Below are 121,896 nucleotides of genomic sequence, written 5' to 3'. Positions count from 1 at the left end.
TGTTTTTGAACCCCATTCTCTGAAACCACATTCCTTACAAGGGAATCCTTTATCAACATTTGATAGATGATGTGACCCATGTTTACATTCAAACCACCCTCTGTTGACAAAACACTGTATACGTCATGTTTCGCCGGGCAAAAGACGCGTAGTCATGGTAAGATTGCATACACTTTCTAGCAGGCTGCCAAAATACAAAGATTTTGCCCGGCAGTATGCGCCTGCGCGAATGTTTTGGTTTTCGAGTGACGTCTGAGGTCACATTAACAACAGCTGCAATACTTCCACCAAATATAGTTTTTATGGCCATTATTTTTTTGCGTAATTACCAAAGGTAGTTTTGTTTAACAATTTTTAAATGCACAGCAAAAACTATTTAAGCGTAACAGGCTCAATAGTCAAGTATGGAAACAACAATGTGATGAAGATAATGTGTTTTATTTCATTCTTCCAACAGTGGAAATCAAACCATACAGTTTTCACCTGTCATACAAGGGAACCAATCAAGCATGCGTTTGTGTTGGTAATCTGGTAAGCAAAATTTGTTTCCGCTTAGCTACCTGAACTGTTTGTGCTTAAGCAGCTCTATTCAACTGTGCATAGGAGGTAAGGTTGATTTTGACCACAGTATTCTAAATAGAAAATGATTATGGCCACACATTTGTATGTAATGTACATTTCTTGTTATAACCTTTTTACAGTTTCTTTTTTTAAATACATATGAAATAACCACTGAACTACATGTATGTTGACCTAAACATTTTACAATATTGCTTTGTTTTGGTTGAACTTATTAGAAAAATATATTAATATCCAACGAGGTAGATTATTGTGCCATTTTGTACTATCTTTCTTTATAATTTTAGGTCATATTTTAAATAAAATTCACCACAATCCTCTTGCCATCAGTATGAAAAATCATTTTTTGGGGGGCAACTTTGCTCATTTTCTAAAAGTCAAAGATCTGGGTATAAAAATGGCGAAACTAGTGAATTAGACATAATGAAGAGTGTGGCACTTAATTTTTCATTCACAATAACACGTTGTTTAGTTTACAAATACAAGAAAGTCGCACCAATATGATATTGATATTACTTTTATTTAAATGTAACATGATTTGCATCACCTTTGACACATGTTTGTTGTCATTTTGTTGGTGTCCAAGATCTGTTTAGGAAATAAAAACCAATTTTGAACAAAAATATTTAAAAGTAGTATTACAGTTTATTTTTACATTCACACCAAGTTGTTATTTAGTTAAATATAATGGAAGAAGTATAAACATAGTACATGTTAATATTTAACATGATTCTTAATGTTTGTATCAAAATTGAACATGATGAAGATTTTACTGGTGCCAGCATGTGTATTTCCAACCAGGCATGTATGCTTCATGTTTGAAAGGGCAAGGGCACCAATTTCTCCTTGGTGCATGTAAAGGGCATCCTATGAGGACATTGTAAATTTCTACTAGAGCATTTCAAAGGAAATCACCAGGGCCCAATATAATAGCGCTGCTTAGTGGCTGATTTTGTGCTTACTGTGCAATTTCTATTTCATAGCGCTGCTAACCGTAAGCACACGAAAAGGCATGCGAAAACCTTCCGGTGCTTACCGAACGAAAATAAATGACGTCACAATGCAAATCCACGGTAAACACGCAATATGGCCGCCCAATTTTTCTGCTATCCTCTGAAATACACCAAGGCTTATGCAAATTTTTTTGCTACAGTAAGCACGCAAATTTTATACCCATTCAGTAGCGCTATGAAATTGGGCCCAGGGGGGCAATGGAGGCAATCACCTTCATTACCTCCATGAAGTATCAGACCTGTCTTGTCATGTTGTAATTTTTAAAAGATAAAAAGTATTCAAGTACATGTAAGTGATTTTTCCTGTGAATCAGAATCTTTTACATTTTTACAAAAATTCATATTCTATTATATTTATTCAATGTCACGAAAATAGTTTTTGTCTCAGTTTTAGCTTGTTAAAACGTGTTAACCGGTTATGGTATGCAATGGTATAATACCATAACTGGATAATACTTTTTTACATGCTAAAATAATTTCCGTCTCACTGAGACAAAAATTATTATGTGACTTATTTTACTCATTTCTAAAAAACTACAGCATCTCAGTAAGTAATATTTTTAAGGGGAGCTTTCTACTATCAAATTTTGAAAAAGTACCCAAGTCCTTGGTCAGTAGGTGCATTATTGAACTGTACGTTTACCCAACACCCCAATTCTACAGACAGCGGTTGCAACAATTGGACTGAACCAGGCCATGAATTTCATCCTTGCTTGGGCAAGGCAAATTTTTATATTGCAAAGGGCACTTCCATTGGAAAATGTTAAAGTCTAAGTGAAGCTTTTGGAGGGGCACCAAGGCCAAGACCAGGGGCCAATTTCATAGCGCTGCTAAGCGCACAAATTTGCTTAGCATGACATTTTGGCCTCGATAAAAAACAGAGTTGCCAACCAAATTTCCACTTGGTTTTCAGGATAAGCAAACAACAGCTGAATACCAGTAACAAGCAATTTGCAACAAATGGAAATATGGTTGGTAATCCTGTTTTTATCAAGGAAGAAATTTCATGCTAAGCAAATTTTTGTGCTAAGCAGCTCTATGAAATTGGTCCCAAAACAATGGAGGCCATGGTCTCCATGTAAGTCCAGGCTTGCTGTACTTAGTAACTAAAGTAACTTGTACAGATTCAATTCAATACATTTTACCAATTAGTTCTCTGATGATTGCCAAGTAATAATAATAATCAGTTTTAATAACAGTTTTCACAAAGTGCTTTCAACATTATTTGCCCTAGTTACTGAGCTAAATAATACTAATTTAGGAGGCTGTTCATCCTTACTGGCAGCTGAATTGCGAAGGACAGGACTAATGTTGGAGCAGCAGGCATGCAAGGGCACCTTTGGCAGCCAGCCACATTGTCCATACAACCACCCAGCACATCCACAGAGCGAAAATGTCCGGAGGGAGGAAGACAGGAAAGGCCTGGAGAAAAAGCTGTCGTGGCATAGAAGAGAACCAACACAAATTCTCTACCCATGTACTGTGTGGAGTTGTCTATAAATTAGTTCTAAAATGGATTGTCAGTCATCACGCGGCTATGACCTCTGCCGTTACCTCTTCATCGGAATGCTTAGTAACTTCTCCAGGTGTTGTATTTCCTCCAAAATGGAGTCTTCGGTTTTCATCTTTTCTATCTGCGAACAAAAAAATGAACAATGAAAAATGAACGAAACTCAACAGGCCTGTGACAACTATCTGGCAGTCCCATTTGCAGTTAAACAAATTAAATGCATTAATGTCCAGGTGTCGGGAAGTTTTTTTCTCTTGCTTTTCTTCTCGTCTGCATGTAAAAGAGTTCTCTTCTGATAAACATTTTTGAGCTACAGGCCCTTCATTCTTGTAAATTTTCCCAACAAATTTGAGCCCTGCTATTGACCCAATTCACCTGACTTCATCATCAGAAAAATCTTGAATGCGCCATACTGGTGGCGATTTAACTGTGCGTTTCTATATATAACTCTATGCTGCGCGTTATGCAGTGCAGTGCACATTTTAGGCGACGCAGCGTTAATACACGTAAACCTAACTGCCCACTAACACGGTGAGCGTGGCATCAGTCGCCTCGTGTGACGCGCGTGCAAGGGGTCAATACACTATCTTCATTCAGAGAGTGTATTTATTAGTTTACTGAAAGCAGCAAATGCTAGTATCACCTATGCCGTATCTCATCTTGATTCAGATAGGGCAAGGATGCCTTAGGTTCACTGAAAACAATATTTTACAGCGTTTCCACAGCAGATCAAACAACCTCCATACCTGGTTAGCCTCCAGTTTGACGCCCTGTTCTTGTTTCTTCTTCAGTTTCTGTATCTGATCAAGTTTCTTGTGAAGAGTCTTCAGTTTTCTCTCCTCTTCTCCAAGACTCGATGTCGACATTGCCGAGGCTGTGGCCCCTTTTGTTGCTGATACGGTGATAGTTTCAACTGCCTTAGCGAGGGCTTCTTGACTATCTTTGTCTTCAGAATCTATCTTGGGTCTGATAGAGAAAAGAAAATGGTCACGATAATCATAATTGTCCATAAAGGATCTTCTTACATGTCTTAATGGTCACATAGTAGGAGGGTTGACTGTGTAAACATATTGTACATTGGAATAGATCATCTACCATTAAACACTGCAGTGGATGACTCTCAATGGTCAGATATTAGGAGGGTTGACTGTGTAAATGCATTGCACACTGGCAAAGACCATCCATCATTTAACACAGCAGTGGATGATTCTTAATGGCCAGATAGTAGGAGGGTTGACTGTGTAAATGCATTGCACAATGGCATTCTTTTAGATCAGCTATCGCTATACACCACGGTGGATGAGTCTTAATGGTCAAATAGTAGGAGGGTAGACTGTGTAAATGCATTGCACACTGGCAAAGACCATCCATCATTTAACACAGCAGTGGATGATTCTTAATGGCCAGATAGTAGGAGGGTTGACTGTGTAAATGCATTGCACAATGGCATTCTTTTAGATCAGCTATCGCTAAACACCACGGTGGATGAGTCTAAATGGTAAAATAGTAGGAGGGTAGACTGTGTAAATGCATTGCACACTGGCATAGATCATCTATCATTAACCACTGTGCTGGATGAGTCTAAACGGTCAAATAGTAGGAGGGTTGACTGTGAAAACGCATTGCACAATGGCATTCTTGTAGATCAGCTAACGCTAAACACCGAGGTGGATGAGTCTTAATGGTCAAATAGTAGGAGGGTAGACTGTGTAAATGCATTGCACACTGGCATAGATCATCTACATGTATCATTAACCACTGCTGGATGATTCTAAATGGTCAAATAGTAGGAGGGTTGACTTTGCAAACACACTGCACACTGGCATAGATTATCTTCCATTGAACACTCCTATGGATGATTCTTAATGGTAAGATAGTAGGAGGGTTAAAATCAAGATGGACAAAGGGAACCCACTTACTTGTATCCAGCAGCAAGATCTTGTGCTATCCAAAGCTGTTGTCTCAACTTGTTTGCCAAGTCATGATTCTAAAAGCAGGAAGTAAAGTCCACGTTGTTATTTGATGCATCATGGATACTTTTATAGAAATGCTACTTATTTTTTGTTAAAAACTCTCTCTAGGGGCATTTATTTATCTTTCCCATTACTTGTCACCATTGTTTTGTGGTCGGGTAGTTGAGTGCACTACTGGACTCAAATTATGGCGGTCAAGTTGTTGGGAGGTTTGAGTCCTGGTTATAATTTTTCACTGTGTGTGCACACATTCTTATTTGTTTAAAGCCTTTTTTTTATGTTGAATTATTTTCAAACATTTTGTCATGCTCATAAATGTCAGGTTATCCCAGCCATACATTCATACATGTTGTTGGGCCCCTGCTGGTTCAGCTTGGGTTAATAACATTGAGCAGGAGATTGGAGAAGGGGAAACGGGGAAAGGGTTGTATGGCCCAAGCGTTTAAAAAAAAAAAAATTCTCCATCTATTACAACTATGGACAGACAGTAGGAGGGTTGACTATGTCGTGAGCAACACAATTGGTTCACCAAGCAGGTAGTCGCGACTATTTGTGTAGTAGTCGTGCGTGACTCGTCTAAGCAATCTGTAAGTACAGACGCGACCTTTACACTAGTTGCCCAGGCTTAGTAAGTAGTAAGTAGCTCCCACAAGCAATGTTACCTTATCAGTCTTAGCCTGGGCAAGTTGTTCCCTTAGTTCCAGTACAGGGTCAGTTTTCTTCGCCCCTGTTGGTCCTCCAGTGATGTTTTCCTCAATTTCAAAACCACCGCCATCATGTGGTTTCTTGCCGGAGCGTTTTTGGTTCTTCTTCTGAGCTTTGGACATCTTTCAGTTTCTTTAACTTTTAAAATGATAAAATTAAAGAACAGTTTAAAGTGATAGTTATAGTAATTATAGGGAAATACAAATGCATCAACAGAGCAACAAGCAAGAGCAGTGTACATATGTAAACCTTGGCTGTCTGTCTTTGTTGAACATTTTATTTTCTTTGTTAGATGTTTACATTTATTTATTTTGTTTTTTACCCGGTCCACTAATGAAGCAGCTGAATAAGTTTCCAGATGTGCACTTTGCCTTCATACAATAACAAAGGCTGTATAATAAATGGATAATTTTCTTGCCTTATAATGATACATACAAAAGTATGTAATTTATGCACTCGTCATCTCCACCGGGGAATGGGGATAACTTTCCGTATTAAAATAAATTCATTTTCACAAAACTTAAAGGGATATCTCATTTGAGAGGTAAATTAGAATTTTTTAGATACTATTAAAAAAGTAATATTATTTCATGTCATATTAAAAAGTGGTGGCGCCATACGGAAACTTTTCCAATCCATCCGGTCTATCACAGGATTTAAACATTGCTTCGTTCGAGACTACACCAATCATGCCAATACTCAATAGCAACCATTCATAAATAAATAGACGCCAGGGTCCAGTGACTTGGGATGGGGCGAGATTCCTTTTTTTGAAGTTTTGACATTATCGGTCATCTAGCGCCCCAATCGCTGGGTCTTCATTCATAAATAAATAAACTTACTCTGAATCTGATCACGATGTGTATGCAGTGATTTCAACTCATTCAATATAGGGGGTAACGTTCCGATCGTATCGCACCAATTCACGAACCGCAGCATTGAATAAGCTCACCGTGCACCCATGGAGGCCGCCATCTTGAAAGTGTCAATTTACACCGAACGATTTGATTAGTTGAAGTAGTGTATTGATGCGTGAAATCTCGAGGGCACACGTCTTTTGCACATGCTGCTGCATGCACTAGTAGGCGCTCTACACACCAAAACAAACACACCCCACAACAGGCAGATCTGCAGAATGTAGGGGCTGCATGTGAGGAGGAATGCAATCCAGATCCAAATCTGTTTTTTTATAAATATCTTGCTGACAATAGCTCTAGCTACTCACTTGACGTTAACCAGGCACGGTTCAGAATCCTACTGAACAAGGACAGAGAAAAACCACCGAAAGACGTCCTGTCTTCATCAGCAGCTAAGCTATAGCCTATTAGTATTAAAATATTACAGGTAAATATTTTATTAACATAGACTCAAGAGCAGCAAGATGTACCATGCATGAGCATGAGTGAGTGACGTGTGTGTGTACATCATAATTCTTTTCCTTGCTGAATGCTCTATATTTTATATTGACCTAGCAATCATATCATGGAAAGTAGCACTTTTGGAAATAATTCTTTTAATTAATGAACTATCTATCTCTACATAAATTTTTAAAAAAGATATTAAAATACTGAAAGATGCAGGAATTGGGATTTTTAACCATCATCATGGTTTAACTTCCCGCCAGATCATGATGGATTAAATGGGATATTTTTTAATGCTAGGTGGCAGCAGACAGTCAATTGGACAACGTAAATTCAATTTCCATTGTTAACGTTGTTCTGAGCGCATTTATAACCAATGATAACCAAGAATAATGGTATTGGTAAGTCTGCTGCCACCCAGTGCAGTGTTCCAAAAATCACCCATGAAAGCAATCGCACAACATCGGTAAACAGTAGGGCTATTGTCCAAAAGCCCACACTTAGTGTATCACAACTTATAATATTATAACAAAACAAACCTGTAAAAACTTAGGCTCAATCGGTCATCGGAGTCGAGAGAAAATAACAGCAAACCCACCCTTGTTTTTCGCACATTTCGTCGTGTCATGACATGTGTTTAAAATAAATCTGTTATTCTCGATATCGAGAATTGATAATTGTTTTAATGTTTTCTCAAAAAGTAAAGCATTTCATGGAATAATATTTCAAAGGAAGTGGTTCACCATTACCTTCTGTAAACCCTGTAAGTTATTTGTAAATCTGTGAACTTTTAATTTTTGTTCTGTTCAGAAAGTGTCCAATGGCTTTAAGGCCTCTACATTGTAGCTCTGTAGCCCATGTTGTAATAACTCAACATTTTGTTTTTGTTTACAGCTGATCTGTTACCATGGCAATACAGAAATTTGCTGCTCCCACCCTGTTGCTGATCTTGTTTTTGATTATCGGGCAGCAGTTACGTCCGGTACAAACAGAAAACCTTACCACTGAAGAATCAATCGCTGCCACTATCACTCATGAGGATGTCGGCAAACACCTTGATAATACTAGTGACGGACACGGTGACGGAGAGGGTGGGGAGCCGGAAGCGCATACCGGGCATACAGGCGTTCATGTGGCATCCTGGAACTTTGAGTATGTGGAGTTACCATTAGGTGTAACTGCTTTTGCCTTGATGGTCGGTTTAGCCAAAGTTGGTAGGTATTTTTAAACTTTCAAGAGTTAAAATGTCAAGAGTTTTTATGTTCTTTCTGTAGTGATGGACAGAGACTTGTGCACCCAGAAAGTACAGGCCCTGTACAGGCCTTGGGGACTAGTGTTGAAGTTGCGACTATTGATTGCATAGTCAAGTCCCGACTGCCATTATTCAACTCGGTTAATTTTGCCGCCACAAGTACTGCAAAAATAGTCACGACTTTCTGCTTTGTGAACCAAATGTGTCACTCTTGACTATTCACGACAACATACTTTACCAACGAAACACAATCAGATACAGTGACACAATCCTTCAATCCTTTCAGCTTGAATTTAACTATATTGCGCCTGCAGCCAACAATATGCAGCAATGCATCTTGAGGAGTTAAAAATAAGTCGCGACTAGTGTCGAAGTCGCAACTATTTGAGGAGTGACTAGTCGAGTAGCAAACTTCACTAGTCGCCCTGCTGTTCGAGTTCACAAAACTCTTCCTAACTTAAGACTAATCTTAGGACTTAGGACGCGTCCCAACCCTGCACTGTAGCATGCAGACCTTAAGATTAATTCTAAGTTAAGACGAGTTACTCGTCCTAACTCGAGATGAGACGAGTCCTAACTCTTTGTGAAATCGACGGCATGCATAATAGAGACAGTGGTTGTGAAGATGGCGCAAGAAAAAGGTGGCATACAAGATGATGTGACTAATGACAGTAGCTACAGGGCCTTTACTTCCTGGTTGCACAAAGTCAGCGGTACATTCATCGTCAGTTTCCAGTGCCGCTGTCCTACAAGACCCCCTCGACAAAATATTTGGATAGAAGTAGTACCACCTCCCAAAAATAATTTGTTGAATTCTAAAAAAGGCTTATTCTGATTAAAGACACTGGACACTATCGGTAATTGTCAAAGACAGATCTTCTAACTTGGCGATTTGTAGATTTTAGTACAGTGTTGTATTTATTTTGACAGTTCAAATTTATTCTTTTTATTTTTCAAGGTTTCCATCATGCAAATTTCCTGTCGGCATTATTTCCTGAGTCTGTTCTCCTGATCATTATTGGCGTTGTGTTCGGAGGAATTACATTGTAAGTTAAATTAAAGTTGAGCAAGTTCAAAAAATCTGAATTATTTTTCTGCCTTTGGCCATATGGGAAGTTGTTGAGAATAAGAAGGCACTGTTTTGCTTGTCACAAGAATCTATTTCGTGTTTACATTCGCATACAGTGAGTGCACCTAAAATTCCGTTTATTAGTGTTCAGTAAGTTTGAAGAATTTGTAATTTTTTTTTGCCATCCTGTTTTGAAATTGGTAACTTCCATCAAAAATTCTAGCTTCGTTACCATGTCCAACAGGTCACTGAAAACATACTTTTACAACCAGTAACTCTCGCCCGACATAGCCTGCATGTTCTAGTCAAAGAGAGACGGCTTTTTGTGGGACTACTTGGCTAAATGCTGCAGGCTTTGCCTACCTGTGGTTTTCCTCTCGGTTTTTGATTTCATTCCAATTATTGTTTTTTTACTCTGAGTGCTTTGCAACCTTAGGAAAAAGCGCTATCTAAATGGTGTTACTATTATTATTAATTTTTGTATTTCATTTATTTTTTACGTGAGAGCATTGTAAGTTCTGAGCATTTTGAATACACAATTTTCCTGGTTTAGCATGGGTGGACAGGTGATTCTAAACTACTTCTTTTAAAAGTAATTAAATAGCACAAACCAACAATGGAAGATAAAAACCTTGATCACTATGCAGACACAGTATTTTTTCCTATTTTAAACAATGTAACCACATAAGGCTTGAAACAATACAGTATGATCTCTGCTACATGTATGCTATGCTAAGAAACAGTATGCATTGTTACACATGACACCTGACACGTGTGGGCTACAATTTACTTTTTTCCAGAGGCCGCCGCCACCTATTCCTGGGGCTGACACAGGGTTACCCCCTTTATAGTCAATAATAATACAAATGTAGGCTTGGGTATCATCCATCAGAAGCCTGGCTGGTAGAGCGAAAAGCACTGTCTCCACAATTTTACATTACTATGGAACACAGGGAAGTTGACAAAGATTGCACCTGGTTGTTAAAAGGTCTTGGGTGGGTTTCTTTTCATTTCTATTCTCCATATAAACATAATTTCATTTCTGTCAATTTTTTTTTTTTTAGTTTAGTTAATTGTCACTCCTGATCATGATATATTTTTTTCTATCCCCAGTGCCATTGGTTACGTTGACAAGTTTGAATCACAGACGTTTTTCTTGTTTCTGCTGCCACCGTAAGTTATCGCAAAATTGTAGCGCTGTCAAAAAAGTGACAAAAAGCCTCGGTGCCTTTGCCCTTTGAAAATATGAGCATCAGGCCTCGTATAATGACTTAATTTTTCAGTAGACATATCTGAAACAAATAATTCAACCGGAACTTTTGTTTTGTTATTACAAATCGAGATTATGCAATGCATTAACATGGGAAACAATTGGAAATTTCAATTTAGGCAAGACCTATTGGACCTTTTGTGTTAAGTAGGTCACAATTTGTGGCCGCTGTGAGTATTTTATTACAATGGTCTCTAAAGAGTTAAAGGCACTGGACACTATTGGTAATTACTCAAAATAATTGTTAGCATAAAAACTTACTTGGTAACAAGCAATGGAGAGCTGTTGATAGTATAAAACATTGTGAGAAAACCTTTGAAGTAACATTTTGTTTTAGAAAGAAGTAATTTCTCTCTAAAATATATGAATTGACCTTGAGACCTCAGCTGAGGTCTCAAGGTCGAGCATCTGAAAGCACACAACTTGTGCGACAAGGTTATTTTCTCCATTATTGTCTCGCAACTTCAACAACCAATTGAGCTATAATTTTCACAGGTTTGTTATTTTATGCATTTGTTGAGATACACCAAGTGAGAAGACTGGTCTTTGATATCCAAAGGTGTCCAGTGTATTTAAGTACCACTGAAAACTGAAAATATTTGGAAAGAATTGTTTGCTGTTTATTGTATCCGCTATTGTCCATTAATGACTAGTTACGCACAAAGTAAAAGGTTGCTGAAGTTTCAATTGATTTTCAGGCCTAGTATTGCACGGGCAATAGTCCTACATTGGTTTGGTCTTGCTTCTTATAAAGTTGCCAAGTTTTGAAATAAAAAAATTAAAAAAAAATGTGAAAAGTGGCCTTGTTTCTAAAACAATTACAATTTGCTCTGTAGTTGGACTCAAGTTGTGAGCCATTTCTGGTTGTTTTTTTTATTTCCAGGATTATTTTAGAAGCATCTTACTCGCTGCATGACCGTACATTCCTTGATAACTTCGGGTCCATTTTGGTTTATGCTGTTATGGTAAGTCTATCTAGGGTTATCATTTTGACTTATGTGTAGTTTGTTTATTATTAATAATAATAGTAATAATAAAGTCTGTTTTTAATACCCCGCTTGAATGGCTTGTCAAAGCTCTCCAACATCATAACCCCATCATCACGCCTTTCTCGGATTTCATTTTTTGTGTGTGAAAACTACCTCTTTAAACTACATAACTTTAAATGGTGTCGTTTCTAACAATGTTTTATAATATCAGCTTTGAAGTGCTCTTTACCAAGTAAGTTGTTCTGCTAATTAATTGTTTGATCAATTACCAAAGGTAAACCCTCCCTTTAAAACCTTGCATGGTTGTGAACCTCGCCGACTATCATAATTTTCTTTTTATTGTATCTACAGGGAACATTGCTGAATACATTCCTGATTGGTAAGTTGAAACACAACCACCTTATCACACTCGAGGGCATGTCAAAGCACTCTTTATTTTTGTTCTACAAGCTAGTCTTCTCTCTACAGAATAGTTGACAGAATATCCTAATTTGTATCTCTGCAGGGTTCACTCTGTATGGGTTTTCTACTCGCTGACAGATGATGACACCTTTTGCTTTTAGCCTGTTAAGTGTTCAGTTTTCTCTCTACAGAATAGTTGACAGAATGTTCGAATTTGTGTCTCTACAGAATAGTTGACAGAATGTCCTAACTTGTGTCTCTGCAGGGTTCCGTCTGTATTGGTTTCTACTCACTGACAGATGGTGACACCTTTTGCTTTTAGCCTGTTTATGGTTTAGTGTTCAGTTTTCTCTCTACAGAATAGTTGACAGAATATTCTAATTTGTGTCTCTGCAGGTTTCACTCTATATGAGTTTCTACCCACCGACACATGAAGACACAATTTTCAACCTGTATAGTGTCTAATAATCTCTCTACAGATTATTTGGCAGAATGTTCGAATTTGTATCTCTGCAGGGTTCACTCTCCATGGATTTTTCACTCGTTGACGGACACCTTTTCTTTCAACCATTTTAAATGTTGTGTTATCTCCATAGAATAGTTGACAGAATATTCTAATTTGTATCTTTGCAGGGTTCACTCTCTATGGGTTTCTACTCACCGACACATTGTGACACCTTTTGCTTTCAGCCTGTTTAGTGTCCACTTTTCTCCCTACAGAATAGTTGATAGAATATTCTACAGAATAGTTGATAGAATATTCTATTTTGTATCTCTGCAGGGTTCACTCTATATGGGTTTTCACTCATCGGCGCCTATGGGGACACCGTGAATATCAGCCTGTCTAATGTCCACTTTTCTCCCTACAGAATAGTTGACAGAATATTCTACAGAATAGTTGACAGAATATTCTATTTGTATCTCTGCAGGGTTCACTCTATATGGGTTTTCACTCATCGGCGCCTATGGGGACACCGTCAACATCAGCCTGTCTAATGCCCCTTTTTTCTCCCTACAGAATAGTTGACAGAATATTCTACAGAATAGTTGACAGAATATTCTATTTGTATCTCTGCAGGGTTCACTCTATATGGGTTTTCACTCATCGGCGCTTATGGGGACACCTTCACTATCAGCTTAGTACAATGCCTTGTATTCAGCTCCCTCATTTCCGCTGTAGATCCAGTTGCCGTTTTAGCAATCTTTCAAGAAATTCACGTCAATCAAGTCTTGTATTTTTTAGTATTTGGGGAGTCACTCCTAAATGGTGAGTTATTAATGTTCTTTCATCCTATCAAACTACCCTAAAAGTTATTTTTGAAAGTAGTTATATTAAAATTTTAGTTCAGCGATTTTGACCACCTTTATAGCTTCAGCATTTTTAAAATTGCTTTCATTTGAAATGCATCAACACAATCAAAGTCAAAGTATTCCTTTTGTTTTTGGAGCTGTTCATTGGGAGACTTTTGGACAGTCCTTTTTCAACGTTCCGGCCAATAGTGTGCATGTTTTGACCTACAGGTACGTGAGCAATACTGAGCATGTGCTTGCATGCTCAGAGCTGCACAAAAGGATCGTTATGTCTGCTGCCACCAGTGTCTCAAAAGTTCTCCTATAGTTTAATAAATGTAGATGTATACAATAAAATTAAGATGTGAATAATTTCATTTTTAAAGGTGGTTGCGTTATTGAGATATCACCAAAAATCCTTAGCGAATATTTCCACGCAGGAGGAATAATCCCTGACACAAACTGAGAAGCGTTACTGCAGATTCAAATTTTGGGGCCTAACTGATGAAATGTTTGTCCAAATGCTTTATGCTATCAAAAGCTGCTGTGTTCATCAGTTTTTGTTGCCATTAATTTTAAGAGTGATTACCAAATAAACTTGGGCGATATCGATTTATTTTATTCACGATATATCGCCGACAATATATCGCGATATTCGATATAATCGCGATTAATGAAATTTGACATCATCAGTCTTAAAACTCCAAGTGAAAGTTGTAGAAGAGACAGTCCTAGCATAAGAGAGGTGTTCTAATGACCTATTCTTCTGGTTTTACTCCAAACCTATGGGGTGCAAGATGTCTCAGCTAGCAAATACATCGCGATATTTAATCGATATATCGATATCGCGATATATCGAAATTTCGCTTAAAACCAAATCCATCCGATATCGAAATCGTGTCCAAATTAGTATCGCGATATTCGATAATATCGTGATATCGCCCAAGCTTATTTCCAAACCTTGCAATGTCATTATGATATTTTTCATTGATAAAGTTGATGATATAATTTTATTTTGTTGTTTGCTGTTTCAGATGCTGTTACTGTTGTGCTATATAAAATGATGAACAGTTTTGTCACTATGGAAACCATTCCATTTAGCCAGGTAATCACAGAGACCTTACATTGATATAGTAATAATATATTGAAGTCTTATATAGCGCACATACATGTGTCTACCAACAAGGTACTCAAAGCGGTTATACAATTTTGAGAAAGATATGTTATTTACGCTATGCATTCTGAAACCCAACTATGTAGTATATTACAAGGGTTTACAAGGTGTTACGGGGCATACAGAGGTCACTGCCAGGAACACCGGGGCGTCACCTTTCATGTTGAAAGTCAAATTTCCCATATGACCAGTGCAGTATCTTGCCTGCCAGAGAAACCAAAGAATGTACAAGGTCACACTTGTAATTGTAAACAAAGGTCACATGGTCTATACTCTCACTCAGTCTTGGAGAGTGATTTTCACCCTCGTTTTCCATTATCTTGTTGTAGATTGTACTGGGCTTTGTATCATTCTTCACAGTCAGTCTAGGAGGCGCCATTATTGGCATCATAATCGGACTATTAACAGCAGTCCTCACTAAATTCACCAAACATGTCAGAGGTAAGTCCAGAGGACAAAGTCAATGTTCTGAAATTCATTATGGAAAAGCTCTTTCAAAGAAAGAGGCCAGAATGTAACATCCTTTTCTTCTGCGACTCACACCTGTTATCTCTATGTAATTCCTTTTCCGAACAGTGGGGTTATCATGCATTAGCCAATAGGGTCAACAGCCCCAGTCAGATTAACTGCTCAATCATTCAGTTAAATGAACAAGTAGTTGAATGTAAACACACATGACAAATTCATGAATTCCTCACTCTAGCATGTCATTAAAGGAACATGTTGCCTTGGATCGGACGGGTTGGTCTTTGAAAAGCGTTTGTAACTGTTTTTTATAAAATGCATATGGTTGGAAAGATGTTTTAAAAGTAGAATACAATGATCCACACAAGTTTGCCTCGGAATTGCGTGGTTTTGTAAAAGGAAAACTCATTCAAATTCATGAATTCCTCACTCTAGCATGTCATTAAAGGAACATGTTGCCTTGGATCGGACGGGTTGGTCTTTGAAAAGCGTTTGTAACTGTTTTTTATAAAATGCATATGGGTAGAAAGATGTTGTAAAAGTAGAATACAATAATCCACACAAACATGCCTCGAAATTGCACGGTTTTCCTTTTACAAAACCACGCAATTCCGAGGCAAACTTGTGTGGATCATTGTATTCTACTTTTAAAACATCTTTCCAACCATATGCATTTTATAAAAAACGGTTACAAACGCTTTTTATAGACCAACTCGTCCGATCCAAGGCAACGTGTTCCTTTAAAGAAGATAACACTACTCCATCGAGCATAGACTCCACCGACTGTGCTCGGTGATGAAAGCAATTTTAAAACAGTATTCATTTTCAAATTGTGCCATCTTTGTATGATCACATCTCTAATACAGACTACCTTTGTATTCTGTAGTTGTGGAGCCCCTGGCGCTGCTTGGGATGGCGTACCTATCCTACCTAACCGCTGAACTCTTCCACTTCTCTGGAATCATCAGGTAAGAAGCTACTTGAATAAGGCGAAATAAAAGAAATACCAGTTGATCGTCCGGATTTTTCAAAAAAAGAGGAGGATGAGGGCCTTTTTATTTATTATTTATTGTTTTTTTCAAGATGGCCGCTTAGTATTTCAAATCAAACAGGCCACCAATTCTACATTTTGAACCAATCGCAAACTTATTTTATACTTATTTGTTGCATGAGGACCTGTGTTACCACATTAACAGGGTTGCATTACACTAAAAAGATTTGCTGGTAGGCATTCACTAATGTTGTTTTATAAAACAGACGGTTATATGTGTTCGAGAGCATCACGTTAGATTCGGCAAAAGCTCCTAGGCAAGTCCTTTTGAAAGATGGATTTTTTATATTTTTTGTTACATTTGTTTACAAAAATAAAAAAATAATAAATAGTAAAAAAAAGGATGTGGCCCCCAAAAAGGATGCGGTCGGAGACGATCAACTCGTATTTCTTTTTATTTGGCCTAATAGCATGGTGCCCTCAAAATGAAAAATTACCCAGTCAGTTCCTCTTGTGGTTTATTACTTGATATTTGAAGCAAAAAAGTTGCATTCCCTTAAGGTGATCTCTCTCACTGCCACTTCCCAGGTTGTGTCGTGGGTATGATCCCTGCCTTGCTACACAGTAGTGAATGGTTGTACGGCTTCTGACTGGCATCCCGAACACAGATATTGATAAAATAGGGAGACTGCTAAACATAGCACTAGATACATAGCTCAGTTGTTGGAGCTTCGGCACATATAACCCTCACAAGTAGCACAATTATCTTTTCAATATTAAAACTTATCAAGGTATTTTTTCTTTTCAGTATCATATGCTGTGGTTTGGCTCAGTGCCAGTATGCTTTTGCAAACATCTCAAGGAAGTCCAGTACAACAGTCACCTACTTCACCAAGATGCTATCGTAAGTAAAATTGGTCCTTCTCAATTTGACATTGCTCTGCTTATAACTAGTTAATAACTCGTTCTTATATACATGTAGCACATTTCACAGTAACGTATCAATGCGCTTTACACTAGTGCCCTGGTCATTGAGCCAATAAAATGCCTGTAAACTTTTCTCAGCTCCCTGGGGAGTATACAGCCCTGAGCTGATGCAGCGATCCAAATATCAACCTCCTTACCGCGCAGGTACTCCTTTATACCCCTTGTCATTTTTCTTCACCTCACCATACTGTGAAAGGGAAAGTATACCTTTAGTTTTCGGAACCATTCGATGGTTTTAATCCAATATAGTAAATCCGTAAAAATAAGACCAACCTGTGAAACTTTCATTTAAAGGGGGTCGCTTTTTTAGATGTCGCCGAAAACCCAGAGCAATATATGTCCTAGTAGGAAGAATAATCCATAGTTGGAATACACAATCTGAGAGACATTACTGTCAGACGTTACTGCTTATTTTCAAATTTTGCGGTATGCAAAACAAAATTCAAATGTATACCTTCCCTTTAAGGTTTTAGGTTGAGTACTGGTCGAGTTGTTTATCTACAGGGTGCGTTCAATTAGCTTCCCTGGGTCGACCTCGGTCTGCCCCCGGTATGTTCGAATAGCTTTGACGTCATTCCAGGGGCTCACCCGGGGTCAGCCCCAAGTGCCCTGCTTTTTGAGTGGGTCACTTGGGGCTGGCCCCAGGTGCATGACGTCACCGCGAAAGGGTGAGTGATCATTCGATTAGCTCTTGTCAGGGCTCACCCGAGTATGCACCGCCGGGTGGACACAGGGAAGCTAATCTAATGCACTCATACATTCACACAAAGTATTGCAATAATTGTGAGTGACAGCCCTTGTATTCGATCATAATTGCCAGTTGTAAACAATGGATAATTGTTGTCGTTGTATTTACTTCTTTTGTTTTAGGACAACAACAGAATCATTGATCTTTTTCTGGCTTGGGCAGACTCTTTGGGCTCAGACACACGAATGGAACACAGGATTTGTGCTAATAACTCTCGTATTCATCTTCCTCTACCGGGCAGTGGGTAAACACACAAAATTAGCTTTCATTTGTATGACAAGTTTTAATGATTTTTTAAATTTTTGTTTAGTTTTTTTATATAAATTTGGTAAGGGATGTTTGTTTTGCATCCGGGATTCAAAGAAAATGCCATGGTACTGTATTTTCATGACATTTTTTTACTCATTTCTCAAAAACTACAGCACCTCAGTAAGTAATATTTGAAGGGAAGCTTTCCACTATCATTATCTTCAAACCCTGTAAGTTTAATAAAAATCTATGGACATTTTGAAAAGGTACCCAAATCCTTTAAAGGGTTTATGTACTTTTTGGTTTGGTAGGACGCAAAACACAATGTCCACAGATTTACATCAAACTCACACAGGTTGAAAAAATGATGGTAGAAAGCTCCCCTTAAAATATTACCAGCTAAATGTGCTGCAGTTTTTCAGAATTGAGTAAAACAAGTTATTTTAGCATGTAAAATGTATTTTCATGACATTAATTTACTCATTTCTCAAAAACTACAGCACCTCATCTAGTAATGTTTTAAGGTGACTTTCTACTAGCATTATCTTCAAATGATTTAAGTTGAATCTGGTATTACTTTCAAACTCCTGTTGCTTATCTTTCATTACATTCATGGTTCTGCTCCTATATATACGTTTTTTGGGGTAAAAGCTTATACTCCTGTGCGATCTCTCCGATCTTCCAATACATGCATGCTACAGGTTACTAAGAGTAGCAAGTCATGGGGCGACAGGTCTTTTTCCCATGCTGGACCCACACTCTGGAATGATTTACCTCGTCAAATCCGCAATATTTCTAATCTCAATAATTTCAAGATTAAGTTGAAACCACTGTGTTTAATCTCGCCTATGTGTAACTGGTCTATTTGTCTTATAATCCTTGCTGTGTGTGGTTCCCCCTCCTGTGCGCCTTGAGCACCTCATTTTGGTGGATTTTAGCGCCCTAAAAATATTCTTTATTATTATTATTATTATTTATTACTATTATTATATTTATGAAAATCTTGCAAGTCGAACAGCTAAGAATGCCAGTAGTAAAAACAATGAGCTCTTTGAGATGCATGTTGGGTGTCATTAAGCACCATGCAACAACTTTTTTTTTTTTAATTGACTGCTAGAATGGGTCACGAAGTGGGACAGTTTTTTTATGGGTTCTGGACACCAATTGCAGCTTTTTTTTTAATATGTCCTTATGTTTTGCTCTTTTTCTGCAGGAGTGGTGTTGATGACGTTTGTAGTCAACAAGTTTCGTATAAACAAGATCAATAAGGAAGAGCAGTTTATAATGGTGAGTCATCTTTGGTCATGTAGCCATTTTTATTTTGTCTTTGTTTAACACACTCGGATGAACAAACAAGCTTCAACTGTAGGAAAGTAAAACCTCTTTTACATGTTTTAGTTTAATATGGACTAGTGTTCATGAACATGTAAATTTCAGCAGCACCAGCCCGAGTGTGGAACCAACTCCCACATAGAGCTATATATATTGACTAGAGCGCTAACACCCTGTTATACACGCACTAAGGATTTGAAGCCGTGTGGGGCGCATCCATGTTTATGTACAAACCAATACAAAAGCTTGAAATTTTGTACGGCCATTGTACAACTTTTTGCATGATAGTGCGTTTGTTCTTTTCTATTTGTCATCGAACCAAAACATGCAACAAATGTGAGCGTACAATCTGCTGATGAGCGTACAAACTGCCAGTGTCATGTGCGTCATGTTTAGAAGGCGCGTATACTCTTAGGCAGATACCGGTGCGTTATTGAGTTTCCGCTATTATTAATTTTCGAGTGGTGTCCTCAGTCAATGATGTTACGGCTGAGTTGTCCCCAGATCTCCCTGTCCCTCATGCATGTAGATACTTCCTCAGCTGTCACAAACCCAGTATTATTATTATTATTATTATTAAGAATGTGAATGTTTTTAACTAACCACCACTTTTTGAACCTGATCCTTCTCACACTCTGGCCAATCCAGCTTCAAAACTCATTTACTCATTGTCAACTTGCTTCTGCATCTCTCCTGCGCCAGGAGTGTCTTTAAGACAGACATGGCGCTTTATCAATGGCCACTGTTATTATTAGTATTATTATTACTTCAAAAATCTGATGATGTATTATCCATTTATGATCTGTTTGTGATTATTGAACCCAGAGCTATGGTGGTCTGCGTGGTGCTGTTGCCTTCTCATTAGTAGCTACACTAACAGTAGGTGATGTTCCTGTCCGTAATGTCTTGGTTACCACCACCCTCGTTGTCATTCTCTTCACTGTCTTCATTCAGGTATTTTACAAATTTTATTTACTGTTTATTTATTAAGGCGAGTTTAAGGAAAGGCCTCTGGTACAATTTGATGGAGGTCTGATCAAAGAAATGTTATATTTCTTGTGAAAATATTGAACAATATTACACTTATTTGACTTTTGTACTGTTGCCCTAAGTTGGCGGTCTCCCTATTTTGTCAATATCTTTGTTCGGGGTTGCCAGTCAGAAGCCATTCTATTGCGTAGGTACATGTATCTAGCAAGGGATCAAACCCATGTTTATGATACAAGATTATTTCAAATGTCAAGTGTACTAGCGGTTAAGAGCACTGGATTCAAGCTCTGATATGTGATCAGCAGTATGTCATGTATGTGAGTTCGTACCCCAGTCATGACACTTGCTACGTGAAATTGGGGAGGTAGTGCTTTCTGCTCTACCAGCCAGGCTTCGGATTGATGATACCCAAGCCAGTGGACTGTAAAAGGGGTAACCCTGTTTCAGCCCTAGTAGTAGGTGGCAACGGCATCTGTAATAAAAACAAATGGTAGCCCACACCTTGAAGTGGCCTTCCGGCCTTGTGTGTCTGGCGACTTGCATAAAAAAAAATATACATGTATATATATATATATATATATCTCTGTATGAGTTGTGGGGGTTCTGATGAGAACCAATGATGCACCAAATGGGTGTTTCCATCAATATCCATTAGTATACTCTGACCGTCTTCAACAAAATTTGTTTGCAAATAGACTTTTCAGCACCATTGCGTCATCAAGTGTTTTATTACAGGGCTGGAGACTTTATGTTCACGTGATCATCATTAACAGGAAAGCTCAATTGAAGGTTTCCAAGTATACATTCTTTTCACAGAGTGTGTCATGTGTGCTTACATTGAATTACTTGGGTCATTAATCTTGATTGATGAGCAGTTAATTTGCCTGGAGCAGTCAGCAGCAGTACTGGTTTGTACATGATCAAATAAGTCCAATGTTTTGAAAAGTAATGTCATAGATATAATAGGTGTGAGTTGCCAGAGAAAAATGATGTTTTATTATTGCCTCTTTCTTTAAAGGATTTGGGTACTTTTTCAAAATCTCCATAGATTTACATTAAACTTACATGGTTTGAAGATAATGGTAGTGGAAAGCTTCCCTACTTACTGAGGTGCTGTAGTTTTGAGAAATGAGTAAAACAATGTCATGAAAATACGTTTGTAAATGCTTAAACAGCTACCTGAGCGGAATGTTTTCAACGGAAATAGTATTTTAACTTGTTTATAATGCACTTGTTCACCATTTTAATGTAATTTTGATATGTGTACACTTCTGAAATTTTCGTAATTATTGATTAAAAAATCAGGCCCCATTCTAAAGGTTTTGAAAAACTAAAACCACTTCTGCCGTTGAGAGCTTGCTTTGTTATGCCTCCATGCTGCAACAAAGCGGCTTTACAAATTGGAGCTCTCAGAGATGACGTTTTGAGAGTGATTACGTAACAGGGCTTTTCGCAAATCTCTCAGAAAAGCGCTGGATAAGGGCATTCAAAATGATTGTTTTTTTTTACACAATTGAAATCTTTTTATAGTCATATGACTCGATTTCCCTATTCTTTGAAAACATTTTAAGTGAATTTCAGCAAAGTTTACGACTTGACATTTTCGTTCAAGCAGGTCTTTAAAATAATTTTCGTCTCATGAGACGAAGATTATTTTCATGCCATTGTTTTACTCATTTCCCCAAAACTACAACACTGGACACCTGTGGACAATAAGTCAAAGACCAGCATTCTCACTTGGTTAGTGTATCCCAACATATGCATAAAATAACAAGTCTGTGAAAATTTGGACTCGATTGGTCAGTTGCAAGAAAATAATGAAGAAAAGGACACTCTTGATGCACACATTTGTGTGGTTTCAGATGCCTAATAAAAATTTTCAGGCCTGAAGTTCTTAAATGTTTGAATGAGAAATTACCTCTTTCTCAAAAATTAATTTTCTTCAGAGGGAGTCGTTTCTTACAATGTTTTATACTATCAACAGCTCTTGCTCGTTATGTACCAAGTAAGTTTTTATGCTAACAATTATTTGAGTAATTACCAAGTAAAGTGCTTTTGGAGCTTTCCCGTTTTAATGTTTGGCTGTGCTATGTGGATAGTTTTATTGCTGTTTCAAAATTGACACTTATCATCAATGGATTTTTATTTTCCAGGGGACTACAATTAAACCACTGGTGAAGCTATTCAGAATAAAACGCCAATCTCTGGAGAATGAGCCAAGTGTGGTGCTGGGAATACATAATAATGTAAGCTAATTTATTCATATTTTCACAAATGTAAGCAAATGTATTCATACATTATATTCACAATATAAAAAAAAGAGAGAGATTATTACAAGCTGATTGGATGGTGTACAAAACAAACGTACCTATTGAATCAAAATACTCCTTTACAATGAAGTACATGCTTATGTTTGAATCCTTTAATAAAGGATTTGGGTACTTTTTGTAACACAATGTCCCAGAAAGCTTACCTTAAAATATTACTTGCAAAGGTGCTATAGTTTTTGAGAAATAAGTAAAACAATGTCAGGCCATTTCTGACAGTGATGCTGTTCAGATTCAATTTTCTTTGATGAAACTTGGTCTGTTTGGACATTTACATTTTTTTGTTTTCTTCTTTTTTTTCACAGATCATGGACTACATGATGGCAGGAATTGAAGAAGTAATTGGACACAAGGGACGCAATTCACTCAGGGTAGGATGTGTAATGGATTGTTGTTACTATTGCATTTTTCTGTAGGAAACCAATTGACCCTCTTTAGGTCAGGCATAAACCATGTTTAAAAAAAAAATTGTATGTTGGCGTAACTCGACCTACCCTAAAAATATGGCCGACCCTGGATATATATTTTTTTTTCAAGGGAAGAAAATTTATATTAAAACCTTTAAAGACATAAACATAAAATAAATGTTATCAAGAGTTTAAAAATATATGATTTGTTGTGTGTTGTAGCCTTGTTTTCTTTGTTATTGTGTACACTACCGGCTTAAACAATTAGAAAACATGTCATTTTCTTTGCTTACCCTATTTTTGGGGGGCACGTTACGCCAACATAACACATTTTTTGTATGCCTCACTGTGGTCCACTGGTTAGACTGTAGGACTTGCAATCACAAGGTTGTGGGTCCGTATCCTACAAAGCTAATCGCTGATTTCACAATGACTACTTGTAGATTAAGTATTGTCATCTAGTTAGTGGATCACGATTTCTTGATTTATTAAATTCATAATCATAAATGTTAAACCAATGTATGTGTAAGAGAGTTATTCAAAAAGGCCCTTAGGTTCCTCTTGTCCCGTATCGTTGACATTTAATATTTAGAAGGGATTCTTTTAATTTTTTGCAGATTTGGCTGGAACATCTGGACAATAAATTCATGAAGAAATATCTGCAACGTCGGCCAGAAACCTGGGAGGCCCAAGTCATGGCCACATTTGAAGAAATTACCAACCAGTAAGACTATGTATTATATTTTATACTTTTTCGATGCACAACGACGAATCCAGACCAACATTTTCCAGGTCCAATTCTTTCCTGGAGCATGCGAGTGCGAAGCCTTCACCACTTCAGCCCCCCCCCCAAAAAAAAAAATATAAAAAAATAAATATGTAAAAAATTGCATTCAAGATGCTCTGTTTTGCAATCTAAAGCTAATAAGAGGAAAAGGTGTTAAAAATTTAAGCTGTAGGATTTGGGCCGTTTGGATTTGGGCATGGCCCCCTTTGGCACACTCGATCTGCCCTTGAAGATGTACAGTTGCCACATTTATAGTAATCCACCCTTTTACACTTTGTCCTCACTTCCTTACTCTCATTGGTTCTTAGCCACCCCATTGTTTGTAAATTAAAACTTTGAAATGACTATTACTTTCCCGCTTTCTTTTTGGATACTTTCCCTTCATCTCTTGCTCCTCTTTTTGCTATAAATTTATATGTTTATGTCTGTACTTGTTTATGTCTCTGACGAAGGTCCGATTTGGATCAGAAGGCCATCACCCTACTACTAGTTTTATCATTGTCAATCATTCATAAATACCCCAGACAGTTTCGCTACTCCTATTGGCGGAGAGCGCGTCACGTGGGGGTATTTAAACGGTTGATAATGACCAGCTGGAGCTGTTTATAACCAGCTGGCTGCGGCGTGTCGGGCGCACGCATACGCCAATGTTATCACGCGGAACTCGCAGTTCATAGCTATTAGCAACAATGCGTAATCTATTTCTAAGCGCACGCTTAATCTATTTCTAAGCGCACGCGCGTAAACACAACCCACGCCCATCAAAAAGATTCTTCACAAAGTTTTTGAAAAAATACTTCAAACCTTGAATTTTCAATTGTCAAAGTGTCTATAGTTGTATTTTTTGTTAACGTTAACAAAAGGGCATTATGAATGGAATAAAAGAGTAGTGACTCATTCGTATACGTCCGTTTAATACAAATATATGACAAAATTTGTGCACTTATTTAGTTATATATTCAGGGTATTCCTCAGAAAGTGTGAAAAGTTGATACACATCTTGTTTTAAATTTTCAGAGATCATCATGAACACATCTTCAAACTAAGTCAAGGAGAATGTGAGAACGCAGAGTCATCTCAGACCGAGATTGCAAACTTCAAACCAATGCTGTGCAGACGTATGTCAATCTTGTTTCCATTGTTTCTCTGTGTTTCTGGGTCACTTGTTTCTAAATCAGTGGTACACTGAGTGGTTGGGGGAGGGTGTGGGTTCTTCAATATCTTCAAGGCACCAGGGGTGCCTTGAAGATTTTGAAAAAAACTAAAAAAACTATATACCCTTTTCAGAGGAAAGAAGGGATGAAAATGTTTCTGTATTGTTGGTGGTTTTGCACTTTAAACTCTTACTTTTAAACTTTAACTTCTCTTCATAGTTTTTTTTCCAGATTCCTCCACTGTTTAGAAAAGGAATTTCAGGAGACGATGGCTTTTAGTTGTCGAAGAAAATTATGTTTTATTCTATCATTTTTCTTTACTGGAGCTTTCTGTTAAAGGGAAGGTACACATTTGGTAATTACTCAAAACAAATATTAACTTAAAAACTGCCTTGGTAATGAGCATTGGAGAGCTGTTGATAGTATAAAACATTGTGAGAAACAGCTCCCTCTGAAGTAGCATAGATTTTGAGAAAGAGGTAATTTCTCACTAAAATAGTAAAAGACTTCTAGCCAGAAGTCTTTTATTCCTATCTGAAATCACATAAATTCGTCCAACAAGGTTGTTATTTCTCTCGTCACTTCGATGACCAATTAAGCTAAACTTTTTACAGGCTTGTTATTCTATGCTTATGTTGGGATACACCAAGTGAGAAGACTTGTCTTTGACAGTTACCAAACGTGTACCTTCCCTTTAATGAATTGTTCTGTTTTTCTTCTCTTTACAGAGGCGTCATATTTTGACACAATCAAACGGAGGTCCAGTGTGAAGAAGCAGAGTAAAGGGGAGTACACAACAATCACAGACAAGACCAAATCACCGGATCTTACTGGTATCATCAGAAAAAACCCTGGTGATGTGGTAAGTACATGTATAACTAAGATGTATTTCAAGGGAGGGTGGGCCTTTGGTAATAACTTAAAAAATTAATAAGGGAATTAATATGTGGTGAAGAGGTTTTCAACTAGTGGTTTAATCCCAAAGAGGCCTGGTTCTTGATAATTTTACCGAGACGAAGTAATTTGTATAAAAAAACAGGAGAAGAAAAAAAACACAGAGGAAAATACGCCTTTCGCACAAAACTTTATAAAGTGGTGCTATTTTTTTTGGTTGCCTAAAAGAGAAACAAAAAAGTGAAGAGCTCCCGTAATCCATCGAGAAGTTGTAGACCGAGGACCAAGTTGTTTTGTTTTTGTAGTGTCAGCATTTTGGGCGTTATGCATGCTTTCGTTATTGTTATAATTGTCTTTATTGTGGCGTGTCATGGCCGAGCGGTTGAGAGCACCGGATTCAAGCTCTGGTGTTTGATCAGCAGAGTGTGGGTTGGAATCCCGGTCGTGACACTTGCTGCGTAAAATTGGGGAGGTAGTGCTTTCTGCTCTACCGACCAGGCTTCGGATTGATGATACCCAAGCCTACATCCGTATGGACTGTGAAAGGGGTAACCCTGTTTCAGCCCTAGGAGTTGGTGGCAACAGCCTCTGGTTGAAAAATAATTGTAGCCCACACCTTGAAGTGGCCCTCGGGCCTTGTGTGTCTGGCGACTTGTATAAAAAACAAACAACCCTCTATTATTAATCAGTCGAGTAACTCGGTGCGTTTTCATGGGTGAAACCATTAGCTGTTTCAGTTGAACTTACCATTTTTAGAGTCACTGGCCATTGAAGGAAACGCTAATTGGTATACTACAGCCGCAAAAATACACCCCGGTTGTAATGATGTGTAGTGTCCCATGCTCATGATGTTAAGTAACTACACCAGAAAGAACAATTAGGTCAATGGGAACATTGCTTCAAGATGGCATTTGAAACTTTCAATGAGAGACTTTATGGGAGGCAAATTTATGAGAATATTCGCATGTTCAGAACACGGTGCTGAATCAATGGAAATTTATCTGGTGTAGCTGCTGCTACACTCAGCATTCCAAAGTCTACTATTCTGTGAAAACCCTTGACTTTAGTTCTCAAAATTAAGTTTTTTTGGGTCCACAGCTTCACGAAAAGTACGATAAGAACCTCCTTAATGATGACCGCCAAGATTTACCGTACCTCATGAGGCAACGATCAGAGGAGCACTTCCTCATCAAGAGACGGGTCATCATGAGCGGAGCAGCGAGGTGGAAGAAGGCATTCCAAGACATCAAGGAAGCAGGGATACAGAACGAGAACGGCAAGAAAGATGAGACAGACGGTGGACCGAGAGAGACCAAAGAGGGTAACAAAGTCTTGTTTGATATTGATGAGGGGGATGCTGTTATCACAGGGGTGGAAGACGAAACCCAAAATGATAACGTGGTCCGAGTAGACATCGAGGGTGGAGGGGACAAGGAGGATAAAGTGTAGGTGAGGAAAACAAATTATCCCTGGTCCTTCGTTTTTATCATCTCAAGGGTAGATTAGGAAAAATATTCATTTCTGGTCCCCCTTCTTATATCTATCTGTAGACTACTAGAGAATATTGCAATATAGTGTTCCGAATCCTTACTTGTTGAACAGCCTCATTGACTGTCCCTGTAACTGGAAGAATGCTTTTTTAGCCTCTGTTTTTACAGAGGTCTAGACTAAATTTTAGAGAGGTGCTAGAGTGAAAAATATATATATTTTTTTATTGTGACATTTCATTTCATTTAATTTTGATAAAAACGGGTTTGTGCATCCATCATGTCCGTTAGTTGTCTAGCCTGTAGAGATTCGTTGCTGTTCAAGTATCTACACATTTCTGAAAGTCAAATTTTGAGACTTTAAAGGGTAGGTACACGTTTGGTAATTACTCAAAACAAATATTAACTTAAAAACTGACTTGGTAACAAGCATTAGAGAGCTGTTGATAGTGTAAAACATTGTGGGAAACGACTCCCTCTGAAGTAGCGTAGTTTTAAGAAAGAGGCCATTTCTCACTAAAATAATAAAAGACTTCTAGCTAGAAGTCTTTCATTCCTTTTTGAAAGCACACAAGGATGTTTTTTCTTATATCATTTTCTCGCAACTTCGATGACCAATTGAGCCCAAATTTTCACTGGCTTGTTATTTTATGCTCATGATTGGATACACCAAGTGAAAACACTGGTCTTTGGCAATTACCAAACGTGTACATCGCTTTAAAGACTGTGTTAATGCTACTCTGAACGAAATATAAGACCAAACATTAAAACCTTAAGCAGGCGAAACAGCTAAAATGGATGAAGTTTCTGGAAATGAATGGAGGACAGGCCATCAAGAGTGGGTGCAACTCCATTTAGAAGGACGAACATACAACACGTCAGTATGTTGATTGAAAACCCAATCCAGGTAGTGCCCTGGTGTGACTCAAACCTGGGGCCCTAGAGGTGGAAGGCGAGGAAATATACCAAATTTATAACACCCCTTACAAATATTCTGCCTTTTCGTTGGGTTAGAGCGCGTCACATGACACGTCTTAGTTTTACTAGACGGCAGCCATGTGATAGTGCATCGTTTGCCGTGTGATAGTCCGACGACTTTCACACCGCGTGCAGTACCCAGACGTCTTTTTACCCACCTCGAACCCAATTAGTTGTGCATCTGTGTGTCTGAAACGCGCATACGATTGTTACATGTATGAAGATGATAAATAGTCTGTTGAGGTGTTACAAAACAAATATTGACTGCTTTAACTCGCGCTTGTGTTAAAACTACGATCACCTCGGGAGTCGTAGTTTTAACCATAGCACTCGAAGCAGTCAATATTTGTATACTAGCAGCAGATTGTCTTTCCACATTGTGTAAATTTGATGATTTAATGCAACTGTCTTTCAGTTTATACTTTCTTTATTATTGTTCTATATCCAGATTTCCTATATAAATGCAAATGAAACCAAAATATTGATGTAAATCGTACAGGGTTAGTTATCTGAGGCAATACTTATGCTGTGAAATTAAACTGTGTTTATCAAATGTATTCTGTATTGTAAAATGGAGCTAAAAAATGGAGTAGGCTTCTTTTTCCATGTTTTCCTGTTAGAAGAGGGAACAAAAGAAGTGTATTTGTTTGTGTGATGACAAGTAGGACCGTTTTAGGCCACTATAATGCATTAAAGGCAGTGGACACTATTGGTAATTGTCAAAGACTAGCCTTCACAGTTGGTGTATCTCAACATATGCATAAAATAACTAACCTGTGAAAATTTGAGCTCAATCGGTCATCGAACTTGCGAGATAATAATGAAAGAACAAACACCCTTGTCACACGAAGTTGTGTGTGTTTAGATGGTTGATTTCGAGACCTCAGGTTCTAAATCTGAGGTCTTGAAATCAAATTCGTGGAAAATTACTTCTTTCTCGAAAACTATGTCACTTCAGAGGGAGCCGTTTCTCACAATGTTTTATACCATCAACCTCTCCCCATTGCACGTCACCAAGAAAGGTTTTACGGTAACAATTATTTTGAGTCATTACCAATAGTGTCCACTGCCTTTAAGCCTTGTTCACATTTTAGGCAAAATTTGCTCGGTACCTAAGGAAAAATTTGCTAAGTACACATTTTAGGCAAATTTGCTAAGAAAGCAAGGCAAAATTTGCTATTACACAAGACTAAAGCCGTGTTCGTATAATATTTAGGCAAAGTTTGATAAGTGCGCATTGTTCACATTTTAGGCAAAATTTGCCAAGTATACAAGGCGAAATTTGCTACATCGATGTACACAAGGCTTGTACACTTATTCAAGCGAAAAGTTCACAAGGCTATTTATATAGCCTTGTACACTTTTTCGAGCGAAAAGTTTGTAAGGCTCTACAGAACTTTTTGCTTGAAAAATTGTTAACTTTTCGCTCGAAAAGGTGTACAAGGATGAACTTTTCGCTCAAAAAAATACACAATATAGCCTTGCAAACTTTTCGATCGAAAAAGTGTTCTTTTGCTTGGAAAAGTTTACAATTATATAGCCGTATGAACTTTTTGCTTGAAGTCTGTAGCCTTTTGAACTTTAATACTCGAAAAAATACAAGGCTATAGCCTTGGGAACTTTTCGCTATTACTCAAAATGTGTACAAGGCCTCCTGAACTTTTTGCCCGAAATACTTGAAAAAGTGTACAAGAATTTTTTGCTTGAAAAATTGTACAAGGCCTTGTGCACTTTTTGAACTGTACAAGGCTATAGCCGAGCGAACTTTTTGCTTGAAAAAGTGTACAAGGCCTTGTGAATCATTTGCTCAAAAAAGTGTTGCGATTTTTAATACTTTTTGCCCGAAAAAGTGTACTTTAATACTTGAAAAAGTGTACAAGGCTATAGCCTTGTGAACTTTTTGCTTGAAAAATTGTACGAGCCTTGTGAACATTTCGCTTGATAAAGTGTACAAGGCTATAGCCTTTTCGCTTGAAAAAGTGTACTTAAATACTTGAAAAAGTGTACAAGGCTATAGCCTTGTGAACTTTTTACTTGAAAAAACTGTACAAGCCTTGTGAACTTTATAAAGTGTACAAGGCTATAGCCTTACGTACTTTAATATTAGAAAAAGTGTACAAGGCTATAGCCTTGTGAACTTTTTACTTGAAAAAAACTGTACAAGCCTTGTGAACTTTATTAAGTGTACAAGGCTATAGCCTCACGTACTTTAATACTTGAAAAAGTGTACAAGGCTATAGCCTTGTGAACTTTTTACTTGAAAAACTGTACAAGCCTTGTGAACTTTTCGCTTGATAAAGTGTACAAGGCTATAGCCTTTTCGCTTGAAAAAGTGTACTTTAATACTTGAAAAAGTGTACAAGGCTATAGCCTTGTGAACTTTTTACTTGAAAAATTGTACAAGCCTTGTGAACATTTCGCTTGATAAAGTGTACAAGGCTATAGCCTTACGTACTTTAATACTTGAAAAAGTGTAAAAGACTATAGCCTTGTGAACTTTTTACTTGAAAAATTGTACGAGCCTTGTGAACATTTCGCTTGATAAAGTGTACAAGGCTATAGCCTTACGTACTTTAATACTTGAAAAAGTGTAAAAGACTATAGCCTTGTGAACTTTTTACTTGAAAAATTGTACAAGCCTTGTGAACTTTTCGCTTGATAAAAGTGTACTTTAATACTTGAAAAAGTGTACAAGGCTATAGCCTTACGTACTTTAATATTAGAAAAAGTGTACAAGGCTATACTTAACTTTTTACTTGAAAAAACTGTACAAGCCTTGTGAACTTTATAAAGTGTACAAGGCTATAGCCTTACGTACTTTAATACTTGAAAAAGTGTACAAGGCCTTGTGAACTTTTTACTTGAAAAACTGTACAAGCCTTGTGAACTTTATAAAGTGTACAAGGCTATAGCCTTACGTACTTTAATATTAGAAAAAGTGTACAAGCCTTGTGAACTTTATAAAGTGTACAAGGCTATAGCCTTACGTACTTTAATACTTGAAAAAGTGTACAAGGCTATAGCCTTGTGAACTTTTTACTTGAAAAACTGTACAAGCCGTGTGAACTTTTCGCTTGATAAAGTGTACAAGGCTATAGCCTTTTCGCTTGAAAAAGTGTACTTTAATACTTGAAAAAGTGTACAAGGCTATAGCCTTGTGAACTTTTTACTTGAAAAATTGTACAAGCCTTGTGAACATTTCGCTTGATAAAGTGTACAAGGCTATATAGCCTTACGTACTTTAATACTTGAAAAAGTGTAAAAGACTATAGCCTTGTGAACTTTTTACTTGAAAAATTGTACGAGCCTTGTGAACATTTCGCTTGATAAAGTGTACAAGGCTATAGCCTTACGTACTTTAATACTTGAAAAAGTGTACAAGGCTATAGCCTTGTGAACTTTTTACTTGAAAAATTGTACAAGCCTTGTGAACATTTCGCTTGATAAAGTGCCCGAAAAAGTGTACTTTAATACTTGAAAAAGTGTACTTTAATACTTGAAAAAGTGTTCAAGGCCTTGTGAACTTTTTGCTTGAAAAAAGTGTACAAGGCCTAGTGAACTTTTTGCCTGAAAAAATTGTACCTAAATGAACTTTAATACTCGAAAAAGTGCCTTGCAAACTTTTTGCTCGAAAAAGTGTACAAGGTGTAAGTTAACCTGAACCCTTGTGAACCATTTGCTCGAAAATGTGTACGAGGCTTATAGCCTTACGAACTTTAAAACTCGAAAAAGTCTACAACTTTTCGCTTGATAAAGTGTACAAGGCTACATGTATATAGCCTTGTGATTTTTAATACTCGAAAAAGTGTACAAGCCTTGTGATTTTTTTTGAACTGTACAAGGCTATAGCCTTGCAAACTTTTTGCTTGAAAAAGTGAAAAAGTGTACAAGGCCTTGTGAACATTTTGCTCAAAAAAGTGTACAATTTTTAAGACTGGAAAAAGTGTACAAGGCCTTCTGAACTTTTTGCCCGAAAAAGTGTACTTTAACACTTGAAAAAGTGTGCAAGACTATATATAGCCTTGTGAACTTTTTGCTTGAAAAATTGTACAAGGCCTTGTGAACTTTTAGCCCGAAAAAGTGTACACGGCCTTGTGAACTTTTCGCTTAAAAAGTGCCTTATGAACCTTATGAACTGTACAAGGCTTCTTGTACAGTTCTAAAAACTGTACAAGTTAACTTTTCGCTCGAAAAAGTACCTTATGAACTTTTCGCTTGAAAAAGTGTAGAAGACCATAGCCTTGCAAACTCTTTGCTTGAAAAAGTGTTCAAGGCTATAGACGTGTGAACGTTTTGCTTGAAAAAGTGTACAAGGCTATAGCTTTGTGAAATTTTTGCTGGAATAAGTACACAAAAATGTAGCCTTGTGAACTTTTTGTTCACATTTTAGGCATCATAAATGACATTTTATATCATAAATTTTTTTGGGACACATCAAGTGAGAATACTTGTCTTTGAAAATTAACAAAGATGTCCGGTGCCTTTAATGGTTGACAAAGTAACATACAAGTATTGCATAAAGTGTATATATTTTAATCTTTACTCAATATCCTTTAAATTTATTTTGTTCACTATTTGGATTATATAAAAGAAACTGAGATCAGATGAGTATTATTAGTCAAAAGGTTTTTTTTGAAAGTAACTGTTTTAACAAGCGGTGCCAGTTTTAATATTTATATTTAATAACAAAAATGGCGTCCCCTTTAAATGATCTCTTGGCTTCCCTGTCCCAGGTTGAACTGTAAACTTCAGTGTGATCCCTTAATCAGTTGGCGAGTCCCGGCACTTTAATCTGAAGTTCGTTGTTTCAAAACCCTCTTTTGTAATTTTTCCTGTGTCCTACCTCAAAATATAATGTACCCAGTCAGTTTCTCTTGTGGTTTATTACTTTATAAAAAGCGGAATAAACTTGAGTGAACTTGAAATTTTGTAAAACACTTCTTGATTTTTATTGAGAGTTACGTAAGCGTTAAATTATTCAACAAACTGTATAGTGGTTAAGAAAATCTGTCTGAATTTGCAGCTAATGCTGTGGCTTGGTCACCATGGTAAATTGTATAAAAGCATAGGATGCTTATTGACCCCTCGCACACCAGTCACACGCGGCGACTGTGCCACGCTCACCATTTTGGTGGGCAATAGGTTTACGTGTAAACGATGCGTCGCCTAAAATGCGCACTTCACTGCTTAAAAGCACAGTGACATTGCCCACCAAAGTGGCGCATCCAAGATTATTCTGATGACGACGTCGAGTGAATTGGGTCAATAGCAACGTTGCCGCCAGTTCAGACATTAAAATGGTAAAGAATTTTCTGCACAACAGATAGGAAAATGGCAATTTTGCAAACCATTGGACAAAATGAGAGTGCGAGAGTTTTTTTTAACTTCTATAAATAGATACAAATATGCAAAGTATCAAAAGATATATAAACTTTGTTTCGTCAGCTTCCATGTACAGTAAAAGCACCATCAATTAAAAGGTTTTAGTTACACACGGTTACGTCCAGAAACTTATTTAAAAGAATCACCCTTGCGTGCTAGAAATAAAGGAAGTGAACTTGAAGCAAAATGTCTGATCATGCACTGGAAGGAACAGATGATGAGGTTTTGACTTCTTAACAGGGAAAAACTTCAAATTTTTTTTTATCAGTTACACACATGTATTTTGCATATACGTGTACATCTGTAGCGCCTAATTAGATGCAGAGTTTATTGTGGGTTGTAAGCACATTACTTTATAGTAAGCTAAAAACAAAGGAGTTTTTTTTATATTATTAACAGTTTTTGTGGGTGTTTTTATCTTTGAAAATGTTTTTAGATATAGAATTTAAAAAAGAAGATTTGATGTCATTCAAAACAATTAGTCGTCCCATGAGTGACCACTAACCTGCAAACATATGCACATAGACTTTCTCACTCAAACAACTTGTTTGGAAGTCTAGTCAACCACCGGTACCACGGTATTCAACACTTACATTGCCTTCCAGCTTTTTGCTAGTGTCACTTTTCTCGGCTTTACACATTTTAGCATAGAAGAGGCTATCGGAACCACAGAAGAAACCATGGTCATGAGGCTGGTTCCGATTGATCGACCAAACTAGTCACCCAATGAGTGACCAGCCTGGGTTCAATTCAAAACAGTCAACCACGGAGCGTACTCGAAATTGCCCAAAGACTATTGAAGGCAACTTAGGTTTTTAGTAGACACGCATCTATGTGTCTGTTCAACATGGTCAATAGAGTACCAGATGGTAGGTCTTCATTGCAGATTGGGCACGTTATGACCTTTGACTTGTTGACCTCCTGTTGTGGTATGGAGTCTACAGAGCTGCTTGTTGGCTTTGGTTTCTTAGCAGACGGCTCTTGGCATGAACTTTCAGCGGGTCGTCCGTTATTGTCCTGTAAGGGGCGTTTGGTACCCGGACTACATGGTGCATTGGAGGAAGCACTGTTGATGATTGCGGAACCCTGTGATGTGGATGAGTTAGACTTAACCGAGCTTGGTAGAGTAGTACAATCAACAACTTCTCGTTCATCCTTTGTAGACTTTGTATTCCTCTGGGACTTATCTGTAACACTCTCACAACTCTTGCGCTTCTTCTTACGGCTTTTGCTGCCGACACTTCCTTTTAATTTATGTGGGTTGGTATCAAGTTCTGCCTCATTTACAACACAGTCATCATCACCATCATCCCCTTTTGATGCATTGGTAGCACCATCCTTAGAGCTTACACAAAGGCTTTGGGTCTCTCCACTATCAAATCGAGGGGTGGCTTTGAAGAAGGATTTGAGGGTGACAGGAGCAGTCATGGCTTTCTTTACCAGCTTAGGATTGACTGGTGATTCAGCTTCAACTGTTGATAGTTTTGGCTGATGCTTAATGTCATTTAAGGAGACTGGCGTTGTAATGCCATTTGCCATGTTCTTCATCAACTTCTGTTCATTCGAGAAAAAAATAATTCATTCCTATCAGTGTCAACACAAGAATTTAATCAATCAATCAGTTTATCTACACAGTATCAAAATCACAATCAAAATCAAATCAAAGGCAATGTAAATTGGAATTTAAGAAACAAATAGTTGTTTGATAAAATTAATTTAATGAATAATAAAGCGTGGACATTCATGAAACTGTGGAGGGACCCATAGAGAAGCAAAGTGTGTAGGATATGCATATACCATATACATGCATATGGTTCTCTGAGCAAGCTTGTGCATTGAGCCGATAATTATTTTGATGTTTTGTGGAAGATACTACCCTATGTAGGAAAAATGTTCCTGAAAGGACAGGTGTATTCAAAAAAGTTAAATGCACAAGCTTCTAACAATGAAAGTAGTTACCTGGACAAACGAACAATGGACAAAACGAACAAAGACAAACAAAGACAGGTCAGCAATGTAGAAAAGAAAACACCTAGCAATGGGAATTCTCAGACAACATTTGCATCTTGCAACCAGGGAGATTTTGTCCATTGCATTCAACATACATGTAGCAGCGAAAAAAAGTTTTCATAATCAGGGCGATTGTCAAATTTGTTCATCAGAACATGGAAAGAATCAAAGATAGTTGGTAGCTCTGCTAAGATTGGACTGGGGTGGTAAGACCGAAGCAGCAAGGAAGTTCACCTTGGATGGGATAGAAATGGGTCTTATGGGTGGCTACGGTGTAAGTGACCGCCTCTCTCACCACTGTGGTCCTGGCTAGCTTCAAGCCATCTGCAGTATAAGACTGTGCCACAAAGATTTTTCTCAGGGCTCTCCTGTTTTCCTTCCGGAAACAATGGAAACTCACATGCATGAAGGCGCTTCGCCGTTGAGGACGTGTAAATGACCTCTAGCAAGGAGATATTTCGAATTACGAATGGAAAGATTGTTTTTTTTTAGGGATTTTTCTACAGAATTGTTGAGACTTGGCAGTGCTGTGAGTGTGCCCACTGTTTAAATGATCTTTCCGTCAAGAAAACTCTGCAAACTCATACAAGGGGATATAAACTCCAAGCATGGAGGTCTACTTCTACCTCCATGCTCCAAGTCAGCAGCAGCCAAATCAAGAAATTGGGATTCAGTAACTAGACGACAAAACTTATTCTACATAGTCATTGTGAAATCAGTGGTTAGCTTTGGGGATTCGAACCTACAACCTTGTAATTGCAAGTCCTGTAGCCTAACCACTGGCCCACAAATCAATAAATGTCATGTCCGTATAAAAGATTCTTACCGCCTGTAATGTTTCTAGAAGCTTCTGTTCACGGACCACTTCTTCAGCAAGCTCTACTAGGCATTCTGGGTAGCGGATACCAATCACTCGTTTGTCGTTACTCAGAGCAACTCGTACAACTCGCATGCTGTAACTTGTCTTACTGCAGATGAAAAAAACACCCAAACAAACCATCAGGTAACAAAAACAAAAATCTCTCTAAAACCTTACAGCAGATATCGGTCCAACTGCAGCTGAACATTTCCTATGCAAATGAAACCATACCTATTCATGATACCATACCTATTCAAATTATGTGGTTTCATTCAGGGGTATTTGCAAAATACTGTACTTTAATTTGGTAATTTTACTTAAAAAATGAAATTGAGTGCAAAGAAGATTTTGATTAAATTTCATTGACATTTTGGGCTCTCTCTCTCTCTCTCTTTGTTCATTGCGTAAACATTTGGTTTGAACTTTTAATTTACTTATTCAAATAAGGGTTCAATTACAGACAAATTGAGATGTTCAACATTCATTAAGCAAGGTTTACTGAAGGGCTTGACACTGGACCACAGGCTAGGGGCCAGTAGTTTTAGTGTCGGGCAAGAAAATTCATGACCAGACAAGTCCAGAATTCTGATTAAAAATAAATTCAAACTATACCTGAGATCTAGTTTAGGTGCGTGTTTGTTGGCCACCATTTCTAGAGTTGACAAAAGGGTGACTATTCCTCCACACAACAGATCCATACCATGGAGACGGGTACCGACTGAAAAGGTCAAAGGTTAACAAAGGTTAGTAATGCATGGGAAAACAAACTTAACAAAATTAATTACGTAAGCAGCTGTGTCTTTCCCCCCTTGCTTGCAAGTTCACCTCCAGAAAACAAATTTTGACAATGAGAAATCTTTAAGGGTTCACGGTTAAAGTTTCTTTTTCATGAGAGACAGCTACTTCAAGGTTAGAGCAAAAATTATCTGAATTGGGCTATTGACCCCAATTAACTGTCACCAGGGGTGCGTTTCCACTAACATCCTGATGCTAAAACGGGGTTACTCCCTTCAGTCCGTAAGCATGTAAGCAGTCCGTAAGCATGTAAGCAGTCCGTAAGAGCAGAATGTACTAACTACCTACTCACCTCTCACCTTCTTACATGAGCCATTGTCGTGTGTCGTGTATTCGTTTTTGTCTTGAACTGTAGTATTTTCTGTTGTTTGTCTGTCAATAGGTTAAGGCACAAAAGCCTTGGCTTCAAATAATTGTATAATGTATACTCACTGGTACAACTGCCAGGGTTCTTGCAATGGGATCCATGTATACATTTCTCTTTGGTTGCTTCATATTGCTCATTCCACCCTTCCTCTATTGATAATAAAAGTAACAAAATAGCAATTAATTATGAACTTGTATACACTCTTAAGAGCATCTATTACTATATAAGTAGTCTGCATCCCCAAAGTTAACATGACACACATGATTATCCAGTCACATGCCTTAATACTTCATTTTTGAAAGGGCAAGGGCACTAAGGCATTTTCTCTTTGGTAAAGAGCACACTATGGCATGTATGATGAAATTGTATACTTCTCTGGAGCATTTCAAGGGCACCAAGGCAATGACCAGGGGGCATGGTCATGATGGAGGCAACTGCCTTACGGGCCTCCCCCACAACACCAATCTGTACCTCCACAGGTATCCAGGTGTTGAAAAAGAAAAAAAGTGGTGTTGTCAAGAAGACAAGTGACACAGTGGGGTTCAAACCTCTCTTTCTCTCTCTCCCTGTCTCTCTCTCTCTCTCTCTCTCTAGTCGACCGAGGTCGGAATCATGTTGAGGCTCGCCCATCCCTGTCTATTCAAACCTACGACTCAGTTACCTATGAAACCGTAAGTAGATTAAACCCGTTTCATACAGGCGTTTGGGCCTGGGCGAATAATTTGAATATCCGGTGAATGGCGAATGTTTTCCTATCCGTCATGTCCGTAACCGCGAATGCCTTTTTTTTCTTAACCAGATATCCGCAAGGGGCGCGAACACCTATTTATAAACCAGATAGTCCTCTAATTACAACCAAGTAACCGGATATTCCTATTATCCACGATTGTCGGGGCGACAACTGATAGGAATGTTTTGTCTGAATCCTTATAAAACTTCTATTAAGACAGCATAAAACAGCATAAATTAAGTATTTAACTATGCTCACCTCCGTGAAGAGTTAAAACAATGACATTTCTGACGTAATTTGTTCAAAGTTTATGAAAGTTTTCCTTCACGTAGAGTCAATCACGATCAAAAGAAAAAGCAAATCGCCATCTTTAAACAAGATCCGGTTATTTTTATGAATGAACCGAGTGACACCGTCTAAAACTATCAATCCGCCCATAAGATCCCATTCACAACCGAACAGCGCCCTCTAGCGAAAAAAAAAGCACTACAGGCGTTCCAGAGTTGCGCCAAACAAAATGTGCACCTTGTAAATCCTTATAAGATGCTAGATAATTGGGTCTCAAAATTCATCACTGCAATAACCTATCTTTCTGAAAGTTTGTATATACTCAGCGCCATGAGTACCTTGTTTGGTAGATTTGTGCGCTACATAAGACTTCGATATTATTATTATTATTATTATTATGAAAAGTTTGACGTCTGAAACAGCTACGACTGACTGGACGCGCTTGAAGTCGAAATATTGACTGTTGCAGTCCTTCGGAAAGACTCCGGAGCGTCTTGGTTTCAGACGTTAATCTTGTCATGAGCCGAACCTAATGTAAATGTTATGTTAAGTTCACCTGTCTTAAACCAAAATGTATTTGGGTCGACCAAGAGTCGCTCTAAATCTATTTGGTTCAGCGCGACTCTGGACTCTGGATAACAGCAGTAAGATAATTCAACAGAAATCCCCCAAAGGAAAAACAAATGAAACAAGACATACCCGCTTCCTCTTTGGTGATTGGTACATATCGCATCTTCAAATCGTCATAATCCTCATCCAGCACTGAAACTCCAGTATTTGGCCTGACAACAGAATTTTTTTTACAAAGTTACAAATGATCACCTTTTTAATTGAAATTTAAAACAATAATCAATCAAATGTATTAGGGGTTCATACATGAGTGTTAAAGACACTGGACACTATTGGTAATTTTCTAAGCCCAGTCTTCTCCATTTGTGTATCTCAATATGCACAAAACATTGAACCTGTGAAAATTTGAACTCAATTGTTCGTTGAAGTTGCGATATAATAATGGAAGAAAAAACACCCTTGTCACACAAATATGTGTGCTTTCAGACGCTTGAAATCGGGACCTCAGAGTCTAATTCTGAGGTCTTGAAATCAAGTTCGTGAAAAATTACCCAAGGTGTCCAGTGTCTTTAAGTGTCTCGCTCAAGGACCTTCATTCTGCTGAACAGAATCACCGGAGCTTTAGTTGGGTGCTCTTATTCGCTCAGCCACGACACCCAGTAGTGGTTAGAGCTAAAACATTATTACTTATTCCAGACATTCACCTTGCGATCTTGAAGAGATGGGATGAGTTGTCCTTCTGGGTCGCTAGGATAAAGAGTTTCTTGCCGAACTGATCTCTCTTGGAGCAGTAGAAGCCATCGTGTTTACCGGTGAATCTCTCTGATCGCTCCAACGCTGCCTGCCAACTTAAGCCTCGATCCACTGACAAGGATAACAGCCTGGGGGAAAATGTCAAGTAGAAGTAGAAATAGTTACAGAGTGATACTTGATCCTTGGTTACAAGTAGGAATATTTTTTATTTACCAAGTACACTTGATAACGGTGTTCCTTTTACTGTCTTTGAGTTCAGTGATTTGTATGATCCGTTGTGCTGTATTTTTATGCCCTTTCTTGCCCTAATATTTTCCTGCCTTTTTGGGGATTTGAGAGACATACACCTTTCGGCAACAGTTATAATTGTTTAACTTTTATGCTCTCCTGGGCATCCCACTGTTGTTTAATTTAACAAGTTTTTATTATTTTTGTAATTTGTGTACATGTACTTGTGAATGTTTTGCCTGAATAAATATTGTTATTATTATTATTACAAGAGCTGACCACCATGTACGGTTATGGCAGTGGTATCTAATAATAATAATAATAATAATAATAATAATAATAATAATAATAATAATAATAATAATAATAATAATAATAATAATAATAATAATAATAATAATAATAATAATAATAATAATAATAATAATAATAATAATAATAATAATAATAATAATAATAATAATAATAATAAACAGGTATTTAGAAACGCTCCACATTGAAAACTACATCACAGCGCTTACAAAAACTGAAAATTTACAATAAACAACAAAATCTTATCAGCATAGCTACATAAACAATGTTTGAAAAGCATGAGAAAAAGAGAAAAGCTTAAACAGGGAAGAGATGTGTTTTCTTGTCTTGCCTTCTACCAATGGGCTCCTGGTTCCCACCAAATCCCAACGGTGCCACTATGTTGGGTTTTTCCCTGGAATATTTCTCGGGGGGGTTTTCCTCCCACATCTAATCCTTAAAGGCAGTGGACACTATCGGTAATTACTCAAAATAATTATTAGCAAAAAACCTTACTTGGTAACGAGTAATGGGGAGAGGTTGATAGTATAAAACATTGTGAGAAATGGCTCCCTCTGAAGTAACGTAGTTTTCGAGAAAGAAGTAATTTTCCACGAATTTGATTTCGAGACCTCAGGTTTGAGGTATCGAAATAAAGCATCTGAAAGCACACAACTTGGTGTGACAAGGGTGTTCTTTTTTTTAAATATTTTCTCGCAACTTCGACGTCCAACTGAGCTCAAATTTCACAAAGTTGTTATTTTATGCATACAGCATGTTGAGATAAACCAAGTGAGAAGACGGGTCTTTGACAATTAGCAATAGTGTCCAGTGTCTTTAAACTTCCTTCCTTGTCTTCTCTCAACTGGGCTCTTGGCTAGAACAGTGACTTAGTTTGCCTTATTGAGAGTCCTTGTCTTCACAACCAGGACTAATCAACGCAAGTTTTGGCTTTGTGTTGCCAAGTATGTTATCTACATTGTGTTTTTTTTCCTTCAAGGATCAACTTACTGGGTTGGCGTGCTTGTATTGGCTTCCTTGAAGACAGTCTTTGGAGGACAGACCATCTCTACCGATGATGCGCTAATGTCAACAAGACCCTCAGTGTACCTACAAAAAAACAACAACAAATCTTGATTGATCTGATGGGATATCTAAGAAGTAATAGCCGTTTTGTACTCAGATTCTTAAAGGCAGTGGACACTATTGGTAATAACTCAAAATATTTGTTAGCATAAAAAACATACTTGTTAATGAGCAATGGAGAGCTGTTCATAGTATAAAACCTTGTGAAGAACAGCTCCCTCTGCCTCTGAAGTAACATAGTTTTTGAGAAAGAAGTAATTTCTCACTTAAATATATGAATATAGAATTCGAGACCTCAACTGAATTCAAGGCATCTCGAAGCACACAACTTGTGAGTGTGTTTTTCCATTATTCTCTCGCATCTTCAATGATCAAATTTTCACAGGTTTGTTATTTTATGCATATGTTGAGATACACCAAGTGAGAAGACTGGTCTTTGACAATTACCAAAGTAGGGCCACTGATTTTCCGCGATTGCAGAAAACGGACGGAATTCGCGGAATCCACCCTTTCCTTTGAAACGGAAAACGGGATTTCAGAAAATTAGATTTTTTTTTTTTTTTTTTTTTTTCTTGACCCCAAAACTATTGAAATTGCATTCTTTATTAAGATTCTTTTTGTTAAACTAAAAAAGCATCAGAAATCAGACCATTAAAAAGTACGAGATCGTAACCGTGGATCATTCTGTTCTACTTCACACCATCCTCCATGTTTACACACATGATGTACACACATCTTAACATGGTTAAGCGAAGGGCATATTATTCGCGGCACGTTTTTAATATTTTTTGTTCACCCAAATTGCATTTTCTCCCTCTCTTTTACCAACAATAATAAAAAAACTAGCTTACCTATGATCTATAAGAACACATACAATGTTTTTTTCATCTCGGAAAGGTCTAAAATAAAACCGTAAACTGTTGCCAAACCGAAAACAAAATGGCTGACATTTTGTTTGTAGATGGAGAACGGTTACGTCCATAGACTTGTTCCCAAGTCTTTGATCATGCTGAAACAGCGCCCTCTTGTGGATACACTCCTGTCATTAGCCTACAATGTGGCTGATGCAGATAATCAACTGCAGTTTTAGACTTGGAATCAAGTCTATCACATCATGTGCATTGATACTGCAGTCACAGTGCAACCTTTTTACCCTGACTACATGTTTTTGTTTCATCGAACAGCAGTACACAAAATAATCCACAATTATAAATATATATATGTGGATACACTCCTGTCATTAGCCTACAATGTGGCTGATGCAGATAATCAACTGCAGTTTTAGACTTGGAATCAAGTCTATCACATCATGTGCATTGATACTGCAGTCACAGTGCAACCTTTTTACCCTGACTACATGTTTTTGTTTCATCGAACAGCAGTATACAAAATAATCCACAATTATAAATATAAAAAAATTAAAGTATTTTTTTGAAATTTGTCAGTTCAAATGAACATTTTACGAAGTCAACAGTGCAACTTATCTCAAATTGATTTTTATAAGTGTGTCCCTGGGTATTAAAAAACCTTTTATCTAATTAAAAAAACATGAAACGGAATTTTTTGTGCCTGAAACGGAATTCATGTTTTTGCCAAACGAAATTTGCACTTTTCTGAAACGGAAAATCAGTGGCCCTACCAAAGGTGTCCAGCGCCTTTTAACACACAAATTTGCTTAGCAAGGACAAATTTTACAGATTACCAACCCAAATACTATGCTGACATTATATTGTGCCTGATTCCACGCAAGTTTCTGGTAAGTAGATAAATTTGCTTAACACAATTTTTCTAATAAGTAGCCCTGGATTTTTTTATAGTCCTGGCGAAAGGGAGGAGGGTGGGGGCGGGGGGTTGTTTAAAGAAAATCAAGCAGTAACTTACTTTCCTTCTTTCTTGGCTGTAGCAATCACAGCTTGGAGGCACTCGTAAAAGTAGTTAAAAATCTAGAAATGGAAAATATTAATACCATGATAAATTCTCATTCAAAACACACAGTTTCACATTTTGACAGTGAAGTATTTTTTGGACTCAACTACAATCCTGGCCTTATTTTGTTGTGCCCCCCTGCCCCCCCCCCTTTCAATGTTGGTTCTCATTGTTGCATGGTCTTCTTCTGCGTTCCAGCCAACATTGAGCAGGGGGTCGGGGGAGAGATTGATTATTGGCAAGGGAAGTGGACAGGGGGTGACCCCAAGCACTTTGGAAGGGATTGTAGCCTTTATGAGTTTCATCAGGTGTGTTAGCACCATGTGGAATCTCCTGAGTAATGTGGGTTCTGAAAAGAACAGGTGGTTGACAACTGAACATTTGGATCAGTATGCTCTGATCGTCTCCAGGAGATGTCTTCAGTCTTTCTCCTTAAAACGATCCGAGCATTGATTTATCAATCACTGACATGACTGATTCTTCTCAGAACCAACACTTCACAAAAGAGATTTACACATGGTGCTACTGCAAACCTCACCTGATTATACTCCCACCATGCAAAGTTTCAAATTCTGCTTCAGAAAGTTTACGATAATATATCAATTGGGGTAAAACATGTTGCTGGTCATGTAGGAGCCTTCTGAGGTGTCATGGCCTAAAGGTTAAGAGCATCAAATTCAGTTCTGGTGGTTAAGTCATTGGAGAGTGGGGTCGGGTCCTGGCAATCGCACTTGTGTTGAGCAAGAGAATCACTATAATTGTGACCCACTCTGTGAAAATCAGTCACATGTCGCCCAATGCAATAGTTATGGACAGTTTAATGTGGAAAATGTATTTAAAAAATTGTTTTTTTTTCTTTTTAAGATCTTTAGTTGCATGTTTAACCTTTAGAACACTTACTTTTAGGCAATAAAGCTATAAATACAACAATTTTGTGATAATACTTATGTCCAATTTGTATCCTTTTGCACACAATGGTAGTTTAAAATATCATTTTACTTGTAATTCGTTTTTCACAAAAAAATGGTGTAGTGGCTAATTTCAAACGGGAGTAACTCGGCAACGCGATACACCCCAAAGCTTAGACACATACCAAATTACTGCTGCTGATGTGTTCTTTCCAGCAATGCATATAAAACTCAATTCTTGAAATTGCCTACATGTGACTCATTTTCACAGAGCGGGTCACAATTGCTTTGCTTCACCCAGGGGATTATAAACGGGTACCAGCCTTTTGAGTGCTACGATTGCCCATAACAGGGAGCTGAGACAGATTAAAAGAATGTTCTTGGCCCAATGACCAGGGCACAAGAGTGAAGCGCATTGAGACGCTTATTGTGAATTGCGCTAGTATAACTAGTTATTATAATTATTCTTACCAAGTTTTGTTTCTCCACTCGTAGACCTAGGATTCTGTTTAGGAATTTGCTGACGTCTCTACTGTCCTTATAAATGACCTGACAGCCGATTACATTGGGCTCCTTGACGCCCATCACTGAAATACTGTCCTGTAAATCAATGTTGAGGTCTTGGAAGGTGGCCTCTTGTTTACCGGCTGAAATCGAGGATAGCAATACGCCTGGGGCTAATTCATTCTGTGAAAAAAAAATTAAGCAAAGTGCCTCCTAACATCAAATCTTCAGTTGTTCCCAAACCACAAATCAGTACATAAAAAATGAAAGGTGATTCCTCTGATGTTTAACCCAGGGGAGGGGAGGTGTCTGCCGGGCCCAATTCAGCAAAACTTTTGTCTTGCGGTTGATACTGGTATTAAAAATATTGTTATTGGTCATTTCAACTTGGTTTCAGGTGGTTCCTCCGATGTTTAACCCAGGGTAGGGGGTGTCTGCCGGGCCCAATGCAGCAAAACATTTTGTCTGGCGGCTGATACCAAGTATTTAAAGAAATGTGCAAAGGCCTAGCCTATAGTTGGTCATTTCAACTTGGTTTCAGGTCGTTCCTCCGATGTTTAACCCCGGGGGTAGGGAGGTGTCTAGCGGGCCCAATGCAGCAAAAGTTTGTTTGGCGGTTAATACTATAATTATTAGTATTAAGAATAGTGTTGTTATTGGTCATTTCAACTTTGGTTTCAGGTGGTTCATCTCATGTTTAACCTGGGGGAGGTGTCTGTCGGGCCCAATGCAGCAAAACTTTTGTCTGGCGGTTGATACTGGTATTAAGAATAGCATTATTGGTCATTTAAAACTGGTTTCAGGTGGTTCCTCTCAAGTTTAACCCAGGGGAGGGGAGGTGTCTGGCAGGCCCAATGCAGCCAAGCTGTGAATCAAGGACCACAACTTAACCAGCATACACCTTTTCAGCCCTACAGCTGGTGTCGTTATTAAATTACAGGCTCTTAAAGTTTGAAAAAATACCACGACGACACACGCAGTAGGTTGGAGGCGGAGCTCCAAAAAGGGGAGCTTTTAGCATATTTTAAGAGGCTGTATCTCGGAAACGACATAGAGTATGGATTTAATTTTTGCTGTGTGTTCATTTTAGCCATAGTGGAACAGTTAGACAAAGTTTCATGTAAATCTGAGCTGATTTGACAACTGGTTAATTTCAACCCATTGGTTTGTACAGTAAATACTTGGGGGAGGGGGTGTCTTGCAGGCCTAATGCAGCAGAAAATTTGTCTGCCGGTTGATATTTTTTTACTAAGCATCATGTTAATGACCATTTCCACTTGGTTTCATGTGGTACCTAGAATCTTTGATTCAGCCCATTATTTTGCCTCTTTGTTGGGGGTCCATGCGCTACACGCAGCGGGAGGTCCCCGGCAGACATCCATATCTGCAATGTCAGGTTATCCACTAAATGTTCCTGTACTCAAATATTGGTACCTCGTTCCTTTAACCAAAGTGCTCTGGGCTGCCGCTCTATTAGTTGGGTTGTGCAGTAGTGTGTCCATCAAACTCATGCAAACTGTTGTGGTGATACTTCCATGCTTATCGATAATAGCATTTTTTTTAACCTAACTTACATTGCATATGGATGCGTACATGGTACGTAAAGCTGAACGACCATACGGCGTGTCAAAGTTGAACTGTGTCAGGTCAGCTCCTGTTGCAGCTCTACGATCACCTTGAGTTAATGCACCTAATGGTCAAAATCAAATAATAATAATAATTATAATAATAATAATAATAATAATAACAATAATAATAATAATAATAATAATGGGCATTTATAATACGCTGGTAACCATCTTCAGATGCTCATGGTGCAATGACACATTTAACAGGCATGTGAGTATTAAACTATCCATGAAAGAGGAAAAGAGAAAACCGAGCAAGAAAAAAGGAGGAAAAGATTATATTCCCATAATATTCCGATGCTTTTGTTAACATAAAGTGAAGAAAAAAAGAGGAAAATCAAAACCCCAAATGAGGAAATCAGCTTAAAAGAAGAAGTCTCATAAAATGTCTGATTAAAACAGAATGTTATTAAGTCCTCATTAGGTGAGGAATTGCTGCTGTCCTAAATGAAGTCAACTCAACCATCATTACCCCTAAACAGGTCAGAGGAGATTATAATAGTAATAATGGGCATTTATAATGCGCCGGTATCCATCTAAAGATGCTCATGGCGCATTGACACAATAAACGGGAACAAGTTATTAAGTCCTCATTAGGTGAGTCTCGAGGGAAGTTTTGAACAAAGCTATTGATGGAGAAAGTTTAACATGATCCGGCAAGTCGTTCCATAATGAAGGGGCAGCAGACGTAAATGATCTTTCACCCCATGATGTTCTGGCCAGGGACTAAGAATTGACAAATACCTTTATCTTTATATTTCTTCTCAACAAAGACTTGACCTTCCTTCAATATTTACAGTACATGATACAAAAGGACCAATCAACTCTAGCCTCTCTAGCTCACTGGTGCGCTATAAGTACGTTGTTTCGCCATAAATTTTGCACTGCTTTTTTTGTTGCACACAATATTCTTCGCTTCTTCTGATAGTTTTTAGCAAAGAGTTGTTACTTCTCCTTTATTGGCCACTTGAGGAGAAGTCACAATTGAGTTTATGACTAGGTCACAATTTCCATCAAGTATTCTTCTGCAAAAGATTCTTTTGATAGATAATAACAAGGAAAGTTTATGGTCGCGAGTTACTGCCATTTGAGCTTGGCTCTGCTTACTGTGGAATTCCGTGCTTACATAATCAAGGCATTCTGCTTACAGTGCAAGTGACATACTTGCATGGTAGCTGTGCAATCAATATACACTCAATACATGAATTTACTTGATACAGAACATTCTTGCTAAGCAGAAAGAGGTCCCAGCTAAAATAACACATTGAGTTCCTCTGCTAATATTTGCTTGCCAGTGAGCTCTATGAAAGAAGAGTCCAGAATTCTCACCAAGGGTCTGCAGCCTCCGTGCAACAGACGCAGCAAAACGTCTCTCACCACCAAGATTGGTTGTCAGTAGTTTATACACAGGACCACTGGAAGAAAAATAAAAACACAACAATTTGCATCAACAAACAAAATAATTTGGTGGCTTGTTATAATCATGTGGCCGGGGTGGTTTCGGGGTGAGTTCGTCTTGCAGAACCATTGTTTGAGCCGCTTGCTGTTGCAGTTGTATTACCCAAACAATAGGGACTTTTCGTTTTCAACGACGGATGGTTCTGCGACGGTAAAGATGACATTTGGCGTCATCTGCACATGCGTCGGCTTTGAGGACGGTCGTCCCTCAATTTCTACGACAGTACTTGGGATGAATCTTCGTTGTGCTGAAAACGACAACGTTTAGCTGAACAATCGTCGCAGAACCATCCGTCGTCGAAAACGAAAAGTCCCTAATGAAGCTCATGACTATGAGAGTGAAACCAAGATCAACTGACTAATATAGCTCACAATTCAATTTATTTCCACTCAATCATTCAAAATGACAAAATATAACATTTGTAATCACCTTGTCTGGTTGGACCGGTGTGATCGTCCCATTTGTTGGACAGCTTTATCTGCTGACCACGGTAGCTCAATCGTTAGATGTAACCTCCTCCTCTGATTCTTAGCCCTGGCGTCTGCATGCAGCGATATACCTGGGTAGAACATGGGTATTTGGTTAAAGGCAGTGGACACTTTTGGTAATTACTCAAAATAATTATTAGCATAAAAGTTTACTTGATAACGAGTAATGGGGAGCTGTTGATAGTACAAATTGTTGTGAGAAAGGGTTTCCTCTGACATGTCTGAGGTAACGTAGTTTTCGAGAAAGAGGTAATTTTACACGAATTTGATTTTGAGACCTCAGAGTTAGATTTTGAGGTCTCGTAATTAAGCATCTGAAAGCACACAACTTCGTGTGACAAGGATGTTTTTTCTTTCATAATTATTTTGCAACTTCGACAACCAATTGAGCTCAAATTTTCACAGGTTTGCTATGTTATGCATATGTTGCGATACAGCAAGTGACAAGATTAGTCTTTGACAATTACCAATAGTGTCCAGAGTCTTTAACCCTCACATATCCTAAATCCTATTAAAACCATCACCTGGATCTGCCTTTCTAACCATTGATCAGGTTCTTAATTCAGATATATATGTTATTGGTTTGTAGAGGAGAGTTGACAATTAACTTCAATACCATTCTGAATTTGTGAAGGTTCTTGTGATAAATCACGTTTACTCAAGACAAAACCAAAACCAAATTTACTAAAGACAAATAAGTAAATGTGAAACTTTGCATGGTGGGAGTTTAATTAGTTGAGGTTTGCGGTAGCACCATGTTTATATCTCTCCCGAGGATGATCAAAGTGTTGAGTTGTAGAACCACTGGGTTTTTAAGAACCAACACTTCTCTAAAGATATTTACACATGGTGCTACATGTACCTTAAACCTCACCTAATTAAAAATAAATAAATTACATTTTAACCCCTGGATAGAATTAAAATTATGGCAACAAATGGAGAAAAAAAAAATTGGGAGGAATTTTTTTTAACAATGTTGAGCTTTATATATTTGGTTTGCAGTAACACCATGTGTGTATCTACTTTCCAGGTAGAGTTTGTTCCTAGAGAACTGTCTTTCTTTATTCTACTACCGCCGAGTAGATTTATCGGATTCTCAGCAGTTCTAAAAAGCACTGTCCTGCTTTTTAACTTCCCAGGCGGAATGTATAGAAAATTGGCTGGGACTAGTACTTTAGCTTATAGGATCGCAATTAACTGCACTACCACAGAGTCACTTTTCGGATTGGTCTCAACATTTCGACTACTGTGTAGGCTTTAATCAAGGCGCACGCGGCAGCGGCACCCCCAGATATCATGTACAAAAACAGACCAGCGCGAGCGGCGAAGCCGCGAAGCGCCTTTAGCAACTCGTTTATCTAATTAGTTATTCATATATGCACCTTCTGTGTGTTGCCCTCAGCATGACTTTTTAGTGCACTAATGTGTGTGTGGGTCATGGGGCGTGCACGCAGCGTGTCATCTATGGTATTGCGTCTTCTTATTGGCCAGCAACTCATCACACTCATGCATTACGCATTACATTTCTCCCACCAAAATCTGTGGCAAAAGTAAAGAAAAACATATGGCCTCAAAACGAGTTGCTAAAGCTCCGCCGCTCGCGCTGGTCTTTTTTCGTGCGTGATATTTAGGGGCGTGCTTGACATGGGGGTGCTGCGTGCGCCTTGACTAAAGGCTACATTTCGACTAGCTTGCTCTAGTCATCGTCAGGAGACTGAACTTTGTCAAGCACCTGCAAAAACAGACCAAAAGCCCAGATTTTTGCATTTATTGAAATAGTAAACAAATTGTAATACATTCAAATATCCTCAAGTTGAAATAACTGTCTTACCTGTACTAGCTGCATCTGATATAATGGCTACCAACTTCTTCCCGCACATAAAACTATTCCTCTGTAAATATTGAGATAAAATAAATACATTTCACATTAGGATCTTCTAAAAGGTCTGAATGTTATTTCATGCCTTTGAAATCATTTCAGCTACAAACTGATTCAGCTTGGTGTTAATGTTGATTATTTGTAAATAATATTTTGCACTGAACATTACTCTACAAAATTTTCTACCGATTCTTGAAAATTAAAAAAGTTATTATAGTGTCGTGGCCGAGTGGTTAAGAGCACCGAATTCAAACTCTGGTGTTTCTGATCAGCAGAGTGTGGGTTCGAATCCCCAGCTGTGACACTTGTGTCCTTAAGCAAGACACATAACCATTGCTTCGTCCTTCGGATGGGACGTAAAGCCGTTGGTCCCATGTGTTGTGTAAATGCATGTAAAAGAACCCAGTGCAAGACACATAACCATTGCTTCGTCCTTCGGATGGGACGTAAAGCCGTTGGTCCCATGTGTTGTGTAAATGCATGTAAAAGAACCCAGTGCACTTATTGAAAAGAGAAGGTGTTGCTGGATTGGCAGCATATTGCACCACAGCACCTTGTAAACCATTACATGGTGCTTAAGGATTAGGTCTTATATCTCAAAATTCGCCCCACTCCTTGCAGTAATAATACCTGGCGCTTTGTATCCTTTGGCAAAAGGCGCGTTATAAATATGGTTATTATTATTATTGTTGACAGATCTAAAACTTGCGCTTCATTTTTAAGATTGAACCAAAGACTGCTAATTTTGACCTCTAACCAGGCACGATATTTGGTCTTTTGAAAAAAGTATGAACATTTTAACAAGTGCAAGGGCTGAACTACATGTACTTGATCATAGGGTGAAGGCTTAAGGCTTCAATAACTTTTTCAAGTTATTTAATCACAGATTTTTCAAGGGCAACAACAAAATCAGAAATCAAACTAAGGCCTGTCTACCGTTACCTCTTGTACATTCATACTATTCACATCAGAGGAGTCACTCGGGGTGCGCGGTTCAAAGCGTGCCGTTGTATTCGGACCATCGCGTATCATACGCCCCCTACGCCCAGTCATCTCAGCAACGACGGAAACTCCACCCAGTTGATCAATGATGTCATCAAGAGGACTGAAGAAGAAGGAAAGGTTGGGGAAGGGGTCATTGAAAGACGATGCAGTTTAGAAAAATACAGGAGGGTACTTGTACAAATATAAACCAATCTGAAAGATGGGTAGCTCTGTTTTCTTTTTCCAGAAAGTCCTTAAAGGCAGTGGACACTATTGGTAATTACTCAAAATAATTGTTAGCATAAAACCTTATTTGGTAATGAGCAATGGAGAGCTGTTGACAGTTGAAAACATTGTGAGAAACAGCTCCCTCTGAAGTAACATAGTTTTTGAGAAAGAAGTAAACAATCACTCGAATATTTGAACTGAATAAGAGACCTTAGCCGAGGTCTCGAATTCAAGACATCTGAAAGCACACAACTTGTGTACCAAGGGTGTTTGTTCTTTCATTATTGTCTCGCAACTTCGACGACCACTTGAGCTCAAACTTTCACAGGTTTGTTATTTTATGCATATGTTGAGATACACCAAGTTAGAAGACTGGTCTTTGACAATAACCAATAGTGTCCAGTGTCTTTAAACTAAAAGAGATACAATTAGCCTTGAATAAGGTAACCATTTGTTCCACACCTGTTGGGTAGAGGCATCTTCTTAGTGAAGTCGAGGAGCATAGTCTTAGCCGTCAAGCTCCAGTTGTCATCCCTTGGTCCTTGATCATCCTGCAACAAGATTGACAATAAGATAAACATAAAAACATTGAAATCAAATGAGGAATAATTTACAGCAAAAGTGCATAACTGATGTAAGGTACATGTTCATGTAGTCGTTTCATTGCTAAGTTTTACTGAGCCGAATGTTGTTCTCAACATTAATATGGCCGGTAAAAAGGGTGGTACATTCGACCATCTTTTCTAAACATGTCACCGTGGTCCAGTGGTTAGACGGCAGGACTTGCAGTTACAGGGATGTCGTAGGTTTGAATCCCCAAAGCTAACTGCTGGTTTTATAATGACTAGAAAGTGCCGTCGTCTAGTTACTGAATCATAACTTCTTGATTCACAATCATAAGCGTTAGACCAATGTTTGGATGAGAGAGATTGGCTGTTGCCAGCTTGGTGTTTACATCCCCTTGCGGTAGTTTGCCGAGCTCCCTTGACGGGAAGATCATATAAACAAACAAACAACAAACATCTTACTGCCAGGCACCAAATGATTGTACACAAAAGCATCTCTATAAAATTAGGTTTAATGAAAGTCTTGGAGGAATCTCCCAGGGTGTTAAATGTGGTACATACCACTACAGAAAATAGAAAAAGGTAGGACAGAAGTCACATGAAATGTGACATATCATGGCCGAGTGAACAAGAGCACCCAACTCAAGCTCCGGTGTTTCTGATCAACAAGGTGTTGGTTCGAGTCCCAGTCGTGACACCTGTGTCCTTAAGCAAGACACTGAATCATTATTGCTACGTTCTTCCGATGTGACGCAAAGCTGTAGGTCCCGTGTATTGTGTAATGCACGTAAAGAAATCCAGTGCACTTATCGTACAGAGAAGGGGTTCGCCCCAGTGTTCCTGGTTTGATTGGCTTTATTTTGCCCTCAGCACATTGTAAGCCATTACACGGTGCTACATGTAAGTTAAGAAATTGGTCTATAGTTTCACACATACCCTGTAGGGAAAATACAGAGCACTCCCATCGGGAGTAATAATAATAATAATAATAATAATATTGAAGTCTTATATAGCGCACATATCTACCAAACAAGGTACTCAAGGCGCTGAGTATATACAAACTTTCAGAAAGATAGGTAATTGCAGTGATGAACTTTGAGACCCAATTATTTAGCACCTTATAAGGGTTTACAAGGTGCTACTGCGCATACAGCAGCCACAGCCAGGAACACCGAGGCGAACCCCTTCTCTTTTCGAAAAGTGCACTGGGTTCTTTTACATGCGTTACACAACACATGAGACCAACGGCTTTACGTCCCATTTGAAGGAGTATTGCTTAAAGTGTCTTGCTTAAGGACACAAGTGTCACGGCTGGGGATTCGAACCCACACTCTGCTGATCAGAAACACCAGCGCTACATGAGAACTGCGAATTATTAATGTTTATTATTATTATTAGCTACAAAAACAATAATAATTGTTTATTATTATTATTATTATTATTATTATTATTATTATTATTATTATTATTATTATTATTATTATTATTATTATTAGCTACAAAAACAAGAAAAGCTTCTTACCGCAATGATAACTGTTGGGAAGTATTGATTGATGAATCGAAGAAGAATCTCACGCGCGACAGAAACAAAACCTGATTCAGAACTACTGTCCCCTTTATCGTGTTTATTGCGCTCACTATCCATACTAGCCTGCAAAGAGAAAACCCAAATAACAATACTCAATTATAGCCTAAGCATAATTTCATGGCTCTGCTTACCGCCAAATTATGCGCTTGCGATCACCATTGTTTGCTTACAGGGCAAGCGTCAAATTTCTGTACTTAACATAACATAACAATTAAAATTTATAAGGCACTATTCCATCAAGATCATAGCGCACTAGAAAGAAATTAACTTGGAAAAAGGTGAGTCTTAAGGACTTTACGAAATGGCAGTTGGGAGATTGTTCCAAATCATTGGCCCAGCCACACTGAAAGCCTTTTAACCTAGAATTTTGTTTGCTCGGGGAACATTCAAGCGAGTGATGTCAAGTGTGGAGGAGTGTAATGTGACAGTAAAGTGGTAATATAATGAGGTGTAGTTTTGTTAAAGCATTTAAAAACGAGAATAGTAATCTTGTCCATACTTCCTAAAGATATATGGATGCCTGTCAACACTGAAGCAGCCAATAGATGGATTGCAATACGCGCCATCGACCGCCATCTTTGATGTATTAACAAGGGAAAAAGTGCATGCACGTACCCGCTGCGCGTACACTTTTCCCTTGTAAATACATCAAAGATGGCGGTCGATGACGCGTATTGCAATCTTTCGGACACTACACCTTGGAGTGACTTTTCACTGATCCATAGGTGTTTTAGGTAGTATTCGGCTAGAAGAACACGGTCAAAGGAAAACATTGTCAATTGCATAGCCATAATCCTAGATGTGAGATAAATAAATACTACTTTCCTGAAAGGAATACAGAAGTTTCGCTTATGCACTCTATTTTGATTGTAAATTAGCCGGCACTCAAAACTTTCTAGCTACAACCCTTTGCTTGATGTAGGGCTTACACTATTACTCCGTTTAAGGAAAGAAATGCTGACGATTTCCAAAACTTTGGTTTTGATTGGCCGATCCTACCAGTCTTACCTCTCCCGTAGTCTGTAGACCAATCACAACACAGTATCCATCCTCCAATGCTTGCTTTGCTTCCTTGACAATCTTCGGCACTTTCACACCCAAACTGAGAAAAACAAAACTCCAAAATCAACTTCATGGCAACTTTTTATTTGGAATTTGAAAATCAAAAACTAATTTCTCTTGAGCATGTTAAGGATACTCCCATCATTAAAATTGCTCACTCAAATTCCTGTATGTTGTGGCTGAATGGTTTCGTGCATCGGATTTCAAGTTATGGTGGATTCGTATCCCGGTAATGACACGTGTGTCCCTGAGCAAGACACTTGTGTCCCTGAGCAAGACACTTGTGTCCCTGAGCAAGACACTTGTGTCCCCGAGCAAGACACTTGTGTCCCTGAGCAAGACACTTGTGTCCCCGAGCAAGACACTTGTGTCCCCGAGCAAGACACTTGTGTCCCCGAGCAAGACACATAGACACTTGTGTCCCTGAGCAAGACACTTGTGTCCCTGAGCAAGACACTTCTTCTCTTCACCAAGAGGGAAATGTATGTCTGTGAGGGCAGAGATGGTTCTCGTGATTGATTGAGAAAAACAAAACTCAAAAATCTACTTCAAGTTATGGTGGATTCGTATCCCGGTGATGGCACTTGTGTACCTGAGCAAGACACTTGTGTCCCTAAGCAAGACACTTGTGTCCCCGAGCAAGACACTTGTGTCCCCGAGCAAGACACATGTGTCCCTGAGCAAGACACTTGTGTCCCTGAGCAAGACACTTGTGTCCCTGAGCAAGACACTTGTGTCCCTGAGCAAGACACTTCTTTTCTTCACCAAGAGGGAAATGTGTGTCTGTGAGGGCAGAGATGGTTCTCGTGATTGATTTAGCTTAGTGCCCTACATATTTGCCAGAACCGGCTGTATACTCCCCAGAGAGCTGAGATGTTATTATGAATGAAGTGAATGGCCCAGTGACCAAGGGCAATAATGTTGTTGCGCCATTGAGTGACATACTTGAGCGCTTTATTATATTAAAAAATGTTTTTCTTTTTCGGTGACTTTATAAATACAAATGCATAAAATAAAAATCTACAACAAACAAATTCCAGAAGAATCTAAATGAGAGCAGAATAACCCAATACTTACCAAAGTTGTTTGAAGAACCGCTGATGACAAGACCAGAAAAATGACCACACCCTCGGAGAACCGGTGTTTGTCCTCCCTAAGGCAGCCTCCAAGGAATTCTTCAACTCATTCCTTTAAACATTTCGAAGAAGCTAAGTTATCACTCCGTTTAAGGAAAGATATTCTGATGATTCCCAAAACTTTTTTTTTTTTGTATAGGCAGGTACTACTAGTCGTAGAGACAGGATTAAATTCACAGAAATTACGAAAGAAAACTGGAGTAAGAGACATCATAAGGACAATAAAACAAGCTTAATGGAGATAGGCTGGACACACTGCCCTAAGAAATGACAAGAATAATGGACTGGCAACCAAGGACAGGGAAAATGAAAAGAGGTAGACAGAGAAGAAGATGGAGAGATGACATCAGGGTTTATGCAGGAACAACACGGACAGGAACTGCAAGCAAATATAATCGAATGGCGTGGACATGAGGAGGGCTACATCATACACTGGATGAACACAGCCTAAATGATGATGATGATGATGATGACTACTAGTCTTACCAACATTATTACACTTTTTAACAAACAGGCCATTTATGAGTGGGCCCTTGCCGGGTCGTGGCCATGTGACACACAGCCACGGCCCTGCCGGGTTCTTTAAACTCATTCTTCAAAATCAGCCTCTGAAACTATTTGAAGTGTCCAAGTTTGTGGCTACAGCTACGGCCATGGCTAGGACCTCCTTGACACCTTAGCAACAGTCATAGCCGTAGCTGTAGCCACTAATTCGGATCTGGCCTAAGACTCACCAGACATGAGCGGCGGTGTCGTACATCTTTATTTGCTCCTCTATCAAGTCTGTTTCCATGGTAACAAACTCTGCCTCTCTGAAGCTGAGACCACGAGAGACGTACGTCCCAGATGCCTTCATCTCCATTGCCAACATCTCAGCAACACCTTCAAGAGATCAAAATTACACTTACATGTAATTGTAGGCAAAAAGTGTACGTTTGATTTTGGAACCGTTCGATTGGTTTAATCAAAGACACTAAACACTATTGGTAATTGTCAAAGACCAGTCTTCTCACTTGGTGTATCTCAACATATGCATAAGATAACAAACCTGGGAAAATTTGCGCTCAATTGGTCATCGCAGTTGTTAGAAAATAATGAAAGAAAAACACCCATGTCACACGAAGTTGTGTGCTTTCAGATGCTTGATTTCGAGACCTCAAAATTAATTCTAAATCTGAGGTCTTGAAATCAAATACGTGGAAAATTACTTCTTTTTCTTGAAAACTACGTTACTTCAGAGGGAACAGTTGCTCACAATGTTTTATACCATCAACAGCTCTCCATTACTCTTACCAAGTAAGGTTTTATGCTAGCAATTATTTTGAGTTATTACCAATAGTGTCCAGTGCCTTTAATGTAGATGTATACAATAAAACTAACATGTAAATATTTTCATTGCAAAGTATGGTTGCGTTTTTGAGATTATTGCTGGGCCTTTTTTCAAAAAACGTTTCTCAATCTTTGACTAAAAGAGGACAACATACTTGAAATAAAAAGTCTGTCTTCAGGTTACTTGTTTCATGATGTGTCGGGGCCGAGCGGATAAGAGCACGAACTCAAGCTCTGGTGCTTCTTTTCAGCAGAGTGTGGGTTCGAATCCTGGTGACACTTGTGTCCCTGAGCAAGACACTTAACTATAATTGCTTCTCTCCACCCAGGGGTAAATGGGTACCTGTGAGGGCAGAGATGGTTCTTGTGATTGATTTAGCCGAGTAGCGCATACAGGCTGCATACTCCCCCCACCAGGGACCTGAGATGGTTTAAAGGAACACGTTGCCTTGGATCGGTCGAGTTGGTCTTTGAAAAGCGTTTGTAACCGTTTGTTATAAAATGCATATGGTTAGAAAGATGATTTAAAAGTAGAATACAATGACCCACACAAATTTGCCTCAAAATTGCTTGGTTTTCCTTTTGCTTTGCAAACTAACACGGTCGGCCATTTATGGGAGTAAAAAGTTTGACTCCCATAAATGGCCGACCGTGTTAGTCGACGAGGTAAAAGGAAAACCACGCAATTTCGAGAGATACTTGTGTGGATCATTATATTCTACTTTTAAAATATCTATCTCATCATATGCATTTTATTACAAACGGTTACAAATTCTTTTCAAAGACCAACTCGACCGATCCAAGGCAACGTGTTCCTTTAAAGAGTGATTTAAGGCCCAGTGACCAGGGGTAATAATGTGAAGCGCTTTGGGACGCCCTCCGGGTGGGAAAAGCGCTATATAAAAACGGGTTATTATTATTATTATTCAATTGGTTTTCTTGGAGAAATCTGTGGTGTGTTCTGGCAGAGTTGATTAGAGCACCGGACTCAAGCTCAATGTTTCTGTGCAGTAGAGTGTGGGTTTGAGTCCCATTCCTTTTTGCCTTCAAGCAAGACACTTACCATTATTGCTTTGTCCTTTGGATGGTACTTTGTGGCCGAGCGGTTAAGAGCACCGAATTCAAACTCTGGTGTTTCTGTTTAGCAGAGTGTGGGTTCGAATCCCCAACCGTGACACTTGTGTCCTTAAGCAAGACACTTGACCATTGCTTTGTCCTTTCGGATGGGACGTAATAAAGTTGTTGGTCCCATGTACATGGGACGTTGTGTAAACGCATGTTAAAGAACCCAGTGCACTTATTTAAGAAGAGAGAAGATGGTCGCCCCGGTGTTCCTGGCTGGATTGGCAGCATATTGCGCCACAGCACTTTGTAAATCATTACATGGTGCTAAGGATTAGGTCTTATATCTCAAACTTCGTCCCACTCCTTGCAGTCAAAATACCTGGCACTTTGTATCCTTTGGCAAAAGGTGCCTTATAAATACGGTTATTATTGTTATTATTATTATTTATGGGACGTCAAGCTGTTGGTCCCGTGTATTGTGTAATGCAAGTAAAAGCTCCCAGTGCACATATCAAAAAGAGAAGGGGTTCACCCTTGTGTTTTGATTGGCAGCATATTGCGCCACCACAGCACATTGTAAACGTTATATGGTGCTACGTAAAGGATCTGGTCTCAGACTTCAAAATGTAATTGCAACGTATCTTGCAGGAAAATACTGAATGTTGAAGCGCATCGAGTGTCATTGAGTGCTGGATATGAGCGTTATGTAAGAAGCCACTTTTTTTATTATATATTTGGTTTGCGGTACTCGCTACAATAGACAACAGTCTAGTCTAGAGTCCAACTCAAAATCAGGGCTCAATTGCATGGAGCTGCTTCAGCGAAAAACTTGCTTAAGTGGTGTTTGAAGCTTTGCATGGTGTGGAGAATAAGCACAAAAATAGCTTGCTTATTTTACACGTTACTGGCCAAAATTTCATAGCATATGCATTGCTTGTGAATGGTATTCAACTGTTGTTTACTTAGTATAACAATTGAGTGGGGTCTTGGCTGGTAATAATATAATTTTATATATGATTTGAGGCATTGCATGGTGAGGTATCAATATATATTTGGTTTGCGATAACACCATGTGTGTATCTATTTGCCAGGTAGAGTTTGTTCTTAGAGAACTGTCTTTCTTTATTCTACTACCGCGGAGTAGATTTTTCGGATGTTCGGGAGACTTCTCAGTTCTGATAAGAACTTTTCTGCTTTTTAACTACTACCCGGGCGGAAGGTAGAAAATTGTCCCGGACTACTACTTTAGTGGATCGTTATTAACTGCATTACCGCAGAGGCAGTTCTTGAATTGGTCTCAACGTTTCGAATAGCTGCTCTATTCATCATCAGGAAACCAAATATATATTGATACCTCACCATGCAATGCCTCAAGTCCTATACACTATTATCATATTTATGTTGAAACAGTTTCTTACCCAATCCTCTCTTATGAATAGCGTCTAAGAAATTCTCAAATGACTTGAAGGCAGCACCTTCTCCCCAGATCCCAAGACGTTCCATAAAAGCCTGGTACAAACAAAACAGTTGGAGAAAAATATTTACATATGTAATTATTTGTTAAACGTTCCACCAGAGGAACATTCGCCTACTTTGAAATGTTTCTCAAAATGCTTTATGCTATCGAAAGCTGCTATAGGCTTCTAATAATAGTAATAATAATAATAATAATAATAATAATAATAATAATAATAATAATAATAATAATAATAATAATAATAATAATAATAATAATAATAATAATAATAATAATAATAATAATAATAATAATAATAACAATAATATTAGTAATATAAAGCGCTATGCAAAGAACAGAGCGCCTAACAAAGGGAAGGCAAAGAACAAAAGCGAAACAAAAATGGACCAACGACAAGCCAAAAGAGAAAAAAAAAAATATATATATATATTATTGCACAATTTATTTTAAGAGTGATTACCATTTGTAAACTTTCCCTTTTCAGAACTCGATCATTCTACTAGCTGCGTGTCGTGGCCGAGCGGTTAAGAGGAATTCAAACTCTGGTGTTTCTGATCAGCAAAGTGTGGGTTCGAATCCCCAGCCGTGACACTTGTGTCCTTAAGCAAGTCACATAACCATTGCTTCGTCCTTCGGATGGGACGTAAAGCCGTTCGTCCCATGTGTTGTGTAAACGCATGTAAAAGAACCCAGTGCACTTATCGAAAAGAGAAGGGGTTCGCCCCGGTGTTCCTGGCTGGATTGGCAGCATATTGCGCCACAGCACCTTGTAAACCATTACATGGTGCTTAAGGATTAGGTCTTATATCTCAAAACTTCGTCCCACTCCTTGCAGTAATAATACCTGGCGCTTTGTATCCTTTGGCAAAAGGCGCGTTATAAATACGGTTATTATTATTTACTAGAAATTCGCGTCAGCCTTTGCATTGCAACTTTTTAAACTAACAATACGATTGCTATGCTTACCATGTTCTTGACGTCAGAGACTCCAGTTGCACTACAATAAAGAACTCTTGCTTTAGGTAGCATCCTGTGCAGAAAAACACACTTCAAAATAAGCCAAACAATTTATACATGATGAAAAACAACATGACTTTACAAGGTATCGTAGCTGTCCTTTTAACATTCGATTGTTGAAATACAAGTCGCCCTTTCTGCCGACAGAAAACATTTTTCCTTCAATTTGAAATATCAAGTTGTATACCTACCACAAGGGAAAATGACTGGGTAAATTCAAAAATTATTTGGGGCTGAAATTTGTTTTTAATAGAGCCAGTTTAACATCCTGGCACTCTACTAACTGAGTTATCAAATATGTTGCCGTGTGCCAGTCAGAAGCCACAAATTTGTCTTTGTATTTGTTCAACCTCAAACTTTTCCTTTAATTTGTTTCTAATCTCACCTCTGAATGGTTACCACGGCAGCAGCCACCTTGGTACTTTGCTCTTCCTTGCCCTGAAGGAAAAGAAACAATAAAGAAATACTTTCTATGATCAAAACAGGATCTAGTTTGGACAAAATCTGCGTTCTTTTTTAGACAAACAAAAGACCATGAAACATGGAAAAATAAATGAAAATATCTCAAGCAAACACTAAGAAATCCTTTTAGGAGTTGTATCTCTAAAGTAAAAAACTTCAGACGGCTTAACGTCTCATTCGAAGGACGCAGAAATAATGGTTAAGTGTCTTGCTTGAAGGACACAAGTCTCACAAACAGGACTCGAACCCAAACTCTGCTGATCAGAAACACCAGAGCTTGAGTCTGGTGTTCTTATCCCCTCGACCCAGCATTTCACTCGGACTTTAGATTCAAACTTGATGTTTGTGAGTGGCTAAAACATGGCATATGCTCTGGATGACGTTGATTATTTTAAGGCCTGTGTAATGCCCCAAGAAATTTCCACTTTTTCTACATGGAACTTGTAGTCATACATATACTTTTTCTTCAGCCGCGCCACGCATCTGGAACTCTCTACCACTTAATCTTCGATCTTGTGTTTGTACCGCAAAATTCAAGTCTCTTCTCTGCGCCTTGAACACCCCAGCAGGGTGGATATGTGCGCATTACAAGTCTTATTATTATTATTATTTATTATTATGTCACAGGTTTTCAATGACTAATTTTGTTGTGTCTTTGTGTTGTGTTTTGTTTTTGTTTTGTTTTTGGTTTTACTGCGCCTCGAACACCCAGCAGGGTGGATATGTGCGCATTACAAGTCTTATTATTATTATTATTTTTATTATATATTTGGTTTGCTGTATGTGTATCTACTTGCCAGGTAGAGTTTGTTTTTAGAAAACTGTCTTCCTTTATTCTACTACCGCGGAGTAGATTTATCGGATGTTCAGGAAACTTCTCAGTTTTGAAAAGAACTGTCCTGCTTTTTAACTACTATGTACCCGGGCGGAAGGTATAGATAATTGGCTGGGACTACTACTTTAGCTTATAGCAGAGATGCCAACATTGAATTCTAAAAAAGAGTAGCATCTCCCAAATGTTAAGGGCGAGCGCATCTTGGGCTCCCTAAACCGATCTTTCTATTACTCTCTACAATGCTAATTAGCTCAGTTTCAGGCAGTGTTGTGAAATAACAATTACCTGTATGCATCAACAGAACAGCTAGAAATGTTTATAATGGCCAGTGAAAAAAAACTTGAAAAAAACCCTGATTTCCCTCATCTTCTGACGTTGTTTCAAAAATAAATGTAACATAAAAAAGGGTGGCCTTACTTAAAGGTAACATAAAAAAGGGTGGCCTTACTTAAATGTTTTTGTTTTAATGATCAGAAACGCAACAACAAGCTATTGGGAGAGTGAGGAGAAAAAAAAAAAAAACGTGTCCGGATTTTGGGCAAAAAATACGTGTCCGTATTTTGGGCATTGTCTGGGCAGTGTCTGGACATCGGCGCTACAATTACTGGTAGGAAAACATGGAAACTGTCTAGCTTAGACCTCACAGGCCACTCAGTTGAAGGTATTTTTGTTCAGAAGGTCTCCTTTTTTTGTCGCCATTCTTTCGTACTTTTTTTGCCAAGCTTCGATAAAGTACATGTACAGCCAGCGTGGGCACAATAATAGTGGATACATGAGGAATGAGGTTACTGTGACACGTTAGCTCACACACAACCTCATTCCCCACGCACGTGTGCACTATTCCCCCCCATCGTGTAATAGAGATCAATGGGTACGATCTTGCAGAAATGCACTAGCGTAAAAAATGCACACTCAGCCAGCCGGCCAGCCAGCGGGGGAGGGCACGCAACAATCATGCCGTCGAGACACGTACATTGTTCGAGTGAATTCGCCGCTATTATTCAACACTGCGTTCTAAAATTAAAAGTGTTTTTTTCTTTTCTGTTTTGATATTTTTCTTAATTTTTATTTCCACTTAATAGTTCATTAGTTGTTTGCATGTATTGATTTAATAAAATTATATTGGCCGGCTTGTTTAGCGTGTTTTATTGAGTATTATCGTAGCGTCGTAGTCACGGCTCGAAATCGTATTTGCTACGCCCAAATCGTGTATGTTGGTATCTCTGTTATAGGATCGTAACTAACTGCACTACCGCAGAGTCAGTTCTTGAATTGGTCTCAACGTTTCGACTAGCTTGCTCTAGTCATCGTCAGGAGGCTTGTACTTACCGGGACAAAATGTTTCGCTTTATGACACTCATCAAAGATGAGACAACCGTCAAATGAATCCCCTCCGCACCAACTGATCAGCTGATCTAATCGACTCTTTCTGGTAGATCCCCACATACCTTCAACCAAAAAAAAACAAGTGAAAATTCTGTCAATCTCCTGGAAAGAATATAAGGATCTGTTTGAGATTTGCTTCCAACTAGAGCAAATAAATCATAATCACCAAATAAGATCTTCCAGAATGTCTTTGTAACGACTAGTTGTTATTTAGCCCATTTTACAATGGCGTATCACTGCGCTTTATACTAGGCCCTAGTCATTGGGTCAATCACATTCCTTTAAAGGGAAGGTACACGTTTGGTAATTGTCAAAAACCAGTCTTCTCACTTGGTGTATCCCAACATAAGCATAAAATAACAAGCCTGTAAAAATTTGAGCTCAATTGGTCATTGAAGTTGCGAGATAATGATGTGAGAAAAAAAAACCTAGCTGGCCGAATTTATGTGCTTTCAGATAGGAATAAAAGACTTCTAGCTAGAAGTCTTTTATTATTTTAGTGAGAAATAACCTCTTTCTCAAAATCTATGCTACTTCAGAGGGAGCCGTTTTTGACAATGTTTTATACTATCAACAGCTCTCCAATGCTCGTTATATACCAAGTCAGATTTTAAGTTAATATTTTTTTTGGAGTAATTACCAAACGTGTACCTTCCCTTTAATCTTTCACAGCTCCATAGAACAGTCCTGGGGTGTTGTGGCCGTCTGAAGGCATTTTCAAACACAATATCAACCTTTACCCTCCTGGGTGAAGAGAAGCAACTACGGTACCTACATGACCTGGGGGCCTTGATGGAAAGCACCGAAAAAGACATTTAATCACGCAAAGCATCAGCATGGAGGGCATGCAATAAGCTCACCAAAATGTGGAAATCAAACCTTCCTAGAAGGCTCAAGGAGCGCCTCTTCCTTGCAACAGTAGAGTCCGTGCTGTTATACAGCTGTGAGGCATGGACTCTTACTCCAAAACTAGAAAAGCAGATAAATGGGTGCTACACAAGGCTATTAAGAGCAGCTCTCAACATCCACTGGAGTCGACATATGACCAACAATATCCTATATGGGAACCTACCCAAGCTATCAACAAAAATCAGACAGAGAAGGATGCGTTTTGCTGGCCACTGCTACAGGAGCAAAGACGATCCAGTGTCCAATATTGTTCTGTGGAGGAGGAAACCTGGTAGACCGGCAATAACTTACACTGACATTCTCAAAAAGGACACGGGACTTGAATCAACAGATTTCAAGTCGGCAATGGGGGTCAGAAAGGCTTGGGGAACCATCGTGATTGGAGGCCATCACTCGACTTAAGCAAGTAAGCAAAGTATCTTCCTCAAGGTCATAAGTGTCCCGAACAGGACCCGAACCCACACTCCGATGACAAAAACTACCGGAACTTGAATTTGATGTTCTAAACCGATCAGTCATGATTATTTTGAGAATCTTTCTTACCTCCTCTTTGTGTGGATGAGACTAGTGTCGAGTATGTACTGAAGATAACGCCATTCTGAAGATCCTTAGGAAGTCCAAGAACTCTGACATAATATCAAGAAAATTAAATAAGACTTTCATGAAGGTTTGCATGGTTGAAGGATAATACCGTCTGAAACGTTGGGCACTCCAGTTATTCTCAGAAACCTGTGCGTAGCACCTTGTAAACACTTATAAGGTACCACATAATTGGGTCTCAGAATTCATAACTTCAATAACCTACCTTCTGTAATTACTAAGCGCCTTGAGTACCTTGTTGGTAGATACGTGAGCTATATAAGACTTTGATCATAGTAAAGAAAAGTAATTGATAAAAGGTTGAGTGGCTTACTTTGTTTCTTTATCAATCTGCTGACATCCCTCAATCACTTTGATGTGGCAGCCAATGTCATGGACATCCCTTAAAAAATCAACACAATACAATGACAGTTATTTAGAATGACAGCCGATGAAAACACAATGACATCACCATGCTGTCATCATGTCACCACAATGTCACCACAATCGCACAATGATGTAGGGCTCTTAATGACTCCTGTTAAATAATACATACCTCTGAGCATCTACTTTTAAGTCCGAAGATATGCTAAACCATACATGCTTGGTACGACCGCGAGCAAAATTATCCAGTACGATTCCAGCAATCTTGAAATAAAAATAAAAATGAAAAACAAATTACAGGAGGATCGTCGTATTAAAGCCATTGGACACTTTCGGTCCAAAGGCCCACACTTCGTGTATCACAACTTATATATAAAATAACAAACCTGTGAAAATTTAGGCTCACTCGGCCCTCGGAGTCGGGAGAAAATAACGGGAAAACCCACCCTTGTTTTGCTGTGTCATGACATGTGTTTAAAATAAATCCCCAATTCTCAATATTGAGAATTGATAATTGATAATTGTTTTAATGTTTTCTCAAAAAGTAAAGCATTTCATGGAATAATATTTCAAGAGAAGTATTTCACCATTACCTTCTGTAAACCCTGTAAGTTATTTGTCAATCTGTGAACTTTTTAAAAATTTGTTTTCTGTTCCGAAAGTGTCCAATGGCTTTAATAATAATAATATAATAATAATAAACAAGACTTATAAAGCGCATTTTACAAAATTCAATGCGCTGGAAGAGTGCTACGGAAAAGATGATTGTGAGAATAGATGTGTTTTTAATTTACTCTTGAATGTCTGGAGTGTGTTGGTGTTCCGAATATGACTAGGTAGGGCGTTCCAGCACCGGGGACCAGCGACTGAAAAGGACCGGTCCCCTGTCATTAACAGAAAATGCTATGAAAAGTATTTTTTACCCGAAGATTTGTTATGCAATTTTTGTCCCTACACCAGTGACAGGGCCTCATGGATGCAAAAGGAGGCATTGTACACCTACCCCACACACCCCTAAACCCAAAACTGGGTATTAATTACATAGCTCTTAAAGCCATTGGACACTTTCTGAACAGAACAAAAATTAAAAGTTCAAGGATTTACAAACAACTTACAGGGTTTACAGAAGGTAATGGTGAAAGACTTCTCTTGAAATATTATTCCATGAAATGCTTTACTTTTTGAGAAAACATTAAAACAATTATCAATTCTCGATATCGAGAATTACGACGGATTTATTTTACATGACACGGCGAAACGTGCGGAAACAAAGGTGGGTTTTCCCGTTATTCTCTCCCGACTCCGATGACCGATTGAGCCTAAATTTTCACAGGCTTGTTATTTTATATAGAAGTTGTGATACACGAAGTGTGGGCCTTGGACATTACTGTTTACCAAAAGTGTCCAATGGTTTTAACATGCAGTTGGCACATAATATCATTATCTTTCGGTTTCTAACAAACTTTGGTAGAAATATCTACACACTACCAGTGACATTTATTTCACCATCATGTGATCAGGGCCATATTTCATGCAAGCAAACAATCGGCGCTGCAAGGAATTCCACGCTAACATCAAGCATATTTCATGGCTTAGCAGGGAATTTTTGCATGTGCCTCTGCATACTCCACGTTACTAGGCATTCTTCGCTTACACCGCTAGCATGACGTTCCATGGTTGCACAGTAAGCTGAAAATGGTGATAATAAGCGCAGAATTCGGCAGTAAGCAGAGCCATGAAATTGCGCCCCAATACTCAATTTCCCCCAGCACCCAGCCACCATCATTTGCCCCATAAAGTTTGATAAGTCTGGCACTGTTGCTGTTTCTTACCCTTCTACGTTACTAGGTATTCTTCGCTTACACAGCTAGTGCAGAAATTTGGCGCTAGTACAGAAACCGGAGAATAGTGATCAAAAGTGCAGATTTTGGCGCCAAGCAGAGCCATGAAATTGGGACCTAAAACTCGATAGCCCCTAGCACACTGACCCCATTATTTGCCCCATAAAGTTTGATAAGTCTGGCACTGTTGCTGTTTCTTACTTGTCTACGTCACTAGGCATTCTTCGCTTGCACAGCTTGTGCAGGAATTTGGCACTTGTACACTAAGCGGAGAATGGTGATCGTAAGTGCAGAACCCCCATCATTTGCCCCATAAAGTTTAATAAGTCTGGTGCTGTTGCTTGCCCGTCTACGCACAGGTAGTGCAGAAATTCAGCGCTTGTACACTAACCAGAGAATGGTGATCGTTAGTGCAGAATTTGGCGATAAGCAGAGCCGTGAATCTGGGCCCCGATACTCTTTTGCCCCCCCCCCCAGCACCGCCACCCGAATCATTTCTCTGTGCATCATTTTCCCCCTTAAGTTTGATAAGTCTGGTGCTGTTTCTTACCTGTCTGCCTTTACCTACGCCAGCAGCATCACCGATGAAGCAACCAGCCCTTGAGCCGTTTGGTAGGATGGTCAGGTGGCGCTGACACTGCCAAAAGGGGAAAAGTTGGTGTTAGATCATCTTCAAATCTTGGGGATGGTTAGAATACAATCTAGTAAGGGTTGTGGTAACACAAAAAAAGCCACCACTCATATATAGTTCAACCACATCCACTTCTCAACCCTTGTAGGCAATAAAGCTATGAATACAACAATTTTGTGGTCATACTTATGTCTAATTTGTATCCTTTTGCACGAAATGGTAGTTTAAAATATCATTTTACTTGTAATTCGTTTTTCACAAACAATGGTGTAGTGGCTAATTTCAAACGGGAGTAACTCAGCAACGCGATACACCCCAAAGCTTAGACATATACCAAATTACTGCTGCTGATGTGTTCTTTCCAGCCATGCATATAACTCAATTCTTGAAATTGCCTACACGGGACTCATTTTCACAGAGCGGGTCACATTTAGTTTGTAATGCCTCTGCTTAAAGGCAGTGGACACTATTGGTAATTACTCAAAATAATTATTAGCGTAAAACCTTACTTGGTAACGAGTAATGGGGAGAGGTTGATAGTATAAAATATTGTAAGAAACGGATCCCTCTGAAGTGACGTAGTTTTCGAGAAAGAAGTTATTTTCCACGAATTTGATTTCGAGACCTCAGGTTTAGAATTTGAGGTCTCGAAATCAAGCATCTGAAAGCACACAACTTCGTGTGACAAGGGTGTATTTTCTTTCATTATTATCTCACTGAGTGGCGGATATGTGCGCTATTCAAGAACCCACTATTAGTATTATTGTTATTATTTAAGGAACATTACAGAAATGGTTTTGCTAGCAACAAAGTTGCTGGCAGTGTAAGCACTTTATGTAATCCACACTATACATAAACTGACAAGCCTGTAGAAGTTTGAGATCGATCGGCCATCTGGGTCACGAGAGAATAGTGAAAAACCGATTACAAATTTTGCATTGCATCCATGCCAAAACAAAAACGAATAAAACACTCACCGAGTGATAAACTCCAACTGCGAAATTAGATTACTTATTTCTCATCAAATATGAAATTTCAGACAGAAATATTTCAAGGGATGTTTTCTACTATCATCATCATTAGACCGTGTAAGTTTTATGTAAATCTGTGATCTTCGTGATTTTTGTTTCTTACCAATTCTGTAACGTTCCTTTAAATGTTAAAGAGATATCTCAGAAAAAGTTTTAGTGTAATCCCAAGTATTTTTTTCTTAATACTTACGGCATAAAGGATTCCTTCAAGTTGAAGACGACTAAACTTGCCAGTAGTGATGAGGTCTCTAGGAATGGAGGCTGCAAGGTCATAGGTTGGCTTTGGTAACGGAATCGCCTGTAGTCAGATTAATTTAGAAATATACTAGGAGAAATGAGGAAGGACTACATGTACAAGGAACAGATAACAACGTCTCTCTACACCGAGTGAACAAGTAAAACAGATTTGAAAACTAAGATATTTCCAAGCATTCACAAACAATGTTCTAAATTCTAATTTTGAGACTGGTAGCAAAGTAAAGCAATTACCGATCCTTAGTGCACACTATTATTTTCCTATAATATCAATTATTAAAGGAACCCGTTGACTTGGATCGGTCGAGTTGGTCTTTGAAAAGCGTTTGAAACCGTTTTTTTAAAATGCATATATGGGTTGAAGATCACCAGTAATAATGAAAAGCATCTTGCTCAGGGACACAATAGACCGATCCATTAGGCTCCGCCCACGACGCACGTGTGAGCAAGAACACGTGAGCCTCTCCAATGCCTTTCTGCATAACTCTGCCGCGCAAGCATACGCGCACGCATGTTGGACCTTATTTGTCGGACCTTTGTTGCGTTGTGATTGGTCAATACGCAATGGGGCAGAGCTTAATGGATCGGTCTATTGTCAAGACCTGGATTTGAGTCTACCCTCCGATGACATAACCACCAGAGTCCAATTTCATATAGCAGCTTAAGCCCAAAAAGTTGCTAAGCACAGCAAAATATGCTTAAGCAAAACCTCCACGCCACATGTACACTTTGTGACTGGTACCCAGCTCGTTTCTGCTTAGCAGACAATTGCTAAGCAATATTTCCTGCTTAAGCAGCTTTAGGAAATTTGGCCCAGTACTTGAATTCGATGCTCTTAACGACTCCGCCATATAAGCCTTTTTGAGGTATGGCGGACGTGATAGGAGTGTATTGTTTGGTTTGGGTGTATACACACAAATTTACCCAAACTTTACAGTGTTGTAGCATTGTGTCCGCCATATCTCAAAAACTACAGGAATGTAAAAGAAAAATATCACACTCCAGAGATGACAAAATGAGGCGGTGTCCGAAACGGCGACTTTGGCTACAGCTACGGCTAGATCGCACGCATCTATTTTATCAACACTGGCAGATGTACCAGTTTCAGACACGGCCATAAATCAAATCAAATCAATCAACATTTATTTCCATACAAACACAATATACAAATACAAGCGATAGGATGTTACAAGACTGAAAACTGTATGGAGGCATGGCCCATTAAAGCAAAGCTTGTAAGCTGGGATGCCTTTACAAAACAATGGAAGATAATAGTAAGATCATTTAAATGATAAAACAATGCGTATAAACAACATAAACATCAAAACGAGACGGATACACGAAACGCAAAAACAACCACCTATACAAGATATATACAAACAAGCAAATACCTCAAACAAACCAACCAACACCCCAACAAACAAACAAACAAACAAACAAACAAACAGACAATACAAACACCACAAGACGGCCACGACGAAAGAACTAAACCAAAATAATGACAGAATCACATCTGTGTTACATAATGGGAGACAATGTGTTTTTTGAAGGAGGCTTTGAATTGACCAACAGAGGACTGCGATCGAATACGCCTATCAATCAAGTTCCAGAGGCGGGGCCCACGATAGCGAAGAGTGTTCATTGTGTAAGAAGTACGCGCAAGAGGGATATGAAGATTATAACAAGAGCGTGTGTTATAAAGGTGCGTGTTGCTGCCATACTTACTGCTAGTGACGCTGCTTCCACTATATCTCCTGGATGAATCCGTGCTCCTGGTATAAGATCTCTGCTTTGGTACTTTGTAAACACTTCTTCACTAAAAAAGAAAAGGGAAATTGTAAACAAAGTTACCCCAGGCATCTCTCTGTGAACAGACTGAATAAAATCAAGTAATGTGCATGAACTGTCAAAGATTGGACAAGCCAGTAAAGGTCTGAAATACATCATGTAAGAATAAGCCATGTTGGAAAAGACTAAAAAATACTAACCACTTAAAAAAAATATCTAACAAATCTCGTATCCATCCTTTTATTAGCACTATGAGCCCGGTTCATACTTCCTGCGAATGCAAATGCGATACAACTTTTGACGTCACAAAATTTGCAACGAATAATTCACATCAGTTGACTTCGTGCTCAACTCCTGCGAAACATGCACTGCAAGAACAGCCATGAGACGTCAAGTTTTGCACTTGCATTCGCATTCATGAACCGTGCTTTCCGATGCCGGAATAAAATAATAATAAAATAACATAAGAGACTTTGAAATGTTTTCACCTAAGCGTCTCCTGTACGCCTTCATCTGAAACATCTTGAACCATCTCGTTGCCTCCTCTTTGTGTTTGCTGTGCCCCTCCAATCCTAACACCTCCTATACTTATTTCATTGCCTAAGAAAGAAGATGATGCTGACGCCCCTCCTGTGGTTCTTGATGTATTTTGATGTTGCGCCATCTGAATCTGTTGAGCTGTCTTGTGAAAGGCGTTACTACCAACTCCGCCACTTTGCATATTGAAGTTTTCTGCTGTGGGTGCGTGAGATGTCACTAGTGGGAATAAGAGTTATCCATGTTTCTGGAATACAAAAACAATAACAATTTGTCAATCAAATCTGCTTCATATTAGAGATAAGAATAATTGTACACTACCACAAGTGTCTAATAAAACGTGTCACTTTGAAAGCAAATAATACCAATTGGTTAAATAAGAATAATTGTACACTACCACAAGTGTCTAATAAAACGTGTCACTTTGAAAGCAAATAATACCAATTGGTTAAATAAGAATAATTGTACACTACCACAAGTGTCTAATAAAACGTGTCACTTTGAAAAGCAAATAATACCAATTGGTTTGGAGCTGAACAAGGACAAATTTACTAGAGTGATATTTGAACAAATCAACCTACGGATTAACGTGCCGACATTCAACCAACTGAGCTATTTAGCCCGTAGGCCAAATTAAAAAAAATGCCAGTTGATCGTCTCCTCCCGCATCCTTTTTTGAGGCCACATCTTTATTTTTACTATTTCTTATTATTGACATTATTTTTTCAAAAACTCAAATTTTCTGTGTATTTCTCATTTAATTTACAATTTTTTTAAGAACTTGTAACTTTAAACTGAATTGGTGGCCAATTTGAATTAAAATGCTTGGCTTGGAAGCCACCTTTGAAAGAAAACAAATATATATATAAAGGCGCCCTATTCTCCTCTTTTTTGAAACACCCGGACGATAAGGTACATATCGCGAATAGGAAAATATCAAAAGAGGGCGCTGTTGAACCCACACAAAGATATAGGCAATGCATGCGCGAGTCCTGCATGACAACATACACAGCGGTGGTAACTGCCCTATCTGCCTACCCATAATGCATTGCGGTTCTGAATCGCGATAAACCTTATGTCAATTGGTATTATTTTTTACTTGGCCTAATTTTTTAAATAAATTGCTGGCATACAGAAATCTGTCCCCGCAGATTGTGTAATTGAATTGGGATCTACAACGTCAACTGTTATCAATGCACAGTACAAATACAACATTGACAAATACAACTTTAGGTAAAACTTTTATTAATGACATTTTTGACAGATATGGAATGGATTGTATGATTGTATTTATATGGTCAGCAAAACTATTATTATTATTAATTTAAAAAAATAAAAGTTTAAAACAAAAATCCAAAATGTTATCTTTTTACCAAATCGGTAATGTATTCTGGGCTATCAATTTACATTATGAAACTTGTCTATAATAATACTATTATATACATCTATAGACAAGTTTCATAATGTAAATTGATAGCCCAGAAGGAGATGACGTATTGATAACGAAAAAAGATAAATTTTCTGGTACCACGGTTTTAAAAGACTACTCCTAGAACTTACTATGAGGCAACGGCGCACCGAAGGGGGGGAGGGCTTGGGGGGCTTGAGCCCCCCCCCTCCAAGAGGGTCCCCCAAAAGAAAAAAAAGAAAAAAACGGGGGAGAAAGAGGGAAGGAAAGAAGAAAAAAAGGAAAAAATAATGGGGGAGGGGAGGAAGAATGGGAAAGGAAAAAAGAGCCGAGGGAGAAAAGTCGCAAATGCGTGTGTAGCTTTTGGTTTTTATTTCCGGTGGAAGTATTTTCTTTTCTTCCTTTGCCATTCGCATTTTTTTCCCCTACAAAAATAACTCTTTTATCTGGGATATTAGATTACGCGAGGTGCGAGGTGAAAGATTTTGAACACATCTTATGCAATGATCTTATGACAACTCCCTTGTAATTGTGTAAACTTGCAACAATAACATATTAAGCATTTGAAACCCGTTGTCCAGGATAAAATATATCTCACGTCGTTCTTGGTCGTTCCGGCATTCAATGGTTTTCTAGTACTACACTTAAATTTGAGAAACGCCGGATAGTAATGTTTTTTTACCCGCGATGTTTTTACTGAATATGCATGAAACCAGATACCGACCGACCCGATCGAATATTGATCACCACACGTTGCTTCTTTTCCACATTTTTAATTTTAGTCGGCTATGTTCAGGGATTAAAAGGTCTACAATCCTACCCTTAACAAATTACACATCACATTTATGCCCTGGTTAAAGTTGTAATTTAATTTTTGAACAGAAATCTGAAAAAAATTATTATTATGCGATACCTCTTTCGCAAAACAAAGGTTTATCTGTAGGTTCTGGGTTTGCTGCCTCCTTATTCATGGAATTTGCTGCCCAGTGATGAAAAGTAGGTATCACTGCCTATAATGTTCTCTTTTCAACCACGTCCGCAGCATTACTATTTAAAACAAAAACCTTTGCTGAATTATTGACTGACTTTTGCAGTTCGTAATTATAGACGATGAATCAGAAGTGCTTAAAAAGTATATTTTTCTTCTAAATTTATGCATAAAGAGGCTTGATTTTTCAACCCCAAAACGCCAGAAAGCTCAGAGCTTTGCCCCCTACTGGACCCCCACCGGGGCTTCGGCCCTTGATCCCACCAGGGGCCGTAAGGCCGGCCCCTGGACCCCACCCAATAAATTGGTTCGAGCTCCCCCAAAAAACATAATCTGGGTGCGCCGTTGCTATTATGAGGTTAGAACCTCATACTTCATAGTTCTATCTAGGAGTATGAGACCATCCATCCATGATGAGATTGAGACAGACCACAACCACGGTATACGAGGCTTGACTGTGTGAATGTGATGCCAGCATGCTGAGACAGACCACAACCACGGTATACGAGGCTTGACTGTGTGAATGTGATGCCAGCATGCTGAGACAGACCACAACCACGGTACGAGGCTTGACTGTGTGAATGTGATGCCAGCATGCAGCATTCCCTACCCTACAGTCTACACACGACTCACGACTGCTGGGACTGGGACGGGATTGCTGGTGGTCGTTTGGAAACTTAACTATTAAAACTTAACCGGTTGAAATACTTACCCATTCTCTCTACACGTGTTTACCATTGGAACAGAACAGCCACTGTTAGTGAAGAATGAAATACAAAGTTTCTAACAACTTTCAAAATAGAAAAGTAAAACGAGTATTTACCTGTTCTCAAAAATCCGCGCGAACACTCATCTTATACTTGGTCTGGAACACAGGCGTCGTGTGACCAAAACGGCTATTAAACGGATAGGAACCTAACTATTATCGACGACTATTTTGTGTTATTTATTTTGAAGTATTTCTGTCCATTATTCATGATATTGCCATATTGCTAGTAAAACTGCCGTCTGATATACCGAGAGATAGTCTAGACTTGATTTCAAGTCTGAGATCAGCCACGCATAACCCCCCCCCCCCCCACACGGAGCTTTTATTCCCAATAGGGCGCTGTTTAAGCCAATAATGTACATGTAGAAGGATTTGACTGAAAAAACACGATCACAGACTTGGAACAAGGGGTGTCCCATTTTGTTTTCTATTTGGGCACGTCTGGCCAAGTTTCCGTTTGCCCGAAAACGAAAAAGATCTTTAATTGCGCCAGTGTTTATAATGTAATTTAATTCTTGTTTACCAAGATAGTCTGGCATTTTAGTAAATAGTCCTACATGTTATGCATGTACAAATAAAACAGGATTAAAAACATCGTGTGCACGAGATAATTATGTCGTGCGCCCGAGATAATATGTCGTGCGAACGAGATAATTATGTCGTGCGCCCGAGATAATATGTCGTGCGCACGAGATAAATAAAACTTTTTTTTAAATGTCCCTTTAGGGTGTTACGCAAACAAACTCAGATATTCCTATGGGATCCACGATTCCTTACTTTGCTGGATTAATTCATTCCTCACAGGGAGAAAACAAAGGGTAGTTTTTTACGGATCTGAATCAGGCTGGTCTAATGTCACTTCTGGTGTACCACAGGGGTCTGTCTTGGGGCCTTTGCTTTTTAACATTTATATTAATGACTTACATATTTATGCAGCTGTCTAACTCCCCTCGCCACTATGCTGATGACACTTTTTGTATAGACAAATTCAGGGAGAAAATGATACTTTGTCCCTCCAGAGAGATCTTGACAAAATAAGTGCCTGGTCCAGGTAAATGCAAGTTTCTTTCCATCTCTAGAATGCGTCGCTGGTCATACCAGGCTTCATATTCCATAAATAATATGCTTATTCAAGAGGTCACTAAGCTTAAACTACTAGGTGTACTTGTTCAAAACAATCTCTCCTGGGATGCGCATGTTAATTTTGTCACAGGTAGATCCTATAGAACTTTGGGTTTTATTCGTCATGTTGTGGGAGACTGCAACTCTAAAACACTGCTCACTTTGTACAAGTCTATTGTTTTACCTCTTTTAGATTATTGTTCTCCTGTTTGGCATATTTATTGTGTTAAACACGAGACTCAACTAGATAAGGTTCAGAGGTATGCCACAAGGCTAATGCTTCATCAAAGGAGACAGGAACAACCCTACAATAGCAGGCTTATAGAAACATGGTTTTCCACCCTAAGTAATAGAAGAGAATATCTGTTCTTTGCTTTTGTATGTAAACAATTAGTTGCTCACAATCATACAGGTGCCTTGGCATCCTTTTTATGCAAAATCTTGGTTAATGCTAGACACAAAGATAAACTTGTTTTTCATCATTTTATTTTATCAGCCCGTACCGATTAGTTTAAATTTTCCATCCCCTGCCGTTTTGCTCGTGGCTGGAGCAACTTGCCTGCTGACCTTGTTAACGATTTCATATGTGCCCACTTACAGGAATTTTTATCTAAGCTCAAAAACCATTTTGATGTATTGACTGGCTTTTTAAAGTTCATGTTTTGCTCGTTTGCCTTTTTTGTTCCTTGATTTGTATCATGTTCTATGCTTTTTAATTTTTTTTAATTGTTCAAATTTTTCCACCCCCTGCAGTTTTGCTCTTAGATAGAGTAACTTGCCTGTTTACAATGTCATTTCATATGTGTCCCCTTATCGTAATTTTGTTGTATTGCTCTTTAACCATTTTGATGTATAGACTTGCTTTTTTTACGTATATCATTATGTGTGTTGATCTGTGTATGTCTATGCTTGTTTGCCTTTTTAAATTGTTTAGTGTTTTGTATTATCTTCTGTGTTTTTTTATATGCCCCCTCTTGCCTTAATGTATTTTTAGGGTTTTAGGAGACATACGCCTTTTGGCGACAGTTATTTTTTTTTTACTTTTATGCTCTCCTGGGCACCCCACTGTTGTTTTACTTTGTTTTCTTAAATATTTTTAATGTATGTACATGTGCTTGTAAATGTGATTGCCCGAATAAATATTATTATTATTATTATTAACTCATAAGGTTACACCCCATAAGTTGGTACGCACGGCAGACTAATAAAACAATGGAATTACCAAAGCAATTAAAGAAAGGGAAAACCAGCATTTGATAAAGACAACGGTTGAAACATTCTGTGCAGGCGTAACAATTAATTAAGTAATTTATTTACAAAATCAAAGCTTACAAAGGGTGTTGACAAAATGAAGTTAGATAAAGCATAAGTTAAGAGTAGTCCAAGACCCTTATCAGTACCACGCCCAAAGGATTCCCGTCCCGTCAGTAGTGCCGTCAGACCCCACGGTAGAAGTAGTGAAAATCACATCCCCGAGGTTTGCACCGGTCAGCATCCAGCCCCGAGATTCCCAGAATCGAAAAGGATGGCATGCATTAGCTTGTCAGATACCGCCGCGAGTACCCTGGCGAGTACTGTAGTTCTCTGAGCAGTGACCACCAAATTGTTTATATTACGATTCTTTTTTGTGTAGTCACATAATCTCTTGCCCCATCTTTACATGTATTCATGGGTACAACTTTAGGCAGGTCACACTCTGCTTGCATAAAAAACAACTCATACGATCCACGCGTTTGCCGCTAGTTGTACTCGACTCGTGGACGCCGCCATGACAGCTACCGGAGGGTAATGGATGACTCAATACGGCACTAAAAATGGACTACTTTCGCTTGCAGGCATCGCACGACGTAATGCTACCGTATTGGTCATTCGGAAAACTGAACACAGCGGAAAGTTGAAACCGCCACACCGGGACGAAGATAGTGTAAAGAAACACAGTCAAGTGTGAATGAGAATTCGCAAATTGTTTTGTTTGCTTTTATTATATAACCATGCAGGTATCTTTGCAGCACCACTTGAATCTACTCAAAATATATTATTAGCATAAAAACTTACTTGGTAACGAGCAAAGAAGAGCTGTTGATAGTATACATCATTGTGAGAAACCTTTTCTTCAGAAGTATCATAGTTTTTGAGTAACAGGTAATTTCTCACTAATTTTTGGTTTTGAATTTGAGAAAGACCGTTAGGCCTGAAGCTTTTTCGTCGGGCTTCTAGTGGCACTTTTAATTTTTTTTATTCTGACAACTTCGATGACCAATTGAACAAAAAAATTCACAGTTTTGTTATTTTATTCATATGTTGTAATTACTGGTCAATGACCATACAAAGCTGTCTAGTAACTTTAAAAGATATAATTGCTAACAATAATATATTTTATTTTGTCTTTCACATTAAGGTTTGATATATACGACCAGACTGGAAGCTACGATTTGGCTTTTGTCATGATGGGGTGTGTTTGTCTCACATAATTGTTGGTGCTTGTTGCGGAGAGCCTTTTTTTAAAAGAATCCACGTGATTCAACTAAAAATGCTTCTATTTCCATTGTTTTCCCAAAAGAAAAAAGTAAATTCGCAAAAAAGCCGACGTCGGCATATTATAAATTAATGACATCGTTTAGACGTCATTTCAATACCCCAAACTTGACGTTACATCAACATTTTATGTTTACTATTAATTAGTTAATTTATTTTTAATTATTAACATTATCAATTAATACAATGCACACATACAATCCGCTTGATCTCCCTTCGTCGACCTCTATTCACCGCACCTATATACTATTTAATGGTACAGCATGTGTATATATACCGATCGATTTCAAGAATTTTACAGTCATGGGTGTTAGATTGTAATTAAAACTTTGTTTTGTAGTTTGAATTAATATTTTGGAATTAAGCTGTCAAATTTAGTTCACACATTTAATTTATCACAAAATCTCTTGATATTTAACACAAAAAAAAAAAACATGTTTGTAGTATCCAATTACCGATTAATTTGTTGTATAATTGTTGCAGTATGTAACCATCTAAGCCTGACCTCAAAATTTGCCTAATATGCAAATGATGTCGTGACGGTAAATTGCCGTCACAACCTGACCATAATAAATGACGAAATACTGATGTACACTCTCGACAACAGTCCACCAAGTTTTGCCAGCTGGTCTCTGTGAAGGATGAAATTTCACCCGATCCTTCACAAACTGCTTGTATAGTTCTATATTTTTATACTGTATGGCATGTTTTAATAATGTCCATCTGTAATGTCCCTCTTTGTCTCTTCGTAAATTGTGGCATCAGGAGATTAACTCGATAGTAGTTTAGTTCACTTTTTTTAAATCCTTAAGGGGTGCTGCCTTTTTTTTGTTATTGTATTGTATGTCTCTTGTTTTTGTTTTCTTACTGTTCTTATTGTCTGTGCTTGAATTTTTGCCTGTGAAATTAATAAATGAAATGAAATGAAACATGGCAAACGCAGGATTTCGAGCTCATGGACGACGCCATGTTTTCTCCTGACCATCCTCGTCGCCATGTACAAAAGCAAAATTGCGTGTATAACGCATAGCGCACTCGGGTGCGAACTATTGCAAAAACGAGGTTGTTAATAGCGCCCTCTATTGATTCCAAAAGACGTAGAAGAATCGACGGTATTTTCGGTTTTTTTTTACTTTAATTTATAACTCAAAAAGCACCTTTTCGAACTGACAACAGGCGGAATATCGAGAAGTGTATTACAAGGTACTTATTAGGAAAAAAGTAAGATGCCACTACAATCTCCGAATGAAACTGAGAGCTAGGATTTCTGGCCCACGGTCTAAGAAAAAAAGTTAATTCGCATAGGAATTTGCCGGAATTTGAATACACGATCACAGTAATTCTGAAAAAGGCTCTTAATATTGTCGTCTACAATTTTTTGTCCGATCCGAACGGAAATTTATATTTTTGAAGATTCTAAAGAGTTACATACTTTCTTAGGTATTTTACGAAAGTAGTTAATTAAACACTTTAGATCCAGGGAAAGCCGCGGGGAACTTAACCCCATTGCTAAAATTTTTATTTTTTATTTGTGGTTCGAAGATACTTTCAAAGTTTGAAGATTTTTTTTCAAACGTGTCTTGCTTTCTGGGAGCATAGTTAGGCGTGAGATCTTGTCTTCCACGGTAAAGATCCGCCCCCTGGTGTCTCCCACCCAGTGTCTTAAAACCAGGTGAGCAATCAGGCGTATTGGCCCAGCTTCAAGCTGTTCCCTTTTGGGCCATTGTTGTCCAGTCCACAACCAGGGCTCCCGGCCTCCTGGAACCGAACTCCTGGACACAACCTTCAGCTGGGATTAATTCCCAGAGTCAATAACCCTTTAACAGCTACATGAGCGGAATGTTTTTAACGGAAATGGTATTTTAACTTGTTTATGATGCACTTGTTGACCATTTTAATGTGATGTTGATATGTGTTTACACTTCTGAATTTTTCGTCATTATCGATTAAAAAATCAGGCCCCAACCTAAAGGTTTTGAAAAACTAAAAACACTTCTGCCGTTGAGAGTGCGCGTAAAAGGACAATGCCGCTGACGTCATCTCTGGGAGCTTGCTTTGTTATGCCTCCACGCTGCTACAAAGCGGCTTTACAAATTGGAGCTCCCAACTATGACGTTTTGAGAGTGATTACGTAATGGAGCTTTTCGAAAATCTCTACGAAAAGCGCTGGATAAGGGTATTCGAAATGATTGTTTTTTTTACACAATTAAAATTTATTTATAATCATATGACTCGATTTCCTTATTCATTAAAAACACTTTAAATGAAATTTAGCAAAGTTCACGACTTGACATTTTCGTTCAAGCAGGTCTTTAAAAATCGCCAATTATACTCCCCTGGAAGTATGGTCAGGGAGATTGCTCAAGAGCTTTAATCTTAACCACTTCAATAACTTTATACTAACAGCTCCAGACCAGACAGGGAAAAGGTCTGGAAGAACGTACTGGGTGGAATGGATATAAAAGCAGGCAGTGAATACCAGGTGGGCTTTATCAAGGGGGTCGTTCATTTTAAAGGAACACGTTGCCTTGGATCGGTCGAGTTGGTCTTTGAAAAGCGTTTGTATCCGTTTGTTATAAAATGCATATGGTTGGAAAGATGTTTTAAAAGTAGAATACAATGATCCACACACATTTGCCTCGAAATTGCGTGGTTTTCCTTTTACTTTGCGAACTAACACGGTCGGCCATTTATGGGAGTCAAAAAATTGACTCCCATAATGGCCGACCGTGTTTATCGACGAGGTAAAAGGAAAACCACGCAATTTCGAGTGATACTTGTGTGGATCATTATATTCTACTTTTAAAATATCCTTCTAATCATATGCATTTTACAACAAACGGTTACAAACGCTTTTCAAAGACTAATTCGACCGATCCAAGGCAACGTGTTCCTTTAACGTGGAAAAAAATATCTCACGCCTTAAGCTCGGTTCATACTTCCTGCGAATGCGAATGCGAAGCGAATTTGACGTCACAACCCTCTTTTCGCAGCGATATTCGCAAGTGAGTTGAGCAAAGTTGAACTGCTGCGAATTATTCGTTGCGAATTTGTGACGTCAACATTCGTATCGCATTCGCATTCGCAGGAAGTATGAACCGGGCTTTAGGAAGATAGGACGACAAAATATCTACTTGAAAATGCCACCGCACCGGAATCGACCCGACAACTCGTATTCCATATTGTAGCTTACAAAACAGTATGAGCAACATTTTTATTATTATGGAGACGACAACATTTGCAAATTATACTAATTTAAAGCTTATTATTAAAACATTCATATTTTTCTGATTTATATGTCAAAGAGTAAATTTATTTGTACCGTATTGTAGCTACAGCAAATATGGCATTTTTGTACCGTATTGTAGCTACAGCACATTTGGCATTTTAATTAGACTCCACTAATGTTTACCTTTACAGTAAAGCTTTTTTTTCTCACTGTTGAATTTATGACCTTTGCAGTTACATGTATAGCGTGATCGCAAACATTGGTCAGGTTTATGCAATAGTAAAAATAATCAGACAAATACAAACAGACGAAGCATTTCGGCTGGATGTTCCTTGACCGGGTAACAATCGTCACTTTAGTAAATCATGATCGACGATGGCAATCCCCGTGGAAGCTGGTTCACCGTAATAATTATGTCTACTTGTTTCGGGGTTGATGTGGACAGGAATTCTTAAGGGTCTAGGCATCATGTTGCCAACTCTTACGGAGCAATTTACAACCGAGAAGTGGCTGATCGGATGGCTGATGATTATAGTCAGTGGCTCCATCTACCTAACTGGTAAGGTCTGCTTTAAAACCTGTTATAGAATATCAATGTATGATTTATCTTGACAGTGAATTTCCATCCAAATTTTTGTTTTCAGTCTGGAAAGGAATCATTGGTCAAAACGGAGGTAAAATTACAACCATATTTTTATTCAGAGCTTTGACATGACTCCAAATAACCATTTAAATGTATAATGTATGCATACCTGCTCTAAAAGGAGCCCTTTATAAGGTTTTTGTGGCATTTCGGGGTGTGCTGAATCCGCAAAACTGGGTTCCCTAGCGAAATTTTGAGTTTTTGACCATGATTATTAGGCTAGATGCATATTCAAATTAGCTGCTGAATTTCCAATTTTGGACCTTTCTTGAACCATTTTTATCAAAATCTCTGTAACCTGGAGAGCAAAAGAAGCAGTGCGTCTGTATCTAGATGTTGAAGGTCACTGAATACGATGAAATCATTTCTAAAGTAATTAGGCCCCCTATCGGTCATAAAATAATATGCAAATTATAGTGGCCGCCATTACGAATATTCTCCAATATTTCGTTAACTATGCAAGCAAAGATGACAATGAAAGTGTATTTACCTTTGTTTCGGAGGTCTTAGAAAATGATTTAAAATGATAGAGACATTTTCTAAAGTATAATTAGTACTCATAAGTATGCAAATTAGTGGCCGCCATTACACAATGTTTGTCCCCATTGTCTCTCTAGAAAAGCAAACACGATAAATGAAAGGACGTTGAGTTCAATTCGCATAATTCAATAAGACATTTATTTCATATTGACATCCTCAATGACAGTGAACACAATTTGTAGAAGTACAATTTTGAACATTACGTGTGTATAGCCTACAACGCACGCTGACATTCAATCTCTGTAAAAATAAAGTCCGTTGACCCTAGTGGGCGGCGCTAATCTGTTATTCATGATCTAGAATGATTTGAGCTCGAATGTTCAGGGCTGTGGTAGTTTGAAGTTAGTTTTAAGTACTTTCCTGAAAACATCACAAGTAATCCTTTATATACGGGCTGGTGATACATTTTCGATAGGACACAAAATAATACTCAAGACTGGTGGAAGCTACGACTTCTGTGACTGTTTTGAACTGTTTGAGGAGCTTGTGATGGAGTTCGCTTTTGAACGCAAGTGCAGTCAAAAGAGCCTAAAGTCACCTGGAAGTTTCAAACAAATTTTGATTTTGTTTTTTTCCCGGCAATGCCGACCAGGTGTATTGCTGCTGAATGCAGAAAAACACTTTTTGTAATGTACCAACTCACGACTTGGACGTACATGTACTTTGCACGTGTGTTTACCATACGCATTGCAGGCAAATCTGCCTCGATTGACGTCACAAAATGGGTAGGCGGAGTCAGCCCCCAAACAACTTTATACAATTACTAAAAAGATTGTTTTATTGTTCGTAAGCATATACTCTTATGTTTGAAAGAAAAACAATTCTATTTCCAGGTGACTTTAATTTAAATCCAGAAAGGACATTTTCGAACTTCATCTACAGTTCGGTATTTTGGGGTCTGTTTCCCCATATTTTGTGGCGGGTGTCAGATTGTGTACCCGTTTTTGCTTCGTCTTCTTCTGCACATAGTCACATCGGCAAAGAACTGATTTACCGTCCCTGGAGTTGATCGTTTTAGAGCCAGTGTATGTGATCCTCGCCGTATCTTCTGTTGGTGTGACCCTCGCCTGTATTTCATCCCGGTGGACGTATTAGCCCATAAGATACTTATTTTGTACGGCACACTTAACAGTTTATTCAAAAACGAGACCCCAATTTGACTTTTCGGTCCATACAGAAAGTTTAACTTAAACAATTATAACTTCTGAACCAGGTGGTGAAGGTATGAATAGCGGTCCTATTGCACATGGTTCGGTTAGAATGAAGGTAAATGATTTGGTTGAGGGTCAGTTTTGGATTCAGTATCACAATGAAGATAGCTTTAGGTTTTTAGGCACACTCAAAGTTAAAACAAGGCGCTCTAAAGGTGGTTGGTTTTCTGTCTCACAATATCAGGCTGAACTTAAACAATCACATCTCCTGAACCACATGTCATAATTTTGTGCTATAACCTTGTAGCTTATGACACATTAAAACACCAGTATTCAAAAACCTGACCCAAACTTGACCTTTGTGAGTGTGGGTTCGCACCCCATGACACTTGCATCCTTGGATACTTTACCAATGATCTGCTTTGTCCTTCGGATGGGACATTAAGCAGTAGGTCTCGTTTACTAGGATTGGCAGCTGTGGAAAATTATGAAAAGAGTAAATTTCTTAACATCCTCTGCAACAGGATTTCACGTAGGGACAAAACACAACTTTTGTTTAAAAAAAATATCTTTTACACAAAACCCAAATATAGACGCTTTCACATACACCAAATATAAAATTGTTTCATACATAGTGCAAAAGAACTTAATCGTTGCCTTTTTGATTGCGTGCTCGGCTGCCTGTGGCGGGCTGTATTATTATATCTTCACAGAGGATGTTTTCGTTGCCGCCCAGGTGTTGCGTGGTCACACACAACCAACGTTCCGATCTATGCACGGCAAAAACTGTACACGCTTGACCGCGCAACACCAATGGTCTTGGAACCAAGACTACCCAGGACAACTTTCTGGTACAGAATTCAACCTCAATGTTGAATTCATGACCTTCGCGGTGGCGTGAACGCAAACAACGGTCGCTATGTGCAAAGAAAGGCTAGGATCAGGCAAACACACAAACAAACGGAGCATTTCGGCCATTTCGTTTGGTTGGATTTGGATGTTGATGGACCTGCTAACAATCTACATTTGAGTAAAATAATGTCTGGCGATGGCAATCCCCGTGGAAGCTGGTTCGCCGTAATATGTCTACTTGTTTCGGGGTTGATGTGGACAGGAATTCTTAAGGGTCTAGGCATCATGTTGCCAACTTTTACGGAGCAATTTACAACCGAGAAGTGGCTGATCGGATGGTTGATAGTTATAGTCAGTGGCTCCGTCTACCTAACTGGTAAGGTCTGCTTTAAAACCCTTTTAAAAGAATATCGAGGTATGATTGGTCCTGACAGTGAATCAAATGTTTCTTTGGCAGTCTGGACAGGAATTTTGTCAAAATGGAGGTAAAAATGTACCTAAATTGTAAACTATTCAGAGTTTTGACATGATTTCAAAAAAACATTGTATTGTTTTGATGCATGGTTGCTCTTCATAGAAACAAGGGATTCTCACAATTTAAGTGTTTGTTTATCCATAGTCTCAGTGTATCGAAGACGTTGGTATTTTAGACTGTTTGAGAATTTTCTGATGTTGTTCTTTTGGGTTAACATGTGAATTTTGCTATTATACAGGTTTTGTATTTGGGAGGTAGTTCTTTATGATGATTCAGATGACTTAGAATAAGTTGAGTTTTTTTTTTTTTTCTTCTTCTTTTTTTTTTTTTTGAGGGGGGGGGGGGGATTTTGGTCTTTATGCGGACACTATTTTGTTAAAGTTTAATAGGACTTGTGATTCTCCTTCTTTTATTTTCTTTTGGATGACCTATTCGGTGGGGAACGGTCCCCTGCAACATTATTTAAAATGTTCTTATGAGTTTTGAAAAGAATCCGAAACAACTGGAGAGTGCCGTTTTGGAGGATTAGACAATAGGGTTATGATACGCAAAGGCATTTATGTGGAACGCTTCTGGATTGGGTGCGATCGTTTGCAATTTTGTTAGCCTGGCATTGATTCGTGGAATCTCCAATCAAAATGCTACCCGGTACGAAGGTGGGGGAAAGAAACATAAGCAAGGAGGATCCACAAATTGAAGCAGTTTTGTTTGCTTGTATTATATAACTGCAGGTATCTTTGCAGCACCGTTTGAATCTATATTTGGAACCAGAGCTGTGATCGTAGCGAGTGGATTCATGGTTGGGGGATCTGTGATTGCTGCCTCCTTCGCAACGAGTGTCGTTCAACTCACCGTAATATTAGCTCTTGGATTCGGTAATAACGTCAATGAACACATGATGACTCAAATCTGAATTCAACTATTCCTAAAATGCAGCATTGATAATATACATGTAGTTGAGTTGAGACTAAATTAAATTGTTCACACTTTTGCGACAAAATGTATTCTTTTTTTGTGAGTGGAGTTTTAATATTAAAACAAACAGTTTGTTATTTAATACAGCATTCCACTTTTCTTTCACAGGACCTGGGATAAGTTTTGCTATCATATTGTCGAAATCTATGATTGGTCGCTGTTTCAAGACTAACTATGCTACGGCCAATGGTATTGGACAGACAGGGAGTCCATTAGGATTGATTCTTATGGCTCCTTTAGTCCAATTGCTTCTTGATACGTACGGATGGCGTGGAGCTATGCTTTTGCTTGGTGGAATTAGTTTACATCTTGTCGTATGTGGCGCTCTTCTCCGACAACCATCAACAGAAAAGCAGAACCAAGAGTCATATCAACAAGTTCCCTCTGGTGAAGAAACGAAATCAACATTACGAAGAGACAAAGAGTCGACTTCCAGAATACAGCTTATGAAAGAAGTTTTAATGACGATAAAACGTAGTTTTGGTATCTCCGTCTGTTTGCAGAAACCTTTCTGGATCCCAACTGTCATAGCCACATCAAACAGATTGTTACATACGTTATGGAGTGTATATTACGTCGATCACATACTCAATAAAGGTTTCAGTGCTGAAGATGCTATTGTATTTTGCACAGCTGCAGGAGTGGCAAAATTAACTGCGAAGTTATTGACTGGTCCCCTCGTTGACAGAGGTGTCTTAAAGTTACGAACACTCATGGCAATACTACTCACACTGTGCTCAATAACTTTATTGACCGATCCGTGGATGAACTCATTCTGGCTAGCGATAGTGAATGTGGCAATTTATGACTTTACTAATGGTGGAGTTTCTTCATTAGTTGACGTCTACACGAGGGAGTTGATTGGCCCCGAGTTACTCACGTGTGCATTCAGTCGGATGGAATTGGTGGCTGGAATTGTTGTCTCTTGCAGTGGTTTTTTCCCAGGTAATAAAGTCTTTTTATCAGCATTATTTTGTTCATTTTAAAAGCACGCTTCAAAGGCATTGGGCACGGTAATTACTCAAAATATATTATTAGCATAAAAACTTCTTTGCGTAACGAGCAAAGAAGAGCTGTTGATAGTATACATGAGAGAAACCATTATTTCAGAAGTATCAAAAAATCGAATCTGAGAAATACCTTTAGGCCCGAAGCTTTCCCTCGGGCTGCTAGTGGCACACACATTTGTGCATCAAGAGTGCTTTTTGTTTTGTTATTTTCTGACAACGACCAATTGGACTAAAATTGTCACAGTTTTGTTATTTTATTCATGTTGGGATTACTGGTCTTTGACAATTACAAAGCTGTCCAGTGACTTTTAAAGATACAATTGCTTACAATAATATAATTTATTTTGTCTTTCACATTAAGGTTTGATATACGACCAGACTGGAAGCTACGATTTGGCTTTTGTCATGATGGGGTGTGTTTGTCTCACAGCATTGTTGGTGCTTGTTGCGGAGAGTCTTTTGTTAAAAGAATCCATGTGATTCAACTAAAAATGCTTATATTTCCATTGTTTTCTCCAAAGGAAAAAAGTCAATTTGCATAGGAATTCGACGGAATTTGAATTCACGATCACCGTAATTCTGTAAAAGGCTCTTAATATTGTCGTCTACAATTTTTTGTCCGATCCGAACGGAAATTTATATTGAGTTTGTATAAGTATTTATTTTTAAAGATTCTAAAAAGTTACATTTCCTTAGGTATTTTACGAAAGTAGTTATTTAAACACTTTAGATCCAGGGAAGCCGCGGTGAAATTAACACCATTGCTAAAAAAAAATTTTTTTATTTGTGGTTCGAAGATACTTTCAAAGTTTGAGATTTTTGTTTGTTCAAACGTGTCTGGCTTTCTGGGAGCATAGTTTGGCCTGAGATATTGTCTTCCACGGTAAAGATCCTCCCCTGGTTTCCCACCCAGTGTCTTATAACCAGGTGAGCAACCAGGGCTCCGCTCCTGACACCAAACAATGGGCACAACGGCCGAGTCACACTGCAGTGGTGATAACGAAAACGATAACGATCACGACGCAAAAAGAACGCATTCTATTGGTTGAATGAGCGTGTGCGTATTCTGCGTGGAGCCATTCAACCAATAGAATGCATTCTCTTTGCGTCGTGATCGTTATCGTTTTCGTTATCAATAGACCATGCACCGCGCGCCATTGCTGGGGTGTACAGTCATGTTAAAAAGTGAAAAGGAAAACGGTTTTCTCATGTCTTTGTGCACAAAACTAGGCACAAAGCATAGAGCTATATATATTTATAACACACCGCTTGCTTGTTCTGTATTCTGGTTGGCTGAAACACGGTCACGTGGGATGAACTAATATAGTCTAGTGATCGCGCGCGCATGATTTGCGGGAACTAGTACCCGATCGGGCACTAGTCTTTGAAAATAGTGCCCGGTTACAGCGCCCTATCTTGACTTGAACCGTGAACTGTAACTACAAAACTTCCTTTCTTTTCCAGATTTCTGTTCTTATTTGACATTTAAGACCGAGCTGTGTTATAAAACACATATTGACTGGCATAATTCGGTAACTAGTATACGTCTATTCCCCCTCGGGCCTGTGAGTGACCAGAAGAGGGGCCTATTTCCCTCGGCCTCCGGCCTCGGGAAATAGGCCCCTCTTCTGGTCACTTAAAGTCCCTCGGGGGAATAGACGTACACTAGTTACCTCATTGCCAGTCAATATGTGTATAATAGCTCTATGGCACAAAGTCACCCCAGCAGCGGCGCGCAGCGCATGGCGGCGCCCAGCACTTGCGCGCCTGGATCGGTCTATAATTGACCCCATAGATATATAATTAAAATCGTTCTATTCTATATCTATGATTGACCCCTTGCACGCACGTCACACGCGGCGACTGATGCCACGCTCACCATGTTGGTGGTCAATAGGTTTACGTGTAAACGCCGCGTCGCCTAAAATGCGCACTTCTCTGAAATAGAGCAAGGATGCTCTGAATAACACACGTTGACATTGACCACCAAAATGGCGCATCCAAGATTATTCTGATGATGACGTCAGGTGAAATGGGTCAATTTTATAGAGAGATTTCGCGTGACGTCACAATGGTCAGTTTTTGACACCCGCCGCCATGTTGAGTACTTATGCACGGTGCAACCAAAACAAACAAGGAAAGCAGTTCATGTGTTCAGTTAATGGTTAAACATCGTAAGCCAGAAGACTGTGGCATTTCTTTTTTTGGCTACCATCGATTTTGCACCCAGCAGGGCCAAGCAACGGCTGGGGATCTATGACCCTATTAACAAGGTGTTTCAATTTTCTCCGATTAATTAGACACACCAGCTAAGAAAAAGTTGTTATCATTGCATTTCATGTTTATTGGTTACAGTGTATGCTAAGTAATTCATTTCGTATTCAATATCAATCTAAATTTATAAAAGCAATAAGATTCATTGATGTTGCACTGACTCATGACAAATGAATAAATAAAAACAAATCCACAACTTAAAATAGTAACAATGTTGGTTTTATACCCAAATCCATACAAAGAGTAAATTTTTTTTTAACTATGGTTTTTTGTCATTGTCCTCTCTTTATTTTTCTTTTGACTTGCTTTTCAGCAAGTCAAAGACCTTTCCTTTCTCCTCTGTTCACTCCAATTTTTGTTTTGTATTCAAAGTTGTTTTACACATTTAAAAATGTGTACATGTAGGTCTACATGTACAAAGGTTTAATTCGGCCTCTGGCCCGCGCGAATAATGTTTTGTAAGTTGTGAAAGACCGTGCATAATTTGAATTATACAATTATAAAAAAACAAAGCAATTGCGTATTATATAATCAGTTTGGAGGGTTAGGCCTGCACTAAACATTGCTCTATAAATGGGTTCATGTGAACGAGTCTTGCAGCAGAGATTTTAATCCATTGAAGCAAGTCGGGGTACCCATAATACAACATTCCATTACAGTTATAATGTCAAACCTAGAGAGCTCGAGGTGCACTACAATTTCCGTTGTTTTGGTTATTTAAGAACCTTTTAAATAATTCTTTTCAACTTTACCTAACAATATTTATTCATTTGTTATTGTGCGTAAGTTTCATAAACAATATGTACAGATGCGACTTACAATAGTAAAAAGAACAGATGTTAACCATTATATAAGAATATTTAAAATTGTAATATACACTGAAAAACACAAGAACAGAAGTTAAAAACTATCAACACTATACATCAGCCGAAACAACATAAAGCCTGCCGAAATAAATGTGTCTTGAGCAACGTTTTGAATGTATAGGGCTACTTGTATCTAATTGGCGATCCTGATGGCATGTGGGAGAGAAAACCTTTTAGTTCAAAGATTACACAATGAAGGCGCTTGCTCATTTATGGGCGCTTTCCCGTTTCCCTTCACTGTTGACCCCGTGGCCAGCGTGTAGTCAAACAAAACATTGCATTCGGGGTGTGCTGAATCCGCAAAATCGGGTTACCAAGCGAAATGTTTACAATCTAATTGCGTATTTCAAAGTTAGCTGCTGATTTTCCAATTTTTGACCTTTCTTTAGCCCCTTTTTAGCAAAATCTTTGTAACATGGAAGGCAAAAGAAGTGATGCGCCTGTATCTAGTTATTGAAGGTCACTGAATACGATTATTATCATTTCTGAAGTAACTAGTGGTCATAAATATGCAAATTATAGTGGCCGTCATTACGAAAACAAAATCTTCTCCAATATTTCTGTAACTAGGCAGTCAATATGACAAATTTAGGTGTCTCTATCTTTGTGTCGAAGTTCTTAGAAAATGATGGAAAAGGATAGAGACATTTCTAAAGTGATTCGTGGTAAACAACACTCATAACTATTCAAACTAATGGCCGCCGTTACAGAATTTTGTTTTTCACATTTTGTTTTGTCTCTGTAGCTAAGCGAGCAAACATGATAAATGAATTCAATTCAATTCAATTCAATTCAATAAGACATTTATTTCATATTGACTTCCTCAATGACAGTGAATACAATTTGTGTAGGGACAATTTTGAACAGTAGTTTGCAACCGAATCAATATAATATGTTTACAGAAATAAGCTTTTAATTCATTTTACAAGAAGGGTAACGGATCATCGATAAGCCAAAATGATGCTAATTTGCTGGTATAGCAAAATGTGCTTTCATGCAAATCAGCTAGAATGGCTACCAATGAATTTTATAACATGTCATGAATCAATGCTCAATGTTTAGGCTGCTTACGACCCCGAACTGCTACTTGATGCTAAAACAGGCCAAAGGGTCAATATTGGTGTCACTCACAAAAGCCCATCTTTTGGTTGACTAGGACAATAATTCAAACAAATTATTTGATCATCAATCTGTCGATGAAATGTACACATTGCTTTGCATTGAAATCCATGCGTCTGACATGAATACAAAATAATGTCCATGTAACCATTTTAATGTTATGAAAACCTTTATAAGGTTTTTGTGGCATTTGGGGTGCAATTTTTTTTTTCGTACCACACGTTGACCATCGCATACACCCATTTAGGTATGGGCGCTTTCCCGTTTCCCTTCACTGTTGACCCCGTGGCCAGCGTGTAGTCAAACAAAACATTGCATTCGGGGTGTGCTGAATCCGCAAAATCGGGTTACCAAGCGAAATGTTTACAATCTAATTGCGTATTTCAAAGTTAGCTGCTGATTTTCCAATTTTTGACCTTTCTTTAGCCCCTTTTTAGCAAAATCTTTGTAACATGGAAGGCAAAAGAAGTGATGCGCCTGTATCTAGTTGTTGAAGGTCACTGAATACGATTATTATCATTTCTGAAGTAACTAGTGGTCATAAATATGCAAATTATAGTGGCCGTCATTACGAAAACAAAATCTTCTCCAATATTTCTGTAACTAGGCAGTCAATATGACAAATTTAGGTGTCTCTATCTTTGTGTCGAAGTTCTTAGAAAATGATGGAAAAGGATTGAGACATTTCTAAAGTGATTCGTGGTAAACAACACTCATAACTATTCAAACTAATGGCCGCCGTTACAGAATTTTGTTTTTCACATTTTGTTTTGTCTCTGTAGCTATGCGAGCAAACATGATAAATGAATTCAATTCAATTCAATTCAATTCAATAAGACATTTATTTCATATTGACTTCCTCAATGACAGTGAATACAATTTGTGTAGGGACAATTTTGAGCAGTAGTTTGCAACCGAATCAATATAATATGTTTACAGAAATAAGCTTTTAATTCATTTTACAAGAAGGGTAACGGATCATCGATAAGCCAAATGATGCTAATTTGCTGGTATAGCAAAATGTGCTTTCATGCAAATCAGCTAGAATGGCTACCAATGAATTTTATAACATGTCATGAATCAATGCTCAATGTTTAGGCTGCTTACGACCCCGAACTGCTACTTGATGCTAAAACAGGCCAAAGGGTCAATATTGGTGTCACTCACAAAAGCCCATCTTTTGGTTGACTAGGACAATAATTCAAACAAATTATTTGATCATCAATCTGTCGATGAAATGTACGTTGCTTTGCATTGAAATCCATGCGTCTGACATGAATACAAAATAATGTCCATATAACTTTGAGGGATTTGACTCAATACAATCTATATCTATTAAAAGCGTAACCCGCGCCATCTTGGACTGAAAATTAGAAGGTCCAGTGGCATGGCATCCTTGTGGAATCCAACACGGTTGTGTCATTATACATACGTCGGGTTGCAAGTCTACAAAACCCTGAACCGAACTCCCTCTTACGAGTTGTCTGATTGGCTGGAGTCACGAGCGATATCTCCTAACGTGTGGTTGTCTGGTTTTGATATGGGCCACCTGTTGGACTAAGGGGGGAGCTGTAGGCTACACACAGAGCCACCTCTTTAGGTTTGAAGTGGGTGGCAACCTCGGACTCCCATTAACATTCCAGAGTGACTCATTGATGTTTCGCAGAGGGGTAAATGGGATTGTGTATATACCATTTTGTACAGGGGGGTTTAATTTCGCGTGTTAAATTAAAAACATTAGACTTTAATACATGCATCTGTTACATATGTGTTTGTTACAATTTAAGTCACTCATGTAGGCCTACCCAACTTTCCAGCATTTTTTAAACGCATCAAACAGCAACCCATTGTTGTGAAACTTTATTTGTTCCATTTAACTCTGCACCATTAGTCGTACAGTCCATACGTCATCCCCCACACACAGAACGTATACACGCAAAATTGAAACATTTTCAAAAAGAAAGTAAATACATTACTGATTCTTTTCATATACATTGTACAGGTTTTGCCAGTTAAACCTACAAAAGAGTACATGAAATCACCGTTTAAGAATAGTATGCTTTCATAGTTACGAACTTTGTGAAACATCAACGGCTGTTTTTAAGCTGTAAACGAACATTCCATTCAAAGTTCTGAAGCAACAAAATTGTTAGAACGCAGTTTGGTCCGGACTCAGGATGTAGGTTTTGCCAAATCCGTTTTGTATTAAGCAATCGGCCGTCAGGTTTTGTTATCGAAAGAGCCCTCATGTGCAGCTGAATCGGGTATTTTTTACGAATTTCTCCACAAAAAATAACCATACTGGCCTACAAACCCTTAAAACAACAAGGCAAATGTTTTCTGAAAGTGAATTAAGTGAGAGGATGTAGGGGTAGCTGGCATACAAACCCTCAAAATAACTAGGCAAATGTTTTCTGAAAGTGAATTAAGTGAGAGAATGTAGGAGTAGTTATTAAATACCAATAAAATTACCGTTTCTATTACTTTGTATAGGGTTCCACAGATAATTATGATAACATATAAAATTGGATGTTTTATCAGGGGACTTCGTCACGCGGGGCGCGCGCCCCGGAGGATGTTGACCAGAAAGTTTACATGAAAATTAATTGATATGATAACAAACTAAAAATTAATGAGGCCGACGCTCTGTTACTCCCAAAAGCGGTGGTAAAAATAGTATATAAGATGTTGCACAGCATGTTCCGAAAACTCGTTTTATTTGGTGCTCAGACAACTTTGTATGCGTCGTTGGACGTACGCTCAATAAATCACGACGAATGGGGCCTTAGATTCTAAAATCGTGTACACGTCATTGGAAACAAAGCAAAAATCATTCAACAGTTATAGCAACCAATCATTAAATATTATTATTTTCAATACAATTTTGCAGAAATTGACTTTGTCGTTAAAGTCCATACCAACTGGCGCGTTTTTTTTTATCTGCTGTATACCAGAACTTCTTCGAAGCTTCCTTTTCAGTCAGATAAACTCCGCGGCTATTAGTGGCTGTGATTATGAGTTTGTTTTAAAAGAGGGTACCACTTTCATACAAGCCTTTTTAGTCGGATTTCTCCTCTAGCTATTAGCAGCGGTGATAATTGATGAGGGGGAGACCAGACCAGACTTAGACCACTCAAATCCGTGGCTAACGGTGACTATGGATTTGTTGCTAAGGGAACCAAATATCACTGCTGATTCCTAATTCAGCGTGTTATACATTGTCCGATTGGCCCATCTCTATATAAATTAACCAAACTGGACGTACAGACCCTCAAAATAACAAGGCAAATGTTTCACAAAGTTCGTAACTATAATGAAAGCAGTTTGGGCGGGACTCAGGATGTACATTTTGCCAAGTGTAACTGAATTATTATTACCTGTAAGAATACCTCCCTTGCCCCCACATTACCTTTTACAACATTTGTATACTAGAATCCTCCTCATCTAGCGGGGTGCCGCGCGAAGCGCGGCATCCCGCTAGTCTATATTATGGGCTGTGGTTCTGAATCACCATATTCCCATCCCAACATATCAGGAAGCTCAGGTATGGAACAGTGACCATTTCTCAAAACACTGCTTGATATAGTATACACGCAACAAATTGAAGCAAGTAGCATCAATCGTTGGAGAATTTGGTTATAGTCTCCTAGTTTTAGACCTTGGTGCCTTAACATAAAATATTTTGTGCAAATCTGCTTCAAATCTGCCAGCCTCAACCCCGACAATGGCAGTGCCATAACATTTACGAGTAGACGCCGTTTGTGCTCTTTCGGGCTGCGTTGATAGTTGTGGAATCTCCAATAAATTAGCTACGAAAGAGGAATGTCTGGTAAAGTAACACAAATTGAAGCAGGTTTGTTTGCTTGTATTATATAACTGCAGGTATCTTTGCAGCACCGTTTGAATCTATATTTGGAACCAGAGCTGTGATCGTAGCGAGTGGATTCATGGTTGGGGGATCTGTGATTGCTGCCTCCTTCGCAACGAGTGTCGTTCAACTCACCGTAATACTAGCTTTTGGATTCGGTAATAATAGCAATGAACACATATATGACCACATAATGACTCAAATCTGAATTCCACTATATTATATATACCATCCCTGCATTGCAGCATTGGTATATACTTTTTGTTTAGACTAATAATGTGAGTTAGTTTACGAACAAATTTATTTATAAATATAGGCTCTTCCATTTGTTGAAAGGAGTTTCATTAGATAAAGAGTTTGTTTTACAATATAGCTTTCCACTTTTCTTTCACAGGACCTGGGATAAGTTTTGCAAACATATTGTCAAAATCGATGATTGGTCGTTGTTTCAAGATTAACTATGCTACGGCCAATGGTATTGGACAGACAGGGAGTCCATTAGGATTGATTCTCATGGCTCATTTAGTCCAATTACTTCTTGACACGTACGGGTGGCGTGGAGCTATGCTTTTGCTTGGTGCAGTTGGTTTTCATCTTGCCGTATGCGACGCTCTTCTCCGACAACCTTTAGCAGAAAAGCAGAACCAAGAGTCATATCAATATGTGCCCTCTTGTGAAGACACGAAATCAAAACTACGTCGAGACAAAGAGGCAACCTCCAGAATACAACTTTTGAAAGAAGTTTTAATGACGATAAAACGTAGTTTTGGTATCTCCGTCTGTTTGCAGAAAACTTTCTGGATACCAACTGTCATAGCCACATCCAACCGATTGATAAGTACGTTATGGAGTGTGTACTACGTCGATCACTTACTCAGTAAAGGTTTCAGTGCTGAGGATGCTATTGTTTTTTGCATAGCTGCAGGAGTGGCAAAATTAACTTCAAAGTTTCTGATTGGTCCCCTCGTTGACAGAGGTGTCTTAAAGTTACGAAATTTTATGGCAACACTACTTACATTGTGCGCAATAACTTTATTGACCGATCCGTGGGTGAACTCATTACTGGCTAGCGATAGTGAATGTGGCAATTTATCACTTTTCTAATGGTGGAGTTTCTTCATTAGTTGACGTCTACACGAGGGAGTTGATTGGCCCTGAGTTACTTACGTGTGCATTCAGTTGGATGGAATTGGTGGCTGGAATAGTTGTCTCTTGCAGTGGTTTTTTCCCAGGTAATAATGCATTTTTATCAGCATTCTTCTGTCCATTTTAAAAGCACGCTTCAAATGCATTGGGCACGGTAATTACTCAAAATATTTTGTTTGCATTAAACTTACTTGGTAACGAGCAAAGAAGAGCTGTTGATAGTATACACCGTTGTGAAAAACCATTATTGCAGGGGTATCATAGTTTTGGAGTAACAGGTGATTTATCACTAAAAGAAATAGTTGAATCTGGCTTGAATCTGGCTTGAGTTGGTGATGTGATGCAGGTATCCGTTTTAATCGGAGTATAATAATATCCAGATCCAGATATCCAGATCCAGATCTTAGAAAGACCTTTAGGTCTAAAGCTTCCTCAGGCTTCTATCGGCACACACATATTTGTGCATCAAGATTGTTTTTGCTTTTGTTCATTTCTGACAACTTCGATGACCAATCGGGAAAAAAAATGTCACAGTTTTGTTACTTTATTAATATCTTGGGAATACTGCTGGTCTTTCACATTTAGGTTTGATACACGACCAGACTGGAAGCTACGACTTGGCTTTTGTCATGATGGGGCGTGTTTCTACCAGAGCATTGGTGGTGCTTGTTGCAGAGAGCCTATTGTTAAAAAAAAAATCGGCGACTTCTTGAAGAGTGAGGCTTGAGACGCAATACGTGGGTGTGTCTTTGACTTGAGGCTGGAAGAGAGACCGGGGCTGGTTGGTGATACGAAACAATGAGAGGATTCACTTTTGGGAAGACTGACCTATGCCCCTCCTTTACTAGACATTTTGAGCTTGGCATCCTGTTTTCAATTCAATTCTTGGGCTACATCAGGATGGGTTTCTATCAAGGTTACACATATCTTCTAAGTGGACTGACAATAATTATGTTGTATTGAGAGTCTTACAACTCAAAGTCAACCGTCGTACACAATGAACGCAGCAACGCAAGTAGTTTCAGTTCAAGCGAGTGAACATGGAGGGCATGTTGGGTATAGGAGACATGGAATGCCTTCAAGAGGGATTACACAGTGCCAATGGTGGCAAGTTCTGCCTTTAGGAGAGCTTCCAACCAACCTCTACCTTCAAACCCATGACCCAAGACTTTGTTGAAGGACATTTGTTGACTCCCCAAAACTTGTGACAAACTTACATGTAATCCTCACCACACAGCCTCTTCAAAGACAATACTGTACTGTTTCATCTTGGCAAATGGGCCTGGTAACAGTTAAATGTAAATGACTGGTAACTGGCTAATGATACCCAAGCCTTCATCCGTATGGACTGTAAAAGGGGTAACCCTGTTTCAGCCCTATAGGAGTAGGTGGCAGCATGGTATTGATGGATAGTAAGATGTCAGGGGGGATTTCACAAAGAGTTAAGACTACTTTTATCTCGAATTAGGACGAGTTACTCGTCCTAACTTTTAGGACTAGCCCTAGGTTTTTATCATCTCCTAGGACTAGTCCTCAGTTAGAACTAGCCCCAACTCTTTGTGAAATCTACCCCCTGGTTCCGCTGATAGACGGGCGTGGTGATACAAACATGGACATTATGTTGTGTAGTAAGCCTTCTGTATGTTTGGCTTATCAGCTCAATAAAGAAAGAAAACGGCTATTAAACGGATAGGAACCAAACTATTTTATCGACTGTTTTGTGTTATTTATTTTAAAGTATTTCTGTCCAAATTGCTAGTGAAACTGCCGTCTGATATACCGAGAGATAGTCTAGACTTGATTTCAAGTTTGAGATCAGCCTAGCATAATTCCCCTACACTTAGCTTTATCCACAAGAGGGCGCTGTTTAATCCAATAACGACATGTAGAAGGATTGACTACTAAAAACACGATCACAGACTTGTGTGTAGGGGAACAAGGGTTGTCCCATTTTTGAAATTTTATTCAAAAACATGACCACACTTTGACGTTCATTCCGGTCCAAACAGGAGGTTCAAATAAAGACAAATAATTTTGCTGAACCGATGGCACAGTCATAATCCTTGTGCCATCTTGGAGCTGATGATGTACTCACATTATGTTTTTAAACATGACCCATTCACGATATTGTATACGTGTGCGCATATATTCGCGAATTGTTTCACGACATTGCATACGTGTGCGCACACGTTTGCGTTATGCGATGTCCCTTCAGGGCATGATACTTATTGTAATGCCTCCTGCTGGCATTTAGAGAGAGAGAGGGACTCAGCTTGTATCATGAACTTTGGTAGTTTTAATCACGTTAACACTTGGCTGCCATCTTGATGGAAAGGTACATGAGTAGGGGTTAGACTCTAGAGGGCGCTAGTCCTGTCTGTATGCATGTGTGAATGTGACATCCCCTTTTCTTTAAAGATTAATACAATGGAAATGAAGATTAATCTCAAATCTTTTAAATCAAATGTTCATTAGTCCAGTTTTTCCTTAAAAAGTTCAGTCCTCCGGAGAAACATTGTTCTGTTTAAAGGAGTCTAGGTTGATTAAACTTACAAATTAAACTGTTCTTTATTGTATGACTGTGTGTCTGATTGTGTGTTTATTTGTTGTGTTTAGTAACATGATGGTATGTTGTTACAAATCAAGTCTGTTTGGCTTGTTCACTCTCCTGCCTGATCGCGTCACTGTCGGTGTTCCTGAGGGGCGGCTAGAAAGCGGTCTGCTCTGGGGTTGTGAAGGAGCATTGCGAACAGGAGTTGGTTTGGTAGAACTCAGGGGAGCTGGTCGCAGATGAATCCTGTTTCGTCTGAGCTGACTTCCACTTTCCGTTTCCACATTGTAGGATCTAGGAGTAGTTGATTTGCTCATAACTCTACCTTGGCTCCAGGTTTTGTTAATCGGATTTTGGATGTAGATGGGTTGGTCGTTGAGGAGTTCTTGGATAGGGGTACTGGTAGAGCGTCTGTTGTAGTATTGCGTTTGCGAAGACTGGTCTGCCTGCAGTATATCTCGCACATCGTCACGATCTGGTGGGGGGTGGTGTACTGAAGGTAGTGTCGTCTTGTACTTTCTTCTGTTCAGTAGCTCAGCAGGGGATGCAAGGTTTGACTTGAGTGGAGTTGCACGGAGAGTTAGGAGGGCTAAGTTGGGATCGTCCCCTGACTCTCGGCATTTGGTGAGGATTCTCTTCACTGTTTGGATATGTCTTTCAATGAATCCATGACCTCTGGGTAGTAGGGTGAAGAAGTTTGGATCCGAAAACCGTACTGCTGTGCTAGGGCTCGGAATTGGGAAGAGGTGAACTGCGTGCCATTGTCACATACGATAACCTCTGGGATGCCTTGTTCGGCAAAAAGCACACGTGAAACTCTTGTGATGGTGCTTGCAGTGAGGTTGTCAAGTTTGCGGATAAACGGAAATTTGGAGTAATAATCCGCGATAATCAGGTACCAGACCTTGTCGTGGTGGAAGAGGTCAGCTCCAAGGGTGTGCCATGGACGTGGTGGAACTTCCATACTGATCATTGGTTCACGCTGTTGAGAACGCTGGTATTTCTGGCATGCATGGCAATTTGTCACCATATTGTCAATGTCTTTGTATATACCTGGCCAGTAGACACAAGATTTTGCACGCAGCTTGCACTTGTCGATGCCCTGGTGACCGCTGTGGATCTGTTGTAGTATGTTCTGTCGCAGAGAATTTGGAATCACGATTCTACTGCCAACCAGGACTGTGCCGTCTTCTATGGCTACGTCATCTCGGACTGACCAGTATGGTCTGATGGAGCATTGTATTTTCTTGATGCTGTCAGGCCAGCCGTCTGTGACTTGTTGTTTCAGCAGCTGGAGGGTCATGTCTGTGGCTGTCTCTTGCCTTATCAGCTCCAACTTTGTTGGTGTCACGCTCACGACATGGTGTATACGGACTTTCATCTCTGGTATCTCATGCTTTTCCACTGGGGAGAGTCGTGAGAGTGCATCCGCAACGACCATCTCTTTACCAGGCTTGTAGCGTATTTCTATATCGTAAGCCTGTAGACGCAGAAGTATACGCTGTAGTCGTGGTGGGGCCTGCATTAAGTTTTTCTTGTGGATATGCTGGAGTGGGCGGTGGTCACTTTCCACGAGAAATCTTCTACCGTACAGGTAAGTATGAAACTTCTCACATCCGTATAGGACTGCTAGTAATTCTCGCTCTATGTTTGCATATCGTGTCTCTGCTGGTGTGAGAGCTTTTGATGCAAATGCTATCGGACGACCTTTTTGTACTAGGGTTGCTCCTAGTCCTCTGGTTGATGCGTCAACTTGCAGTATTACAGGCTGCTTTTGGTCGTAGTAAGCGAGTGTGGTGTCTGATGCTATCAGAGCTTTGATGGAGTTGAACACTTTTGTGTGTGATGGAGACCAGATATACTCAACATCTTCACGAAGGAGTGTCCGCAGTGATGCGGAGTGTTAAGCTAATTGAGGGATGAATGGGCCCATGTAGTTGACCAGCCCTAGGAAGGTTTGCAGTTGTTTCCTATCACCTGGGGGCTGCATCATTTCAACCGCCTTTACTTTATCTGGGTTGGGCCTCACTCCATCGGGTGAGTATATCAGTCCGAAGAAACTACATTCAGTCGTTTTGATGATGCATTTTTCGGCATTCAACTTGATCCCTGCACGTCTGGTGTGTTCCATAGCTTCATGAAGGTGTATGTCATGGTCTCTTGCGCTTTTGCCGAATACTTGTATATCGTCAGCGATGCCCACAGTGCCTTCACAGCCACGATAGGTTTCGTCTATCTTTTGTTGAAAGACATCCTGACTCATCCTGAGACCAAAGGGCATTCTCAAGAATCGGTATCGGCCAAAAGGGGTGTTGAATGTGGTGAGGTACGTAGATTGTTCATCTAGTTCGACATTCCAATAGCCGTTTCTGGCATCAAGCTTGCTAAACATTTTAGCACCGGATAGCTTAGGTGTGATTTCTTCGAGAGTAGGCACAGGGTAGTGATCTCTTTTGATGGCTCGGTTGAGGTCCTTGGGATCTAGACATAGGCGCAGTCGGCCGTTTGCTTTCTCACGTATCACTAGTGAGTTAACCCAGTTTGTTGGCTTGGAAACTTTCATGATAATCGCTTTGGATTCCATCTCATCTAACTCTCCCTTGAGTTTATCTCTGATCTCCAAGGGAACCCTACGTGGTGGGTGTATAACCGGTCTGGCTTCCGGATCGAGAGTGATGTGGTATTTAAAGTTCTCAAAACAGCCAACAGTGCCATCGAAACAATCGGGATACATTTCGAGGAGGTCAGATTTACTCCCGATATTCGGCCTCTCGAGAAGTGGTGTATTTCTTTGGATGTATTTTGGAGAACGATGTGGTGTTGGTGATTCAGTTCTCGTCACCGATGGGTCAGCGAAGTGAACGCGTTGACCGCTGCATGTATCTTTCGTGAGCTTTTCCTGTTGAAGTTGGACAGGATTATTTGTTTGCTCATTTTCCACCACAGTTGTTGTTTCCACTGCACAGTGTAATGTGATCAAGTTCAGGGCTTGGCATGTCTTTAGGCCAAGGATTGCTGGGCCCGCTGCATCAGTGACGTAGAAAACGCAGTTGTGCTTTGTGTCATTGTACATGCAGGGAATTTTCACTGTGCCCAGTTGCTTGATTTTGGATCCGCCATATGCAGTGAGTGCCATTTTACTTGTTTCCAGCGTGCTGGGCTCTGGATTTCCGTTACTGTCCAATTTCTCTGGAAAAATGATGCGGAAAAGATGGACTGGCAGAAGGTTACTCTGAGCACCAGTGTCTACTTTGCACCGGAGCATGATTGGTTTTCTGCCTTTCTGGTTTATGCGTAACTTTGCAAAAACTTCATCTCTCGTGTCGTCGAATGAACCAATACTGCTGACTTCTATGGTGCCAATGGTGAGGTATTCATCAATAATTTCCTCTTCGTCAAGGTAATGCACTCGTCTGCGTGGAGATTTGTGGGGAGGTTTGCGTTTTGGGGGTTTCCCAGATCTGCATACTGATTGCCAGTGGTTCTCTTTCCCACAGTTTCGGCAAGTACTACCATAGGCGGGGCAGTTGCTCTTTGGTTTTAGATCGTGCACCCGGCCGCAATTGTAGCATGTAGGCGGTTTGTTTCCTTTTCCTGGCTGTTTGGATCTGGTTGTGCGTGATGCGTTTATGGACTGTTCAGTCTTGCCGGCTGTGTTTGAGTTGCGGCTTGTTTCTGGTAGGGACTTGAGTTGATTTATAGTTGCTTCATGGCTTCGAGCAACGTCGATGGCATCATTTAGCGTTAGTTTCTCGTCCTTTCCTATCAGCACTTTTTGTACGTCTTTGTGTGACGAACCCCAGATCAACTGGTCAACAAGACGATCTTCCATTTCTTTGTCGTCTCTGTATTTGCATTTTACAGCTATGGCTTTCATCTTTGTTACAAAATCATCAGCTGCCTCATCGACGTTCTGTCGCATGTCTTGCAATTTGTATCGGTAGATACGATGGTTTGACCTTGGTTCCAAGTGTTTCTGGAAGCGGGACAGTAGCTTATCTGGCTTTTTTCTGTCTTCCTCTTCTTCAAAGGTCCAGCTATTGTATTTATCTAAACCTTGTTCTCCTACCCATAGGAGGAGATAACTTGCTCTCTCTTCATCATTTGCTGATTTTAGTACGCTGCAAAACATTAGTTCACACTTTTGTTTGAACCTGGAGAACGTTGCCACAATATCTGGCGCTTCCCAGTCCATCTGGGGGGGCTGAGACTGCAGAGCTGAACGCCATCGTAATGTATTGTATTACACAGTATAGTATAATTGAAGTTCTCAGTACTGTTTTCAACGTTTTGTTTACGTGAGCAAAAACGGCAAGAAAATCACACTTTTATTGATATGATGACTTTGTTTTGCTACTCACATAACTCTTCAGTTTACCGCTGCCACCATGTAATGCCTCCTGCTGGCATTTAGAGAGAGAGAGGGACTCAGCTTGTATCATGAACTTTGGTAGTTTTAATCACGTTAACACTTGGCTGCCATCTTGATGGAAAGGTACATGAGTAGGGGTTAGACTCTAGAGGGCGCTAGTCCTGTCTGTATGCATGTGTGAATGTGACACTTATCACTTATGAATCCACGTCCCTCGTACGTAGTGAATGAATTCATGACCCTCGCAGTGAGATGATGAACGCAAACAATGATGAGCTTTTGTCAAAGAGAGCGTCAATGATCGCACACACAGGCAAACCGAGCATTTTGGTTTGGATGTTGATGTATCTGACAGTCGAAATTAATTTAGTAAATCATGTCCGACGATGGCAATCCCCGTGGAAGCTGGTTCGCCGTATTATGTCTACTAGTTTCATGGTTGATGTGGACAGGAATTCTTAAGGGTCTAGGCATCATGCTGCCAACTCTTACGGAGCAATTTACAACCGAGACGTGGCTGACGGGCTGGTTGATGGTAATAGTCGGTGACTCCATCTACCTAACTGGTAAGGTTTACTTGTATAAACTTAGGCAGTGGACACTATTAGTAATTACTCTAAATAATCATTAGCTTAAAAACTTACTTGGTAACGAGTAACGGGGAGCTGTAACATTTTCCATAAGTTATTTTCCACGGATTTGATTTCGAGACCTCAAAATTAGAATTTGAGGTCACGAAATCAAGCATTTGCAAGCACACAACTTCGTGTGACAAGGTGTGTTTTCTCGCACCTTCGACGACAACCAATTGAGATCAAACTTCATATGTAAGTTATTTTATGCATAATGTTGAGATACAACATCAAGTGAGAAGACTGGTCTTTGACAATAACCAAAAGTGTCCACCAGTTAAGGATTGATCTCAGTGAATCCATTGAAATTTTGGGAGTCTAGAAACCCAGATAGCATCACAACAAGAACCAACGTTGGGCCAACGGAAAACTTTCATTGGACCAACATTGGCTGTCAACATTGGCCCAACGTACTTTTGCTCATCGGCCTTATGTTGGGCCAATGCAAAAGTTGGCCGAACGTTGGCCCAACGTAGACATTGGCTCAACATTGGGCCAATGTCTTGCCCATGTATGTTAAAACATTGAACCAATATCAGGACAACGTAATCAAACATTGAGCCAAAACGTCAGCATTAGCGATGATTCTGACGATCAAACATGTCCTAAAACTAACAAGCAAATCTAATCACATTTAATTTATTTTATGACCAGACATACTTAACTTGGTCATATCGCCGACTCATTTGGCGTAGTATGATTCTTGTTATAAAATTAATGGTTGTCGACGAAACATCTGACCGCTGACCTAATTCCAACATATAACTGCGCAACATTTCAACACAACTCCATCGTTTTCCATTTGAAAGCTTTGTCGGTTTGCAAAAAAAAAAAAAAAAACAATCAAACAAGCAAACCAACTCCAACAGCAGTGTATCAACGTTTTGTTTCCAATGGTGTCCCCAAACTGATTGACAATCGATATGAAACCCGATCAATTATTTGAAAATTTCTGCCAGGACTTTGTTTTGTGATTTCTTTTGCATAAATTATCTTCTATTAAAGCTTTTTAGCTGTTCCGACCTACGGAACAGGTACTGTTTTCGTCGAGATTGTTATTAATTTTTTAAATTATTATTCTTTGTTTCCACCTAAAACCTCAAAAGATTTGAACACGTTTTTTCTTTAAAGGCAGTGGACACTATTGGTAATTACTCAAAATAATTATTAGCATAAAACCATTTTGTGGTAATGAGTATAGATGGGGAGAGTTTGATAGTATAAAACATTGTGAGAAACGGCTCCCTCTGAAGTAATGTAGTTTTAGAGAAAGAAGCAATTTTCCACGAATTTGATTTCGAGATCTCAGACTTAGAAATTGAGGTCTCGAAATCGAGCATCTGAAAGCGCACAACTTCGTGTGACAAGGTTGTTTTTTCAACGGAAGTTTAATTAGCTGTTCCGACCTACCGTCGGAACAGGTATTGTTTTCGTCGAGATTGTTATTATTTTTATTAGCTGTTCCGACCTACCGTATTAACAGGTATTGTTTCTGTCGATATTTTTTTTGTTTTTCTTATTCTTTGTTTCTGCCTAAAACCCATAGCAATTGCACACGTTTTTTTTCTTTAAACCTAATATTCTAGACCATAACTTCAAAAGAGTGAAATCATATACCAAATTGAAGCTTAGAACATAAGCTTTACTCTAAATGTAAACACAATTAAAAATCTTCATTAATTAGCCACGTAATCTTCATTTGAATATAACTGGATGCAGTCGCTTCCATGTTATTGTTAAATATTCTCTTTGGTAAATGCCATACAGTATGTACCTATCATGAGTTGTGACTTCTTGAGATGAGTCTACGCGTTTGAACATAACTGGATGCAGTCACTTCCATGTTATTGTTAAACATTCTCTCTGGTAAATTCAATTCAGTATGTACCTATCATGAGTTGTGACTTCTTGAGAGGAGTCTACTCAAGTCTCCTTTTCTTGTTTTTCTACATACGTTCTGGACCACCAGCGCAGTATCTGTTTCTTCGTTTCCTAACCGAGTTCTGGACAATGCTTTGTACACGAAGGCTTAGGGTTTCCGTTTAACGAACGTGCGTGTTTAAATAGCGGTTTTTGACGACGACGACATACCATGGTGTCCACAGAATTACACTAAACTTAAACAGTTTGAAGATAAGTACAGTTGAAAGCTTCCCTTAAAATATTACTTGCTGTGGTGTTGTAGTTTTTGAGCAATGAGTGAAAAAATGTCAAATTTAGACTCCGAGGTGACGTCCTCCGTGGACGAACGTGCGTAATTGAATAGGGGTTTTTGACGACGACAAAACCCCTAAAGGCATCTAATACTACATTTCAACCGTACTTAATAGTTAAAGGCATTAGCAGTTCATATTTAGTGACAATGTCGCAAAATCATGACACGAGAATTATTTCGCCGGATTATAATCCCCTCTGTTGATACATATACATGTAAACCCTCGTAATATGCATTGGGCCTCATGGCCTAGTGGTCATCAGTCGCGCTTACATTTCTGATACCTGCGAGTTCGAATCTCCGTGTGAATTTAATGGGTATTTTTATCCCCCAAAACTAAAAACATATTTCTTTTTGTAATAATTAAGTTAGATTCTTATCTTTATATCGATAGTGTTGCCTTTCTTTGTCTCAATTGTTAGCCAAACATAACCTGTGTGCATGCATGACACGATGATGTTTGAAAAACACAGTAACCGGAAAATGGTGATCATAAGCGCAGAATTTGGTGGTTAAGAGTTCTGAGAAATCAAATCGTACTAGATCAAACATCAAACCACCGACCCCCTAAAAAATTTAAATCGTAATTAATTAACCACGTGACCCATATTTGCATATTTAATTGTACAAGGGGACAAAGTTGTTGGAACTTCCTGTTGATGCTGACATCATGAGAACATCAGCATAAGTATTGGAATTGCACTACCTATTGAACCACTTGGAGTGTTCAAGGAGTCCAACACGTCAGTCTAGAGTCCAACTCTGATTGTAAAAATCAATTCAGGCATCATCTTCAATTTAATTTTATGCAACAAGCAAACATATAAATTTTGTGATTTTATTTCAAAGGGTAACATAAATGGCTGTTAGCAAACGGTTTTCAACAAAAACTACATGGTGTACGTGCACAATACTCTTACTGGCCTCATGCATTTACCTCTAGATAATAAATCAAGCATTCAGTTCAAAATGATAAAAGTTTGTTATTGCCACATTATTCAGCGAACCATGAATCATACACAGCTACTATTCACAAGAAAATCTATGTGTGGAGGGTAACAGACAGCACACAATGGAACCGGAGTTTAACAATGACAAAACCAAAAGTGCAATCGTCAGCCGTTGAAGTTTATTATACATGGGGCTGATGGTGATCAAAAGGATAAAAGTCTGTTGTCGATATAACGGACCATGAATAACGGACCGTATGCACAAAATAGAACATTCAAAAGAATATCCATATAATAGATTTGTCTGGTGTATAAACTGATGTCCCAGCCATGGGATTTTCGTGTGTTTTTGCTAGATTCCTCGCTCCCAAACCAAAGTGACTACAAAACGTCTCTAATGGATAACAATGGTATATTTCGACATGGTTTTTTTCCCAGCAAGAGTTGTGGGGCCCAATATCTCTAGTATTTATTTTGGGTATTTTGTTTATCTGTTTCATTGAAATACATGGTTACGTTTTATTTTACGCTAACTGTTTTTGTGTTTGTTCTTCCTGGAAATTTGAATTGTTTAGCCGCTACATAAGATTACACCCACTAAATAGAATTGCTTACATTGCTTTCTTCGTTAGAAAAAAGAAGGGGGGGGGGTCCGTACTCGTTTGCTTCTTATGGGCCCCTCCATCCCCTACATGTGTTTTGCATTGATTTTTAGTTTTTGCTTTCTATTATTGTACGATTGCACTTCCTTGTAATAAATTATATATTACCTTCTGTGTAGACTAAGCAAGTCTCGCGCGTATTTGAACTTGCGGGACCATTATGTTCCAAACCTTATGGAGTTTTACGTGGGACATTTTGTTTCGTCCATTATTTTAGTTTAACGTAGTTTATGACCATGAATATTAGAAATATTGTTGGAAATGTAATACTAGTTAACAAACGTATACAAGTAAAATCCTTTCAACAAAAGAAATCCTACTTTCGGGATTAATTATCACAGGAAGACGACATCCTAATTTTAGGATGTCGACTTCCCGAGATAAATTAGCAAAGCAAGACGACATCCTACTTTTGGGATATCGACATTCCGAGATAAATTATCACAGGAAGGCGACATTCTTCTTTTAGAATGTCGACTTCCCGAGATAAATTATCACAGGAAGATGACAACTGACGTTTAGGATGTCGACATACCGAGATAAATTATCACAGCAAGACGACATCCTACTTTTAGGATGTCGACATCCCGAGATAAATAATCACAGGAAGACGACATCCTACTTTTAGGATGTCGACATTCCGAGATAAATTATCACAGGAAGACGACATTCTTCTTTAAGAATGTCGACTGTTTGTAGTTATAAGACTCCTTGGGGATAGGAGAAAAATGGAAAAACCGTGACCTCAATTTGACCTCTACTTCCGGGTCAACCGGAAGTGGGACCATATCTCAAGAACTACTCAACCGATTTTCAATTTGTTTTCACTTACAGACTCCTTGACATTAATATTGACTGTGAAAACTCGTGACCCCATGTTGGCCTCTACGTCCGGGTGAACCGGAAGTGGGACCATACGCCAAGTACTATACAACCGATTTTCAATCCTGTTTGTTCAGTTTTATCCTCCTAAGGCATTAAAAATAAACTTTGAAAATCCATGACCCCAAGTTGACCTCTACTTCCGGGTCAACCAGAAGTGGCACCATATCTCAAGAACTACACAACCGATTTTCAAACTTTTTTCAGTTACAGACTCCTTGGGCGTTAGAGATTAGCCTTAGGTTACCGTGACCCCATGAAGTGGCACCGTAACTCAAGACACTGTACAGTATTTTTCAAACTTTTTTTCAGTTATAGACTCCTTGGTAATGTTAACACATAATCAAAACAAAAGAACACGGAACAGCTTTGTGTTTGTTCAAAAACACCTAATGTCTAGTTATATATTATATCACTCGGTACTTATTATACAGCATATTAGGCTGTAGGCTGTTTGTATTGTGTTAAAATAGTCACATGGATATGTATGTGTTTGAGGGTGCAATTAGTAAAATATTTAGTTTATTAACGTACTAATTACACACTGAACAATCTGGCCAGTAACGGGCCAATTATGGGCCAATAGTGGCAAACTGTGTTGGCCCAATACAAAAGTGCCAGCATCATCTTGAACGTTATAGGGCCTGTTAGTCTACTGTGTGAGTTTTGGCAATTGTTACTGTGCAAAAAGTATTTTGGCCAACCTTCTGCATTATCTGGCCATTGGCTGGCCAATTCTGGGCCAAATAGTGCCATGCTATAATGGCCTAAAACAGAAGTGCCAGCATCTGTACATGATGAGTTATGGCAACTGTACTGGGCCGATTAATTGCCAATGTTTCAAATGTAAATGCCAGTTTCGAGCCAATGTTTGCTGGGAGACTCGGGCATCGGGGACAAGCCTGGGGTAATCTTGACCCATAATGACCTTAACTTCCGGGTCAACCGGAAGTGGGGCCATAATTCTTAAGAACTACACAACTGATTTTCGTTTTTTTTTTTCAGTTATAGACTCTTTGGGCAAAGACCACAACTGGTATTTCTTGAAATCAGACCAACTATAATCTTTGAAGCCCTCAATCGAAGCAAAAGACCACGGAACAGCTTTGTGTTTCTGCACAAACACCTAATGTCTAGTTAATAATTATTGTAATTTTTTTTAAAGACTTTGAATTAAGTTGCAATTCAGCGGTATGCTGCGATGACATTTTTAAATAAATAAACCATAATTTAATAAAAAAAATTATAGCACACAATTATTTTGTGCTAAAGTGTATACCTGCTTTATTATTTTACTGGTTTTTGCATAGCATTTTAAAATTAATTATTCATTGCTGCTGTTTTTTTTGTTTTTTTATATTTTTTTTTATATCATGGACAACTACACTTTATTGTAATGGACTTTTTTATTGCAAAGTAATATCATTTGAGTTTAATATGTTTGATATATGTTTTGCATTTTTATTTTATTAATAAAAACTGACAAGTTTAAATGCTGGGTGAATTTTCGTCAGATAGCGAAAGTTTTACTTTCCGACATCTGTCCACTGGTTTTTTGGCGGCATACCATTTTGGCAAAATGGTAGAAAACCTATATTAGGTCAATACTGGTTTTGTAGCTGCACTATAGAAAATCTTTTCTGGGCCAATTTTTTTTTTTTTAGCGCCACGCCATTTTGGCAAAATGGTATAGACAACTTTTTCTGGGCCAACACTCGTTTCGAAGCGGCACACCATTTTGGCAAATAATGGTATAAAAAACCGTTTGTAACGGCGCAGCATTGGGCCAGCATTGAACCGACATTGGTCATAATATGCAGATTTCAAGGCAGGGTGTCAAAGCTGTGCCACAAGATGGCTTAAGATTGTGAAACAATTAAAAACTGACAAGGTTATGTAATTTGTGTGGATTTTTGCTATAAAATACCCCCAAAATTGTAGATATTATTTGACGAGCCATTTTTTTTTATATAAATCTTGATTGCAATAACGTTAAAATTTTGAGTAACTGATAATCAATATCAAAACATGGGTACAAATTCAACGGAAGTTTAAAGGAACACGTTGCATTGGATCGGTCGAGTTGAAAGTAGAATACAATGATCCACACAAACATGCCTCGAAATTGCACGGTTTTCCTTTTACCTCGTCGACTAACACGGCGGCCATTTATGGGAGTCAAATTTGTGACTCCCATAAATGGCCGACCGTGTTAGTTGGCGGAAAACCACGCAATTTTGAGTGATACTTGTGTGGATCATTATATTCTGCTTTTAAAACATCTTTCTAAGCCATTATTGCGATGTTGTTAGCCTATAATTGTTCGAAAATCAAAATGATACCCGGGACGAAGCTGGGATAATGAAACACGGGTAAGTGTGAACGAGGATTCACAAATTGAAGCAGTGTTTGTTGCTTTTATTACATAACTGCAGGTATCTTTGCAGCACCACTTGAATCTATATTTGGAACTAGAGCTGTGATCGTAGCGAGTGGATTCATGGTCGGGGGATCTGTGATTACTGCCTCCTTCGCAACGAGTATCGTTCAACTCACCGTAATACTAGCTCTTGGATTCGGTAAGATGAGCAAGAATGACTCAAATCTGAATTACTATACCTGAATTGCAGCATTGATAATTTTAGTTGTGAGACTAAACGAACAATTTTACACGTCTGCGACAAAATGTATTTCTTTTAGTGTGTGGAGTTTTGCTATTATAACAGTTTATCTTTTAACACAGCATTAAATTTTTATTTTACAGGACCTGGGATAAGTTTTGCAAACATATTGTCCAAATCGATGATTGGTCGTTGTTTCAATACTAACTATGCTACGGCCAATGGTATTGGACAGATAGGGAGTCCATTGGGATTGATTCTTATGGCTCCTTTAGTCCAATTACTTCTTGATACCTACGGATGGCGTGGAGCTATGCTTTTGCTTGGTGGAATTAGTTTACATCTTGTCGTATGTGGCGCTCTTCTCCGACAACCATCAACAGAAAAGCAGAACCAAGAGTCATATCAACAAGTGCCCTCATGTGAAGAAACGAAATCAAAATTACGAAGAGACAAAGAGTCAACTTCCAGAATACAGCTTATGAAAGAAGTTTTAATGACGATAAAACGTAGTTTTGGTATCTCCGTCTGTTTGCAGAAAACTTTCTGGATACCAACTGTCATAGCCATATCAAACAGATTGTTACGTACGTTATGGAATGTATTTTACGTTGATCACATACTCAATAAAGGTTTCAGTGCTGAAGATGCTATTGTATTTTGCATATCTGCAGGAGTGGCCAAATTAACTTCGAAGTTTCTGATTGGTCCCCTCGTTGACAGAGGTGTCTTAAAGTTACGAACTCTCATGGCAATATTACTTACAATGTGCTCAATAACTTTATTGACCGATCCGTGGGTGAACTCATACTGGCTAGCGATAGTGAATGTGGCAATTTATGACTTCACTAATGGTGGAATTTCTTCATTGAATGACGTCTACATGAGGGAGTTGATTGGCCCTGAGTTACTTACGTGTGCATTCAGTTGGATGGAATTGGTGGCTGGAATTGTTATCTCTTGCAGTGGTTTTGCCCCAGGTAATAACGTCTTTTTATCAGCATTATTCTGTCCATTTTAAAAGCACGCTTCAAAGGCATTGGGCACGGTAATTACTCAAAATATTTTATTTGCACTAAACTTACTTGGTCGAGCAAAGAAGAGCTGTTGATAGTATACATCACTGGTAAAAACCATTATTGCAGGGGTTATCATAGTTTTTGAGTAACAGGTAATTTCTCACTCAAAGAAATAGTTGAATCTGGCTTGAATCTGGCTTGAGTTGGTGATGTGATGCAGGTATCCGTTTTTATCGGAGTATAATAATATCCAGATCCAGATATCCAGATCCAGATCTTAGAAAGACCTTTGGGTCTAAAGCTTCCTCAGGCTTCTAGTGGCACACACATATTTGTGCATCAAGATTGTTTTTGCTTTTGTTCATTTCTGACAACTTCGATGACCAATCGGGAAAAAAATTGTCACAGTTTTGTTACTTTATTAATATCTTGGGAATACTGGTCTTTGACAATTGCAAAACTGTCCAGTGACTTTAAAAGATATAATTGCTTACTGTGATATATTTTATTTTGTCTTTCACATTTAGGTTTGATACACGACCAGACTGGAAGCTACGACCTGGCTTTTGTCATGATGGGGTGTGTTTATACCACAGCATTGGTGGTGCTTGTTGCAGAGAGCCTATTGTTAAAACAAAAATCGGCGACTTCTTGAAGAGTGAGGCTTGAGACGCAATACGTGGGTGTGTCTTTGACTTGAGGCTGGAAGAGAGACCGGGGCTGGTTGGTGATACGAAACAAAGAGAGGATTCACTTTTGGGAAGACTGACCTGTGCCCCTGCTTTACTAGACATTTTGAGCTTGGCATCCTGTTGTCAATTCAATTCTTGGGCCACATCAGGATGGGTTTCTATCAAGGTTACACATATCTTCTAAGTGGACTGGTAATTATTATGTGGTATTGAGAGTCTTACAACTCAAAGTCAACCGTCGTACACAATGAACGCACCAACGCAAGATGTTAGGACGAGTTACTCGTCCTAACTTTTAGGACTAGCCCTAGGTTTTTATCATCTCCTAGGACTAGTCCTCAGTTAGAACTAGCCCCAACTCTTTGTGAAATCTACCCCCTGGTTCCGCTGATAGACGGGCGTGGTGATACAAACATGTACATTATGTTGTGTAGTAAGCCTTCTGTATGTTTGGCTTATCAGCTCAATAAAGAAAGAAAACGGCTATTAAACGGATAGGAACCTAACTATTTTATCGACTGTTTTGTGTTATTTATTTTAAAGTATTTCTGTCCAAATTGCTAGTGAAACTGCCGTCTGATATACCGAGAGATAGTCTAGACTTGATTTCAAGTTTGAGATCAGCCTAGCATAATTCCCCTACACTTAGCTTAATCCACAAGAGAGCGCTGTTTAATCCAATAACGACATGTAGAAGGATTGACTACTAAAAACACGATCACAGACTTGTGTGTAGGGGAACAAGGGTTGTCCCATTTTTGAAATTTTATTCAAAAACATGACCACACTTTGACGTTCATTCCGGTCCAAACAGTAGGTTCAAATAAAGACAAATAATTTTGCTGAACCGATGGCACAGTCATAATCCTTGTGCCATCTTGGAGCTGATGATGTACTCACATTTTGTTTTTAAACATGACCCATTCACGATATTGTATACGTGTGCGCATATATTCGCGAATTGTTTCACGACATTGCATACGTGTGCGCACACGTTTGCGTTATGCGATGTCCCTTCAGGGCAACGTACTTATCACTTATGAATCCACGTCCCTCGTACGTAGTGAATGAATTCATGACCCTCGCGGTGAGATGATGAACGCAAACAATGATGAGCTTCTGTCAAAGAGAGCGTCAATGATCTGACACACAAGCAAACCGAGCATTTTGGTTTGGATGTTGATGTATCTGACAGTCGAAATTAATTTAGTAAATCATGTCCGACGATGGCAATCCCCGTGGAAGCTGGTTCACCGTATTATGTCTACTTGTTTCGGGGTTGATGTGGATTGGAGTTCTTGATATGTCATATGTGTTTTTATGAGAGGAATGTGAATAAAAAGTTAACTAAGGTTTAAAAATATTAGTTTTGATTGTATTTACAAATTTACGAGTAGGCCCCGACCCGAGAGGGCGCTGTACGTCTGGGAACATGGCACATCAAAAAAAAATTAAACACGATTTTACACACATACGTACATTGAAACTTGAACATGTTGAACACCTAGTGGTTTTTACAAAAGCTATTGCTTCTATTTTTATTTAACTATGCGACTTTTTAGTGACCAAATGGGTTGTAAGATGTGGGTCTGCCTACGTATTATTATAGAAATACGGCCACGGAGCAGACTGCACGCACGCAAGGAAGTGTTCTTGGGCCTCTGTTATTTAATTTATTCATCAATGATATATCTTACAACCTCAGTTCTAACTGTGTTCTTTTCGCTGATGATGTATTAATTTATCGTCAAATCCGTTCCTGTTTAGATGTAAGTTCCCTCCAGCATGACCTCGATGAGCTAAGCACTTGGAGTGTTTCCAATGGTATGACGTTCAACCCTACAAAGTCCAAAATCATGCATATTTCCCGTAAACACTCTCTCGACCCCCCTGTTTACACTCTTTCAGGTTTTCCTGTGCAACCCACATCCTCTGTCAAATACCTTGGAGTCACTCTGAATGCTCAGCTCTCTTGGAATAAGCATGTTAAAAATGTTGTCTCAAGTGTCAATAGAACATTGGGCCTCATTAAGACCATTGCTTTCAATTCTTCTGTTTCAGCTAAGTTCTGTCTTTATAAATCCCTAGTTCCCCAATTTTAGAATATGGCATGCCAACTTGGCTCCCTCATACATCTCTCCAGACTCAGGCCCTCGAACGGGCACAAAAACGTGCTACTCGGTTTATTCTTGGGCAGAGGATGGGTGAGATGTCCTACCCCGATAGACTTAAGTCCCTCAACTGGTCGTCTCTGTCAATTCGTCGTAATTTTTCTGTTTTGTATTTTATCATTAAGTGTAAGTTTAACCTTATTCACTGCGATGTGGCAGACATCATTTCTGTCAACCATAGATATCCTAATGTTCTCACCTTCAAACACCTGTATGCTAGAACCGATGCTCTGCACTTATCTGCTCCTCATCTTTTTCCCAGACTTTGGTCTAGTTTGCCAGAAAACATTCGTAATTCACTACTGCTCTTGCCCTTCCACAGCTTTCTCAAATCACTTAGATTTTCTGTCTGTCAATCTCATGAATCTACTGAATAGTTGCTTTAGCCCTATCACTTGTGCAATATTTTAAGTCTCTTAAGGTTTAATTTATTTATTTATTTACCTTTATTGTTTATCCTTACCCCATCTGTTATTTTTACTTATTTATTTATTTTTAATTTAATTTATTTTTTATTCTTAATATATATTTAGCATTTTCTATTGGTTTTTAATTTTCTGCTTTTATTATTGCTTTGTGTACTATATTATGTTAAATCTATATTAATGTTATTGTGTACCCCAGATGTGGAGCAACAGATCTACGGATCATAGTATGTATTTGCTTTTGTTGTCCCTTGCCCATTGTGGGGTATAATGTTGTCAATGTATTTTGTTTTGTACTGTTATGGCGAATAAAATAATAATAATAATAATAATAATAATGTGCGGACGGTCACATAGGACCTGCACGCACGGTGAATCGCATGCGGTACCAACAAAAAAACGTGTCATTTGGCAAAAGCTAAAAACATACCCTCAAAGTTCAAACTTACCCGAATTATTTCACGTTTAGCAAATGCTCCTCTGGGTTCGTCACGTCTTTCAGATACCTTCTTCGACTTCCCACTAGCTGAAAAAAACTGTTAAGACGGCGTCGTGTTTAAGAATGGCTCTTCTCGTCATGTCAAATGAGTGGTGTATCCCGGATTCGAAGCACGACGGATCGAAGTGTTCGCTGCATAGCGCTGAAAAACCGCCTATACTTGGGATCTGCAGGAAACAGATGAAGACTGACCCCATCTTTAGTTGTTTTGCTACATCCAGCATTAATACACCTGGTCGGCATTGCCGGAAAAATGCCAGAAAAAACCCTTTTCGCAGCGTACAAACTCACGTCTTAGAATTACATGTACTTTTGCACGTTTGTTTATCTGCGCATCGAGGGGGGTCTATGTTCGATCGAGGCAAAGTCTTCCTTTTCCTACGTCACAAAAGGGGTAGGCGGAGACAACCCCCCCAAGCACTTAATTAATCTTTTTAACATATAAATCGTGACAAACAATTACTCAAAAAATTGTTTTATTGTTAAAAAACATATATACTCTTATGTTTAAAAGAAAAAAAAATCCTATTTCCAGGTGCCTTTAAGGGTCTAGGCATCATGCTGCCGACTTTTACGGAGCAATTTACAACCGAGACGTGGCTGATGGGCTGGTTGATGGTGATAGTCAGTGGCTCCATCTATCTAACTGGTAAGGTCTGCTTTAAAACCTGTTATAGAATAGGTATGATTGATCCAGACAGTCAAATGTTTCTTTGTCAGTCTGGACCGAAATTTGGTCAAAACGGAGGTTAAACTACAGCCATATTTTGTAAATTGCTCAGAGGGTTGATATGATTCCAAATAATGTGCATGGCTGATCTAAAAAGTGCTCTTTTATCATTTTTGTTGTGGTATTTCTTGGTAAGCTGCAGTCTGGTATGCTGAATCCGCATGGCTTACCAAGCGAAATTTTGAGTTATCATTAATATTGCTATTAATATTCAAACTAGCTGCTGAATTTCTAATTTTGGACATTTCTTGAACCACTTTAGTCAAGTCTCTGTTTCCTGGAAAGCAAAAGAAGCGATGCGTCTGTATCTAGTAGTTGAAAGTCACTGAATACATTTAAACCATTTCTGAAGTATTCATTGGTCATAAATATTTCTATAATTATAGGCAAGCAAAGATGACAAATTTAGGTGTCTCAATCTTTGTTTCAAAGATCTTAGAAAATGATTGAAAAGGATAGAGACAATAGTGGTAAACAATACTCATAAGTGTGCAAATTAGTGGCCGCTCTCGCATGCAATTACATTTGTATGTCCTCTATGCAATACTATCCAGAGGACAGTATTGCATATGCAATAATGTCCGCCGAAAGGTTTTGCATATTCAATCGTGTCCACCCGGACGCTGCTGCATAATGCATATGTGTCCGCCCGGACATAATTGCATACGCAGTTGTGTCCGCCCCGTGCAAAACCGTCCTTGCAGTAAGTTAAACGCCCTTGGTCGACGGAAACACGTTTGCCATTTTTACAAGCTAGTGCATTTCATGAATGACATGGGAAATGTTCGGCCGTTGGGTATTCGCTGCCATAATAAAATACGTGAACATTCATGAACATTAAATACGTATTTCAGTGGATGCACGCTCGCTCACGCGCGCACATACATGTACAGTCGTGTACGTCCACCGTACGGTTTTTGCATAGCCCCGGACACGATTGCATATGTAAAAGTGTCCGAAGGGACAGTATTGCATGTCGGACCCAACGACATCTGACACCGCCATTACATCGTCTCACCATTGTCTCTGTAGCTAGGCAAGCAAACATGATAAATGAAGAGATCGTTTTGTTAAATTCAAATCAATTCAATAAGACATTTATTTCATATTGACATCCTCAATGACAGTGAATACTAAGGACGATTTTGAACAGTAATTTGCAACAGAATCAATATAACAAAGGGTAAAGCAACGTAATCATCGATAAGCCAGATGATGCAAACTAGCTGGTATAGCTACAAGTGCTTTTATGCAAATCAGCTAGAATGGCTACCAATGAATTGTTATAACATTTAATGCTCTGTAGTAAGGTTGCTAACTTTACCCCGAACTGCTACTTGATGCTTAAAAACAGTGGTGTCACTCACAATGGCCCATCGCTTGGTTGACTAGGACAATAATTCAAACAAATTGTTTGATCATCAATCTGTCTATGAAATGTACACAATGCTGTGCATGCGTCTGGCTTGAATACAACATAATTTCTAAGTAACTTTGAGCAATTTGACTCAATAACTTCAGTATGGGATGTGGTTCTGAATCACCATGATCCCATCCCATAAACATGGGGTCAGGAAGCTCAGGTATGGAACAGTGACCATTTCTCAAAACAATGCTTGATAATATACACGCATCAAATTGAAGCAAGTAACATCAATCGTTGGAAAATTTGGTTTAAGTCCCGTAGTTTTTTACCTTAGTACCTTAACATTACATATGTTGTACGAATCTTCTCCAAAACTGCCAAACTTACCCATATTCCCTGACATTGGCAGTGCCATAACATTTGTGAGTAGACGCCGTCTGGTGCTCTTTCGGGCTGCGTTGATAGTTGTTATAAAATATGTGGAAATCTACAATAAATAAGCTACGAGGGAAAAAGGGGCGGGAATGAAACTAAAACTGAAGCAGTTTTGTTTGCTTATGTTACTACAGGTATCTTTGCAGCACCACTTGAAACCAAGTTTGGAACTAGAGCTGTGATCGTAGCGAGTGGATTCATGGTCGGGGGATCTGTGATTGCTGCCTCCTTCGCAATGAGTGTCGTTCAACTCACCGTAATACTAGCTTTTGGATTCGGTAACATAGCAATGAACACATATATGACCACACAATGACTCAAATCTGAATTCCACTATATATACCATCCCTGTATTGCAGCATTGGTATATACTTTTTGTTTAGACTAATAATATGAGTTAGTTTACGAAAACATTTATTTATAAAAGTAGGCTCTTCCTTTTTTTGAAAGGAGTTTCATTAGATAAAGAGTTTGTTTAACAATAACGATTTCCACTTTTCTTTCACAGGACCTGGGATAAGTTTTGCAAACGTATTGTCGAAATCGATGATTGGTTGGTTGTTCCCAAGACTAACTATGCTACGGCCAATGGTATTGGACAGATAGGGAGTCCATTGGGATTGATTCTTATGGCTCCTTTAGTCCAATTGCTTCTTGATACGTACGGGTGGCGTGGAGCTATGCTTTTGCTTGGTGAAATTGGTTTACATCTTGTCGTTTGTGGCGGTCTTCTCCGACAATTATTAGCAGAGAACCAGAACCAAGAATCCTACCAACACTTGCCTTCTTGTGAAGAAACGACATCAAAATTACGAGGAGACAACGAGTCAACTTCCAGAGTACAACTTTTAAAAGAAGTTGTAATGACGATAAAGCGTAGTATTGGTATCTCCGTCTGTTTGCAGAAAACTTTCTGGGTACCAACTGTGATATTCATATCTGATAGATTCTTATATACGGTATGGAGTGTATACTACGTCGATCACATACTCAATAAAGGTTTCAGTGCTGGAGATGCTATTGTATTTTGCACAGCTGCAGGAGTGACAAACTTAACTGCGAAGTTATTTATTGGTCCCCTCGTTGACAGAGGTGTCTTAAAGTTACGAACTCTATACTGGCTAGCGATAGTGAATGTGGCAATTTTTACCTCTACTAATGGTGGAGTTGCTTCATTGAATGACGTTTACACGTGTGCGTTCAGTTGGATGGAAGCCTGAAGCTTCGTCATGCAATGACCGATTGAGCACAAGTTTGGATGGAGCCGAACTGCTCAGGGACAGTTCAATGCAAAACTAGAGATGCAATACTGATGATAATTGTTATTTTAACTTTTACATTTAGGTTTGATACACGACCAGACTGGAAGCTACGACTTGGCTTTTGTCATGATGGGGTGTGTTTCTACCACAGCATTGGTGGTGCTTGTTGCTGAGATTCTTTTGTTAAACAAATCCATGTGATCCAACAAAAAATGCTTCTATTTCCAGTGTTTTCCCAAAAGAAAAGGTAAATTTGCATAGGATTGGGGAACATTCGAACTAATGATCACTTTAGCTGTTAGATAGGCTCTACTATGCACCATTTTCGTCTATAGTAATAATTCCATTTGTGTGTGATCATCATTGTACAATGAAAACGTTTAAGGTCAGAGTTTTGTCCGACCCCAGTTGGATGGAATTGGTGACGGGAATTATTGTCTCTTGCAGCAGTATTTCCCAGGTAATTAAGTTGTTTTAGGGACACGATAGTTACTCAAAACATACTAGCGTAAAGGAGCACCAAAGAGCTGTTGATGGTACACAACATTGTGAGAAATGACTTCCTCTGAAGTACCGTAGTTTTTGAGTAAGATGTATTTTCTCATTAAAATATTTGGCTTTCACAACCGTCTGGAAAATAAATACATTTGTGCATCAAGAGTGTTGATCAATCTTTTATTGTTTCCTTGCAACTTCGATGACCAATGGGGCCCAAATTTTCAATACACCAATTGAGAACTGGTCTGTGACAATTACAAAACGCGTCCAATGACTTTTAAAGTTATATTTGCTTATTTTAATATATTATGTTTTGTCTTTCACATTAAGGTTTGATACACGACCAGACTTGAAGCTACGACTTGGCTTATGTCATGATGGGGTGTGTTTGTATTACATCATTGGTGGTGCTTGCTGCAGAGAGCTTTTGTGAGACCACATGATTAAACTGAACAATATGCTTCTCATTTCATCTGAAAATTGCATCAAACTGGAAACAAAAACCATCACTAGTTACAGGATTTGGGTACCTTTTCGAAATGTCCATAGATTTACATTAAACTTACAGGGTTTGAAGATAATGATAGTGGAAAGCTTCCCTTCAAATATTTCTTACTGAGGTGCTTTAGTTTTTGAGAAATGAGTAAAACAATGCCATGAAAATACGTTTGTAAATTATTAAAATAATTTTCGTCTCATGAGACGAATATTTTTTTCATGACATTGTTTTTACTCATTTCCCAAAAACTACAGCACCTCAGCAAGTTCTACTATCATTATCTTCGAACTGTGTAAGTTTAGTGTAAATCTGTGGACATTGTGTTTTTTGTCCTACAAAAGTTACATAGACCCAATTAATGTGACCATGAATATATTTTTTGTGGGAGGATTCAAATTTGTTTCTTATCAGAGGAACACAAGGCCGACACAATTAGAGACGAAAGTAGAACACATCCTTTCTTTCCGCAATTAAGGTAATTTCTGAACAACACGAGGTGTTCTTGAAGTAATTTTTAGTACAGAAAGGATTTGTACAGACAAACATCCTTCGGATTTTTCGTTTAATTTATCATGAGGCTTTTTTGGTGTTTCTTGGTTTTTTTTTTTTCGTTGTAGAAGTATTTAAGTCGTTCCCCAATAGTGACCATGAATTTGTCTAATTGCCTAGTATAAGGATTTCAAACTATGACCATTGCAGGCTAGACTATACCAACTTTTGATAGGTATACCAGAAATTGCGCGTTATCAATACGAGTTATCGGTGACGAAGCAAATTGTTAATTTACTAACAAAGCAACATGATTAAAGTCCAAGAATAAT

At 38.8% G+C, this 121,896-nt stretch overlaps 5 protein-coding genes across 6 annotated transcripts; 3 read left to right on the top strand and 2 right to left on the bottom strand.

Moving 5' to 3' along the window:
- Window positions 1-2,594: 2,594 nt before the first annotated feature.
- On the bottom strand, window positions 2,595-6,752 carry LOC117298930. Its single transcript, XM_033782311.1, has 5 exons — window positions 6,623-6,752; window positions 5,738-5,918; window positions 5,022-5,089; window positions 3,849-4,068; window positions 2,595-3,226 (listed from the first exon to the last, which is right to left on the bottom strand). Exons 2-5 carry the CDS (start codon window positions 5,900-5,902, stop codon window positions 3,143-3,145), a joined length of 537 nt encoding a protein of 178 aa, XP_033638202.1. The 5' UTR covers window positions 5,903-5,918; window positions 6,623-6,752; the 3' UTR covers window positions 2,595-3,142.
- Window positions 6,753-6,855: 103 nt separating this feature from the next.
- On the top strand, window positions 6,856-27,844 carry LOC117298929 (sodium/hydrogen exchanger 1-like). Its single transcript, XM_033782310.1, has 20 exons — window positions 6,856-7,124; window positions 8,036-8,355; window positions 9,352-9,439; window positions 10,576-10,635; window positions 11,616-11,697; window positions 12,073-12,100; window positions 13,202-13,390; window positions 14,448-14,518; window positions 14,917-15,028; window positions 15,939-16,020; window positions 16,852-16,947; window positions 17,901-18,022; window positions 19,241-19,314; window positions 20,185-20,313; window positions 22,503-22,595; window positions 22,982-23,047; window positions 23,701-23,807; window positions 24,888-24,988; window positions 25,753-25,886; window positions 27,017-27,844. The coding sequence occupies exons 2-20, from the start codon at window positions 8,049-8,051 to the stop codon at window positions 27,365-27,367; spliced, it is 2,292 nt and encodes a 763-aa protein (XP_033638201.1). The 5' UTR covers window positions 6,856-7,124; window positions 8,036-8,048; the 3' UTR covers window positions 27,368-27,844.
- Window positions 27,845-33,588: 5,744 nt separating this feature from the next.
- LOC117298854 (protein FORGETTER 1-like) lies at window positions 33,589-74,897 on the bottom strand. Of its 2 annotated transcripts, none has more exons than XM_033782205.1 (31): window positions 74,844-74,897; window positions 71,576-71,871; window positions 71,025-71,115; window positions 69,235-69,342; window positions 67,933-68,019; window positions 65,714-65,805; window positions 65,492-65,560; window positions 65,122-65,204; window positions 63,613-63,731; window positions 61,372-61,424; window positions 60,936-60,999; window positions 59,911-60,001; window positions 56,833-56,980; window positions 56,040-56,150; window positions 54,909-55,002; window positions 53,835-53,963; window positions 52,209-52,297; window positions 51,477-51,639; window positions 50,487-50,547; window positions 48,597-48,726; window positions 48,038-48,123; window positions 46,655-46,770; window positions 45,048-45,263; window positions 43,624-43,685; window positions 41,668-41,766; window positions 40,089-40,265; window positions 39,514-39,596; window positions 37,862-37,945; window positions 37,247-37,352; window positions 36,602-36,743; window positions 33,589-35,319 (listed from the first exon to the last, which is right to left on the bottom strand). In XM_033782205.1, the coding sequence occupies exons 2-31, from the start codon at window positions 71,806-71,808 to the stop codon at window positions 34,573-34,575; spliced, it is 3,933 nt and encodes a 1,310-aa protein (XP_033638096.1). In that variant the 5' UTR covers window positions 71,809-71,871; window positions 74,844-74,897; the 3' UTR covers window positions 33,589-34,572. The 2 variants fall into 2 exon arrangements, with proteins under 2 accessions (XP_033638096.1, XP_033638097.1); XM_033782206.1 differs by having other exon boundaries at window positions 74,733-74,866.
- A 9,942-nt stretch (window positions 74,898-84,839) lies between these two features.
- LOC117298887 (monocarboxylate transporter 12-like) lies at window positions 84,840-87,937 on the top strand. The gene is made up of 4 exons (XM_033782257.1): window positions 84,840-85,237; window positions 86,068-86,211; window positions 86,420-87,256; window positions 87,683-87,937. The coding sequence occupies exons 1-4, from the start codon at window positions 85,048-85,050 to the stop codon at window positions 87,799-87,801; spliced, it is 1,290 nt and encodes a 429-aa protein (XP_033638148.1). The 5' UTR covers window positions 84,840-85,047; the 3' UTR covers window positions 87,802-87,937.
- A 15,956-nt stretch (window positions 87,938-103,893) lies between these two features.
- On the top strand, window positions 103,894-112,322 carry LOC117298687 (monocarboxylate transporter 3-like). Its single transcript, XM_033782006.1, has 4 exons — window positions 103,894-104,083; window positions 111,294-111,437; window positions 111,623-112,080; window positions 112,203-112,322. Exons 1-4 carry the CDS (start codon window positions 103,894-103,896, stop codon window positions 112,320-112,322), a joined length of 912 nt encoding a protein of 303 aa, XP_033637897.1.
- Window positions 112,323-121,896: the final 9,574 nt, after the last annotated feature.

The sequence above is a fragment of the Asterias rubens genome, chromosome 13 (genome assembly GCF_902459465.1).
Source record: "Asterias rubens chromosome 13, eAstRub1.3, whole genome shotgun sequence".
Lineage (NCBI taxonomy): Eukaryota > Metazoa > Echinodermata > Asteroidea > Forcipulatida > Asteriidae > Asterias > Asterias rubens.
This window is presented reverse-complemented; position numbering and strand designations above follow the sequence as displayed.

What these genes read in the sequence shown, in the direction of transcription:
- LOC117298930 (XM_033782311.1), bottom strand. Translation starts at nt 5,902, where the DNA reads ATGTCCAAAGCTCAGAAGAAGAACCAAAAACGCTCCGGCAAGAAACCA. An exon ending in GATCTTGCTGCTGGATACAA is followed by an intron (nt 4,069 to 5,021) that starts GTAAGTGGGTTC and finishes TTTCTCTATCAG; the next exon opens with ACCCAAGATAGATTCTGAAG. An exon ending in TCAAACTGGAGGCTAACCAG is followed by an intron (nt 3,227 to 3,848) that starts GTATGGAGGTTG and finishes TTTTGTTCGCAG; the next exon opens with ATAGAAAAGATGAAAACCGA.
- LOC117298929 (XM_033782310.1), top strand. Translation starts at nt 8,049, where the DNA reads ATGGCAATACAGAAATTTGCTGCTCCCACCCTGTTGCTGATCTTGTTT. An exon ending in TTCTTGTTTCTGCTGCCACC is followed by an intron (nt 10,636 to 11,615) that starts GTAAGTTATCGC and finishes TTTTATTTCCAG; the next exon opens with GATTATTTTAGAAGCATCTT. An exon ending in AGGAAGAGCAGTTTATAATG is followed by an intron (nt 19,315 to 20,184) that starts GTGAGTCATCTT and finishes TATTGAACCCAG; the next exon opens with AGCTATGGTGGTCTGCGTGG.
- LOC117298854 (XM_033782205.1), bottom strand. Translation starts at nt 71,808, where the DNA reads ATGCAAAGTGGCGGAGTTGGTAGTAACGCCTTTCACAAGACAGCTCAA. An exon ending in TGTACGCATCCATATGCAAT is followed by an intron (nt 45,264 to 46,654) that starts GTAAGTTAGGTT and finishes TTTTTTTCACAG; the next exon opens with AATGAATTAGCCCCAGGCGT. An exon ending in TTCTAGAAACATTACAGGCG is followed by an intron (nt 35,320 to 36,601) that starts GTAAGAATCTTT and finishes TCGAATGAACAG; the next exon opens with AAGTTGATGAAGAACATGGC.
- LOC117298887 (XM_033782257.1), top strand. Translation starts at nt 85,048, where the DNA reads ATGTCTGGCGATGGCAATCCCCGTGGAAGCTGGTTCGCCGTAATATGT. An exon ending in TGGCTCCGTCTACCTAACTG is followed by an intron (nt 85,238 to 86,067) that starts GTAAGGTCTGCT and finishes ATATAACTGCAG; the next exon opens with GTATCTTTGCAGCACCGTTT. An exon ending in TTGCAGTGGTTTTTTCCCAG is followed by an intron (nt 87,257 to 87,682) that starts GTAATAAAGTCT and finishes TTTCACATTAAG; the next exon opens with GTTTGATATACGACCAGACT.
- LOC117298687 (XM_033782006.1), top strand. Translation starts at nt 103,894, where the DNA reads ATGTCCGACGATGGCAATCCCCGTGGAAGCTGGTTCGCCGTATTATGT. An exon ending in TGACTCCATCTACCTAACTG is followed by an intron (nt 104,084 to 111,293) that starts GTAAGGTTTACT and finishes ACATAACTGCAG; the next exon opens with GTATCTTTGCAGCACCACTT. An exon ending in TGTTACGTACGTTATGGAAT is followed by an intron (nt 112,081 to 112,202) that starts GTATTTTACGTT and finishes CCTCGTTGACAG; the next exon opens with AGGTGTCTTAAAGTTACGAA.